Source organism: Pomacea canaliculata, linkage group LG9 (genome assembly GCF_003073045.1).
Source record: "Pomacea canaliculata isolate SZHN2017 linkage group LG9, ASM307304v1, whole genome shotgun sequence".
Lineage (NCBI taxonomy): Eukaryota > Metazoa > Mollusca > Gastropoda > Architaenioglossa > Ampullariidae > Pomacea > Pomacea canaliculata.
Genome location: NC_037598.1, coordinates 26,008,261 through 26,119,762, shown reverse-complemented (window position 1 = coordinate 26,119,762; position 111,502 = coordinate 26,008,261). Strand labels below are relative to the sequence as shown.

Below are 111,502 nucleotides of genomic sequence, written 5' to 3'. Positions count from 1 at the left end.
TTCCCACCAGTTCCACGTCACTGCTCTTGCTGTTTCCGGAACTGACGTCAATAACCGACAGGAGTGTTATGACGTCAGAAGGTTGTGACGTGGCCACTAGAAGGATGCTGGTTGCCAAGGGAACGTCCTCGCTGAGGACGATAACCGTGGACCCGTCAGGGTTAGGGGCGGTGAAGACAGGGGCTGGCAGGAGGAGATGGAAAAAACATTCAAGTCCACAGACATGGCCGCTGCCTTCAGTGGCGGCTCACACGACTGTGGCAGTGACCCGGATGACGATAGACGACCGATAACCTCCGTTAACCCCATTGACCACACACAGACAATCATATCATTACACACGTACTTTTACTGATTGTACATGGTGGTGGTGGTGGTGGTGGTGGTGGTGGTGGTGGTGGAGCAAAATACAGACTAGTCACCATGACACAAAGGACCTACTAACAGACTAGTCATGATAACAACAGGAACTAAGACGCGACAAGACAGACAAGACACGACAGTCAGACGCAATGACAGACTAACGGTACGTAACAGTCCGACACAGACACAGTCACAACAACACTGTAACAGCCAAACCAGCAAGCCAGCTGTAATAACTGTACCAACAGTACCAACAGTACAAACAGTACTAACAGTACCAACAGTATTAACAGTACCAGCTGTACCAACAGCACCATCAGCACCAACAGCACTAACAGTACCAACAGTATTAACAGTACCAGCTGTACCAACAGCACCATCAGCACCAACAGCACTAACAGTACCAACAATACTAACAGTACTAACAGCACCAACACACAAGCCACATTAACAAGCAGGACGTAGTAACACCAGTCATAACAACCAACAAGAATAACAAACAGACGAGACATACCACACAGGACACAAGTCAGACAGAAGTAATGACACACAGATGGACATATTAACGAACATGAAAGTCAAGACAAAATAACGAGACAGGACAGACACACAACATACATGGCAGAAAGACGGACATGACAGACGGGACATATAGACAACCACACATACCAACCGACTGCGGAAGGAGAAACACACTAACAGACAGAAACAATAAACAGGGCGTAGTAAAAGACAGGAATAGATGACAAAGAGATGAGACATAACAACAGACGGCACTGAGTAATACACAGGACATAACAAACAAAAATAACAGATGATCACAATGACAGACAGGACATAACCAACAAAAATAACAGATGATCACAATGACAGACAGGACATAACCAACAAAAATAACAGATGATCACAATGACAGACAGGACATAACCAACAAAAATAACAGATGATCACAACGACAGACAGGACGTAACCAACAAAAATAACAGATGATCACAACGACAGACAGGACATAACAACAGACCGCACAGAGCAGAAGACAGGACACAAACAAAATAACAGACAGGACATAACAACAGACAGTCACACAGGACAGACACCCAGGCAGCATGCAAAGCAGCAAATAAAAGACTTGACAAAAGGACAGACAAGACAAGCTAGCAGACACATATACGGGACATACAAACAGACTGAAGAGTGAAGGACAGACAGAAGGAAGGAACGTGTACACTTTGGAGTGCCATAATATTTACTGGTCTCCATGACAACCACGTGATCCCAGCTGCCTGAGGCGGTTGTGAGTTAAACAACATCACAGGACATGTGTGTCAGTAGTTGGGGGTCCCTGGGGGTCCCTGACAGCTAGACCTACCCGCTACAGACACCCGGTAACAAACGGGATGCCTGCTTCGTGGTCTCTGTACAAAAGTGTGGGGTGGGACGACGGGTGCCGCCTGCACTCCATGCGAGGTGCATTCGCGACTTTCCTACTTTCTGTCACTCACTGGCCGCCGCTAGCCCTCAAAGCCCTCAAAGCCCTCAAAACCCTCAACAGGTTTATGGCTGCCAGACGTTAACAGGATTAGGAAGATGAAGGTTGGAGAAAGGTGGCCGACCCCTCCTAGGTCCCGTTCATTTACCCGCTTAAGAGTCGTAAATCCATTGATGTGGAGGGCCGGCGGCCGTCCACCCTCACAGAGACTGAAGGAGTTCTCTGGGTGCGACGACAGTTTGACAAGTTCCTTCGCTGCGGGGGCCGCGGGGGCCGCGGGGCCACATTTTCCGGTGAATGGCAGAGGCGCAGGTAATATTTACAGGCTGAAAGGCGGCAAACATCAATCACTTCCAGCGCCATCTGTGGGCACTCCAGAAATGAAGTTGGTTATATTTACACACAGACAAGCAGGTCCACGAAAGGGAATACGATTATGAGGCTAGATGAATTGAGAAATGCTGGAGTAAAGTCTCCCTGATCCGCTCCCCCTCCCCTAGCGGCGGATATGTCAACAAGCTAACGTCTCTCATTATCTTCTCTTTGGTAATGTGGCAAAGCAAGGGGAGGCAATGTGAGTATGAACTGCGGTGGTGGAGGTAATGCTGTTTTCTTGTGAAGTGTGACTGTGTGGCGGACATGTGAAGTGTGACAGTGTGGCGGACATGTGAAGTGTGACAGTGTGACCACGGACGTATACAGGATAGTAGCTGGTGGTGTGACACCGCCTTTAGCCAGGGACCTACATTCAATGGCGGTCCGTGGGACTCAGCATCTTTGGCTACCTCTGTGGCTAGCTCTGTGTCTACCTCTGTGGCTAGCTACGGCCGCATAATTTCTTTGAAGCTGTACTAGCCATGCACCTGTGGCAATGTCCTGGAGGACGTTCCAGGAACCCTTAAGGTTTCTGTCCACCTCCAGAGACCAAGGAGGCTATAACTAGACCAGTGGTTCTTAACCGGGGCTCGATCGCACCCTAGGGGTTCGGTGAGTCGGTCTCAGGGGTTCGGCGGAGCCTCCGCCACGGAGGCCAAGACACACCCTCAATTCGTGATGACACTAAAGAAGGGTTCGGTGAATGTGCATATGAAACTTGTGGGTTCGGTGCCTCAAACAAGGGTAAGAACCACATTTCTAGACGTATAAAATCATTATTAAAGCAAGAAAAGCAAAAATTTGGTTGATATGAAATCAGATATGAAATCGAACATGCATGTAACTACCTAAAGCTACCCGGCATCAGGTCGGGACAAGGAGAGTTGCAGGGGAATGAAGTTGGACGGTAATTAAGGTGTCCCCCAGGTATCCCCCAGGGCGACAGTTTTATTGCCACCATCCTTCCTGTTTTTCTGGCCTTGAACCAGACTGGTTCATGGCAGTCTGCAGTCTCCGGTTTAAATGCTATTGTATTTTTAAACAGGTAATAATAAGTAATGACCCTGATCATTAACAGTTCAAAGGCATAAAGCAACCGATCTTGCCATTAAATTTTAACCGTCTTTTTTTTTCACTTTGCCTTTCCTTCTTTCGAGACATTTCTTTGTGTGTCATGGAAGTCAGTCACTGGTGAGTCACGTGAGTCGTCTTGTCTCGTGTTTGTGTGTTGACCACCCGGCCACCTGCCCTCGGTGTCCGAATAGCAGATTGGAATGGAAGCAGTCACGTGCTTTACCTTGACTTTGACCGCGGCCAGAAGCAAAGGTAAGAGGGCGAAGACCGCGCAACACCGCATCCTGTTGCCTAGGAGACCACAACTTCCTGCTGCCTGTCGTCAAATAACAATGTTTACCTTGAATTATAAATACAGTCGATGTAAATATATGTTGAATTTGTTTAAAACAAACATTTTCATACACAGAGATGTTTCATATCGCTCACCTCCATAATGTCTCTACCAATCACTCTGACAAACATGTCATTATGTCTGTGACAAACAGCTAATTATGTCTGTGACAAACATGTCATTATGTCTGTGACAAACATGTCATTATGTCTGTGACAAACATGTCATTATGTCTGTGACAAACATGTCATTATGTCTTTGACAAACATCTCATTATGTCTGTGACAAACATGTCATTATGTCTGTGACAAACACCTTGTCAGACCTCGTCACTCCGTGCAGTCAGTCTATCCTGTTTGTCTCTCAGACCTCGTTACTCCATGCAATCAATCCGTCCGATAAATAATGGCCAAATACCGAGGCTCAGTAAGACCAGGTTCATGCCAGTGCTTTCAGGAAAAAAAGTTAATTTTGCGCCAAGTGTTTGCCTAACAACTGTCAAAGCGAGTCTGAGAGTGTTTGACCGTCGATAGCAACCACGTGTAGGCACCCGACATGCTGCTTGCTTAGAACTGAGATCCTTTAGTCTCACCCCACCGTCTGTGGGTTAGCATGACACCAGCTACGTCACTTGTAAGGTCAAGTAACCTCCGCAGGGCGGTGTAGTGTCATTGCAAAGGTCAGGTAACCTCCGCAGGGCGGTGTAGTGTCATTGCAAAGGTCAAGCAGGGCTGTGTAGTGTCATTGCAAAAGGAATTTTTCTGGGGTGTGAGGAGGGAAGCCCGGGGGTTCCACCAGCTCCAGGGTTCACGCTTCCCATTAACCAGACATCGTCACATTCCTCGTTTGTAGCAGTTGTAACTACTCTCTCCTTTCCGTCATCTCTCTTTCTCTCTCTCCCAACAGTTAAACTTAATCGGAGTTTGTCTCAAGAAGTTCTACAAAAGTATGACGAAGCAAAAGTTAACAATTTTTGCTAAAGCTGTGTGGAACCTAGCTCTGTGGTACGTATGTAACTCTGTGGCTGTACGCTAGGGAGTGTTACTTTTGTTAATACCTGCATTGTGTTAGTTATGTAGCTCTATGCCTGACATTCGCCTAATGCTGTGATGTTTCAGTCTTTACTTGTCGTTCACATAGCTGTGTGTCCTTTGTCCTGTCTGTCATTTGTGGAGGTGTAGAGGTCTCTGCCTGCCATTGATGTAGTCACGTGAATCGCTTCTCTTCATCACAAGGGTATTGAGGGCAAAAACACATTTCGCAGACTACATGTATATGTTAATTTAAAATGTACATGGTCATTAAAAATATAGATATGGTAATTTAATATATATGGTAATTTTTTTCTACTGGTCTTTAGTTGAAATTTGAACTAACTTGACTTGCTCGGGGCAGCGACAGTATGTTGGTCGGTTAAAAATGTCTGTTTAAGCGAAATTAGAATAACACTGGAACGTTGAACAGGTGAAAGAGTCCTGACACCCGCTTGCTGTACACTCAAGTGCCAGCCTGGACAATTTTAAATTTGATTAGGATGATTAATGTAATTTATTGCTGGTATACTATTATACTAGTGCTGGTAAATCCACTCATAGCGACTTGTCCCAGAAACCGGGATTTCAAATGAAGAATAAAATAGGAAATTCTACAGATCGCAATTTTGTGATATTTGATATAGCCAGGGTTGGAATGAACACAATCGCCAGGGCGGGAAATAGAAAATACATTACAGGACGACAGGGACAGGGAACAAAATATATTGCGGAAGACATAAACAGTCGGTAAATCGCAGGTTACCACACAAACATCACTTTCATACAAGAATTCAGAGGAAACTGTATGGACTAGCAAGAAAGAAAAACTGTCAAAACAGACAGGCGGAGATAATGAAAAAGATGGCGACTAATCGTCTTCAAAAGCATCAAAATAATCAAAATGCAGGAGAGACAAGGGGATGGAAGCCAACAGAGACAGGATGGGGTGAAGGCAGCAGAGAGAAACAAAGACAGTCGGCAACAACAAGGACAGTGCCAGAAGACAGCAGGAGAGGAGAGGGACTGGCATTGAAAGACTTCTAGAAAACAATGTGACTGCAACCTGTCAAATCAAAATCATGAAAAAACTCCACTTTGACAATAGTTGTAGCCGACAGCAACAAACAACTCACACACACTAGAAGCAGCGCTAGAAACTACACGCTTACCTGTCTTCTGCGGCTCTACCTGTGATCGAAGTCTGCAAATCGATCACCTGGAGAGAAGGTTGGGGGCAAGGTGGGGCTCAGGGAGGACTGGGGGGGGGATACCTGAAGGTGCCGCAAGTGTCGTGTGCAAGCGTAGGGTCCAATCACAATCATGGCGGCGGTGTTATCAGCTACTGTATGTCTTCTTCTTACTCTCGCCCCTCACTCACTGGCCGCTCAGGTCCCCGCTCGCTCAGGGGTCTCAACAGTTTATTGATGGCGGATTCAGCGACCAAAGAAAAGGACGATGTGTAGATCGTGGTCAGTGTCGATGCCACATCACAAGCATGGAAGGAGTCCTCCCACCCCTGTCGGAACTTACAGAGAGGTGATTGCACCTGACACTTTCTCTGTGAACTACCCTCGGGTACCTACTTGTGAAAACATGATTTCCGAGGTGACTTGGGATGAGTCCTTTTATTTGTATATAGTTTATAAACAAAATAAGCTTACAAGTCGGTGAGCGGGAGGGGGCAGAAATGTGTGGGGTGGGGTGCTAATGCACACAATGTCAGTGGTTTTTCAGCACGTTCAAAAAAAGGAAGTTTGGGGTTTGTTAAGTCGTGGTAGGGTATGGCTGCAGTGTGGAAGGATGTAAGTGTGACAGAATTAGATGATGTCTGCCACAAACCCTATGCTCTACAAAACAGCTTTATCAACACCGAAATTCCTGAGACTATGTCCGTCCCTCAATCTGCATGTATACAATGTCTTATGTACACTTAGCTACTACAGTTAGCTGCTTGCTTAATATGTCGTTGTCACCCACCACGTGATCTACAACACACCCACTGCGTCATCGCGGACTCATGGGGCTCGTGCCGAGTGATTCACTCCTCTCCCCCCCCCCCCCCCCCAAGAACTACGATAATCTCAACAGTAACACTCCCCGTTACTACCAAACTTCAACAGTAACACTCCCCGTTACTACGATACTCCCAACAGTAACACTCCTCGTTACTACGATACTCCCAACAGTAACACTCCCCGTCACTACCATACTCCAACAGGCGACTCCGTAGTAAGACACCCGAGAGCCGACCCTCCACACGATCAAACAAAAACCTGTAGTTGCTGAGAGCCGTTAAGGGGGAAGCCAGGTGTAGCTGGTCTGTAATCACCTGTCAGATGTCACCAATCACCTGAGGGTCCTGTCCTCATGGGTGTGGCCATCAGGTTTACCTGGGACAGTCGGTGCTGACGTGTGCCATGATGGTAGAGGGGGCTCCAGGAAAGACAACTATCACGGTGAGCCACCCTCACAACCTGTGGGACCTTGTGTCATGGCTCACACCAGACTTTGGTGTGTTACAGTAAACACTTCTCGTTTCATAACGTTTTGTTATTATGGGTTACGGCAATAAATGTATGTAGCATCCAGGAACTGAAACAAAAATGTTTTAGGACAACAGTAAATATTGATGTGATTGCCAGCTACGTTGTCCTCAGACCACTACGTGCATGCGACGGACTGTGTGCATCCCACTCTGGGGTCCTCCTGGTCTCTGACAACACAGGCAGAAGGCGATGACCGTAGGTACAGACTATCCCAGTATTTCAGTCTCTCGTCTGTCACAGTCATAGCATCTACAGACTATCCCAGTATTTCAGTCTCTCGTCTGTCACAGTCATAGCATCTACAGACTATCCCAGTATTTCAGTCTCTCGTCTGTCACAGTCATAGCATCTACAGACTATCCCAGTATTTCAGTCTCTCGTCTGTCACAGTCATAGTATCTACAGACTATCCCAGTATTTCAGTCTCTCGTCTGTCACAGTCATAGCATCTTCAGACTATCACAACCCGTGCAGAAGGACTAAAACCGTTAGGAGAGGCAACAAAGGCCAAACTAAAAATGATTATTAAAAATAAAACCTGAAGCTCTTTGTAGTGCTACTGTACAAAATAGTTTGACTTGTTTATTTAGCTCTCTAATCGTTTCTTGTTTAAATGTTTACTAGTAAGTATTTCTTTTCCTGGCAAGTTAAAACTTGAAGATCCCCTGAGATATTTACCCAGGTGTCTGGGATGCCGCGACAAGCATGTCATCTTCCCAGAGGATTTCGTTATGCGTGACCAGTCCAACAAATATTTGTCCACTGCTTACACTCAGTCTTTCTGCTGCTTCATGTGCCTTCTATTGGAACACACTTCTATGTCAGCTCTCCCCATCCCCACCCCCTTTTTTGACGAGCTTTCTTGAGCTTCGCACATTTATCATCTGCGTCCTAACCCTCCAACCTAGTGTCCCAGTGGCCTACTTCACATCTGGCATGCAAAGACCATTAAGACCGTGACACTGATGACACCACTCAAGTACTTTGCGTTGTGAGAGATAAGTGTGGTGTGAGAGAGATGAGTCACGATAGAGAATGTCCGTTACGTACACGACACGTGACTTTACGTACAAGCAGACTTATACGGTCTTCCTGTGTTTTTCTCACTTTTAGCTTTCTTTCTTTCCATTTTATCTCTTTAGTTCTTTCCTCTTACCTTCCTTCCAACTACAAACGTCACCATGCACAGAAACATACCTCATTCAAACAGTCCAGCTCTACCATTGGCTGAGGCCTTCACAACGTACAATGCTGACGTCATGTTGTAGACATTTTTCTTGGCTCCTGTTACGTTTGTACCCGTGTATCTCGACAAGGGTATTCAACCACGTTTGTACAGTCTACTGCACTGAGACTTATGAAGACATTAGGGGAAAATAGCCGCTAGCTACATCTCAGCAAGGAGACCAAAGTCATTCGGGTTATTTGCAGTTAACTAACATCATCATCTTTTTATTTATCACTAGACAAAAAGTGAGATGTTTATACTGTTAAGAAAGCCCCGCAAGACACCGACTAAAGAGTTGTTTGTAGTGTTACAGGTAAGCCATGAGATAATAACGGCTTCATCAAAGACAAAACTGCTTATCATCAGCTGGGTTCACAAAGTAATGGGGAAGACGGACTGAGGTTATTTTGTGACGAACTGGCTGTCCTTCTGAACGTTTCAAAAGTCACGCACTTTCTCTGAAAGCAAAAGTTGAAATTAATTTTTCTTTGGCTTCCCAACCCGTTGAACTATACAAACAAGTGACACAAAGGGACACGATGCCAACAGTTTCACATTCATGTTCATTACGTGTTTTACCAGGTGTATCAAAGCCCCTTTCACCAGACCCTACTTTGAGGACCCCATTGATCGGGTGCACTGGAGCACGCTCAGGCTTTTGTGGTGGAGAAGACCAGTCACCTGTCGCGTCTACCCGCCAACAGCTCTCGAGCCACCTTCCTTGCACAGCTTGTTACTCCAAAATGATGGAAGAGAACATGAGAGTATATTTTCATAGCGATAATGACAAAATGACGGACAGTTTACCTTGAAACACTTTGTGACAATAACATACTGTTCCAAGCACCAGGTGACAGCAAGTGAATCTGGGGGAGGACAAGGTCTTATGACCTCTGAGTGTGTGCCGACCTCGTTTCAAACAGTTTAAACTTTAAACGGATGTTAGTTGTCCCGTGTGCCCCACGGCATGCATGCACCTACAGCCGCCAACAGCATCCTTCGTCCTACAGACTAAGACTTACAGCTCGTACTGTGATGTCATGCGCTGGTCTCTCACGTCCTGCAACCATTTAACTTCCTTTTCTTTTTACTTGGAAAACTTTGATAAATATCATTACTTATCAGACACTATTTCCTGTGTGGCCTGTACAAGCACGTACAGGTCGCTGCTGACTGAATGGTGCTGTAGCACTCTCGCCACCTGTTCTGGAGCCCAGAGTACCTGAGCACATCCTACTGAAATGACCTCCACCACCCCTTTCCCTACGAAAGGTAGAGAGAGATCGACATTGCACTCCATTCCAAATAAAAGTTCTAGGAAAGCAAAAGAGACTTGACTGCGTCATTCGTCCATAAGGCTGGCCTCGAAGTCAAGCTTATAATTAGTGATCACAGGCAAGAACAAGAAGCAAGTAGAGGTCGGTGTTTAGCCTTTCAATAATAATAATAAAGCTCGCTTGTATTGCGCCTTATTACTGCCCTAAGGTCAAGCTCAAGACGCTTCGCAAAAATAAATTTGTACAACAGCCTACAGAAAACTTGATATCCAAATTTTCAGGCCTGTGCCTCAGAGCAGTTACTATATAAAATAATAATTCTGGTCTCGAGAATTCTTGTAGTAAGATCATCAGGTTAGTTTTACAGTCACTCAATTACGTGCCAGCTAGACAATTCCACTGCTCGTCTGATGATGGTCTCCTTACTCTTCCTGTCACCAAAACAACAGCATATGGCCACAGGATGTTTAGTTATTGTGCAGCCAAACAATGGAACTCTCTCCCTTTCCATACCCGCCACCTACCCCACTACAGAATCCTTTACATGTGCCCTGAACACACACCTCTTCCGTAAACATGACTCCTAACAACCTTTCCCATAATGCTAGTCCTTTGTCACACCCCATGCTCGTTGCAATATCACGATACTCTCATTTCTCGTTATTTGGTTCCTTTTGTGTTTTCTGTATTTGATTTTACTCTTCGTTAGTACTGTTGTTATTCTTTCATAGCTCATGATGTTTTCTTGTCCCTCGTATGCTGTCCATGTTTCATTCTTGTTCTTAGGCACTGAGCATGCTCCTAGGAATGTGAGTATGCGCTTTACAAATTCTTCATTTATTATTATTAAATAGCCAGATTATGTTCAAGAATTTCAGGTCTGCACTACTGGAGGAAACCATCAGCATGTTGGGGTAGTCATAGTCTGTTCACAAGCGCCGGCCTCCTACGACTGTGGAGAGAGAGTTGTGAAGGCCAGCGAGACACACCTGTCCGCTAGCTGACAGTAAAGCATGGCTAGCCTCCACGACCCTGTGTATGACACCTTCGTTATGCAAGTATTCCAGAGCATGTAGTACACCCCGCAAGATATATGTGACCGCTAGCTCCGGCACATCACTGAATCAATCCTTATCCCACTTTTTCTGCCTTCTTCACGGCTCTTTTTCAATTTCTTCAATGTACAGTTAATTTGTAAATTTAGTTTTGTTTATTCCTTGTTATTCCTAAAGGAGCATAGGGCTGCAACAATTTGTAAAGTTCCTCAAAAGTTATTAGACTCTATGTAGTTTCTAGTTGCATGCACACCAAATCAAAGTACTATTATCTCTGTTGAGGAAAATTTAGTGCCTGGTGGTTATTTTAGGATCTAGAGATTCCAGTATCAAGACTCTGAGGAACCTACAAAACTAACAGCTGACAGATCAGAAATAAGCATCTAGACTATCTAGACTAATGACAATTTTTCCTCTCCTTTTTAATGTTATCAACAGCATACAAACTCAAATGGAATCTTTTTTAAACACCTCCACAAAAATATGATTCACTATGCTTTAATGTTCTCTTGACACATTTCAAACATATGAAAACAATAAGAGAATTATCACATCATCCTTCACACTGCACTCAACCTTTTCACTCATTTTCTACTCTTTCTACTCACAGAGAGAAAAGGGGAGATGGGAGGGAAAAAACCAGATGTTTGCACTAAAATATTACTCACCACATTCGAGCAAGAGTAGATAAACACCCTTATTTATGAAGTGTGGCATGATTTTCAAACCTATAATCTTTTCTTTAAAGTATGCAGTTTATATTGCAGGAATTATCTCAAGAAAACCATCCTTACTGCTGTCCAAGTACTTGTGTGCAGACAACTAACCACTGTGAGGAAGAAACATGTCGGACATACCCAGACTAATTTTACTCACAGAACTACATGCCCCCAAGTTTCCTCACCTGTTTCTGTGACTTTGGTGCCAATTTATGAGTTTATATCTTGATGAAAAAGGATTGCTTAACATCTTCTTTTATTCATCTGTGCATTGTCCTGTAAGTACTCTGTTTAGCCAACATACAAGCAGCTAGTCAAAGTTCACCAAGTGCATGCTATACACAAGGCCACCAAAACAACCTGCCCAAAAATGGACATCCTATAGTTGACATTAAAAAGGTTCCACCACACAATACACTCATCATAACAGGCACTACCATGAAACCAGTTCCTGCAAGAGAACAAGCACACTCATCAGAGATGCTGCTTATTTTGTGTTTATATCCATGATGTCACACCAACTAAAACTGAAAGAGATCACCAAGGATAAAATTTTCCCTCAGTCACCAGCAAGATCCTCTTCATCACTGAAATAAGAGTCCTTGACATACCGCTTGCGGCGAGGAGAATCAGTTTGCCAGGATGCTGTCTCACCATACTTCTCTTCCTCTTCTGCTTTCTGTCTCTAGACAATTAACAATAATAATAATAATGAACATTCAGTGTTTTTTTTACCTTACAAGATCCACTTTTATGCAGTATCAACATCAAAATATAACAAGTGTCTTTGCTAACGGCTCTAAAGTGCTGTCAATGAGAAATAAATTTGACACTATTAGCTCTTTAACTCATTCTTATTATACCTCATGCTTGTCAAATGCCTGTTGACAAATGACAAAACCTCCCGATGCTTGAATTCATTCATACTGTACCTGATACTGGATAGCTGCAGCCAAGCTGTCTATCTCCTCTACTTTTTCATCTTCTGATCTGGCATCAGAGTCATCCCTACATTTTAACAAAATCAACAACAAATCAATCATAGTTTTATAATACATCAAAATACAGGATCAGTGCAATGCAGTCACTTCAATTTCCACTTCACAAAAATGTTAGGTGATCTGAGCCCTGGTGTTTTTAAGTACATGACTAAAGAAAACAACTGTTCTTGAGTACATGCACTAAAGAAGCTATAACTAAGGATGTCAAATCATCTAAAACCACTATTTACAATGATTCTCCAAGAGTAATACAGACAGAAAAAATACATTTCTACCACAGAAACAACAACATGCAAAGGGAACTTAAGCATAACGAGATCAGTGGTTTACGTATTTCCAGGGAAGTTTCTAACATTTGTCGTGCTGCATCCAATAAACTCCAGAAAATCAACTCTGTATCGTGCTGCGTCCGAACAGCCGACCAACACTAGACACTGTTGTAGTTTGATGAAACAGTATTTATTAAACATGAGCAAAATGGCGCTACTGGCCAGCTCAAAAAGCAAAAGGGAACTAACTACATAAAACCGTGGATGTGTCCTGACTGGATAACTCTTATCAAAACAAACTCCATTTGCCATGCTGTCCATCTCAACAACCAAAATTCTCATCTGCTCATCTCGTTTTCCGCACTCGCAAATATAAACATGTCACACCACTTCTTCACTCTCCAAATATAAATCAAAATATAAATTCCATTTGTATTTCTTCCCAAATTGCTAATATGACTATTATAAAGTCTACACCATATTACACCATAAAAATAAACAAAAGACATTACAGAAACACTCTGAGGAACGAATATTCGAAGTGCAATGGAACTGTCATAATTCTAAGCACCTGGGATTCTTTGATGCTGCATCCAAAATAATTAGGGAGGCATTTTGAAAAACCAGTGAAAGAAAAAAACTAAGTAAAGACGAACCTCAACAACTCAGCATCGCTGTAAACAAAACTTCTGAGCCAGAAATGGAAGAACATATCAGCTGCTTCAGTCATCACAATGACACTGATTATTGTTGCCAGGATGAACCCGACTGGCCACACTTACAACAGAAAAGAATGACATCAGGGCAACAAGATTGCATCCCAAACTCACTGGCTACATATAGTTTGACTCACTCGTGGCTGTAACCCTCCTCTGTCTTCTGTCCCTTCCGTACTTTCTTTTTCTTAGGGGGAGGTTCTCGCTCTCCTAGTAAATTTTTGGGGCATTGATAGCTGAGATGACCCTCATCCTGAAAATCATAAAGCAATACCATACCACACGAATTAGAGCAATATCATACCACATTGATTATTTTTAAATATATCACAAAAACAAATGAAGGTCATGACATTGTGTTACAAACAGTAACATATGGAATCTACTTAGATATGGAATCTACTTTACTAAGTTGTAACAGTAACACATGGAATAATTAATGGAAGTGACAACCATTACAGAACAAGGTGAGGGTTAGAGCTACACAAGTGGTACTTACCCCACACTCATAGCACCTGGACTTGTCTTTGTATTCTCTCCGTCGAATAAATTCTGGAGCCCGTCCATTATCTTTAGCAATGGTGCAGTTGATTGTACGTTCAAACATCTGAAGAAAAAGAAAATTGGACTATATACATTTACATACATTTACCATCAACTAAAGGTAGACATCTTTCAAAATGAACGTGCTTGCTTATCACTTCTAGCTGATAAAGGATTAAACATTAATGCTGAAAACATGTCAACAAATAGGAAACAAATGATACTGACCAATTTTTTCACAAGAAAACAATGACTGCTAAAAGACAATACTAAAACTGATTTATTTTTCGGCATTTCGTTTATTTTAAAAAACATGTTTCAGGAACACCAAGTTGTTTAGGCCATAGAAGAGGGAAGTGTGCTAACTTTCAAAGGATGAGATAAAAATTACCTTTGTTTTGTGAAGAGCCCGTACTGCTTTGTGGGCAGAATCTCTGTCCAAGAAGAGTACAAATGCAACCCCTTTACTTTTTCGAGTTTCTTTGTCCTTCATTATTGTCACCCTTTGTGCAGCAAATCAACAAATATTAATATAGCATGCTAGTCATTTGGAAATTCACACTTTAGAAACTGCATGTACATGTTGGTTGACAATGATGATAATGATATAAAAATACTGACTTCACACTTGCACACTAGAAAAGTTGTTCTTTAATAGTAGGAGTTTACTCCCTTGCTGTCCTGAGTTTCTTTGCCCTTCACCTGAGTCTCATTTCAAAGTGCAATTTCAAAGTTAATGATGGCAACTACACATTAAGAAATAAATGACTATACAATGTAAATTTTAAATTGAAATTTAAACAGCAGGACTAAAAAAAGTAGATATCTATAATTGTAAAAGATGTCTTTACACAGACAAAAAGATTTTTAAGTCTGTCTTGACATCATCAAACCATACCTGACAACTTTGCCATACTTATCAAAAATCTTGTGTAGATCATTGTTTGTGAGTGAAAATGGAAGATTGGAGACATATACTGTGCTTTTGCTTGGTGCTAGTCCCTTACTCATGTTGTGCTTCCTGTCAAAAACATGGAAAAAAAATGACAATATTTTAACTCAATTTAGCAAACAAAGGTTTGTGTGTTTTTAAGAGCTGTGACAAATGACAAACTTTATTAATCCCGCAATTATAACTCTGGAAGTGAGCTCATTTACAAAAATAAAGACACAACAAAAACTAGTTACAAGATGTGTGCTTGCATTTGTGTTCACATACTAGAGATGTGGATGCATGTGTGGAAAGGGGGATTCATGTTTTGTCTCTATTAGTCTGTCTTCCTGGCTGGAAGACTTACAGTCTCTAGTTTGTCAACACATGCCAACCAATTTTGTGGCTGTAGTGATCTAGCAAATACTTATACAGTTTATATATGTATCTTTGCGGAATAAATGTATTATTCGAGTGGCATGGGACGCCATGAGCTTTGCATATCGACAAAAGCATAGGTAAAATATCCACATAACCTGGTTGATTAAAAGCAGTTCTACCACTTCCCGTCCCACTCCCCTCTGATCTATCTTTCCAGCTTCACACTCCACTATTCTGTGGATCGTAACCTCTATCTCAGTCAAGCACCTGAACATGGCGTCTAACGTAGTATCTGCACCATCTTAACATCCATAAACCCCAAATCTCTTTTTCACTGATGCCTCAAAAGATAAAATGCCTACTAATACAAGCAACACAGATTTTCATAAAACTATATATTGCCGCTAGTAAATTATTAATTAACTTTTTCAGAAATTTTACTTCCGACTCTGATTTCAATAATTGAACAAGATTTTGATAGCTCGTTATTTTGTTCTAGCTTACCCGCAAATAGCCTATAGCAAAATATAGCAGAGACACTAAAGTCTCTTAATATAGGTAGTTCACACTTCCAGCAAGAGGCGGACAGCCATGTACTAAAGGGCTGCAATGCTCGGACCTATGTATTTTTTTAAGAGAGTTGTGTCCCGTGCTTGCTGCTCTAACCAAGGAAATAGTAGACAATGTCCCAGGACACAAATAGAAAAAAAGTCAGTGCAAATAATTTGAGTGGTGAAAAGCAACTGCCCGTATTCGATATTAGAACTGATGAGCATCTAACACTTGTTGACTGCAGTCGCGTTCCCCACATTCTCACGGTTCCCGCGTGACTCACCGTGGAGCAGACGACATGCAGGCTTCTACAGCAGTCTCCAACATCCATCCAGGTGATCTGCGTTGTGGACGTGACGTACATATCGTGAAGATGATAATTCTTTCACAATGGTTAACTCATTTGCTGAATCTGAAAATAAAAGCAGAACACAAAACTCATTTGCGTATTATACATTTTCATATGTCTTATCATTCAAACACATAATCTTTACATAATGTAACGCAACACCAGTTTCCACATCCACACAACACACTTTAGTCCACAATCCTTCCTGAGTGTTCATCTCTTTCAGCCCTTCTTTGTACGATGATCTGATGAAGTTATTAAGAACGTAACTGGCATTGAATTAATTATACTTTATGACCTATATAAACACTAAAATAGTCTAGAAAATGTATCGAACAATGTACGTAAAGTACAATTAACATTAAATCCATATTATAAGAAATACAGTGGGTTAATAATAAAGATTTTTCGATCACAAAAAACAGCTGGCTTTCACGAAGAACACTGCTTTGAACCGGTTGCACTTTGATTTTGAAGCAGACGATGAAGTTGAAAGATAGTTAAGTAAGTTAACAGGCGTGTGTATCGCTGTATGGGCCTCCCGATCTGCACCTAATTTCAAGCGAAATCGTTACAGGTAGAAGTTAAATGCGATTGATATATTGAATTGCGATGTCAAGGGTTTGTCGGAACGCCCATCGCCAACACCTTTAGCAAAGACATTAATGTGAGATATTAGACTACTACTCGTGTAGTGAGTTGGATGCTGGCAGCAGACGTGCCCTTCACGCGCTTGTCTCTAGCGGAAGTGACGTCTGGGTATGGCCGTCGACCATGGCTGAAGACGATGAGATTGTTTTGAGTTTTAACGAAAGTTTGCTGCGAAAATCAGACGTAGACCTGCTTGGGGGGCCGTGTTGGATCAATGATAATTTAATAGGCTTCTGTTTCGAGTAAGTAACCCCGTAATTTCCATTTCGTTTTTCATGCACGTAGACATGGATTACACCCACCCTGCATACGTCGCCAGGTTGCAGACGGTACATTTTGATTGGAGTGGCAGACGTACACGGACGTTCATTCACAAGACACACAATCGATTCGCTTGCACAAAGCTCCACGAACAACACGTCCCATGAGCGCCCGCTAAGGGCCGTTAGCTGTTTGCCAGACTGCCGATGATGCAATCGTGTTTTGCTTTCTGTCGTGTTTTCCTTGTCGTTATTTGTAAATAAATAGTTTGAAATACAGTCGCAGGCACTATGCCCCATGTATAGACTTATTGTTTTGATCGTTTTCAGCAGCCATGACAGAACAAATGTATGCATTATTGCTGTTGCATTACTAGGCCGACATGGTGACCTTTCTTCTCAGTCTCAGGTCATTAAAACATGTAATGATTTGTTGCAGCTTAATACTCCCATGTTTAACAGTGACATGGTCACCTTCTTACCCATATTCTGTACTAGGGGTTAGTAGGTCAAACTTTGGAAAGTAATCTTGCAATACTGACACGGGCATTGCATAGAGGCTCAAGGAGACCCTGCAAATTACAGTATACACAATGCAACCTGGTATCCATACTATGTTCTGTCTTCAAGTTTCACCATCTGCATACTTATTCAACATCTAGATTTAGGGAAAGGATTATTACAAAGGTTTTTCAATAGCAATGGTACTTTTGATACTGTTTACTCTTGTTCTATAGAATCTTTTATCTTGTTACCAATATCTTGCATTGAGGTTTTCAGTACATTTTTACTTACAAAATAGTGTTTGTAGATTAGACAAGAAATTTTTTGTTAGTTGTTTCTCAGACCAGCATCAGTTGCAGTTCATTCTTGAAGTCTTTTAACAAAACTTTCACCAACAGTTAATCTAATTGTCATTACTTTTATTGAGATCTGCATAGACCACCTCTCTTTTGCATAATCCTACTCAATTATCCATATCTTCACATCTGCATGATTGTTTTGCCTATGCAAGGGAAAAATAGCAGTGGTAACCAGCATGTTACACACATAAACAGACTGGAGCAGTAATAAACACTCCTGGTAAAAAATTATACTTGCCTGTATCCATATACACATATATACATTTATGCATGCATCATGTACCAGATGCCATATCATCAAGCCATATTTCTTGGAATGTTTTACTCTGTGTATCTGTAGGTCAAAGAAAGGGTATAAAGGTCTGTGAGGGTTACTACAATTTCAATGTATATATCTTTCTGTATGTTACTTCAATGTATTTGTGTAAAGCACATCACGTTTCCTGCATATTTGAATGACAGGGTGATGTTGCACTGTTGTTGTTCTTAAAGTAATAATTTGGTCTGAAGGAAAAGTGATTGTTATACAATAATTAATACAATATAATGCAGCTTTATTGTCTACTGCCCTTCACAACAGAGATAAAAATTTTCCTTTGTTGGGTGCTCTCATAAGTAATAGACAAACAAAATATGGTCACACTTCACCCACCAATACAATTACATTCACACACCCCCCACACACACACACTCTCTCTTTCTTTCTCATACGCTAGGGACATTTGTTCTTTTCTAGAGTACTGTTGCAGTTGGTATGAAGGACTTGACTAAAGCACTCTTCTTGGCGACCAGCTGTTTTCATCTAAGGCCTAAGGGGTCATTTGAAACTGGTAATATAACATGTGAGATAGGTCTGTGATGATGATGACAGGTTTTGACCTCACAGCCCTGGTGTATACATCACCTAGTAGTCTTTGTGGAAATCCTACTATCTTGCTGGCATTCTTGACCACCTCCATCAAACAAGCTTGATCTTTGATGGATAGAACATCAAACCACACTGACAGGTTGAATGCTTTAAATCAGGCTGCGATACTCTGATTCAAGTACACAGTCACTGGCACCAAAATTCCTCTATTGCCTTAGCAGGAACAGGCATTGATGTATTTTCCTAGAAACGATGTTAGTGTTTTCCTAAAAAGATAGCTTGCTGTCTAGCAGTGTGCCAAGGTACCTAAAACTTGTAGCTTATAGAAACATCACTGCTTAATGCACCATTGTCACTAGTGGTAATATCTTGCTTACCAGACTGCTTCTCCAATAAGTATTATCATAGTCAGATTTGATGTTTCCAGCTATGTTTGGTGTTGGTGGTATAAGTGTCCAACATCATCACTCATGTTGCCTAGTTGAGCAGGTATGGAGATATAATTCAAGTGAGTTTTTCTTTGCAGATATTTTGAAAGGGAACAGTTCAATCACTCTGCTGACCGCCTGGCCTTGCTGTGCCCCTCAACAGTTCAGTTCATAAAGTTTGCAGCAAGTAAGCTACTGTAGCTAGCCAGTCTCCAACATTAGTCTACTCTCATCCTAGACTGTTTAGGGTATCTTCAAAAGGTCTTCTATATAGTGGGATAGGTTGGGGAACAGTAGTTTGAGAGAAAGAACATGTGTTCAACATAATTTTATATACTGTGGTTATAAGAATGTTAAATTCAATCCAGATAGTTTTTATAGGCAGATGTTTCTGTTCATTGAAGAAATATAGTTCTTAAGTTATTGTATGTCTAGAAGCGGCTGGCTGATTAAGAGGTGCCTTTAGCACCTAACCCTGTATTTATTGAGATTTAAGTTTGTTAGCATAACTGGCTGTTCTGAATTCAGTCAGGTATTAAAAAAAATTGGACCTAACCAAAAGGATTTCTTATAACAGTACCATTTAATTATTTTCTATTAATTTGGTTATTATTACAGGTAGTTCAAACTGAGGGTTAAAAATCACAATGGACATTTATTTGTCAGTTTTTGTTTTCTTTCACTGCAGGTGAAGATCTTGTCCTAGCACTTGAGCCTCTGAATTTGCCAACAAAAGAGTTTGTCTTTCTGCCTGTCAATGACAACTCTTGCACCAGCAGAGCAGGTGGTTCCCACTGGTGAGTCTGCCATTTCTCTCACAGTAGTTGATGTGCTTAATCAGTCAGAACCCCCACCTCCCTCATTATGCAACATGTAAGAGACTAGTAATTGTCCACAATCTAAACCACTGCTAAGTCTGCTACTGCTTTTGGTGGTCGTTCACAAACTCCTCTGTAGCTTCCCACAAGTTCTCAAGTTTCAGAAGTGTCTATTGACATTCCAGTCTGTTGATTATCAGTGTTTAGCTCACAACTGGTGCTAGAATCACTATTGTAGACAGACACTCCCTTCACTTCAGTGTTGTTCACTCTCTCTACCCGTCTCTTAATCAGTATTTTGGGTTTGTGGAAACTACTCTGGAAATCTCCAGCCTGTCTGTGATGCTTCTTTATCTGTTCTAACCTTCTCCCAGTCAAGTAAATAAGCTCACCATCTTGATGGTTTTCATATTTTGACCAACCTCTCAATGACTATGGTCTTCCCATAAAATTCGTTATTTTTGGTGAGCTTAACATCCACTTAGATTAACCAGATCATCCTGACACCAAACGGGTATGTCTTTCACTGATTGTCTCTCAGTCCACCCAACACTTTCTTGACAAAGTCATCCTGTATGATGCTGACAACTTTTTTTTTTCTTCTGATATCTTTTCTTCTCTTCCTTCTGACCATTCGTTGTTTTTTGCACACTTGATCTCTGTCCTAGTTCTTGTACTTTGATAAGTACAAGAACTAGTGATCAAAAATATCAACTAATATTTCATGTTTTTCCTTTGAAGAGTTATGCTTTCTCACTGCTCCCTCTCCAGTCTTGCTATGTGTTTCTATTCTACCCTTTGTCAACTGATTGACACTCATGCCCCTGATACAGTCCATTTTCTTCCAGACCATCTATGAGCCCCTTGGTGCACTCTATTTACAGAGAAATTTTCAGGCTGCTTAGTCCAAAGTTGCTTTGCTCACCTCCTTAGCAAAGAACAAATATTTTCAGAAAAAAGTTCTTGAATCCACTTTTGCTAAACGACAGTACTCCACCTTGTGTGAGTTTCTTGGGGCTACCAGAATCTCTCAACTTCAAGTCAGCTACAGCTGGGAAGAGTTACCTCTCTTTCCTTCCCCTTCTTTTCCTCAACTCTACTTGTTCTTCTGCTCTCTGACTCAGATAAATTCCTCTAAACCTTCTGCTATGTAACAAATCTTAGAGGATGACAGGAAATTGGGATAGATAATGACAGTTGGTGGAAAGAGTCTTCTTGTGTGTCCTAATCAGTGTTAACTGAGCAGTGATGGTGTGAGATTAGTTTGTCCAGAAGTAGTTTAATTTTGTCACTCTACCCCACCACTGTGTCTGTTGTGGTTGGTACTGGTTAAATTCAGAAATAAGATTTAACAGAATTTTGCATACTCATTGCTTTAGTGAAACTGCAATATTAGAAAGCCACTGTCAAATGAAATGCTTGGACTGAGTTTATTATTTCTTGGATTCTGTCTTTGCAGTGTTATGGTACAGTGTTGCATACATCTGTTGAATAGTTGATAAAACCTAAATAAAGGTCTGATTGGTTGTTATTTTGCAGGAGTCTTCTGGTGTTTGTGCGAAGCAAAGAAGAATTTCAGCACTATGATTCTGGTGCAAGTAACAACAGCGTTGTGGCAAAAGCCCTCATGGACAGACTGCAGCCATTTTTACAGGGTTAGCATAATGTTTTGACAACTTGTGCTTTTTTCAGAAATTACTTTTAAAATATGCATTTTGATATTTAAAAAAAAAAAGAATTTTGACATGCTTGTTTTATTGTAAAATCAGCATTCTGCAGTATGTCATCATTTGTCACTGCATCTTTAATAACACTTATCTTGTTATTTGGTTCTTCTCTATGTTTTCTCTATTTGATTTTATTCTTTGTTTAGTACAGTTGTTTATTCTTTTATAGTTCATATGTTATTTGTTTGTTTTCATGTCCCTCATATGCTGTCCACGTTTCGTTCTTGTTCTTAAGCGCTAAGAGCATATTCCTTAGGAGTGTGAGTATGAGCTTTGCAAATTTTGCATTTATTATTATTATTATCTTGAAAATAGTAATATTCATCTTGAGAATAGTACCATTCATCTTGAGAATAGTAGCCTTTATCTTGACAATAGTAGCCTTCATCTTGAGAATATCCCCATTCTTTTTTAGGGCATCTTTTGCCCTCTTGCTGCTCTCCACTTTGTCCTTCGTTTTTGTAAGAACATCTTCACTATCTATCATCATAGTGGAAAGTGCCATTTGATATCCTTTATTTTAAAGGAAGATAAAGTGATTGCATTTATCAAAGTCTAGAAGTATGAGCTTGCAACCTTTAACTGCAACAGTCATTGTGAATTTGCCTTTTTTGTTGATTAGTTTAAAAGGACGTTAACAGCTAAAATATCTTCTGACGTGTATGATCTTTGCATATCTAGATATGTTGTAGCAGTAACATCTTGAGCTAAAGCAGCTATGTGGTAGTCTTTTATGAGATTTGGTGTCACTGAGATATTTTCTGTCATATGTATCAGACTGTTCTCTGGGTATACTGCATGTCAGCATCATTCCTGGCATGTTGGCAACTGTATTTTCTTGTGTCAACTGTTGTCGGTGATTCTTGGGGTGTTGGCAACTACTATTTTGATGAGAAATGCTCTCCTTCTGTTGGCAGTTGTGAACGAGTGTGACTAATAGATATTAAGAGTGTAAGTTTGCAGACAGTTCGTCAGGTTATAAACAAGGGAAAGGAAACAAACCAACAAAGTCTATAGTAGACCATCCCAGAGAGACTCATGCATATCTTGTACTAATAACAGCTTGATAAGGCACTCAGAGCTAAAGATAATGTCAATGCAGAGGGCAGATTTGACAAAATAATTTTAGTATCATGATAACTTGTAGGGTTCAAATCTAAATTAGTCAAAACCGTTAATGCCTGAACAGATATACTGCTTTAAAGACTATATATAGCCCATAAGCAAGTAAAACACATTTCTTATGCTTGTCAGTCTCAGCTATTCTTCTGTTCCAGCCTCGAAACGCAGATCAAAGTTTGTAGAAATGGACTGTCCTCGCCAGAGAAATGGTATGTAAATTCTTTTACTAAGTTTTGATTAAGTAACAAGATCTAGCCAATATTTACTATCAAGAGTATTGGCATTGATCATTTCTGTTGAAAAGATCAGATACTGGTGGCACACTGGAGGTATGGGATGCTTGGAAGGGTGGCATTGTAAATTTCTGGTCTGCATTTTATAACAACAACAAAATAATACTTCACCTATCACAGAGTTTAGGGATGTCAAAAAAAAAAGCTACTGAATAATTTATAAATTCTCAAGTTTATGGCCAGACATCACTCAGCCAATAGGTTAACTGTTTGACAGATGTCATAGTTAAAGTCTTTGTTATATTTTCTGTCAAGATTTTTTTTCCTTTAAGCTTAAGATGCTTCACATTAAAGGAAAGGAAATATTAGGTATATACAGCAAGACATGATGGAGATGATATTTGAATTACAATGAATGTTAAGTAAAAATCTACTGACATACTATCTCACTGTATTTTTGTCATATATTGTCTTAACTAATCTTTTTTCATATTAATTTTAAACTCACAAGCTATTGTTAAGCTAAAGTTTTGGTCTTGTTTGGAAAGAATTTGTTAAAAAAAAGTATTCTTGTTCTCCACATCTAGGTTATGACTGTGGGATGTATGTGATCTGCGTGGCAGAGCACTTGTGCCGACAGCTGTGTGAGTGTTACAATGTTAGTCTCATGGATGTCATCACGGAGGCATCTGTGCAGCAGAAAAGGCAGCAAATTCTCAAAATGATCTTTGACATGGCCGATCAAAGTCATCGCTTCAGCTGATAAGGCAGCCCTCAACACAGTTGCTGTCTGGTTGGTCAGCTGGAAACACAACCCTCTACCCCTCAGGATGGAAATGGAAGTCATCTCCCAGGCCAGCATCGGACCTCAACTTATCATAATTTTTATTTGACCTTTAACACCTGCCATCTAAGCCTTTGATTTGGATTTTCAACTGAATCTTCCCGCGTCAAATATTTCTCTAGGGCACTCTATATTGGGTATAGAATGCTATCATTTAGCTAGTCTTGTCTTCGGCAGTTTTTTGTCTGACAGTTTCTTCTAAAAGCCTTTTGACAAGTGTGTCCTGTATGCCTTAAAAATCCATATGAATGAGATGGTTTACTGCGTAAAGGTGTGGAAGGTGAGTTCAGGACATGTTTTTAGTGGGATAGGGAGGGCAGCCTATGCCTAAGCAGTAAAAGAGGTTTGCCCTTCCTTGGCCACATTAATGATTTATCAGTGCTAATTGTATGTAAGGGATTGACTGTGTGTGTTCAATTTGTCATGCACCCGGAATCAACAGTGGCTTCTTCGTCTTCATGCCTCAACATAAGTGTAAGTGCAGTGACTAAAACTGTTGGTATCTTTATTGAGGCTGAAACATTTAAAACACAAAATTTCTGGCCAGCAGTCTTCTTTCACTATTAAAAGAACATGCTTCTAGAAGTTTTCATGAGTGTTATTCCCATGGGCCTGATGCTGTTGTATTAAATAGTTGTTTTGGGGAGAATCAGAATGGGGAAAGTCTCCCAGAGCTGTGCATGTCACAAAGGGATTTAGTACTGCATTTATCAAAAACTATTAACACTTCTGCTGTCATTCCATCATCTGAACAAAAATCAACACCAGAGCAATATGGTGATGACATGGATGCATCACCTCACCAAAAGTTGGCAGCTTTAGTAAAGAAAACTCCAGTGATGTGGAAAATAATGGATGCTGAGTACACTAGAATGATTTTACTATAATTATTTTTCTGCTGAAACCCATAAAAAAAAATTTTCAACAAGCAAAATGTTTTATGTTCTCTGGTGTTTGTGCACTGTGACAAACTCCATTCATGCAGTCAAGTAAGTTTGTGTCTTACAGTCAGCTAGCCCCTCAGCCTGCAGCTAACTAACCCTGAAAAATGCAGTCATTCATATCTGTGTCATGGGGAAGTTTTCATTGTGTCTGAAGGCTGACCAAATAATTGTCCTTGCACGGGAAGCTTAATAAAATCAACAACCTTGAACTTTTGGATAAGGCAATCTCTAACCTTCAACAGACTGAAAAGGATTTAGTTGGGGACATCCTCATGGCTGAAAATAATCCATGGACATGGAGGTTTGCTGGTGTACAGTCTTCTCACGTACATTCAAACACACAGAGGGAAGGTCATCTATCCTGCATAAGGCATAAGTTGTTGGTTTGTCTTCTGTTAGTGGAGACAGCCAGCACCATTTATGCTCGGTGTTCTTGCAGGGCAGCTTAGCTGTCTGAGATATGTGGCATGTGTGATTTTGGTGTATCCTTCACATTTGTTTATTTTCCATTTGGTGATTTAGACAAGCCATGAAGTGTTTTCTTATCAGGTCTACATTTTTAAATTGGCTCATTTATTGACTCAGAAAGGGCTTTGCATGCAGAATCATAGATATTAAGGACTTAATCAAGTGGAGGTTAAACTGACCCTGTGATTTCTAAATGCTGACTTGGGAGCTACGATACTTATAGCAACAAAAGCCAGATTCAATAGCTGATGACACAGCATCAGTGGGGACTAAAGTAGAGTTTCTGTAGTGAGATCTGTCAACAAGGGACAAAGTTGTTACTATAACATTATTTTTTCTTGAAAATTTGTAAAGGGTTGTGTTTAACTCTGTGTGCAGTTTTTTAACAGATTTATTTAATGGGTGTAGTTGCTATACTTTCTTTTTCTTTGCTCATTTCTTCTTGCATTCATTTGCACATTTGTGTTCTTGCATCCTAGAGACAATAATGGTGATGTCTTGTCTCACCTCATATCTTGTCATTGTCAGGCCAGTTGAGTTATTGTATTGGTTACTTCCCATTGCTTGGTCAGGCAAAGCTAAAAGTAGTCCTCAGTTGTAGTTTTAGAAAGACTTTGTTAATGCTGTATTATTATTATTGACGACAGCTCACATATTTATTGACAGTTGCAGTTTACATAGATTTACATAAAAATAGCAATCAAAAGTGACTGATTATTATACACCACTTTTTCTACAGCCAAGTGGATCACACAATTGGCTTTGATTCTGAGTGCACACCACAGAGAGATATCCTGTTTTTATCTTTTCATCCTTGTCACATTCACTCGATTTTAAACGTTTCTTTTTTTTTTTTTTTTTGGAGGGGGTGGGGCTACTGATATCACCAGCAACTATGGTTGCAAATTTCCCATCACCAGGATTTAAACAATTTTCATCTGGCCTGTTTCCATAGTTTCCAGCATGTCCATGGTCATCAACCTGTGTATTCACCTGCAGAGTTCTGAAAGAGACTTCATGCTCTGGAATGATGAGATAGCTCTTTTTGCACAACAGTTCATTTGGAATGTGCCATTACAATTCTTAAACCATGCTTTGCATTTCTTTAAGTACCACAACTAAAGCCATTGTCTAAATAAATGCAGTAGATTATTTAAGTTTTAAATTAATTAGCTGGAATTAAGCTAAGAACTCTTCCCCAAAGTACTGCTTCCCAACCCCACTGATGTGCTGGTTATGTCCCCTCCACACAATTATAGCTCTTACTCCTTTTTCTCCTACCTGCTGTTTGAGTTCTGTTGATTTAACATCCACCTTTCAGCATTGACAGACTTTCTGTCTGTAGTTTTATACTAAAAGCAAAATCCATCACAGAAAATCCAGGTGTAATGTCATACTTATTGTCGTTATCTGAGTACCTATAGTTTTTGTCATCTGGCCAAACCATGGACATAAAGCCAATTCTAGCTTTAAATGGATGTGTTTTTAATAAGATGTCATCTGCTATTTTCTTGTAACCTTTCTCCCATCAATCATTATGTTTGGCTGTTTGATGTGCAGCACCATATTGTGTTCTTTTTTGCAGACTGTGGCCCTTTAGGCAGCTAGTGTGTTTGTGTTAGTGTTTACTCATTGCAGTTAACTCTTTAACTAAAAAGCCTGGTCTTTTGAGCATTTGTTTGTTTTGCTTGGCTAATGGAGAGAAAGTAGGAGACCATTTTATGTTTATGTTAATGAAGATTTTCAATGCAAAAGTGGTAAAGGAATCTTATAGCTGTTCATATCTCCATTGTCAGGTATTAAATACTTTTTTATGTTGGGTTTATGTAAACTGTTGCTAGTGCAATTAGTATTTCATATTCATTAATTATTATTATCAGCCATTAAATTAGGTTTCCTCTGATACTGATTAATGAAGGAACCTTTGAACGTTTTACTTTTAAAACATTTGTTTTCCTGTCCATTCATTCCAACTCATTTTCATCTCATTGCAAGTTACAGACCTACCAGTAGTTCGTCACTTACATTATTTCTCTCTTTCACCTTCTTTCTTTTACAAATGTTTGTTACAGTTGCTTTTTCCAAGATTATATGAGTGCTAGTGTGTTTTGTTAATGAACTGACCATGTGTACTGGGGATTAATTGTGAAATGTTGGTACATCTGCATAAGATCATAACATAAGCTCTTCATTTGATGCTCAAGGGCAGTATTCCAGTTTCAGTTATGTGAGAGATTGTGTTGGGCCAACATGTTTTTTGCATTACATCCTTTATAATGCTGTTTGAGGTTTTTGAAAAAGTGTACTTTCCTTTTTCAGCCTCATCTCTGTAATGCAACATTTCTTGATGACAGTTGAAAATTTGTCCTGATACAAGGGTTTCTTTAGAGATGATAGGGATTTTCTCTTTGTGCTCTGTCAGACACTGTCATATTAGAGTGAGGGGATTTTCTCTGTGAGCTCTGTCAGACACTTATATTAGGTGGCTGTCAGCATGCTGACTGTTAGAGATCTTTGAGATTGGTTGGCTGCAGGTGAAAATGAGCACATGCTAGAGAAAGTCAGCAAGTCAGATGTAGAAAAAAGATTATCTGTATGTATATTGGGCATTTTCTGAGTTAAAAAAATGATCTGAATTTATGAATGTTTTCATAGGACTGAGGTCAGGGGCTACAGACAGGAGATACATGAGTCATAGCTAGTGATTCCATTGTATATCTTGCTGTTGAAGAAGAAAGTTTTAAGATAGCTGCTGGGATCACTACTAGCCATGCCAGTCTTGATGTACACCATTCTTCAGGTGCATGCACCACTGTATTGTTTAAGAAGCAATTTTCTTAACAGCATTTTCCTTCTGCAGAATATCACCTGTTCTCACAGAATCAGTGAATCTTCTCATGCCATTGTTTGTACAGTTAAAATTATTATTTAAGCAATTAAGTCTTCCAATACAGTTTGTAACTGCAGATGCAAATGTCATCATAGCTATAGCTCAAGTAGATCGTCCCTACTGAAAGAGTTTGTGTTCTTGTATGGTTGTCTTGTGAGTGTTCTTTGAAGTTACAGAACTGATTCTGTGCTTGGTAGACAGGACAAAGTAATGCATCAATTTACGCAATTATTAATGATCTTAGAGGAATAGGAGAGTGCTACATGCCACTTTGCTGTGTAAACTTGTTTTTCTTATGCATCTAAACTTACGCATAATGCCAGACCCTTAACACCCGAGCTCATTGTATGGTTTTAGATGAAACATTATTATTTTGAGGGCATCTGTAGACAGTGGCAAGTGTGTGGTGGCACTTAGTGTCAGGGGTATGTAGACACTGGCAGATAGGTGTAGATGGCTTGCAGCAATTGCGAGTTCAGTCTTTGTGGTGACAGAGCTTTGAGAGAAATTTAGTCAGCATTATTTGTTAAAGCTCTTAGCAGTATATCACAAGTAAAGCACATATTGTGTTTAGTCCGTAAACAGTAATCACAAGACCAGTCCTCAGATTGACCTTGATCCTGTGCTTCACTGGCAGGCTGTTGAAATGATAAGATAGGTTGTGGATTGTTCACACTGGTATTTTAGGATTCTGATTGATTTGAATCTAAGAAAGGTGAACTAATGGATACCAGGAAGGACAGGTGTGACCTAGTCATTGCATAGCTGTGCTCTGACAGGTACATTAGTTACAGACTTAACTAAAGCAGTCAGGTACCAGACCCTAGATATCCAGTGAGTGTGATGGTATAACTCTCCTAGTACTTTTCCGTGGTGGGATTGTGTGTAATTAGCAGATAGGGAAATGAAATATAAGGAGGAACACTAGGAGATACAGTTTACGGTGACAAAGCTGTGACTGAATTCGGAGGTCTTACACTGACTGCTGGCATTTTGGTGGCTCACATGGGACATCTTCAGAACTGATGCACGTGCTTTTTTTCAAACGGCAGCATGTTTTATCTGGGACTTCACACATTTTGCAGACATCACTGTTTTCTAGTCTGTTCTTGTTTTCTTTGGGTGGAAGCTTCATGTTGTCCTGTGCAAGAAACACGTGGAGGAACATGGCTGACCCAGCATGGCAATGTTGGGATGAGTGTATGAAGATTACCATATGCTGCAGTCAAAAAAGGGAGTTCACATTAGACATTCATTCTCATTCTCTATAAGACACTCAGTCATCCATATCACTGAGGCATGTAGTGCTTGAGAATAAGATGACGGTACTGTTGGCACATGTGAATACTCCTGGTTCACCCTGTTTGTCAGAAATTCTTGAGGCCACAAAACAGGATTGAAGATGTTTGTAGACAAAATGCTGAACCAGAGCAATGTCAGCAATTCTATTTCCAGTGATACACAAGTGCTTGATTACAGTATGACAACATTTAAAAATGCTGAACCCAAAAAGGTCCTCTGAGAAAGCAAACATTCTGTTATTGTGCAGGTCACAATGTGAAAGCAAGTCTTTAGTTCTGAGTGTATATTATCAGGCCATGGTAGCATGAAAGAGTTAAGGCTTGGTGTTTTTGTTCTGTGTATTTAGCCCTATATTTTAGGCCTGAAAGTAAACAAATACGGCTGTTTATGCAATCAGTGTTAGAGGAGGTATTCAAGCTATTTATATTCTTTCATGATATTAGCACAAACAATTCTGATGGAAGAAAACAAATTGTGATAAGGTTCTAGATTCTTAAAATGTATAAGTATAATAAAATACATAAATAGTGTAAGATTCTTAGGAATGTCATCACGAGTGACAAAGAAGGTATCAATATATCAGCAATATCAAATGCATATGGCAGTGCATATTCATCAATATTATTTGATGCTTACATGTGTTTTAAATTCCAATATATTTGCCAAGCAAATTGTGAAAATGTAAGATTTTTATTGATTACTATTTTTCCAAATACCTAAATGTTTAAACTGTGTGTAGAATAGTTTCTGAACTTGAGTAATGAACAGGAAAAAATATTATATCTAAGGGTTAGGTAACCATTCTCTCATATGCCTCATCAGGTTTTCCTGCATTAAAGCTTTATTTATAAACAGGAGCTTATACAAACAACTGTCAGTAGCATCATGCAGCCAAATGGTGGTCAAGGGATATTTCTCAGAAGTCAGTTTTCGTCTTTCAAAAAGCACAAGTAGAGTCAGATGTTTGGCAGCAGGTATTATTGTCTTGTAAATTATGGTCATCCAAGGGTTGGTATTACAGCTTCATTTTGCTGTTGTCGTGGTATCAAATAATCTTTGCTTTTGAAATTAAGATTATCTTGAACATGATGCAGTCACACACTTCTTACATACTTCTTACTTCTAACCCTCCAAAAACTGTTTGGTCTTTGTTTTGGTGGGGGAGGGATGATTTATATACTTTTTTCTTTTTAAAAGCTAAACTTGCAGAATTATTTCAAATTACTAGGTTTCATTATTACAAGGTCCTAAAATATGAGCAAATAACACAATATTTACTAGCTGGACATTTGTGATCATAGCTGTTGTTTGCTTTCAAGTGAAAATTAAAATCCCAGTTCCCATTGTCTTGGCAATGATTTTCTAACATGCACTATGTACTTTGTGTCTGTGACATCACGCCAGGTACATCAGATCTTCAAGTTTTGAATTTAGGTGCACATGCTTTTCCAAGAAGCAGTTTAGTAAATCATAAAAAATACACAGCCCGAACCTGAAAAAAAAGAAAAACAATTTTAAACTCTGCATGTGAAGAATTCAGTTAAGTCTGTTCAACATGGAGAGAGTAACAGGAACACTGGATCCATTGATGGTAATGAAATTCTACTGCAAGACCAGATACACGTATAAAGATAACCAAAAGCAAACATTTATCGTTGATGGTGCCCCAGGGGAAAACTTTGCAAATAGCCAGCAGGAAATTGAGGTTTGGCAGTTAACGGGAGATTTTACTTGTTTATTGTAGCGTCATGAAATGACATTTTAAAATCTCAGTATTTTTTATGCAATTTGTTTTTGCTTGCTGTGATATGATGACTTTGCTAGTAAAATGTCTTGGTCTTTTTTATTATTATTTGATGGGGGTAAGGATACTGTTTAGGTTTTGTGGCTGCCTGCTTGAACATTTTAAATTTATCGAAGCAGAGGAACTGATAAACTTGAGAAACTGGAAAGCAGAAAAAAAAATGTATGATTGGAAACTGCATATCCATGCATGAACTCTTATGTCAGCCACACTTCAGCCTGTAGGTATGCAAAGAATGCTGAGGTCACTCACAGAAGTATGAAATGCAAAGAGGCATTACAAACTTCTCAATTTCAATTGTAATTTTCAAGGATATTTTCTAGGCAAGGTGGCATGTTGGTCTCAGGCTCAATGCAGGAATGTAGATTATAAGGCTGTTGTGTAACAGAATTATAATTGCATTTGAAGTCTTTGTGAAAAGCTTCATCTGCTCTGACTGTTGTACAAACCTTTGTGCTAGCGATATAAATCTCCTTGTTGTCTCTTGATTTAAGCCAAAAACGTGTTGGCTTTTTTGTAAAATATGTTAAAAAAAACTGATGCAACTTACCTAGTTTGTTTTGGTGCTTGTGTATAATGTATATGGTGTGTATATGCATTGTATATATGCTGTGTTTGATGTTGCTGCTTCAAGTATTTTAACCCCTCAGTTTGCTTATATTACATCACACCTGAGCAGTGGCTTACTTTATATCAAAAACATCCATGATTTTCAGTTTGCATGGAAGTGTTTGATGTCCACCAACGAAGAGAAGGACCTTAGGAGAAAAATAGAGCGCTAGGCACATTCTTTAATCTTTTGAACCCTTCACACTGAAAATGGATGGAATTCAACTTTTAAATGATCGAAATAAAAAAATAAACATAATGTTTTTTCCTGTGTAGGTGTTAATTTTAAATTTTAAAAATATTAAATGTCAGGAAGGCAAGACTAAATTTCTGGTTGCTGAAAGACTGGGGAGTCCAGTGCTTAATGCCACTATGCCTGATGTGACCATTCATTTTACTGTTCCCCATCCTCCTCAACTTATATTTCATGATCTGATGACACCCATGTAGTGACAGAAGAGTGTCTTTATTTAGTAAAATAATTCTCTTTTTTGTGAAGGGAATCAAAATAGTCACAAAGTAACCTTTCAGTTGTTGGGAAGCGAAGTAGTTGTAACTAGCATTTAAAAAGTGAAAAGTTGGAGACACCTCTTTTACATTTTTGTATTGCTTTATTATTAAGAGAAAGTATTTCGTCAGATTTGTGTACGTGGATGCTTTAATTATATTAAAGACCTTGAGCTCACATTATTGAAATTAATAACTAGAATGAAGTTAAAGCTTATATCAGATTAAAATCTCTGCTTTTAGACATGGACCCATGACTCCACTGGGTTAGGGTTAGGGTTAAAATACAGTGTCAATTTCTCAAATGCACCAAAAAACACACACACAATAGATCTTGGAGTAAAATGTTTGCCATCAACATTTATATATGAATCAAGGAGTCCAGTGGTCAGAAATTTAATCACTTTATACACTATGTGGCTGCTGTTAGCTGGCTCAAAAAAATAAAGTTGTGCTACTCATCAGGCTTAGGCTTAGCCATCATTTCTCACTGGCAGGTTACACAATTACCATCTGCACCTCATTTAGTTTCACTTTAATCCTCAGACCTTGAAAATAAACTTGTGAATGTTTGTTCTTGATTTTTCCCCTCTCCTCTACAACTGCAGAGCGTTAATACCTTTTTCATAAATATTTCACATAAAGTGGGGCAATGAAATGTAGTATGGCATAGCAGCTCATTTCAAGCTGTGCTGACGATTCTTGTGGACTTAATACTTGCTTTATGCTTTGAAATCTGTTCTCTCATGGCCCTGCTTCACACCAGAAAATAGTTCTGGACTGTGTACTCTTCAATAATTCATCTTTTCCTTCTACTCTGTTTAAAATGTTACCAGATTATGTGGCTGGAGAGTTTGAAATGCTATCTTTTTGAGACTGCTCTCATTTGTTTGAAACTACTAGACCAGTGGTTTTGCATGGCTTTTTGTTGAGTTCTGAATCCTTGCACAGAGGGTGTACAGTGTAGTCAAATAATTATTTCAAGGTTGCACCATTTAGAAGCATCATGCTGGAAGATGGAAAATAAACTTTGAAAAATCTTTCCCCATGTTATACAATTTAATAACTTGTATCATGACCTGTGAGTGTGGTTAGGTGTATGACAGTATACCCCAAAACAAACAATTGTAACAGGTCATCCATGCAAATGTAAATATGATGATTATTAATTATTAAATGTTTTGCACTAATTTGCTGTAGCCCTGAATAAGGTTCTTAGAGGGTGGAATCACCCATCAGTCTGATCTGGAACTGTGGAATTAAATTAGGTACATAAAAAAAAAGTTCTAATTCTCAAACTAAAAATGTCAAAGGTGGAGAGGTCCAAACATGATCAACTAATCATGGTTCTTCCACCACCTATCACACATTTTATAAACTGAAAACATGATTTTAGCAATTGCATGTTGCCATATACCCTGGATTTTCAACCATTAGCAAAAATAGCAGTAAAGTAGTACAGTTTCACATGGAGAATGAAATGATGGCATGCACAAACCAAAAGGTTCTCTTATGTCACATTCTGTACTATCTGGACCAAGCACTAGTATTGTGAACTAAAACAACTTTAGAGCAAAATGGTGCCGTCTGCTTCGCTCACTACCTCCCCACCCTTATAAAAGAGCCTGCAGCTTTAGTTAGGATAGATGTTACTAAATTATTTGTGCATTAATTTAATAAGCAAAACAGGATGCCTCAAATGTTTTCATCTACTGAATGTTTTCCAATTATTTTGTTTTACAACATATTCCTTGTTTTGTTGATAACAACATAAGAAGGCTTCAAAGTCATGATGTTGAGATGCAATTTTCAAAAACAAAAAAAAAGTATTGTTATTTTTTTTAGCGTTCTATCACAAGCTTTTGAAGCAACCATGTTGCTGACAAACTGTTTTCCAAACACGCTTCATTAGCCAGGTGGGTGTTCAATTGCTTGCTGGACAGCAGAAGGGTGTTTTTCTGATTGCTTCCTAAGAGTGTATGTTTGTGCATGGTACTACTGTAATATATTTATGGCATTTCTCTATTCATGCACGTGCATGTTTGTGCATAGTATTGTAATGCTCTAGCATTCATATACTTGTGCATGAATACACACTTGTCGGTGGGAGAAAGGAATGGTACAAGAGAAATTCAAGCATCTGATGACATGTCTTTTCAGCAAATAGTCTGCGAAATATCTATTTTATAAATTTTTCTGGCAAAATGTCTTTCTGTGCACTGCCTGCCAGTGAAGGAGCTAAAGGCACAAGTCCTGTTACTGTAAGCTATAAACAGACTAAAGTAAGAATGCAAGTCAAGATTGTTTCAAGTATGATTCTGAATGTGACTTCTAGACTATATATTTAGCACAGTCTAGGGGACAGATGATGACATAAATACCCTCATGTAGAATCTGAATGATGGCCTGTAACAGTGACAAGCTGTGCTTAAAAAAAATATTCTAAACTTTCAGCATGGTGGAAATGCTTTTTCATGGTCTGGGTAGCTTTATGAGGCCTGGACATCACACCTGCAACCAAAGGTCCATGAAAAGCAGTTAGCAAACTAGTGCAAGCACACTAGATCATCCTACTGTACAAGCAATGAACAATCCAAGGGAATATTCAGCATGAAGCGTTTGAGTTTTGACTGGATCATGTCATAAAATATAAAACCCAGTTATATAACTGAATCAGCAACATTTTGAACATTGTTTTTGACACCAGAAAACACTTTCCCTGCAAAATCTTGCCAATCACCCACTAAAGTCCCCCCCATCCCAGTGTGATATCTGGTCATGAGCAGACAACTGCTGTACTTCCATGAAAGGGACCACAGGCTACAACATATTCTGTAGCCATCATCTCTTTCTATAAGCAAGATCGAAAAAGCACTGCTGTGGCAACTTGGTTTCTTTAAGCATGCACTAAATGGCAGATCATCACATATTTTTCCTTTATTTCAACAGCATGTTCAACTTAGAAGTTACCCCGAAATGGTACAAGAAGGCAACAAACCTCACAAAACAGAAACTACAGACAAGACAGACATCCCCCCTCCCCACTTGAAAAAGATTAAAAGCAGTAAATAAACATGCAAGTATCATGAACTGCGTAAAAAAAGGTTACTGATAAATATGTACACAGCTACCTGCCAGCTATACTAACTAGCCATTATGCAGGCTGCACTGAAATGCTTTTACTACAACAGAGCAATCATCCACCCGATGTGTCATTCTGTCAGTTCAGTTTTCAAGCTTAAGTCAAAACACTTGTTAAGTTTTCAAAAGGTCATCTGCAATTTGTTTATGATTATTTTGCAGTATTTGCTGGTTAATTCTTATTTCAAGGTAAGATTTCTTGAAGTGATATAATGGAAATGTTTGAGGTAGTACAGATGGAAAATGAGTAGCATTGCATCTGAGTCCTTTCATGTCAAGTTTTTCTAATTTTGAGGCCTGAAGACACCAGGACAGTCTGAAATGTGAACAAAATCTCTAGTACCTGCAAGTCCAAATAACTGACAGCAAAAAGCAAGTCATCCATTTCTTAAACTCTCAACTGCAGATTGCTAAATTCGCCTTTTTCCTCACATCGGGCCTGTAAGATGTGTTAACAGAACTGAAATACTGCCTGTTACAGTGAAGTAGCCAGTAGCTTGGTAATGTTCCTATAGACTTGCTTCCCTCTCTACGGTCATCTGATATGTAGTTTTCCCGACTATGATTTAAAAGAGTAGGTTCACATTGTGACTGGTTAGAAATAACCAATTCTACAACTCCTGTGGTAAGTCAGCATGTACAAAAATTACTTGGTCAATAACTTTTGCAAAAGGCTGTCAAAAATAAGAAATGACTTCATCCTATTTCCAGCACATGCTGTCTTCATTTAAATCACCATGATAATGGCAGCCTGACTACATCAAATACCCCCATATAAAGACATCCTTTGCTCAGAGGCGACCCTTACAACCACAGTCACAGCTCCTAGTAAGGAGAGGTTATGAGGGAGGATGTCTGCAATTTCTCAAAGATCACACACTACCCTCCTTCTCTGTCCCTTTCCCTTCCAACAGAATACACCTGCTGCCAGCAACATGCAAGTCAAAAAACTTCTTCCACAGCAGAAGTGGGTTTCTCAAGATCATGTTTCTCGAATGAGCCATCAGGACAGTCATCGACATGCTGCTCCACCTGTGATCCCAGCAGTGTTGAGTGGGCAATGTTGCTCAGCTCCTCCAACTGTGCCGTCTGCAAGTAGTCCAGGTGATCCAGGCGCTTTCGCAGCATGCGCAGGTCCTCCTGATGCTGCTTTTCCTGTCACAAGAATTGACAATCTGTATACAAGCTTTAAAGAATCTCTGATAAATTTATCTTGAATTTATAAAAAAAAAAATTTAAGACCTGAAGACTTAAAAAAAAATGTATATTTTAAGAATCTTCCATTTCTTTGTCCTTCAACAACCCTAACCCTGCACATAAAAATTACTGAAAGAATAACCAATGAAGCAGCCAATTGCAATTAGCTGATAACTTGTCAGTAAAAAAACAATGTCGCATCCAGTACACCAAATTCAAGTTGTAGACACTGATGCAAACTATCTCAATTCTGTCATGAAGTAATGACATCTGTTTTTTGCTTGAGGTTTTATGTGATAAACACAAGCAGATAACATACAAAAGTCTGCAGCAAAGTGTAATGACAGTTCCAGAGTTGCATCAAGAGCGTAGTCTTTGCCTTTGCCGTTCCTTTTAACAATTGAAGAAGGTATTTAAAAAATATTATAAAACTTGTTTGTCAGCTTGTTGATCAATAAACTATACTAGTTCATAAGTTTACCAGCTCTTGTTCCATGAAAGTCATGTTCGGCAGAGTGAAGTCTGATGGATTGTCTCCCTTCACAAGGCCTTTATTACCAAAGATAACATCCCGCGGTGAGTAGCCCAAGATAATGGCGCGGAACTCTTGATGTCGATGATACAGGTCTCTCCACTGCTTCTTCAGTCGTAAATGCTGATCAGCGGCCACAGTGTTCTTGCTTGGTAGCCACAAGAGTACAGCACGGGAAAATGTTTTGCTAAGTAACGAGGTCATTCTACATTTCTATAAACTTCAAAAGGTATGACAAGAAAATATTTCTTTAGATTTTAAAATATATTATATCAAATATATTTGGACAAAGGTAGCAAAAGAAAAAAAACTTTACTGAACAAATCTTTGTTTAAGTTTTTAAACTGGAATTTTCTGCTTTAACGTATTGCACATGACTCATTAATGATTACAAATACATGTATAAAACCTGGATAAAATCTCACTAATTATCTCACTCTCATAACTCAGAAAATATTCAATAACTATTAAAATTAACACACAAAATCTGAGAAAGAGATTCTTAAGTTTACTGATGTGCCCATAAGCATGTGATTTTATTACAACAAACCTTTTATGGGACAAGTTTTCAAACTGCCTACGTCTTCAAAATTTAAAAGTAAAAGAGACTTACTGGAGAACCTGTTTCTCCAGGTCCAGCTCATGGTTGGACACCTTCAGTACAGTTATTTTGTCCCGCAGGTACTCTGTAACTCGGCTGTACTTTTTTTTCAGCTAGACCCAGGATAAACAATAAAGCTTCACTAAAGAAAACTGCCTACATAGCATGTTCTGAAAGATGTGTTTTGCGTACAATGATTGGATACAACCAACGATGTTGTATGAAATGCTGCTCATATAATCACTTTTTTTCTAACAGGCTTGCTGACAACAGCCAGGTGTTGTCCTCAGACCTTGAATAGAATTTGAATCAATCTTATTAATAATAAGAATTATGCTGCACCAGGGTCCAGTTAGAAGTTATTCAAAACATATGCACATATGTGCCTGCAATCTGTTAATTGTGTGTTACTGTAGTCCACACATATATTATATTTAAGAACTGCCTCTGCCTTACAGCTTCCTGCCTCCTACTGACCTTTTTGTGTATGCCAGCAGCCAGACTATATTTGGACTGCAACTCAGACAGCTTTTGCTCCATCTCAGAGAGGCGACTGTCAGCATGACTTCGCTCCTCCTGCATTGCCACACGCTGCTGAGACAAAAGTTGGTCTTGGCTGGTCTGCAACTTGTTCAGCTGTTGCCGAGTCAAGCGTAGCTCTTCACGTGCCAGCTCTCCCTCATTACGGAGTTTGATCATCTGATCTGTTAGGTCCTGAAAAACAAGAGATTCCTTCTAAATGCTATCTTCATCTCTTCTTCCAAGCCAGTTTTCCAAACAATGTTTTTCGGGTTTTTTTTTTTGCTTTGAACAGGACATCATCTATAGCCACATACACAATCATCCCACCTACAACTGTCTCCCCTGTTCTGTCTGACATACCTGCTCCTGTCTGACAGCCGCTGCCTGCTCAACCTCCAGCTGATGGAGTCTGGCTCTCAGTTCTGTGTTCTCGCTCCTCTCACGCTCTACTTGATCCTGTAATGCGTCATACTTCTCAAGGCGTGCCCTGCAAATGAACAAATAAATTATGTCAATATTCTGTAATCATGCCCTGTATGTCAACAGCACAAGTTAGATATCAGGTTACTGAGTGCTCTGTAGTCAAGCCCTGTTTAAAAATTGCTGGTGTCCTTCAAGTCTGTAATTACAGTAAATGGCACAAATTATCATGTTCAACAGAATTATAGTACAATATTATGGTGACTGTATCAAGAAACAGGTCAAAATAAATGAATGTAATACGACAAACTATGTGCCAAGCACTGTAAGAGACAACTCACCATCAATTATAATAGATTTTGGTAGTTTACTGTCATTATGACTGGCATAAATGATATTGCAACATTCATAACACGTAAGATTAATTATGTCAACACCAAAAAAAAAACTTATTTTAATACAAACTTATACCCACAGATGATTCAATGCCAAACTTTTACTACACTCTCAACCAACCATTTACAGTTCACACCAACCTGTTTACCCTAAGTCACCAAGCCTGAGTGTAACATTCATTACATACATACATTAATTGGCAGTTCTTACTTTAAGACAGCTACTTCTCTCTCAGCCTGCTCTCTCTCTACAAGTGCTGCCTGCATGCGCTGGACAAGTTTCTCTTGTTCTGCATGCCGACGAGCATCATCATCAATTTTGCGCCGTTCCATTTCCTGGAGTTTTGTTTCTAGCTCAAACCTAGAGGATTATATTGGCAATGTAAACACAATCCATCATGCACTACTCACTTCTGTCTATTGCACCACTGTATGATTCCCATAGATTTCTCTCCAGCCTTGTCAACATAGGTCATAACTGATGTGAAGCAAACATCAACAACAAAAGCAATAATAAAAATTAATAAACAGGTATGGTATAGCACAGTATCACATTTAGTAACATTTAACAGTATCTGATCCCAAAAAAACAAAGAAATAAATTAGACAACTAAACCAAAATCAGATATCTCAGGTAAAAAGAACAATAAACTAGAAAATATATATCATAGGAAAGATGTTCACAATTAACATTTACAAAATTAGATAGTAAGTTGTGACCAATCCAGCCCCCCTTCCACTTCCTGATGTCTTGGCTGGCAGGTTTTTGGTTGGTTTTCTCCCACAGGTCTGTATTGGAGATCTGCTCAGGCCATCTGATGTTGAGGATGTGGCACAGACATCTGTTGACGAATGTCTGTATCTTGTTAGTGATGGCATTTGTCACTCGCCATGTCTCAGATCCATACAGAAGGACTGACTTTACATTTGTATTATAGATGCGGATCTTGGTGTGTAGAGACAAAGCCTTGGAGTTCCAGATAGGTCGTAGGGTGTGGAATGCAAGCCTGGCTTTGTTTATTCGGCTTCTGGCATCTTCATCTGTACCTCCATCTTTGCTGACTATGCTACCAAGGTCGGTGAAACGGTCAGACTCTGTAATACATTCTCCATGTAGTTGTAGAGGGGCTTCTTGCTTGTTGTTGACCCGCATTACCTCTGTCTTCTTGATGTTGATGGTTAGGCCAGTCATCGCTGCTTCTTCTGCGAGCCGAGTGAGCTTTGTCTGTGCGTGTTGTTGCTTGTGGGACAACAGGCTGATGTCATTCGCAAAGTCGAGATCCTCAAGTTGCCTGGCAAAGGTCCACTAAATGCCCGTGTTGCTGTTAGAGGTTGTTCTCCTCATGATCCAGTCTATGATGATCAGTAAGTTTGTCAGTGAGAGCATACAACCTTGCCTCACTCCAGTCCTCACTGCGAAGGGGTCAGTCAGCTTTCCATTGTGGATCACCTGGCATGTCGAGTCCTCATACAGCTGTTGGATGATGGCAATGAACTCTGGTGGAAATCCGTAGTGCTGCATCAGTTTCCAGATGGTTTTCAGATGGTTTCCCTGTCTATGGAGAGATATTTTAAGTACATGATTAAATTCTTCCAGAGCTATACTGGAGTGATGTGAAAAAGAACTGCGTTGCACAGCTTGGATGTACATTGCCTGCACACAAACACTTACTTCTCATTCTCTGTCTTGGCTATCTTGACAAACTCTTCTTCATGAGCAGCCGTGACACGGTGCACAGACTCACGTTCCTTGTTGTCCAGTGCCACCTGCAGCTGTCTCACCTTGTGCTCAGCAATCTCCACTTGTGTTCGTAGGTCTGTGAGTAACAGAATTCATTTAAGTATCACATTGCAAATTCAAAGTTCTAACTGTTAATAATGCCTATATATAACACACTGGTATGGTGCCTTAACCCTACACAAAAGATAGTGCCTATGGGAACAATGATCATACTGTTTTTACAGTCCTGAAGATCAGTTGTTAATAATATTAATTCGGTCTCTATAACCACAATTGTTTTAGTTGTCTGAGCCAAATGGAAATTGTTTGGTACCATTGTTGAGATGGCTCCTTCTAAAAGATTTACAAAATAAACAGAAAAAAAATCAAACTGCAGGCAACTGCCACTGAAATTGTTATCTTTGTTTAAACAATTAGAAATGCATTTTTTTAAACTCAAATTTTCTCATAAGTCAATTTCCTCTATTTTACGGAATCTTGATCGGATTATTTACAGATCAGTTTCTTTAATGTCAAATTTTGTCTCCCATATGATCTGAGACATCTGTCAATGAGAAACACTTAACAAGTTCAATCCACAAAATGTTTCAAATGTTCTCTTCTACTACGAGAAATTTAACACCAGAACAAAAATAGGTTGATCACATAACTTCATATTAGTGATGATAATGATAATTTAGTAGCCTCCTCTCATATTTTTACACACGTATATCCTTAACACAAAAAATCTCTTAGATTATGACAGTTGTACACTAAGTGACATGTGTATGTTCTTTGAGCCATTCCTGTTTTTTCATTGGCCTCACCCTTCACAAGATTGAAAAGCTCTTAGATTATGACTGTTGTGTGCAAAGTTATGTGTGTATGTTCTCATGGCTAACCCTCAACAAGATTGGCCAGCTTGTCTCTCTCCTTCTCTAGCTCTCCACGCTGACGCACCATGTCGAGTTTGAGGTCACTGAGCTGCACCTGTGCCCGGTGGGCTGCTTCCTCCGCCTGGCCACGCACTGCCATTAGGTCCCGCTCCAGTTCATGAACATTAGCACGAAGCTTTGCCATGTCAGCACCATGGGTCAGAATCTCATTCTGAAATGCCTCATTTTGGCGCTTCAATGACTCCCTCTCAACCTTAACATTCAAAAGCGTTTTTGTTTACTTCCTTCTTTAGCATGTTTTACTATTTGTAACAAACATATTGCACATACATATGATGCTACATACAATACTTTTATGGTACATATGTTCACTTGATGGTGGCTTCCTCTTGCACAAAAAATACCTGTGTTCATCAAAAACTCTTTATTGTCCTCAGTATAAGATGTAATACAAGCAACAAAATACTTATAACATGAAATGCCACTAGCAGAGTAACTTATACCAACGAGAAGAATGAATCAAGAATGTAAATATTATGTATTACACTTTTGAACTTCAAGAGAGAAATTATCTAAAAGTATGGTTAACTGATTCTGATTTATATCACACTCAAAAACATCCTGAAGTAGTATGGATTTCTGGTGCTCACCTCCAGTGACCTTATGGTTGCCTGCAATTCACCGATCTGCTTGGCCTGGGTGCGTTGTGCGCTGTCTGAGTCCAGAGTGACTTTTTCTTTCTCTGCTCGCAGTTCGTCAACCTCAGCTAGCAGACCTTTCAAGCGCATGTGAAGAGCAGTGTTGTCACGCTGAAGAACACGCACTTTGTTGGCATCACTGCTGGATTCTGCTTGAACTTTACTCAAAGTAGCATCTCGTTCTTTACGAAGATTGGTCAGCTGCAATATACCATATAGAATTCAGCCGAGGACTGACCACTTGCTTTAACAGTACAGGCATAGAACAATGTATAGAAATTATAAGACTCAGCATTCAAGAACTACTTATTTCACCTAGAGCATCAGCAAAAATCTTGAATTTACTGTATGTAGCATATTTCTACATGTCAAGATCTAACTTCATTTGTCTTAGTGCATTGAAAACTTCCATCTGAAGTTTTTGGAAGGATGCAAAATTATAGTAGGATTCATAGTTTGAAATGATCAAAACACTGGAGCTGCCAAAATAAAAGAAACCCTCTTCATGCCACTCACTTCCAGCTCATGCTGCATCTTAAGTTCCTGCAGTTGTCTCCCATAATCAGTCTTGCCATGCTCGTACTCGGCCTTCACAAAGGATAACTCATACCGCAGCCTGTTGACAGCTGCTCTGGCTTCTTCCACCTCCTGTTCTTGTTTCAAGTACCGCTCCTGATAACTGCGTTCCACCTCCTCCAACACCTGACTTCGCACAATCTCCAGCCTCTGAGGTGTCATTACCTGCAGCCGCACAATACAAAGAGTTGTCTTCACTAGTAAGAAGTGATAATGAATGTTATGCCTTTTGCACACTGGAATTCAATGAGAGTCATTTGTTTAGACTGGTGTCATATGGCAACATCCAATCAATATTTACCAGTTTTCATGCAAAAACTGGAAAAGGGAGTCAAGCATATATATATTTGGCTTAGCTTACAGCATTCTTTCACTGTGAGCATCTCCTACAAGATGCACAATTTCAGATTTGTTGACATGGGTAAAGAAAGATTTAAATCAAAGAGAAGTTCTGAGTCTGACAAAGTCACTTTCACAGATGCCTGCTCTTGCTGAAGTAATGATTTTAGGGATAACAAAAGCAAAGTAAAATGCAAGTGACACCTGACTGCCTGCTTAATGTATCAAAGCTGCCTGCATGGTCTGCTTGTGTCTGGCTCTTCCATCTTTAACCATGCACTGACAGTGAGAATATTTTGTGGGCTGCTACTATCATCAACATCATTTTTCCTGAGCAAATGAAACTGGACAGGAGGGGTGGAGTGTTTTGAGAGAATAAAGTCATTTTCATTCATTTGAACATAGATGTACATTAACTTATGCTTGAAAAACATTAATCAGCACAACTAAAAATATCATTTAATAATTATAAGAGCTTTTGATAAATAAGTTTTTAAAAAAAATTAACAGATCTGTTTCTGTGCATTTGCACAATATATTTTATGTACCTAAATGTACCTAAATGATATATGGACAGACTCCTCTTAATGCCAGGAAATTGTATTTTCCCTCTTGTGTGTTTGTGTGTGTGTGTAATTGTGTAGGAAGGCTGTTGGTAATTAAAAAAACACTGTAATAAAAGTATTATTTCTTATTTATTGCTTTATATATTTTTTATATAATTAAGCAAGCATATCGTAGTGAAATCTAAAAGCAGCAGGCAAAATATCACTGCATATTTCTCTGTTTCTACAGATAATACTAACTTTCCTCCTGCATTTTTCTTTAATTTACCATTGTGACAGCTTATAACATAACAATAATTTTTCCCCCTATCTCTTTACATTCACATGTTTTGGTAAAGGCAACAGAATTGCTAACATACTGAACCCCTGCTTCTGTTTTAACCAGCAACATGCATGCCCTGCATATGTGTTGAATAATTGACAAATTATCCTCATTCTGATAGATTAGAATATTAGATGGAAACCTATTTTTACTTGGAGTCAAATGATAGAAGAAACTCTCTGAATAGGTCATCACACCCTTCAGCTGACCTTTGTCCGGAGATCATCAAGCAGGGCCTGCCTGTCCACAAGTTCTCGTCGGCAAGTTTCGTACATGGAGCGATACTTTTCCTGCACAATGCGACTCTCCTCAACAGTTGCTTTTACTTCTTCTTGAAGAGACAGGTATTCTTCTTGTAGCCTTGGTGAGAAAGGAAGGTGATGATGTGTTTGATGAACTAGAAATATGCATATTTAAATGTGATCCAGTCTTTCTTTCATATATGTGTGTGATTGTAAGAGAGAGAGAGCACAGATGAAAAACATTTCTCTTGCGCAGAACAAACATTATCACAACCTTAAAAGGCACACATCAATATAGTTCTATTTGACCCCACCAAATTCTAGCTGACCTAGAGGTAGGGTTCTTATCTTCTATTTTGACAAAGTTCAACTTTCTGGGAAGAAACCTTGGATGTAGGTCTAAATCCAAACACATATCAATTTCAACTTTTAAAAAAATAGATTACGTGAGAATTTATCACTTGTTTCTAGGTATTCAGCAAGGTTCAGACATATACATGCTCACCTCCCCATACAACCAATCACACAGAAGGATATAATTTCATTTTCATCTGCTGTTCTTACATTCACACACACACAAACACACATAGCTCTCCTTCATTCACAAAGGCATGCACATGCATGTTATGACCATACATACAAACAGACCTGCTATGTTCTGCTTTTAGCTGCTGGTAGTTGGTCTTGTGTTGCTCACTGCGTATACGCTCATCAGTCAGAAGCTTCTGTATCTCTGTTTCTTGCACCAGACGTGGCAGAGCAGATGCCACTGGAAGGGATGTTCCCAATGACTGACCCACCCCAAACCCCACCCCACCCATCACACCAGCATGTGCCATCCCCTCTGGTGGCTGAGGAATGTGAAACAAAAAGAAATATCTCACTCCAGTTACAAACTTACGAGTCAATCTAAACTGAATGGAGCATTATGTTAACAAGAAATCAGCTGTTATCTACAAGCTTTACAGATTTTTACTCTTCATTAGCCTTGATAATTAGCCTATTGTGCATCAAGGAAAGAAAAAAACTACATCAGTGACAATACAGTGTCATCATTTGCCCGTTAACTATTATGTAATCTCTATCTATTTAAGGTCCACCTAGAAACGTCAAGCCTTGATGTGGTATTTTAAACATCAACTGGTAAAAACTACCTACCTTTCTGCTTATTGTTTTTCAAGTAAATAATAGGCACTAGACAAGTGACACACAAAGTTTTTAAATGTCTATTAAAATGTGGTCTGAAGTAAAGGATTACAAAATACCTAACTGAAAGTTGATCAGACTTAAGCTCCTTAAGCTGATCTGACACAGGTTAACATAGATGAAATCGAGAGGAATAATATCATCCCCTGACTCTTAAAATTAACAGATTTATTTTCCTTTTGGTTTTCTAGAGATTGACATATTATACATAATACTTTAAATTGGCACTCTGCAAAATACACATAATTATGAACCTCCCGAGTGAGATCTTACTCGGTGGCAACTCGATTTGAAAAACAAGTCTGGACTCATCAAACTGCTGTTCGAGTCTGTCGATTGTCATCTGAATTTCCATTAAAAAAGACCAAAATATATTACCATGTTGAACAAAAGAAGAACTTTTGATAGATTAATTCTTACCTCTTCACTCGTCGATATAGTTTTCTTGGAGATTACATCCTTGGTTAGTTTGCTATCATGTCAAACAGTTACCACGACGAGCTGCTCATGTTGGGTAACTCTTACCAGTGTTTGTAGTAGGCAAGCATTATTTCCCCTTACAATTTTGTTTCCTAGGAAGCAAGAGACTGATGTACGGGTACGAAAAACAGCCTCAAAGCCCAGTCAGTCGACTATCCATTTCAAAAACTGTGTAAACGAAAGTGATGCATCTGGTTACTCCAAGCAGGGCTTTGTCGCTTCTGGAAACGTTTATCGTGAAGAATGGTAAGTAAGCATACGCTGACAGGCTCATTTGGAAAACTCATGCAGATCGCACTTTTCCTAGCATTTCATTTCAACCGTTCTCACATTACTTTATTTGGTTTGGTGCAGAAAACGCAAATAGAAGATTGCTGGTCATCACAGACACTATACATAGCATATGCATTCCAAATCTGGCATCACCTCCATAAGCTCGTATAATAACGCTTGTGTGCTCGCGTGCACACACACAAACACACACATACTTTCTATATCTCTCTTTTCCCATGTTAATCATCCATATACACACTCAGTCCTCCCATTCTTATCACGCCCACACACACACAATTCCCCTCCTTATTACCCATTTACACTTTTTTGTCTCTTTCTCTCCCTCCTTCCCTCCCAGCGGCATATATCCACTACATGTTGTACAATGACTGGTTCATACAAAGACAAAACCTAGTCTGGAACTCTGAAAAGAACACATTTATTTGGTTAGATCAGTCTTAAAGAATAATCGAAGCATAAAATTAAACTCATGGAAAGTTGACTGAGCATTGTCATCAATTTAGTATAAAGATGTAGTGTGGTATATTTTCTGAGAAAATCACAAATAACTGATTTGGCAGCTATGAACACATGTTAATGAGGTGTAAGGTGAGATCCGTACCCTCCTTTACTGATCAGATTCATGGAAGATGACCAAAACATCAGTAACAAGCTTGACGTCTTCTAAAACAGATGCCTCAGGTGCATACTTAACATCTTTTGACCAAATACCATCACCAACGAAGACCTGAAACCGAGTCCATCACCACGCAGGTTCAATGAAGGCATTGGCGATGGATTGGAATTGTGCTTCGCCAACAGACAGCAGACCTCTCCAGAGTCGCCCTATGGCCGAAGAAAAGGAGGCCGCCCAAAGGAAACTTGGAGAAGAACAGTGGAAAGGGAGATGAAAGGAAAGGGCTGGACATGGGGTCACCTAGAGCAGGTTTCAGCCGATCGACATCAGTGGCAGACTCTGGTTGAGGCCTTATGTGCAACCTGATGCACGAAGAGGAATAGATATAGATATAAGGTGAGATCCGTGAACACATGTTAACAAAGGCTTTACTCAGTCAGCAAGCCTACTTTTGTGATACCAAAAGATATGTGGCTAGCTTGACCTCAATCTTTCCAAAATCCAGGGCAGAATAAGGATCCAATGTTCATAAGTTTAAACATTGCAAAGGGAATAGATGTTTTTGCTCAGATTTTGGAAATTACGTCTTGTAATAAATAAAACCCACTCATTTGAAAATAATTTTCCAATTGGGTAAGCTTTAACTCCTTCCCCACTTGAAAGAAAAATACAACAAGTCTGCAAATGATTGAATCTTTTAAGCAGTGTCTTCATTTGGCAAAAAATATTATTTGCTGATTATTAAAAGCCATGCAGTCTGGGTTCATATTGATCAAAGTTCTCTTTTTCATATTGTCAAAACATGCATGTACATGCAAACAGTCTCTCTCTTAAACACATACACACACAAAGCTTCCAGAGTATAAGTTTAGTAAATTAACATCACTCCAATTTCTTTTGTTCTTTCAGTTGTTGTTAACAAACAGATATTTTTCCTGTAGAATAATAAGAAAAACAATTGGTGTCAAGGGGTTATTTCTTGCTCTAATCTAGTGTGGCCAGTTTGTGTTCATGTCACATAAAATCACATTGCAAACCCTACAAACTTAAGGATGCAAGAGACTAAAAACACTGACATTTTCTGTTGGAGTTATTTTTAATAAAGGTCATAAACTTGTTAGGTAAGGAGAAGATGCAAACGTATGAAAAGAGGAAGAAGCTGAATCTAACATGTCTAGTCGTGGTTGATAATCTTGGTTTTTATGTCAATCTCTTGTAATTTTTAAAACTTATTGTCTGAAGCATGTAGAGCATGTATTTCAGTCTGTACTTACTTTCGAACATACATGCCTTTACAAATGACTATTGTGCTGTAAATATTGCTAGGAAGAACATAAAACTGTATCAATCACTTTAAAGAAGGATGACTAACAGAGCAATCTTTGATTGCTCTTACTCTTGGCATCATGCAGTGTCTCAGTGATAATATGATTATTTGAAACATGTCTATCAAATCAAGTCAAATCAAATCCAACTGTGTTATCTGCCTGAGAGAAAGTCTAAGAGAAATTTTTCTTTTACTCAAAATCACTACACACACACAAACGTAATGTAAGTATAGATATATATTCAACGTAACGGCCAGACATACATACCCGTACATGACATTCAACATACACGCACACGTACACCTGAACCTCCTAAGAAGGATGCTAGATAATAGGTAGACCTAAAGTCCTTGTACCTTTTATTTAGGATGGAGATTGCTGTTGTGCCTGATGGATGACTCTCGCCAGCCTTGCCTTGTCTTTGACAAGGTGATCATATCAGGCAGCAATGCTAATTGTGAGAATGCTGTCAGCAGGGGACCTGAAGACAGTTTCCAGCACCCCAAAGCTGACGTTGAAGCTGCAAAGTTTCTTCAAAAGGTGCAGTCTTTGCTGGGCCTTTTGTACACTTGGTTTATGTGATCAATAAAGAAGAGTCTTCCACTGTTTATCACTGTACCAAGATACTTAAAACTTAAAACAAGGTACTTAAAACTGGCAGCCCTTTGAACCTTCTGTCCTTTGTTTGAATTGATGGGGAGGGAGGGGTACTGGCATCTCTTCTATTTGAATGTTTAGCTCCAGAAAGCTGTGGCAAACCAGTTCTCCCATTCCCCCATGCAGGTCAGGTACTGTGACAGGGACTGCTAATCTTTGAGGCAGGTTACAAGACCCATGTCATCTGCATACTTTACAAGTTTGAGAATAGTATTGTTAATGGTAATCTCATTTGTGTATACAGAAAATAGGATGTGAAAAAGCACACATCCTTTAGAGGTACCTGTGTTAAGGATCTGCTCATCTGACAGAATCATTCCATCCATTGACAGATTTACCCTTTCAGACAAGCCGGACCCTACAGTACCTGTTGGTGGAACTCTGAGACCCACCCTCTGTGGTTGTTCCTTCAGGAATGATCATTTCCACAGAACTAGGCTGGTGTTGACATCCGTCTAGTAGGGGCTTTACGAGAAGGTGGACCCTGTTGAAGGCACTGGAAAAATCCATGAACAGGACCCAACTATAGGTAACAGAGGCGCCCAGGTGCTGAAAGACAGCATCTAAAAGAGTAAGAGTGACGTCACACACACCCCTACCTAGTTTGTAGGAAAACTGCAGAGGATCCAGCCACGTTAAAGTTATTGAATTTCCCACATCCCTCTCAAAACATATGGCCACAACAGAGGAAATCTTTCAAGTTTGTAGCATTAGCTTCTCTGGCACTGGTATTATTGTTGATGTGCACAATAAGCTGGAGACGCTGTGAATGTCTAAGTACAGCTCAATTGCAAAGAAAAGCAAGATGTTTTAGAAACAAAGAAATAAAATTAAATTAAAACGCAACAAGACAAAGTATGCAGAATATGGGGGGAGGGGTGGAGAGAAGAAAAATGCTCCAGCACACCATGCAGTTATGAGAGAAACTGGAGAAACTATGTTTTTAAACCCAATTTGAATGCAAAAAATGAAGGTATAGCACTGAAGGTTATGGGCAAGGACATCCTAAATGTGGGGATTTTCCCTCTCAACCTCAAGGAATCAACTACTTTTTTTTGTTGTTGATCTTGGAAGGGAGAGTGCTTCCACCTCAAGGCGACTTCGCACTATGGGGGAGGGGGGCCAGGGATTTTCAGGGGAGGGAAGGTCTTTGGAGAGGGTAGGTGACGGTGGTAAGGAGGGGAAGGGAGTGGGAGCAGGGTTGCCGTTGGTTGTTTTTGCCGCAGGTGTTGTCTACTGGTGTTGGTGCCCTTTTGCCATCGGAGTTGCTGTGCTCGTGCTGTCCTGGAGTCCTGGCAAGTCTGCAGTGGTGGTGTACTATCCAGGTTGCCACATCCTTCTTGTTGCCCTATAACTATATCCTAGGATTTTTTTTTTTTTTCCTATATAGATTTTTTTCCCTATGTATATTTCCCTATGTATATAGAAACTTATGGAGGGTTAGGCTTTGGCGGTTTTTTTTTTCGTTTTTTAACCTGTTTATATGAGTTTAGCATCCGGGTGGCTTGCCACCGTTGTTACTACTAACGTTAGTATGGTGTGCCATATGTCTTTTGGTGGGTTCAGACAGTTGTTAATGTTTAAGGCCAGCCTATGTTTATTTAGGACCTGACTTAATACATCTCTTTCATCTTTGTTTTCATGACACTCCAAAAGCACATGTGGGGTGCTAAGCCTATCTCCACATGTGCATTTCGGAGGGTCTTTATATGTAGTTAGATATTCTCCGCTAAGCCTCATTCTGGCTATCTTGGATTGGTGGGACCTATTTGCGCCAAAGAAAAGTAAGGTATTACTGGGTTGTTCATCTAGCAGTCTCCTAGTTCCTTTACCTTCACTTTTGTATTTCTCTTGCCACCTTATGTTTATTGCTGGTTTAATTGCTATTCTTCTCTCTGCTGGTGAAATAGCGACGTTTAGGGTGATTGCTAGGTGATTGTTAGTTTGTTTTACTGCCAGTTTGGCTAGTCTATCGGCTTCCTCGTTTCCTTTTATCCCAATATGGGAGGGGACCCAAAGGAACCTGACGTCTCCTTTTTCTTTGCTAATCTTGTCTACGAGGGACAGTATCTCATATACAATATCTATTCTGTTTGATGATTGGTTTTTAAGAGCCTGGAGTGCTGACAGGGAGTTCGACAGTACTAGGAATTGTCGTCTTATGGTGTCCCTCAGTCCGAGTTGTATAGTCTCAAGAGCTGTCTGTATAGCAGTCATCTTGGCTGTAAAACGGAGGTGTGGGTCGGGAGTTTGATGGAAAGGTTTATGTCGTCAGGAGAGTGAACTCCCAGCCCAGTTGCTTGTGTTTCTGGGTCATGAAAGCCGTCTGTGTATATCTGTGTGTAGTCTTTGTAGGTGGTGCTTAGTTTGCGTTTGATCTCTGAGGTGATTAGGTGTTGGTGGCCCTCTTTGCTATCAACTACTGACCGAAACCCAATCATTTCAAGCTATTACAAAGCTCAGATAAACAGATTAGCATGTGCAACATGTCCTAATTGGTAGGTAGGTTTAGAAGTTTGGAAAGCAAGGTGAGGGCAAGGGCAGTAAAACTGTTGTTTAACAACATTACTTGTTTACTCGTGTTTTCTATTTTTCATAAAATAAACAGAATTGGACATGATATTGTGGCATATGACATAGAACATGCTGATTAATTCAAGGGAGCTAATCAAGTCTCTGCGCTGTGGCCACAACCCCGTTATCGGGAGGTTACCTCCCTCTACCACTATCAAGGAGGACTACTCTCTGGTATTTTCATCATTCGTGAAACTTGAGCTATGGATGAGGGGCGACTCCGCTGACTGAAAACAGTTATTCTGAACAAAGTCACCAAAACTTGTGTTTAGAAACGTGTTATTTAAACGCTTTGACCGAAGCACCTGCCGAAAACATTGCGCAGATGGTAAAGTGGGTCAGCTAGTTTTACGACCCTAGAACTTCCACGCCAAACTTAGCTTTTAGAAGCTGTGCAAAGAGATCGCTACATAATTTTACAGTCTCTTATACAAGGATCAGCATCAGCGATACTCCATGTTAAATGTTCGTTATTAAATGAGACCTTTGTCTTTGACCTCATAATGTATCTCATCCACGTGACACATGGAAAGAGTTATGTACCGATTGCTCGGCAAATCGAACTGCACGTAATCGAATTGCTTATTGAAGTCCGTACCAAGTGATGCACTTATGCCATATGGTGCGCATAGTGACATACAAGGGATGCACTAGGTGGCTATGCACTAAGGTCTTGTGTTAAACCTACTACTTAAACAGCACCATGCAGAATGAGGTGCCACAAGAGGGAGTCAGTAAAAAAGAACGATCCCATTTGGTGGGTCAGCTGGAGGAGCAGGTGAAGGCTGCAACAGACATGCTGTTAAAGACAGATTTCCCAGCATGCTTCAGTCTTTGTGAACGCATTATTGCGGCCAGTATATCAAATGCTGAGCTTTCTGGTGACAACACAGAAAGGTATATGGGCAGAGGATCAGGGATTTGTATTTAATTTTTGTGAAAGAGGTGAATGTGCACAAACTCTGGAAGTAACTGCTGAATCACTGATGTTTTGTTTAGTTTTTAAATCATTTTGAAAACTGTACAATGATTAAATAGCTCTGCGTGTGCTTACAAAACTTTGCTTAAGTTACTGTTAAGATTATTATTACTGCTCCATCCTTGTGAGAGATTGAGTGAGAAATCCTTGCATAGACCTGACAGTAAGCACTAACAGCGACTTTACCAACACACTGACAAATAATGGGAATGTATACAGAATGGAAGATAGGCAAGCCTCTGGGTAAATGGTGATAAACTGTCGAGGAGGAGATGGAGGTGGCAGGCAAGACCTGGAATGAAGTCAGCAGATCACCCAGGACCAAGATGGCTGGAAAAGATTCATTGGTGCCTTATCCTGCAGTTGGAGTGTAGAGAATTAACTAAGTGGAGACCAGCACTGAAAAGAGCAAAGTCCTATGACACCAATGGCAAAATGGAGATTTATATGAAGCAGAGCTGAAGGAGATTAACAGTTTTAAGTAAACCTTTTCAAAAGATGGCAGACATCCATATTAAGATCGCAACAGTGCCAGCAGCAATTGTCAGACTGGGCATTGATAAAGTAACATTATACAAAAACTGTATAAGTCCCTCCTTTGTTCCAATCCTGCTATACAAAGGTGAGACATGGACATATCTTGGCCCATACAGAGAAGAGAATATGGAAATTGGAGAGCAAGTGCCTGAGGAAGCTGCTCTAATCTCATACAGGGAGAGCTAAACCAATAAGTTTGTATAGTTGACACCATTGTGAGATACCATAAACTCTTTCTCACAACAGTGAAGCAAGTTAAATGCTTATTTTGTATTTCAGCTTAAACAGCATCAAAGAAGCAGCAGTCATTGTAGGCATACAGGCATTGGCAGAGCAGGGATGCTGGCAAAACGTTATTCCATTTGTGGAGCAGGCATATCATCAGATTGGTGCATGTCCTGCCAAAGTGATTCACATGTGGTGGGTATGATTTTATGAAGAAGTCATTTAGCTGTGTTTCTTAGCACAGTCTCATATATCACTTGTGTGGAAAGTTAAAGGACCCCAGAGGTTCATGAGTGCAGATTCAATAAATGTAATAAGTTTGTTTTGTCCATGGTTTAGGCTTAGCCTGCCTTTTCCTTTATCTTCCTTAATTGAAGCTGAGCAGCTAGGTTATCCTTAAGTTAACATGTACCAGCACAAATTATCAGGTAATACAATGTCATATTCTTTCAGTATTCTACTGCATGCACACATTCGGGAGTACATGTTGTGTCATTCTCTGGTTAACACCTGGCTGGATGCAAACAGTCACCGCAGCAGTCCAGATGCAGCAGTTACTGTCCGCCTCTACGTTCAGAATGTCCTTCGACCTCTTGGGGCATTCAACCTTATACCTCAGGTAATTATCTCAAAGTATTATATTCAGCCGTTAACTAGAGGTGACTAGCTTTAAATATTCAGCCTTGTGCCACAGGGCATTCAGATTTCTGCCTTTAAAGCTATGCTGGTACAAGCTAGTACAGTTACAACTGAATCCCTTTAGTTAATTTTCACCACTACTTTTCTTATCCCAGTATTCATCAACATCATACATATCAAGACAATGATGCTTAAGTCATCAGAGTATTTTATATATATAAATAATGCCACAGGATTTGATAAATCTTAACCTTAATCTTTAAAAATGCAAACTAAAAAATTTTGATATTTGCAAGAATGTTTTGCTTTCTAACTTGTCTTATCCTCAATATTTATTTATAATAATATTAACATTTAGAAGATGAACCATGAGTTTAGGGAAATGAATGGTAAAACAGTGGAACATATCTGTTTTAATTTCAGGAAGTTATATATACATAATGCTTATATATGTTGTGTGGTGTAGCTAGAACTTCATGCAATATAAACTGTGAAACAAAGTGGCTGACATCTATTGTTGGTAGATTACAGTCAGCAACGAACAGTATTTGTGCTTTTTGGCATGCTTTCCATCAAAGTGCTCATCAGTTACCTTGTGCTGGTGAAATCTGTTGTTTTTGTCCACTGAACATGTTTGAAAGTGTCGTGTAAACCAGAGGGTGCAACTTTTCATTTGCATGCTTTGCAAAAGATAGGCTGTTTGCCATCAGAGAAAGCTTTCACCAGCACCTTAAAGTCTTTGGAAAAAGTGATAGATGATATTGTGAGCAAGTCCTCTCTTAACATTAACTCTTAACAGTAGAATGGAAACTGCAGCTTTGTGTAAAATGACATATAACCAAACTACTTTAACTGTTGGTTAGTTGATATACAAGAAAAGTATTAAGTCTTTACTGTTTATTTCTGGTGATATAAGCGCCACTAGACTTTTAAATAATGACCAAAAAAGTGAAAGAAAACCAAAGAACATGCATTCTGACATGTGCGAACACCATACAAATGCTGTTAATTTTATTAAGGACAAAGAAATACCAAACAAGATCAGTGTAGATTGCATCGTAATGAGGGAATTCTTATCATCCTATCCTGCGACTTTCCATCAGTAACTGGTTATATGCCCTCTGTAATTAACTTTTTTGTAGAGGTGGTGGTGGAGTTCGTAAGAATTTTATAAATTTCTTTTCATCTCAACTCCGACAGCTTTCTGGCATTTCAGGTTGTTGATTCTTGCCCAGCACTAAGTTCTACAGAACGGGAGGCACTGCTCTCGCCCCACTCCACTCCACCTAAAACCACATATGAAAGACAGAATGACCCATCTGAACCATGCAACAATCTTCCCTCTAGTGATGCTGAGCCAACAGCAGGCAAGACCAGGACAGCAAAATCTCAAGGTATGGGAAAGGGCATGATCAAGAAAAGTAAGGCCAAAAGTAGTTGCCGACTATATAGTAGTCATGGTATGTAAAATTTGAGCAAGATAGCAAAATTAGATTCGAGTTCCCATCTGGATAAATGTGAAGACTTCATGCTTTACCAAGTTCTTTTGTATGTTCTAGATATGAACTTTCCTGAAATAATCTCTGAGCTTATTGTACAAGTGTGCTCAAGTGCTGTCAGTGTAATAGTTTAGATTTGTTTAGGAATTTCCTTTAAAAACATTCACTTTTAGATTTTACTGTTTCTTACAGTTTGTCATCAATAACTGTTTTCTCCAGATTCCGGCATACTTGCTTCATATGTAGATCTGGCACGTCAGTTGCTGCGAAAGGCGGCTCGCAAAGGCTGGTGTCGGCAGGCATGTCGAGCAACAAAGTGTCTGCTCTTTCTTTCTATAGCACTATTGGCGATCGTCAGCATACAGAATGGTATAAAAAAAAATTCTAAACAAAGTGTTTTAATGTGGTGTAAACAAGATTTTATGGGGAGCAAAACGTCTTACATCTGTAGAACGAGCATCTCATAAAGGTATCTTAAGATAAAATCTTAGACTTTACGCTATAAAAAAATTCAGATTTTAAAAAATAAATCATTTTCTCTTGCAGATGTTGTTAGCAACTTCAGCCGCACTATGGTGATATGGAAGAAGGCCATAGAGATGTGGACATCCTTTTGGAAACATGCCAGATAAAGTGCAGCCAGGACTGTTCTGTGGCGATGGTTTTTCCCCAAATCTTTGAATCCATTGTTTGATCAAAATCTCTGGACAACTATTGTAAATTGGTATTTAATGAACATTGCATTAAAAAAAAATTCGTCATTGTCAATATAGATACTAATTTGAAATCTGTGGCATGCTTATACTGCCTTGTGGTGGGTATTACTGATCAGAGGAAGGTATGTGTTCAGGAGCATGCTGCTGTCTTCTCTTCGTGGTTAGATCTAGTTCTTTAGAACCAATGCTTGTATTACAAACTTATTATAGATAAATAATTTCTCATTATGAACTAGCTGATAATTAAATAGTTCCAAGTGACAACTTAATTTTCGCCTAAATGCTGATTTTCTAGAATGAGCAGTTGGGAAGCGTAAACACAAGTCACTTGTATATTTTAGCGTACAGAAGTTCATGAAAACCACATGTGAATATTTGTGTAGCCAAGCTTAATCAGGCATTTTATGTTCATCATAAAAGGCATTACTTATTGTCAGTCTTTTTTTCTCTTTGAATAACAGGCTTTCAAGCCTGTTCTGTCAATCATTGCATCCCATCGTCCCTTTCATATGGCCAGTGCATCTGCATCACATCCCTTGCAACTGAGGGAATTCCTGGGTTGTTGTTTACATTATTTCCATGGCAGAAATAAGCACAAGATTATACATTTTAAAATGTTTGTCAAATGTATTATCAATTCTTCAATGGTGACATATCTAGTTTTCACCTTCTGCTATTAACAGACATGAAACAAGCAAGATTTTGTTGACGCTCTACGCATTGTGATGTAGCATCATGATCTTACAGGACTGTATTATGTGCTCATATTCCATAGTTGTCTCATAATAAAGGATCACTCAAAACAATAGAAAATGAGGGCACATGATTCAATGTGGAATAGTCTGGCCAAATACAGCCAGTTGACTGCAGTGGAGGATCATGGTGGAAGCCTTGTTGACACCCACGACACTGACCTGTGATTTGCTAGGATCCAAACAAAAGAAAAACACTGCCCATTGCATCCTAATTTCAAATGCAATATAGATTCCATTAAATGAAAGCTGCAGCAACAGCAAGTCAGGATTCGGCTTTCTTGTTAGACCTGGTTCTTGTGTGTGAATGTACGCAGGTCATAATTTGTAGTCATTGGAGGTGTGACATTACCTGTAGACAATTTTAACCGCATAGTTTTAGCACACAACAATAGCTTTTAACATCATTTTGGTAAGCTATCAAAGCGAGTTTGGTTCTGGCACCCTGGTAAGGAATTTGCACCATCAAGCGAGAGACTACCATGAACTTAACAGCACCTAATGGTGCAATGTGTATGCTACTTTCTAGGTATCATCACTACAATCATCAAGACAGGCTTTAAAAACTGAGTTTTTAGTTTTAAAGCAGAAAACAAGCTATTAATAAAAATACTGCTTGTGTTTTAATCCTGTAAAATATGTCTAGTATTTTTACTGCAAATATTGATATTGATAGTAAATGCAGACTGTCAGGATGATAAATGGATACTCTAGTGGACTGTCCAGTAAAACAAAGTCACAAACTGCTACTCAAGCATGAATACACCAATATATTGTACAAACTGGTTTATTTATGTACAGACTCCTCTCTCAAGGTGCCCTGCGCAATGGTTTGGGCACCGCTGACTTAATCTTGCTCACCTGCATGTTGTACAAAATCTTTCTACAGATGGCCCCTCTGGACAAAAAAAAAGACAAGATGCAAGTAACCCTACACCTTGTACCATCAAATTCATGAAATACACCCCACACTTTAAAAGGGTAAAAAAAACTCAAGACCAATTCCTTAAAATCCCTATAGATATTGGGGGAAATTGAATACATGACAAAGATTACTGTCAAGATACAGTTAATCATTATAATTAAACTTTCACATTTAATACATTGTGATGAAAAGCACAGCAATATTGTGTGACAAAATGTAGCAATCTACTGAGAAAACATGGTGCTCAACAGAGACAGCAATGTAAGATATCCATAAACAATTTAGTTCTTTGGTGACAGAAAGAAAAAAAAAAAAGTTTATGTTAACTCTAAAAACTCCAGGCACAAAGGCTTTGCTGACAATGAAAATGTTTGCTTTTCAAATATGAGAATTTCTCATGCATGTAGATCAATAAAACTGGTTGTAAGGGAGAGAGACCTGTAGCATATAGCTCAAAGCAAAATCTCACACCTCAACAGCAAACTGAAGACAGCCAGCCAATATTAAAGAGCTAAAATGTATACACAAAAAGAATTATATCAGACCTACCAATTGTTATACAGATAACTGTCAGTACTGGACAAAAAATAACACTATTTATTCTGCAGCTGAAAAAACTGTCATCATGATCACCATCTGTAATTTCACCATGTTTCTTAGTTCAGGTTTAAAGTATCGCAGACATGCAAAATTCTGCTCAAATTTCTCGTGCACTAAGTAAATCCTGTTGTGCACATCATCACTAGAACATCTAAACAAAGGCTATCAACAGTTTTTATCATGTGTTCACAAATAAAAACAAAATCCACCAGCAAGTATGAAAAGCACATCTATGTAATATTCTGGAGCCAAAAGACAGAAAACAAGAGGGTATAACCTAAACTGGTGTGGCTTTAGAGCCACGAAGTGCTTTATTAGCAAACGAAAGTGCCCCAGATGCTTCAAAGACATCATGCCAACAACCCTCTAACCTTGACCTTCAAGCCTTCTGCTACTGCTGCAGTCCTGTAAGTCCACTACTGGAAGAAGACTGGGGTCTGATAACAAATGAACAAGATTAAGCCCCCTGGTGCGAGTCCACTGTGCACAGCCACAGCTGCCTTTGTGAGAAGTTGCCTCCCTCGAGGCAGCAGCATTCCAAATAGATGATGTAGGGCTACACAGCGCAAACAGCTCCACATCAAGCACCATAACATCTCAACTATTTCAATAGTGCTATACATACAAGCAGCAGAATTAATTCACCAAGGTAGAAACATAAGTACAGATCCTGCATTTCTCACTAGAATCTTTTGCTGACTATTGCAGAGGATATATGTGGCATACATGGCCAACAAAACTTTGAAGCCTTTTGTTTTAAAATGTAACTTGCATCCTAATATACATAACTGCCTGGAAAGATAGCAACCACTCCATTGTCTGAGAAATTAGAAGTTCATAAATCCAAAAATGTTTACCATCTTTTCACATGCATCAGTAAGGTTTTTTTTCTTAGCATGCACAAAATTTACAGACACTAAACATTAAAATTGAGCCACAAATTTTTGTTGTCTCCAGCATGGTTTTTTACCTCTGCAGTCTTTAGGGATGAATGATTCTTAGCTATTGAAAATTGTCTGCACACCCACAAGTACAAGCTAGCAATGGTCGTTACTAATGGCAACAGAATATTTCCAGTCAAATTCCAAATATGTAGGCCTCACACTAAACAATAAGATTATGTGTACTGCAATATTACCATTGGCCTGTCTTGCTGGTCAAACATGTTCTAAATAACCAGCTAAAAATTACCCCTCAGTTTTGTGAAATGTTAAACAGGTCAAAGCTCCTGCTATGCCTTAGAAAACTGCATTTATCGCTACATTTATCATGTCCAAGAGTTCTCCAGCAGGAAGCATCTCTCCATCCAGTTTTACAACTGCTGTACAGCGTGTTTTAATATTCAGGTATCACTCAATTTAGGTCTCCATATCTATACTTCTAAATTTACATGCTTTCTTGCACTTTAGAACAGTCTCCCAGTAAAAAAAAAAAAACGTCCACTTTTACCAATTATACAAAAATTTTAATTCATTTCAACTTTTAAAAAATCCCCATCTGTGCTTTCTGCAATCATTTCGTCATCTCTTTGGTACTGAAAGTTTGCCGATTATATTTATAAATTTTAAAAGGCAACAAAAAATACTAACCACTCGTTACCCTCAGCAGAAACTGCCCAACAAAAAGTTCCCAAAACAAAAATTACAAAGGCATGACAAATTTTGCATTTTGTTGCTACACTTATAGGGCAGATTCATAGTGTTATCTAAGAATGCGTCAGTCAGTGGAAGGTTTAACAGTTACTAATTCTATCCCTTATTTAGCATTGGATCAGGCAGCAAAAGTCCAACAGCTGTTCACAGGAAGCCTTACCAAACCAGAATTATTTTGATGATGCTGAAAATGTCAGTACCAATAATTTATAATAATAGTCTCTACAATCATTAGCAGCAGTGTTCTCAATGAAGACATCATGCAATATTACAATGCTTACATATTTTAAACTACCAGCAAAAAACACTTTATCACTACACCACTTAACTTTTGACTGCCCTCTGTTGTTCTATCTAGTTTACCTTTTCATATCAGGGTGCGTAACAAAGAATAAAATGGCAAGTGACTTATGCAGGATGTCAGTGAGCACACATTGGGGTGGGGGGACCAACCCAGGCTATGTCAATGTAAGTCAGCCCTGTAAACGGACGTCACATGCAGAGAAAGAAAAGCTAAACCTGGGAGAGTTAACACTCAATGTATTATTGGTGACATGCGTTAAGTGTTGTACGACGGGACTGCCGAGCACAGATGGCGTGCTGTACGTTATTCTGTAACCAGTTAGATAAAGGCTCTTATGCCAACAAACCCTACCCTGCAGAGACCTGTCTTGACTCATCGTGATTTTGGTTGTTACGTGTTACCTACAGTTCCTATAAAAAATAATCGGTGTTCCCCTACACTGCGATAAACTTCGGGAACGCAAGTTTATCTGGAAATGAATTAAAAACCAAAAGTGATTTGCCTACACAAAGAACTGTCATCAAACTGTCCCCACAGCTACTACAAAGCAGGAATGAATGTACTTGGACCTGATGATACCATTAACATGCACAATAAAACTTGGCACTTTTACTAAGACATCCCACAACCATGGGAAGAGGACACCATAAAACTGCTGATCCATAAAACCTGCTACAAGTGTACTGTCATACTTAAAAAAAAAATTTGCATTTTAAAATGTACACCATGTACGGATGAAACTGCATACAATGTAAGAAGCTATATCAAAGCACTACAAAGACTATACCAGACCTGTTTATGACCATTTTCATACAGATCGTTTCATCTATGTTAGATGTTTACTCCACCTGCTGTTACACTGAAGTAAAATGTACACAAAAGGTCTAACCTTGAGTATAATATCTAGAAAGTTATATAAGAGAGACACCAAGTTTATAAAGGCTGGATGTTTTGCCTCGGTTGTGTGGTCAGAGAGAACACTGGTAAGCTCAAAAGATTAAACTACCTTTTATAAAAATAAAGTGAGGGGGCCCCAAGTAAAAAGTAAAATTTATGTAGGAATAATTCGGCCATTGTCCAACAAGACTGAAACTGGTGCATAAATACAAACGGAACAACTGGCACACAGAAGGTCAAACATGATCTAATACTTGCATCCACTTGTTCACTTAAACATGCAAGCCATACACACAGACACTCCACAGCACCATTTATTTTAAAGCAATAAATCTCTACTGGAAACTACAGTTAGCAAAAACAAAATCATAAAAAATACACTGCAGATATTTCTTATAAAAGAAAAGAAAATATGCCATCTTATTTACAGGTCTGGACAGTATGACATACTCTCTCCAATAATGGAGAAACAGCTCCCACCACCTTGGAAAGTTCATTAACAGACAACTGCTCCACTTGTTGTAACAACACGAGGGACTTTAATGCATCCACCAACCAACCACCCCTATGCTGTAATAATTCTGCTCACCAAACAACGCCATTCCTGCTGCTTTTAAAATGTATGAACTTCTATGATTATTCCGTCTCATTTTCAAAGTCTACATGCCGCTGTACAAGATTTTGAAGACTGTAAATGATCTACACAGTATGCCCGAGTCTAAATGATAACTATACACATATTTCAATCAGTCCAGAACAATAAGTTGTGAAAATGGTCAACAAGATCAGCTTTTTAACACAAATCCAAGCAAGTTCTTTGACAAATCAGTGGGAAGCAAGAGAGATTAAAAACAGAAATCAAGAATGGTTCTTGTGATGACGCATCCAGAAAATGACAACTAAAGGTAAGCAAACTGCTGCCACGGGTCAGCCAGGTGAGAGACAAGTGGAGAGGGATGCATCCAGGGGACCTCATATTCAACTGGCCATCACCATCTTCTGTTCCATGGGACACTCGCGAGCAATGTGGCCCATCTCCTTGCAATTGTAGCACTGCGTCTTGGTGTTGCCCTCTGGGCAGTCTCGGGCCAGGTGATCACTATCTCCACACCTACAACAAAACCATATTCAGTAAACATTTAAATTTAGTTGCTTGATTAATGAAGCTGTACACAACTGATCACTATTTCTCCGTGTACAACAGTGTGCTCACGCATGTCAAGGGACTTGGGTAATACCAAATCACGACTTTACCCAGGCAATGTTTCTGTAACCTAATGCTGATGGCACACTGAGTGGATTATCTTTCTTCAATTTTGGACAGTTTGACCTTTCTTAAAAAATGAATTCCTTGGTTATTAAACTAATGGAAAAAACACTGCTATGTTAAAAAAAAATAGAAATTGTCTTCAAATACATTTTAATCAAGGTATCTCACAGCAATCTGTCTGATTTCCAAAGGAAAACGACGAAATTCCATAGTTTTTTTAAAAGTACCATTTCCCTGTCAGAACATGATCGTATTATACCTTGCCAGAAAGCCCCTTAGCCTGTATTTTCAATGACCAATTCAAATATTAATCAAAAAATTTTGTCTGCAAAAGTCTAGGGGTAGACAAATCTGATCATCAATCACAACACCATCGATGGATACTGAACTGTCCTTTGTAACGACAGAAAAGGCGTGGCCAAAATGTATTTATGTTAACCCTTTGCCTATGCATTAGCGTGCCCACTGACTGAATATTTTAAGTGATTTATACTATGTGATTCCCCCTTTTTATAGCACCGGCTCCAAAGCCATGGTTGGTTTGATCGGGCTGGAAATAGAGCAATCCCACTCTAGAATTTTCTAACCGCACAGAGTCAAAGCAAACCATGCACGCACTGGGACTATCATGCGGTCAAAGAACATGACACAGGAGGCTGCAGCAGAGATCACAAACAGTAATTTGGATCTACATTTGATGAATTCCCTGGATTAGGACCGGGATGGCAGTGAAAGTGACTACAATGTGTTATTGGGGTAGCATTGGTTGACTCAGAAACACAGAGAAACAGAATAAAAACATCTGAGCAATACAGCAATAAGGGTTAGGTCTATACGTTCTTCTACTTTGAATGTCCTTTCAAGCTGGGCCTGTGTGTGGTACCCTGCTTTGGAATTTATCACAGCATGCTTGCCTACTGGAAATAGAATATTTTAAAGCATGGTACAATGCACAGGCCCAGCAAAGGGTATTCAGAGCAGCAGAACGTGGAGTACAATCTTTTGTGTATGAATGTTGAGTTTGTTTTTGAAATAACAGTGCTTGTGACTTGTGTGAATGAACTATATGAGCCGTTGAGATGAACCTACCACAGGTTTCTCATGGCAGGTAACAGGTGTTAGTGAAGACAGGAACATTTTTGTGACAAATGAGTTGAGGTTTTCAACAAACAGTAAACCCTGATGTTCATATAGGCTGTTTTTCACTTCCTGGACCTATAATTCATGATAATTTATAAACAGTTCACTGAAGTGATGTTTAGTCAAGTTTGCAGGCAGCCATGGAAGCCACGTTGAAAAGCAGAAAACCAATGCAAACAGGCCTTTAGCAAGGGACAAACAAGGCTGCTTCGGAAAAGTCTTGGGTTTTTGGTTTTTCGTGAGCTCAGTGCTTTTCACAACAGTCAACAGAAACCTTTGTTTTCCACGTCATCACATAATTTAAACATATTGAGCTATCTTATGCATATGAACATCAAAAGCGACTGGCTAAGGATCATTAATATTTTAAACGGTCTCAAATACCTGTAACATGAGCGATTGTTTTCAGCACAGTCCCGCGAAAGATGACCAGAAAAACCGCAATTATAACACTTGCGGTCATCAGCTCGACGCTCATAATCAGGACAATCACGAGCAAGGTGACCACTTTCTCCACATCGGAAACAGGGTCGTGAGCTTACTTCTGGACAGTCACGCTGGACATGCCCAGTCATCCCACAGTTGTAACAGGCACCTGCAATATCAGCAAAACCTGTCAGTTTAGCTAAACCCAACATAACTGGGAGGCAACCTTTAAGTAACAACAAAGTCCTGCTTTCAGTCTTTTATGTTTTGACATTTCTTCAATTGCCAGTCCACTTGAACTGATCTTAATTTCTCCCTTCCAGCTTCTTTTCCTATCCACTTCACTTTGTTTTATACTCACACTCAGGACCTGTGTTAACTTTACCTGAATCAATGTCCTTGTCACACTCCTTGGCAATGTGGCCCAGCTGATTACACTTGTAGCACCGGTCAACATCCATCTTGCACTCACGGGCATAGTGCCCAACACGATTGCATTTGTAGCACTTTTCTGAAAAATTAAAATGAATAAAAAAATTTATTTTTATCTAACCATTTTCATCTCTGACAGATACTATGCCAGTCTGATTTCTGAGAACTTTTGTGCAACTAGCAATTAAAATTAAATCGATAATGTTGGATCTTGAAAATTACTAGTGTCACACACCTGCTTAAAAAGCATCGTTTACAGAACCATGGTAAATTATGATATATTAATACAGCCATCACACTTAATGCAAATGACTGGCCAAATGACATTACCAAGAATAGCTATGAGTGTATTTACAAATCTCAGAATCTACTGAGAGTATCAATTCTCACATCCCACTTCCACAGAATACATTCCATTATTTATTACATTCTAGTTTCTGTATTCTAGCAGCTTCCTAGTTCTATAATTAAGAAAGCAAACTAAAGAACTTATTTGTTGCATACACACACACATATATATTTTATGTGCACAGGGCAAAATTTAAAATCAAAGCAAAAATTAATCACAATTTAAAAAAAAAGAAAAACAAGGGCATTGACCTCTACCATAGAGGATGAGGTCAGGTGGGCAGGCATTTATAAATGCAATGACAAAAAGCAATGTAAGCCTTGATCTCTCTACACTGAAAGATATCATATATATATATACTTTGATGTCCATCTTCTGAAAAGTCGTGTCTTACTTAATGGTTCCACATATTTAAAAGCGCTAATACATCAAGGTGTATGGTACTTTGGCACTTATCAGTGTTCACAACTCCAACAAAATGATCTGATTAAATAGTCAAGCTGGCCAGATATTTCTAGCGAAAATTAAGAAATTTCTATTATCGACAAAAGAATACATCTGTTGCAGAGTCGCACTGGAATACAAAGCACAACAAAGGCAACAAAACAGACAACAATATAAGGGTAGACAGGCATCTGTACAAAGCACACTGCTAAATGTAACACAAGCTATGACAAGCAGTGACACGACTATTCCTCTGGTCCACTTCCAGGCCGCAATACTCAACAAGGTCACAAAAAACTTGGGAGGGGTGCACACATGCCTGCCTCACCTCCGCCGCGGGAACGGAAGTCCCGCTCGCCACGCCCACGCTCACCTCCGACTCCACGTGTACGGCATTCACGTGCAAAGTGGCCAGGCTTGCCACACTTGTAACAGCTGTCCGAGCTCATGGTGGGCAGGATGTCAGTGAGCACAGTATGAAGTCCTCAACACCTCTGTTGACAATACCCAGAAACAAATCAGTTTTAATCTCATCTTTGTTATTAGAGTCTGTTGACACTACCTTTTCTTAAACAGAAAATTAGATAGAATACATAAACACAATCTCGTGACTCTGGCTGTTTTGTGTGCCAATGATTTCTATACAGTCATCAAAACATACCTTGCTTGATTATTTAAAAAAATAAAGCATCTTTTTCCTCACATTTTTCTGTGTTTGGAGGAAAGCACCATACACCAATATGACACTTTAACATAATTTTTGCTTCCTGTCACTGATGCAACTCCAAGTGATTTAAAGATCTTATGGCGCTTCACACACAATGTGATTGCAGTTATTTTTCCAGGATTTCTCATTTTACTTCAGGTTTTATTTTATTTACCATCTATTTAGTATTAACTCTTAGTTTAAAATTGTTTAAAAGTTATGCCCTTTGCAGCATGCTACACACATAATTTCTGTGTATTACAAGAGCTATTATAAGCTGTTTTATGATGCGTAGCTTGTGAGACCCAAATGAAGGTTATATCCTTGCTGGAAGACAAACAGCCTTTGCATCTTATGTGGTTTAGTGTTTACAGCAGAGGTTCTGACTGGTTTTTGATAGTTAAGGTTAATCTCGTCTTAAATCCATTATTAATCAATAAAGTGCACATAAGCTAGTCTCCATATTTGGAGGACAGTAACTGCACTACAGCACAGATACAAAGTGAGTGGAAGTCTCAGCACTACTACATTCACAAATGATGATGAAAACTTCATGTTGACTATCTTGTCCCCTTTCTTTTATTGGCAACTAGAACTCTCTAGCCCTTAAAGAAATTATACAATTTATTATTTTATGAGTTTATATTTATCAAAATTATTCTTGTTTTGAACATCAAAACTCAAGTTGAAAAGATTACATGCATCATTATCATACTCCAAAAAAATCTGATGTGTGATATCTTAAAAAGCAAAAAGTTTTAAACTTTAGCAAAAGAGTAAAAAATGTCGAAATCATTCTACTGTTTTAAAATAGTACAGATTAAACTAGTATTGGCAGGAAACTTTTTTATAGATATTTACAATGATTTAAAGGGTTACTCAAGGCTTGTGATAAGGCTGTGGCGACGGTCAAACTTTTCAAAAATATATTTAGTGACAATTACAGAGCACGAGAGCAATACAGGAGAAATAAAGGATTCGTTTCTCACTTAATTACCACTTATTAGCACTATTTCGGTTGCCGATGTTTATAAAAATTGAAAAAATCCAGTGAAATCGACCCTTGTCCTTCCGCTGAGTAATCGCGATAGCTTCCCGAGATGGAAGATATAATTGTCTCCTTACGACGTCAGTCTCTGACATGAAGTGTCTGTGGTCATTGGGAAGATTTTGTGTTAGATTAGTGATATCCAAACTAATATACAATCAAGATCGCTTGGAGTATAATATGTTCCACTCTTTGGGCTCCCAAAGCTTTTTCGTACTGGGATCGAGCCTTTCTATTGGTATGACCCACTCGTTTTGTATCGCCTTGTCTTTCAGAAACTGATGAAAAGAAACTTTTGACTCTTTTCCCATCTTTTCGTGGCAATTGGGTGCAGCACATTCTCGAGGCATGGTTCTCACTATAGAAACCACACGTCATAGGGTCACGTGACGGAGAATGAGACTTCGTGGAAGCAAAAAAAAGAGTCCCGTCTAATTTCTGTTATTAAACACAACATGCTACTAAAAACCTTCAACGTTTCCCACATGAACACACATATAAATAGACAAGATTCAAATTTATCCTACTCTTTACGTGATTCTAAGCAGTTTTATTTTGCCTTTAGAATCCCTTTAATCAGCCATCTACAAATGTATGCTAGTATTTCTGATCCCCCACCAATTGAGAACAGCTATGTGTGCTGTTTAGAAGAAATTATTTTCCGAAGTAGTATTGTTTTGTTAGCCCTGTTAGACTTCTACAACGACAAAATTTGACATTCTTGGATTAGTTTTCCCGAGCATATATTTGCAGGTTCCCTTTTGAGATAATTTGATCAGTTTAGTATAAAGATGTAGTGTGGTATATTTTCTCAGAAAATCACAAATAATTGATTTGACAGCTATGAACACACGTTAATGAGGTGTAAAGTGAGATCCGTACCCTCCTATACGGATCAGAATCTTGGAAGATGACCAAAACCATCAGTAACAAGCTTGACGTCTTCCAAAACAGATGCCTCAGGCGCATACTTAACATCTTTTGGCCAAATACCATCACCAACGAAGAACTGAAACCAAGTCCATCACCACGCAGGTTCAACGAAGGTGTTGGCGATGGACTGGACATGTGCTCCGCCAGCAGACCTCTCCAGAGTCGTCTTATGATGGACTCCAGACCCCTGAAGAAAACGAGGCCACCCAGAGGAAACTTGGAGAAGAACAGTGGAAAGGGGGATGAAAGGAAAGGGCTGGACATGGGGTCACCTACAGCGGGTTTTAGCGATCGACATCGCTGGCGGACTCTGGTGGAGGCCTTATATGCAACCTGATGCACGAAGAGGAATAGATAGATAGTTCAGAATTGTAGTATAGTGTAACTTCGAGTTACAGGTTTTAATTGTATGGGCTGAAGAATGGGAGCCACTCTCGATAAGGAAGAATCGCCTCCCAGGACCATTCTATGATCGATTGGATTTTGGTTCATCACCCAGCAGCACATGGTGCCCCGTGACGTCAAAGCAGATTACCTGCTGTGAACTCGGAAAACACCTGACTGACAAGGCCAGTGTGTACGGCCTTCGTGTATTTGTGTTGTTGGATTCTAGTTGACTGCACATGTGGAGAGCGACAACCCTAAGAGGGACAATGAATTGTGAGTAAAGTACTCAACGACTGCTAGCTAGTGCGGTCATAAGTTAGATAACAAACTGGAACTTAGTTGATGAACAGGAGAGAGTGCGAGAAGTGTAATCTTTATATGTTCGGGAGACATTGGACTAAGCTTAGACTGATCGGGGAACTGCCCAGATGGAAACATTGCATCTATCATTAGATGTTTGTCACCTTTAGACATAGACCTTTACCATAACAATTAATAATAAACTATAAGAAATTTAATCAGGAAACTTATTATACAATGGCATTGTCATACTGTATTTTTTTCTTCAAACAAATAAACTTAATTTTCACCTATCCCAAATTTAAAGAAAACTAATATGTATGAACGTACAAAAAGTTAAGCTAAAATGGTTTGCAGTAAGCTGAAAACTGATTCTTAGCAAGTTGCTGAATTCTTTAAATGCATAAAATAAGCATTAAATTCTTCCGGAAGAGTACTTATTAAGTTCTATAAAATCCATTGACCTTCTGCTGCAGTATGATTTTCAAGTTTGCAAGAACTGAATTGTTGGTCAGTTACTATGGACATACAGTGAGCTATACTAATTGTACACTGACTACAGAAGTGATATGCTATGTGGGAAAAAAACAGCTCTAGGATGATGCACATACCATACTTAGCATTTTATGTCACCATTATCTTTGTAATGGGTCTATGACTTTTGGTGTGACACCAGAACACAATCTGTTCTGCAAGTGTCGACAATAAAATCTAATTTATCATTTGCTGGGTAATTTATTTACAACCTTTTGTGCAATCAATAAATTGTCCAAAGCTGGATTATATCAAACACATGATATCATTCTAGCACTACCCCATTAAAAAAAACCTGTTGTACTGTGATAGTTACTATACGCTGAAAGTCAGTAAAAAGCCAGCAGCAACATTCCCCTAATTCATGATGAAATACAGTTAGTGTAAAACTGTAAACTTTAATAAAGTGTTTTCATGCTTCAAACTGGCAGCCAATCGTGTGTTCACTCAGTCGCCTGCAACAGTCGAATCAAATGTGTTTTTGTTTCCGTGTACATGTGTAATAAATTTACAGCAGTGAGGGTGAGGTAAGCCCAAAATTATCTTGACTTTAGTTGAAAACATTATGATTTCCCGTGCTAATTATTGATACATAGTATTAAAAACTTTTACCAAAGACACAAAAAAAAAAACCAAAACAAACGAAGGGTTGGGAACGGCAACGTTTTAAGAAACGCGCGTATGTAGTGGTAAAAACGCCTCAGGACTTCCCACGTGGAACACGAGAATATACATCAACATGGCACGAAACTTTTCTACGGCCATAAGCTGATAATGCTGCTATTACCAACCAACTTAGCTAATATCACTTGAGAAAGATAGCGGTTGTAGACCTGCATTATTATGACTTAACGAGACTAAAGGCTGACCTATTTTTTTTTTTTTATTTTCGAGTTGTCCCTCGACATGACCCTGCCTAGAAGTAGAAGCCTTTACAATTAGCTAAGTTTAAATATGCTAATAATATATTATAGAAACAAAAAATATCGTGCACATACCTCACAAGTATGTCATATGCAAACCCGCTTAAATAACTACATACAAAACGGAAGTCTGTGAAACTGAAATTTTCAACCTGACCGCCATTGAATACTCTCAATGAAACGACATAATGACCATGTGATTACAGCTTGCTGTCCATACTGATCCAAATACTGCTGTTTGAGACCAAATAAACATACAGGAACTGCGTTTACTGTAATGACAAAAACGACATAATTAGAAAGAGAGTGAGAAGAGAAGTGTAAGGCGAGAAATGGACTGTTACATACCCTCCAACACACCCTACCGATGTTCTACACGCTGTTTTTGCGCGTCGTTTGTGTTGTGCACACGGCCCTACCACTGATTTCGCCTTGACCAAGATTTGCACACGGCCCGCTCCTAACACCCTAGCAGTCTCGTCTGTCGTCTGGCTGGCTGAGGCCTTACGCTGTGGCGCGGGCAAGTTACAAAATCTCTTCCTCAACTTTTCTGCTTCAGATGCTTGTTGTGGTCACTGCGCCATTCACTGCTACTTGCTAAGATTTCGCCGAATTTTTTTCAAAGTTCAAGTTCAGGACATCCACGTGAGTTTCAAGATCAGAAGCTAAAAATTAAAGATAACCCAGTTGTAGCTACGCCCACCACACTGCATGCTCAGCACCCGCTTAATGTCACTGCAAGGAGTAGGTGTACAGTTTTGTTCTAAACAATATTTGTGTGTGTGTGCATGCTAGTTATATATATTATTTTTATGTGTTTCACTGTCCGTACCCTTTAGGAGTTGGAAACCATTTGCTTCTAATCTGCAGTGATTCTTCTGATTCAGGAGTCAAAAGTGGGTGTCCAATTCGATCGATGCCAACTTATTATATATTAAAACTGTCAGAGAGAGAGAGATCGGATGGTTGTTTTTTCTAATACAGTCATTATTCTGATCACATCGCTTCCAACAAGTTCAGATGATTGTTCTCTTCGTCAGCGGATGCACACACACGTATAGCGTCTGCATACCTCGCTGAGAGTTCGATTCTTGGTAAGAGCTAGGTCCTCTCTTGCTACAGAGGCACGTGCAGACCAGAGGTGTTGCTATTACCACACGATGTTCACATCGACCATTCACACCAAACAGTAAATGAGGGAGGCGTGGACACATCAAGGTTCTTGAATTAGAGTTTACATTCAATTATGCTCGAGTCACTGTGCTTTAGCCCACTTTCTGATCAAAAGCGTGGTGCACTTTCAAACTTATAAACATGAAACAACAGAAATATTATCATAAAAAAGCAAACTTTAATTTTTAAAAGCCATGAAAAAGTGAACGTCATAATTGCAAAGAACTATGAGATACATAAACACACATGTGAGACAAAACGTTCTTCGAACAGCACGTTTCTAGTCTGCTGGTAACAATCATATTCAAGCAAGGGGTTCTCGTTGACGCAAGCTTTTGCAGGAGCCCTGTGGACAGCACCTTGTCAAATGCCTTGCTAAAAGTCCAGGAGGATCACATCTACTTGTTCACCCCAATCAAACGAGCGAGCAAGCTCGTGGACGGTGATCACAAGGTGGGACTCAGGAACACCTGTGCCGGAATTCATGTTGGCAGTCACAGAGGACGTTACATGATATGACTCTAACATTTTACAGATGACAAAGATGGTTGAGATTGGTCTGCAGTTGCTGGCAAGGTGCTTTTCTCCAGTCTTATAAATAGGTATGACCAATGCATTCCACCAGTCATTAACTCTCCTCTAAGGACACGGGATCGCCAAGATGCAACACGGGCCCCTGGGCAGACATCTCCGGACCCCTTGTGATTGTAATCATAATTATTTTCCAGTATATAATAATATGTTTAAAATTTTATTGGCAATATCTATATTTCATTTAGTAACGTAACAGACTGCAAACATTAAGACAAATGCACTAGGACGTACATCACTACTTGAACATATAAAGTTGTTTACACTTGAGTTGCTAGTAAATGAGGAAAAATGACTGTAAAGGATCAGACTTATAGTATACCATAGAAAAAAAAATTCCTAGAGGGAGGAATGTTTCATCAACTTTTCCTTAAAAGAAAAGGAAAAAAATTCACTGAACAAAGCCAGGCCTCCATGACAGCCGCAGGGCCGGGTACACCAGACCACCCTGTCTTCCTACTCCTCTCATCAGGCCTGTAAGGACATCTGGAAGAGCTTTGTTAGAATCGGTGTTAATGTATTTGCAACAATCCGCAGGACAGAGACTACGATGGGAAATTGTTAGTGATGGACAAAGTCTCTTTTCTTCTTACTACATCTGGCCTTGGCACATACTGGTTCCTTCGAATTGCCCTCTTGATTTCTGTGCTTATCTATGGGTGGCTATTATCTGGCCTGCTGGGGTCACGCTTCCTTGTGGTAAAAGAGCTATAACGCTCACACAAACATTAGTAACTTTAAAACCAGGGCAGTGATCTATCGGTATGTAGAAAGAAGAACGAGTGCAGGCTATTGACTCGTTTAAATAGAACCCGGGCCCCGAAGTTCGAGATTCCTGCAATAAGAAAACAAGATGACGCCAACCTAGCTCGCAACATTTCAGTTTTTCACCGCGGGTCAAAATCTTTGACTTGTATGTGCATTCTTGGCTTTATAGCTCGGAAATAAAACCCTATGATCTGAAGAACATAATATACAAAGCGAGAAGGTCCAAGACTGCTATAACCAGCAGCCTTTTGCCTGTGATCTTTTACTTTGTTATGGTTCCATATCATGTCATCACGGTGAGTAGTAGCCATGTCTCCATGACAATAATATACATACGTCAGAAATTCCATTTATCTTCATTTCCCTACCCCACCTTTTCTCATTCCCAACAAGAACCTATAATACATGATGTCCCCCCATTTACGAAAATCTACTGGTGTGTAGCTAGGGGGACGATCGATTCTATTACAAGTCATTCTGCCACCGATACTTGCATAACGACTCTATGACCATGAATAGATTGCCTTTTGACGAGCAGACAGAGAAAGTACAAGTTGGTGAAGAGAGCAAGTTCACAAGCAGCTTTCTACTCCACCTACAAAGGCCAGTCATTCCCAATGAGAGGGTGGGCAGGCCGCTCCCACTTCGTCCTACCTGTGATGTTGAAGGATGTTTTTTGCTAGCGAACATGTATTTAGAACTTTACAGTTATTTGCTGCAGTGTATATCCAGGCTAAAGTAGTTTATAAAGGTTATCTCTAGACTTTATCAATAGTAAGCTTTAAATTAGCTAAATACATGTATCAACAAATTTGAAAGAAATTGAAAACATGCATCTTAACAGTGACAAGAGCAATAGTTTTTTCATAAAATTCTTAACATTATGTTAGAGGCATAATTGTGTTCAAGTGCTTAAGCTGTTGTCCTGGTAAGAGAAGCACTTTGAGCATCCATACAGAACCTCGATCAATCGTTCGATGCACTTCAAAGTGATGCTGAATAGCTAGGAACGGGTCCAAGGAACTGCATTCTACAGTGTCTGTACTAAGGAGAGACTCTTGTCTCATGTTCCCGCTGTAGATTCTTCTGTGTATATATTTTTTTAGGTACAGCTCTTGCACACTCAGGCCCAAAACTGCTTGCATGTATAAAGGATATTACTTCAGGTGTAAACATGGCTTTGTCCTACCTCTGAATTTGTTTTTAATTCATACATGCTAATTTTATATTTAAAAGTCTTTTTCATGTACTAAGTATAGCAAGGTGGGATTGGCAAAATTGTATATTCCATGATATATAGGTATTAAAAATATGCATATTCACTTACAGTGAGGACATTCGGACTGTCAAGGCATGGCTTTTCTACTCAGTGGGCGGCTTGGCATGTCCGTATTGTGTGAAGGACATCTAATATGAAGTTTTATGTTCCTTTTTGTTTGTTTTTTGGTATTTTATGCCATGCCAGCAACTAAGGCTATATCATGGCAATAAAAGAAATTTTTACGTTAAAAGGTTTCGAGGTAAATCTTCTCCAAGATAATGAACTAAATGTTAAAAAAAAAATGTAGTGTAAAAAGGGTGGTGGAGCCCAAAAAGGCCGCCAACACACCAGAAATTAAATGAGGTAGACTGTAAGAACTAAGATTTGATGAAAAAGTCCGATCCTTTTTAAAAAGCAACAAATAGCTGCCGATGGGACGGACCTAAATAAGATATATAATGAGTTTACTGTAAAAAACTGTCTATGTTCCAGTAGATCAAAATATAAATTACGTTATTATATTATTATAGCCACTGACATTGAACAAAATATAGATATATGATCATGAATAGAGTTTATTGTAATCGGAAACAGATGTATAAAATTTTACATCCCCCTGACAAATTCTTGGTTACACTTGGTTCACTGTAGCAGTAAGGTGCCTATAAGCAGTTGAGTAACCTCAAGCACATATGCACATCCATTCTTGCTTCATCCATAGCCACTTTGTAACAACCACCTTGACGCATACACAATCAATGTAAAAGCCAATCAAATACATGTTTAAATATTTTATGTATTTCTCTCCAATTTATATCCCCCATCATAAGAGTTACTCTTGTCATTGTTTTACAAGAACTTACTGTTAGAGTTATAAAGTAACAAAAGCCAGCTACAATGTAATGATAAAGTTGTGAATCCAAATCTTGTGAGGCATGTTATGGAAAACAAAGCAAGAAGTATATGACATATCAATATTGAAGCATGGACAAGAGTCAAAAAAGGAGGTGCATTCTTCTAGGCCTCTCCTTTTTCATCACAAATCTCCTTGTAATCACTTTGAACTTCAAGACCTTCACACACCAGGGCCAGTGAGCAGTAATAATAGTAAAGCACCAAATAAAAAAAAAGGAAGTTAACTTCATTAGGCTACTAAAGCAGAATGAAGAGTACCAGACCACATCTTTTGTGTCCATGTTGGAGCTGGAGTCTGTAATATACACGAACCTGCATTACAAAATTGTTGCTAAGTTGTGACCAAAAACATCACTCTATTTGCCATACTTGTACATGCAGCTCGAAATTGAGTCTTAATTATGATCAATATTTTAATTAATTATGATCATCAGTATTTTAAGAATATCAGCCAGTATCATCCAGAAATAAACTGTCCCATAATGGAATTATATATGCAGGGTTCTTTTACTTTTTTAAAAAAGAACTCCGTAAACTCACTGGATATAAGGGATCTACTGATTTAATGTGCAGTGACCAAAGATCCCAAGATGACAATAGCCACATGCAAGGCCAATGTGTTAAAGCAAAAGATTAATCAAAACACAAATCATTCACACATTCCAAAATGTAAACACCAATCTAAATTATACAAATGAAAAATCAAGTTTCTACAACATCATACAGTACATAAATCACATCAGTAGCCATCTCAGACTGCAACTTTTTCAGGGGAGAAAATAATACAAGAGTGATTCATTCTGCGTGCAAAGAAAGCTGGTTTAATCATGATCTGTAATATGTCCTACTGACTATCATTGTCCAGAATGACTTCTTGCACTAACCACTTTGATATACACTTTTATCTGTGCAGGAAACACTGTGTTGCTAAACATTCATGAAAAGTCGCAAAAGCAGTAAAGAAACACTTTTTGCAGTGACAGCACTTAAAAGCTTCTGCAAACATTTTGTAACAAAAACTGATTTGTGTAAGACACAAGCAGAAATGATTATTTGAAGCATAATGATTTTTAAAAAAATATGCAAACAGAATCAGAAACACAGACATAAACATCAATTTGATCTAAACATTGCCAGCCTATATCACTTCAAATGACTGGTAGCACTATGTTTATAAGATGTGTGTTTTTCAAGAAATATACTATTAGTCTACAAGGTAATCTTATTTTAGATTTTATTTTTCCATCTGATTTATTTCACATAAAAGTAGTAGTAATTATAACCACGAACTTGCATCACTGGACTGCTGGCAGACGATTTTTTCCAGTTAACTACTAAAAAGATACTACAGAGCTTCCGGTTTAGTCACATTCTTTGTTTAGGCTCACCGAGATTAACAGCGGAGAACTTCGCAAGAGGCTAAACGTTGCTCATGGCAGGCCGACAGCAATCCACCTCTACACATCCATGTTATAACTGCAGCATCAATCAGCTATTTTTTTTGTTTTTTTAGTTTAAAAAAATAGTCAAAATAAAAGATGGTGCATATGCCATAAACCAGGGATGCACAACCTGCGGCCCGCGGGCCATATCCGGCCCGCGACGCGGTGCCATCCGGCCCGCGAAACTTCTGCCCACAGTGCAAGAAATCGGCATGTTAGTAAAAGAAGACCTTAAAAAAACGAAAAAAAAGGAAGAAGAAGTATTTATCCCCACGTAGGGGCGTTTCCCAATCTTTTTTTCGATGGACGAACATTTCGATTCAGTGCTCCGACTTGGTGTCTCTACGATGAGGCTGGACATTCAGAAGTTGGTTTCGGGAAAACAACTTCAAATATCCCACTAATTACTACATAATTAATGGTAAGTACAACTTGTTTCTAATAAAAAATGGTAGAGCAGCTCTATTTTTTTTTTCCTTTGTGTATTTTTGCGGTGAAGTGGCCCGCGACACGGCTGTCCGAAATGGATATGGCCCGCGACATGGCTGTTCGAAATGGATATGGCCTGCAGGCCGAAAAAGGTTGGGCATCACTGCCATAAACGGAACCACATTAGCATTTCATTTGAGATAAACTGACCAGTTGATCATCCATATCAACACTTCCCATAAATACAAGATAGACACTCGTAAATCATTTGCACAATGGAATAATATCCTAGTATTTGACTAGCAGAATGTCGCAAAATTGGTATCTCAACATCAAAGCACTTCAAAAAGATTGATTTTTCTCATTAGGATAATGTATTGATCTAGTAGTGCTTATATGGTGACATTGTTTCCTTCATTAAAAAAAAAAACCCCAGAAAAACAATGAAACAAAATTGGTTTTGTGGTTGACACTTTCAATAAATCCTTTATGTAGTCCATTTTTTTTAAAAACATGATTGCAAAAAACATGTTTAAGCTACCAAGTATTTTGCAAGTACAAGATGAATAATTTCCTTACTAAACATTTATCTTGTTACATATAACATAGCTATTAAAAAGATAAGCAGACTGGTTAGTACTGATAACACTTTCTTTCCAACATGCATGCATACAATACAATCTCTCACACACACATGTACAGAACTAAAACAATCTATTTCTTCTGACTGTGTGGATTCTCCACAAAAACTGTGGCAAACAAACAGGACGCTATAATGCTGTTAATCACAAGGGGAAAAAAAAATTCAAAATTTAGTGACATCATAAAACAAGCAAAGATGCCTGCATGGCTAAGTTTCATTTAAATGTTTGAAATCTTGAAGGCACGTAAAAGGATATAGCCCCTGCATTTTTATAACAGCTGATCAACACCTGCACACAACAGCAAAATCAATAACCCTTCTTAGAAAACACCTTCAGAACACACCAAAACAGTAATGCCTGGTGTAAGAAAACTGAACATTTATCATGCTTAAGATGGTTCTTTCAAATTTAAGTTTACAACATGCATATTTTTTAATAAAGTATATTAACCCTCTTAGCACGATAGGCCACAATCGCGACTTTGCCAGCAGAGCACGATAGGCCACAATCGTGGCTCTGCTCTTATGACCCCAGAATGGTATACTAACTTTCTTGGATTATTGCAGAATGAAAATCAACAATTTTCATTACTTTTATTACAAAGTTCAAGTTTCCGCCTTTCCAAAAATTTACAGGTTTCTTGATCTAATGTTTTGCCTGAGAGCAGCAAAGTATAAAAACAAAATCACCTTCTGACATCTTCATAATTCATAATTATATTTTTATGCCATGGTAATTGGGTTAATACAGCAATTTTTAAACTACAGATCAGGACAAATTATTAACAAAATGATAAAACAAAAGACAGCAATACTTCAATAAGATTGGAATTTACTGGCCTCATTTCATTAATTACTGACGGTACAACCATATTTTTTTTTTTTTACAAAAAAATCATATTGTCCTTCTAGAAGAAATAGCTTGTTTATTTACTGCTTATCAAGGGTCTTAGCTAAGTAAAAAATATCATGGACATAACAAAACTCACTCAATTTTGCAGGTTAACATTTTCAACCAGAAAATCCATAATTAACAGCAAAATCTACATGGTATACAATAGGAGAGCATTTTGATATTGTCCCACTAATGATCAGCGCTTCAATTAAAAGAAAATAAATATCCACACAAAGCTATGGAAATGGGTGAGGTTGCTGAGTTCTGAAAATCACAGATGGAATAGTGGAGCACTTCAAGGGCTACAGCTGTAACAGTTTGCTATGGTCTGGAAATAAAAAAGGAACATCTGGATACAAATGAATATAGTCAAGGTCAGTCAATAGACCATTATTCCCAGCACTGAGCCCCTACCTTCAGCTATGGGCCTGGCAATGCATACTGACTAGGACTTAGTACATGCCAGTATCTTTATTCCCTTACATCATTTAAATCACTAGTTAAAAATCCTACTGGGACAGGTGGAAATGAATCCATTCAAGCAGGCTTTTTTCTACTAATAGCAAAACTCCTTAGCGGATAAGTCAATAATAAATATTAAAATAAGAGACTCAACAATCTCATTATTCAACAACTTACCGGTCATTTGGTTAAAGGCTGATTTCAAAATAATAAAACTTTTTGTTTTATATAAAAACAAGTTGTAAAAAGCCTGTGCCCTTAATATTTTAAACAATTCTCAAAGAGGAATATCACACCTAGTGACCAACAAATTTGAAACGAAACTGTCAGTTTGAGGAGACAGCCCTTTCTTAAATGAAAGTCCTCACAAAAGTTTGATAACCACCTCAAACAGAAATAATTGAAATAAAATATCTACATATAAATCTAGAGCTTGGGGTTACAGGTGCAGATGAAAATATGGCAGCTGTCTTATATTTTTATGGTGTAGACTAGATATTGCAATGTATACTAATACGTGATGTTTCAAAGCAGACATGTATGTACATATCTTATAGGTAGATATGCACAAACTTCTATGTGTATGTGTTGGGGGCAGAGGGATAAGGCATAACTGGAACTCAAACTTTTTATGATTTAGGCAGAATGCAGAGTTTAAAAGAGAAAGAGAGGGAGGTCCTGGAGGGAGTTCCTGACTTGATTCTGCACATTCCCAGTCTCATATCCTTGTTACTTGTGGCAGCTGCCAGTTGAAAAGTCGAGGAAAACAAACTTGTTTTCTCACACGAAAAACTTACTAGTTTGCTAGTAGGTTATGCTAACTTAGTTCAGTCAGATTCTTTCGCTCCTGCCCAATGCACCAATCAACGCACAACATGAAATTAGATGTGTCAGGCACTCATTCCTGCAGAGCAGCTGCAGGAAAGAAGGTTCAGGGAAAGATTTTTCCAACCACAGATATGAGCAGATCTCAAGCTAGTAAACTTGCGCTCAGCAGTTAAATGTACTAACCATTAATCTGGCTCCCAAAAAGTGACTGTAACATTGTATTCTTATTATGTTCATTCTTCTTCTATAGCCCTTGAATGAGCAATTGCTCTCTCAATCTTACTGATGTAAAATCGAAATAACATAAGGGATAAGAAGAGTAATATCAAATTCTAAATGCCTGAACTACTAGGTCATACAAAATGACAGTCTTCTACAGTGCACTAGTTGCTCAACTGCAATCAAGAAAAAGAAATCTGACATTTGCATGAAAGGTATTTCAACCAAATGAGACCAACATGCAAGCAAGTTTAAGATACATTATAGGTAAAACTGAATAAGCTTAAAAATATGAAGAACTTTGATCCTGTAAGTCAATTTTTTCCAACCCAGATTCAACCTCTCTTTCAGGTACTTGTTTTCTTGTCACAAGCAAAAGAGAGAGAATGTGGGGCCAGTTTTGGCTCAACCTTTTTTGTCATCGTTCATGACTTGCCCCTACTTCATACAAGATGGTTTCTGTTCTCGGTCCTCGTAATTTTACTAGTTATGACAGGAAACAGTAAAATCAAGAAATAAGCGATCAAAAGTGATAATAAATGAAACCATTCCAACATACAATCTACATACATTAAATAACTGCCTTTGCAGCTGGAACACAAAGAAAGTCTGTACACAATAACGCCTGTACATCTTTGCCATCAACATGAAAACAAAGAAAATAATGAATCCCTGACTCGATTATCCCTCTCATGTGAGAGCAGGCATAGTTTAAATGATAATCTTTTCCGTCTTAATGAAATGTTGCAGCACAAACTACACAAGCAATGCGGAGATTTATCACAACTCTTATTCAAGATCACACGTCCATGGTGGATTCCTTGACCAAGAATGCAAGTATGCTCCCTGGAATTTGAAGTATTTGTCTCTAGAGGCTGCAGTCCTTGCTGTTTGACCTCTGAAAGGTTGCTCAGTGCACATGCAAATAACAATTGTGTTCACTGCAATGGTCACAAACCAAGCAAAAGTGTTGCACAAAATAGGCAAATTTTAGGCCTTCTTAAAACCTACCAATCAGTAAAACATTTTTATGATTCAAAGCATTATCTCTGACTTCTGAACAAGAAAAAACATTTTTATGTTTGCGGTGTAACATTCCACGATGCACTGAAGTATCCACATAATAACACATTTTTCCCATTATTAGCAGCATCATTATGTGCACACAGCTGAAAGCAAATATTGACTACGCAAATAAGAGTCTTCAGGTTGCAGATGCTGTAATGGTAAATGTTTAGTCTCATGACCAAGCAGTCACCCCATAAAGCTAGCCAAGCTTACTGCCAAAGTTAGTTGCTTTCACGGCTGAATACATCTTCCTGGTGAGTTAAGCAAGAGACAAGCCCCTCTGACAAACATGACAGAAGCATTCTGTCACAGAATCCTGACAAGTAAATATGAGAGAGAACCAGCAGTGTAAGTCTTATGGGTAAGTCTGCCATGTGAAAATGCAAACCTATCAGATATTAACTCCCCTAACATCTAGCAGTTTCAGAATGATGGTGCTGTGGCAGATAAAAGTGATCAGACTTGCATGGCTCCACTTTACAGAAAACAGCACTGTCAAGTGTCAGAATAATGGCGATGTAGCAGATGACAGTGATCAAACTTGAACAATGCTGTCAAGTGTCAGCAGACTCTGCAGCAAGTCGCTCCTTACGGTGTTCCTTCAGCTGCTGCTGGATGATGCGCTTCATGATACGGTATTTGTAGCGCAGCTGAGCAACTGCCTCATCCTCCTCACGATCCAAAACTTTCATAAAATTGTTGAGTTCTGGTAGACTGAAGTTTTCCCACTGTAAACAGGAACCAAAACATGGGATTCATTTGAAGTTCAAACACAATAGTAGTAGTTCAGTTACTATCTCAGACATCACTTTCGAGCTATTCACTTCCAACAGAAGTTCCACTTAAGAGATTCCAGTTTATCAATTCTTAATAAAACAGTAAGATACATATATATAGCTCTCTCTTTATGTTTTTATCACTATGAGTCAGAAATGGAGAAAGAGTACAGATCTGCAATCATGCATATGTTTTTATGTACTTGTGTTAGAGTGCCTACAAAAAGTAAGGAGTAGGGGGCCACCCTTGGAGATATATGATGAGACATATTATGAGACTTTGTTTCTTACCACAATCTCTCCAGTTTCATTTTCTTGCATGACCAGTCGATAGAATTTAAACCGTTCTGGGTTCCATGTTAAGGTGGCCACCAGAGGGCTATCTTTGTCATTCAAGCGCTTTAATTTCACTGCAACCAGAAGGATGATATATATTGGAATGATTATAAGAGGAATTTCCAAAAATGTAGAAACAAACTGTTCTATGTACAAAAATAAGAAACTTATTATACATGCAGCTCCACACATGCATACACTCCCAGACATTCACATTCACAAAAGATGAAAGTAAGTTAGCTATATAATGGCATGGGCAATAAGCATTGGGTAGAAACAACCATACCTAGTTTATTTTTTTCATTGAATTCCTGCTCATACATCGCAAACTTTCGTGGGTTGTCCAAGATGCGGAATTTCTTTAAAAGGCCTGTGATCACTTCTCTTGTTGTAGTTTTGCTATTGGAAAATGTTTTTAAAATATCATTGGACACTGAACTACATTGTGCATGAATAGCATTGTGATTTTAATTCATCAGTTTATAATTAAGAGGTGTAAGAAAACTTATTTTCTTACTTCTCAGTAAAACACAAAGGGAAAACAGCTACTACAGGAACAGAAAAGAATAAATTTACAATGAGAAAAAAGTAAAAGAAATATGGCAAAGTTTTACATACACTTCGTTGACATGTAAACTATTCATATTCATAGTGCTTAAAAAAAGTATCTTCGAATGAAAACTAGGTAAACTTTCTCAAGAATGAAGTTAAGCCAATGAACATTTCATAGAACACTGAATTACTTCTACACATAAAACAAGATTCTAACATAGTCATTTCATCCGCATCACAAACCCCACCCACCCCCAATCCCCTAAAAAAAAATCCTCCCAACTATTCATTTTAATATCCTTGTTGAGCTTCATAGAACATGTCCTGCAAATTGGAAAAAAAAAACCTTACTTGGTTACATGTATAGATTTCACAGTGTCGCGTGGCATGTAGAAAGCAATGTGTTGAGTACTCTGCTCTACAATGTGCTCTCTAGTCAACAGTTCATAAATAGACGGTGGCCGCGCTCCCAACTCCATAGTTATAGGTCGAATCAAATTAAGTGTTACATGGAGAAAGCCTTGGAATGACAAACCGTCTTCTGCCTGCACAAGAACCAGATGCAACTATATAACAAAACTCAACTTTAAGTCGGATTAGGTAATACATAATTGTCCTTTACAGCAAGAAGAAATTCTTTAGTGATTGTTTTGATGATAAATCATAAATGAATTTTCCAGAATCCTTTTAAAAACATTTCTGCGAGCAGGATTAGGTATTGGAGTAATCTCAAGTTTGCAATTGCTTGGAAAGGCTCTACAGCAATAGAGAGTGTGCTTGACTTTTGAAACGGGGTTCAAGGAGTCAAAACTTGTTCTGACCAGTAACTGGACAATGATTTTTCCAGTAGTGGTCAATGCTAACCCTAACCCTCCTATCTAAGGATAAGGCTAAAGGAAGCAACATGAAGGGCTTGTGCACTTTACTGTTGGCACAAATTATTTCCTCTTAATATCTTGGGTATCTACACAAACCAAAATCATAAGAAGAGGCTACACTTATTTTAAAATCATCTTAATTTTACCTGTTCTAGATTTGCCTTGGGTACATAATGGTTATAGCTTTCAATTTTTCTTCGAAGCTCCTGTCGATTGAGGGTGGCCTGACTAGGTGCTCTTGGAAGTTTTTCATCTGGGATGGTTCCGGATCGATACCCACTGTCAGTTTCGTCTTTCTCCTGAGATGAACAGATAAAAGCAATTATTAACAAAATACTTTGTGGGAAAAATAATGCAGTGGTGTACAAAAAAAGTATTTCCATATTGGTTATACATAGTGATACATAAACGAACGCACACAATCATTCTCAGTGCTAATAGCACTGCTAAAAGAACAGGAAAATAAATATTTTGATGAAATTGAAGAAGTGAGAATTTTAATATTTATGGTGGCTCTTGCTATTTTAGTCTAGATTTTTGTTTAAGTGACAAGAAAGCATAAATGGTTTTATGTTATTGAATGAACCCTATTATCCAATGATCATGCCTCAGTTCTGTGTATCGACACGTGATCTATGATCACAGCTCAGTTCAGTATGCTGACACACATGATCAATGGTCACAACTCAGTTCAGTGTATTGACACAAGTGCATTATTTCTTCACATATTAAACAGAAATCACCCTCAATAGAAAAAATGCCACAAGTGTAAAACTTAAAACGTATAAAGTTAGATATTAGCAGTGATGTGCAAAATAATATGACTCTTATAACTGAAGGCAATTAACCCTGACTGTATGTAATCAGAAACTGGTTTGCATCTGTAATCTCAATCTGTATACTCATACCCCGTTTAGTGCTGCACTTGCAACCTACAGCACAAACACAAAGAGGGCTGAGCCATGTATCTTATAAAACTGCAATAAAATGCGTACAAATACATAGAATACTTAGATCGTTGCCTTTGCTGTCACATTTAAATTATTTTTCAAAGAATTATCCGAGTATATTTGGTTGTGTTGTCTTAGGGGTTGCAGGAACAAGAGGGCTTAAGTGATTACTTGCACCTTCACGAGCATATAATTTTACTTGTATTTCAAAAATATGTTTTAAAAGCCATATTTTCAGGGAGAAGCATCCTGACCAGTACTTATGGACAGCACCACAAGCTACAGATCCAGAAGAATCAAGAAAAGAGAAAGAAACGATGTAGTGCCAGTGGCTGCAGCAAGTCTTAGAGTACTTTTATAGTATTTTTTCTCATAGTCATGCATCAGAAAAAATTCATGACGTTGATAACCATTTGTGTGCCTAATTAAACAAAATTAACAGTACATATTTATGTAAATAATGTAGTGTGTGTGAGCATGTGCATACATGTATGAACACTAATGCACTTTCTAATTAAAATGAGACAATGTGCATCTGCAGCATCAGAAATAGTTGGGATCTGATTTATTGCAGAGATTTAGCAGCGCATATATATATATACAGACTGTATAGCATTTGTAAAAAAGCATCATTTCTTTCAAATAAATTTTTTTAACCAACTTGCTGCTGGATAAGACAAAAAAAACCAAACAAACCACTAAGTCAGCTGATGAGGGAAATAAACATCATCAGCAAGTTGCTAAGTGTTGCCATGTCATCACTCCTTACACTGCAACTGTCAGAGCTAAGGGTTCCAATGTCCTTACACTTACACTGCAAGTTTCGGAGCCATCCTCCACCGCTCCAATGGCATCTCCTCCGACATTTGCCTTGGCATTCTGGTTGAGGTCTTTACCACTGATACCACTTCCATACACATCTGATGATAATGAAGATGAAGGTAATGAAGGTGATGCTGTGTGAGACAAAGATGTGCCCAACAGAGGGTCTCTAATAACACCTGGTGTTGATACAACCCCAAGTGATGAGTTCCTGTACTGACTAGCTCCATGGGGGACACTGTCTGTGCTACATGAGGAGTGAGATCGCTGGTTGTAAGCCTGCACCAAGTGACTGCTGGGTTGAGATAACTGATTACAAGGTTGAGATGACTGAAGACTAGATGGTGTCTGCTGCTGGTTTACAAATCTCCGTCTATCTGTCAATGATGTCTCAGCTGAAGCTGATGGTGATGGAGAGGGGATGTCAGTGGGTGTTGCCACAGGGTACACATCTGTGCCTGGGGATACTGTGGTGCAGTCCAGAGTCACTGATGGCACACAGTTCAGGTGGCAGGTATACTGACAGTCTGTGTACAGAAAAGCTTTATATTAATTTAATCATCCTGATTCCATTGTTTAGCACTTCAGCTGAAATGCCAAAGCACAGACTAAACAGCAATGCTGAAAAGAAGTAAAAAAATAACATTTATAAATAAATATAAATAAGGCCTACAGAATACTTGAAAAAAAATTAAACTGAAGGTCAGGAGACGGAATTTCCATTCAATCTGCTTATCACTCTTTAGACCATGCACTGCCCTTACAATCCCCACCACCAAATGGAATAAACACACTTGCAGCTTAGCCACATCTCACATCGTTGATGATGCACATCTCAATAATGCCCACATAATAGATGACACATTTGTAACTCAACCACTGACCACCCCAAAAATACTTCCTACTAACCCATGCAATATCAACACCCGAAACACATTATATATTTATATCATAGTTATATCATGACTAAGATCCCTAAATGTAGTACAGGAATTAATCCTCTGTTCACACACATCAGGACATTTTCTTTCAGCTTGTGTCTTGCCTGTGCAAGATTAGTAACAAAGTTGAGATTAGAGATATTTGAAGGAGAATTTAAAAACTATGCTGAATATGTAAGTGTGAATGTGTAAAAGAGAGAGAAAGAGAAAAAGAGAGAATAAGGGAAAAATGGAAGGGAAAGATTCTTCTGTTCTATAATGCTGCCTCAGAGACAGTCTCTATGCCTGGTTAAACTGACAGTCTAGGTTGCATTTTCAAAATCTGGAGTTAAGCTTGTATTGCAGTAAGCTCAAGATTTTTGAACCCACTGAAAACAGTCCTACTATCTCACTTCTTGCCTGGGTTTTCCCCTCAGAACTGGGGCACACAGTTAAAAAGTACAAAAATGTTTTATTCTCACAAAAACAAAGTGTACCTATCTTCACCTCATTCTGAACTTTATTTAACATCATGCTTCTTTTCTCCATAAACAAACACAAAACAAAAAAATACTACAAGCAAGAAGGAAAATGCCTATGAACTGACAGTCATCAACACAGTCAAAAAACCTCTGTGTAGCAACCTTCAAGAAGTGTGTAGGTAAACACAGTGAGATTCCTCAACCACCTTTCAATGTCACCCTCCCCCTCCCCCGCCCCCTAATTCCTTCTGATCTAAGCTGGTGCAAATGTTGAATGTGTGTGCACTCCTCAATATGTCTGATGAGGAATGCCCAGGTGACTGCAAGAAGGCAAACTGGATAAATAAAAAATACTAATAAAATACCTTGACAACAACAAAGTAGTTAAATGAAGACAGGAAAACCTGCTACAAAACCAGTAAAAGAAATATTGCTATAAAGAGTTGATTTAAGCCAAAAATACATGTTTTGTGTGCTAACATGCAATGATTCAGATCAAGCTTAGGTGCAATTAGTGTGTGGTTAAAAATACATAGTTCCAACAACAGGACTTCTGTGTGTGCAGTCCGGGACTGTGGTAGTGAGGAAATAAGCGTGAAAGAGAGGGGAGCAAAGCAAAAGGCAAATCGCTCTAAATAAAATTACCATTCAGAACAGATAATGCAAACAGACATATTGCTCACAACCTAGCTATATGGCACCCAGCAGAAACTGGAGGTCAGCAACATTATTCATGAGAAGTGAAGTGAGTCTGTAGATGTAAAAGATCGACAAAAGCAAATCTATGACCAGCGATGAATTTCATTAGCCAAACACACATTTTTACACAAGATTTGTCTTTATCTTGCCAGTTTAGAACTATTAAGAAACTACCCAAAAATGCAGTTTAGGAGTGGAATGGGTTTTGCTGTACTTCCCTTTCAGTGTGACCTGTCTTGCATAGCCTCAAAAACCATAGCTGTGACCAATATCTTAACGCAAGTACAGACAGACATTTGAGCAAGTTTATGGGTGTGTCTGGTAAAAATTTGATCAAGCTTGGTCAAACATTTGTCCTGCTCTTCATGTCAGTACCCTTAGAAGGGTTTGTAAAAGGAGGGGGGACAGTAAGGAGTGAAGAAAGTTACAGGGGTTGGGGGGTGTGAGGATATCTGGAGAAATGAAGAGCCCTTGTGTAGAGGCGATTGTAATTAACTCTTGCCACCTGCCAAGACAGGGAACCCCAAATGATCTTCCCCAAACACATGAACGCACAAGGTAAGGCTATCAAATGTAAGAAGGGTGAGATGACTGGCCTTTTTTTAACTCCACTGCAGTCAAAGGCTTGTAACAAAAGTATCTACTCCTCCTATTAAAGCCATCCAACACCAAGTGCATTCTGTATCCTCTCTGAGTTCTCTGACGTTTACGCCTTGAGAAGTCAGTAAACGGCTGGTTCGTCATACCGTCTTGGGGTCGTTACTAGTGACACTGAGAAGGCTTTTGATGTATCTGAAGATACCTTGAGTGGGTGTGGCAAACGGGGGTTACGCAATTCCTTAGTTCGTCTGGAACACTTCACTACTCTGGAGCGAGGCACCTACCCTACGACATCCCCCTCCCCCCACACACACATACCTCTTCCCTCTCTGGAAGCGTGGCGTGGTGAAGAGAGAGAGAGAAACTGTGTTCATAAAACCTGCATTTCGTTAACCAATCTTCTGTATGTGCTTGCATCCGCCATCAAATCTCCCTCCCTGCACCTGTCAAGTTCTGTTGCCTCTGTAACGGACTCAAACTTCCCAGCAGGACTAAAGGTCTCAGTTCAAACTTTCGATGGATTAGTAAACATTTTCTTGGGTTTATTTATCAAAACAAGCTCAAAGCATATTGTGAGTTGCATAATTTTGCTTTTGCAATGTTATAATGTTTCGTCCTTTACTTTTATTTCAAATAAAATGCCAATCAAAGATTCACATGACCGATAAGCTTTATTTTTCTTCGCTTCATGACGAGTCGTTTGGTTTCGCTGCTGTGCCTTCGAATAGTACGCTATTCTATACCACGACCGATGATATTTTGAAAACATCAGCAAACTATTCGAAGGCACAGCAGCGAAACCAAAAGTCTCGTCATGAAGCGAAGAGAAAGCCATTCGCCTCTCAAAGCGCATGCGCAAGAGTCAAAGTGTCACTTCCGTGACGACTTTTCTCGGGCTGTGCGCAGATCTCGTCTATCAGACATCGAGTCGAGTTATGCTCAAGATATATTTGGTCACCCATATAAGTGAATGATTGTTTCGGCTGATCAAATGCTTATTTTCAAGACATATTTTAGTAGAATATGAGCCACTGATCGTCTCAGCCAATAATGTCGTTAACTGCAAACCAACCATTAGACACATGAACAGTTTACAGATGTTGCCACTAGAAACGTGAACACTTTACAGATGTTGCCATTAGAAACATGAACACTTTACAGATGTTGCCATTAGAAACATGAACACTTTACAGATGTTGCCATTAGAAACATGAACACTTTATAGATGTTGCCATTAGAAACATGAACACTTTACAGATGCTGCCATTAGAAACATGACCACCGAAGACTGTGTTTTATAGTCTCTTGCTGCAGGATATTGCCCCTAAGAAACAGAATCCTGGGGGAGATATTGGTCGTTACGAACATAGACTGTACACCGTACAGTAGAATTTCTATTTCTGTCTTTTGCTGTTAAGACAGCGATCTGTATAAAACATGTATGTGAACATGCTCCGACGACACTAGGCTGATCCCATATGCCTCCCTTCTGTGATGAGAAGCAGACTTGCAAATAACAGAATGAAGTTCGTTCCCTTCACACGGCATAGCTCCAGAATGTAAACCTAACCAAGTCAGGACAAAGAGACGGAATCGGTGTGTGAGTGGGTGCCGAGACTCCAGCCCCACCCCAACATGCTGCACGCGACTATCGTGTATACGTGCGGCAGCACGCAAGCTTCCCAATACCGCCACGTGATGCGTGCTGGATACCCTGAACTTACTGTGGCAAAAACAAGCGGCGAACACTACTCTCGCACACAGCAAGTGGGGGCAGTTTCCAAAGTCGTGGGCCCCGCATATCAAGCAAGCCAACTCGCAATAACCTCCACTCCCCTCCCCGAAGCAATGTATGGTCTGCTTGGGACTTGTCTTCGCAAGTAGGCGCCGGTCGCCATCTAAAGTGCGAGTTTAGAGGGGTGTCACCGCACATGCATTTCGGGGGCAAAGACGCAAAAGTTATTAAAACGAGAAGCATTCGAAAAAAAAAGGGGGGGGGGAGTGGTACAGGAAGTAAAAATGATTCACATTACTAAATGATGTTCCTCCAGGAAGCATTAGATGACAAAAAAACATAAAAATTTCATTTGAAAACAAATTACCAGTGGAGAAAACCAAAGTGAACAATGTCGATTGCAAAGTTCAGTTTTCAGTTCTACTCGTAGATCACGCCTCCAATGAAAACGGCATTTCCCAACAGTTCTGAACCATTGTATCTGTCGAGCTTGTTAGGTCTAGGAAAATTTAGAGTTAGCTTCAGCTGAGCTAAATCACTATCTCCACCATTTTTATCCTAGGTGTGAGAAAATTAGCGGGATACCTTCGATAAAATAACGGCTAGACAAACTAATGGGGTAGATTTACCCCGAGTCCATGAATATGGGGTTTGGGGCGAGTTCGTGGAGGGTAACAGGCTAGGTAAACGTACTTCATGGACACCGGAAATTTAAGAAACCGATAGGTAAAGTTAATACGACAAATTAAATATCTCAAGATTCATGAAACGCTGGGAAGGTAAAGTTAACTACTCCACTGGTATCATGGGAATTCCTCCAAAAGAGTAAGATTGTGAATGCGTTGTTCAAATAAAAGAAACAACGAAAACTCGAAAAAAGAAAAAAATACAGAAAGTCCAGTTGCTGATTCTGATCAAACGATAACCGTCGTGTAAAAATACTGTTTTCATTCGGAAACCGAAGGCGCGATTAACCGTGCCCAAACAACGAAGGAAGCATGTCGACCGAATTTACCTTTTTTCTTTCTTTCTTTTTTTTTTTTAAGAAATTAACAAACACGGTATTTACTGAACAATCCTATACCATTATATTCGTCAGCTTTACTCATAAGGTCCGAAAATTCTATTGGCCTCTCTTTGATCTGATCAGACATATCATTCTTACCACATGATCAATTTACGGGGCTGGGCACCGTACCATCAGTTACCTCATTCTTATCACATGATCATATACATGACAGGGCCCTATACCATCAATTATCCCCTGAAAAGGTTTGGTAGGACTACCCAGGGGCTATGATCCTATCAGCCACTACCTGTGGGTAGGGTAACAGGCTGGCCCAGGGATGTTTCTTATTGTACACACTTAAAGGCCTTAATCTTTTTAAATAAAAACACAAATAACTTTATAACTTTTGAAAACTAAAATTGTTTTAAATCAGATAAAATTGTTTAAGCCAGATTATTGGTCTCATCAGCACATTTTTTATATTGGTTTTTCAGCGTATCTAAATTTTTGAAAATTTTTTAAATAAATGTTTGCTTTTTTAATAATACCTGCAAAAGGCTGACTCGCAGAGTAATCAAAGATTGTATATTCCTAGACATGAAAACTAATCAGATTCGAATGGGCTCTCTCTCGGCGTCCGGTGGTTCTTGGTGAACATTCCACGTATCTCGAGTCCACAGCAAAAGAAGATAATTACAGAGATACGCCATTCCAACCATGGGCAAAGCCACCCTCACATATCTATAAAGCCTGACCTCCTCCTAGCGGTAGCTTCGGGGTCTTCTTAACCGGCAAGTGTCAAATATTTGAGTGTTTGACAAACTTGAATATGAATGACCGTCATGTAAACATTTGCCAGTCACATTTTCGCCAGTTCACAAATATGGGCCGGATGCGAGGTGGACATTTAATCATACGCTGACCGCCGAAATATGCATTTACTTAGCCCTGGAGGACATCACTTTGACCCCTGGTGACCTGTCTCAAGGAAGCTGCTGCTCGTGCAGCAGATCCCCTCGCTTAACTCATAAGGTTCTACAGTACGTGTGACGTAGGGACAAAGCAGGTAGTGTCTACAACTCTACATGATGTGTCTTGTATAGTTTGCTTTCGCTTACCTTCCTACCCATAGGTTACGTAAGATTTTTGCTTTCCGACAGCCCTGCCCCTGCCCTCCTCGAGACATAGCGCCCTCTCGCGTAAATCATGCAACTCAACAAACAAACAGAATAGTTCTCGATTCCTTCACTAGGTGGAAAACCCCATGTTAGGGCTGATACATGAAAATGATCCTGATGTAGAGATGCTGACAAAGTTTTTATCGACAATTTTATCATCAATCACCGTCACGGTCCAGTTGCCCTGACGCCGCGCGATGCTCTCTGACATCTTCATGAATCTATCTGTGACAAATTTCCTCCCCGACCCTCGTGTATCTTCTCACTATTCATCAGTGTGAGCGGCGGCCGACAGCTTATCAATACGACTGGGGGTCTATCGCAGCTTCTTCAGAGAAGGGATAAGGGAGGAACAACGATAGGGGCGGCGGGCAGCTGGGCGGTAGAAACCTGAAGCCCGGGGTTTAAACGTGTACTCGTGCTATCTCCAAGACATGATGAACAGTTCTTAAAAGAAATACGCTGTCTGCTAGTAATGACCTACTTGTACTCCAAGCTATCTGCTAGTAAGCACCATGATACAGATGCATGTCGCTCCCCGAGTTCTGATCATTTTGAGAATCTCTTCTCTCTCCTCTTGCAGCTCCTCTTAATTTACACGAGATTTTTCGTGCTTTTCCTTTTACTACTTCATGTTCACTGCCTCTCTCTTCCTGTCTCGACCAAAGCATGCAGGTGATGGTCCTGGGTAAACGACGAGCAGACACGGGCAAGGTGTGATGGGTTTGGTGTGCATCTAGTGACTAGCAACTCACCGTGTGCTTGCCGTCCCTTATCTGTGTTTCGGAGAAGGGGGCCAGGAAGAAAGTTGTCTTAAAGAGGCTGAAGTCTGGTTTATGTCTGGACTAAGCGTAGCACACGTCTATCCTACCATAAATATCTTACGGAATCTTTATTTGGACAGAAAGACACACATCAACGCGGAAATCTCACCAGCAAGATGGAAACCTCGTGCTAGCACTTCTATTTAAAAAAAAAAAAGAAAAAAAGAAAAAGCTTTTAAGCGAAACACTGGCTTTTAGATGTTCTCAGTACACTGAGGTCGCGGCAGATGAAGAAACCTGCTGCGACTTTCCCTTCCTATTTCTTCTTTCAGCCTACATCCAGCACCCTCCCGCCGCGTATGATGAGATCATGAAGTTATCGCTCTTGATTCCCAAACGGGCGATGTTATCTTTGCCTCAGTCTTGTCATGTAGCCCCCTAACACCCAACTTAGAGCTAGAGATTGTAAAAGGCATGATGCTGCTGAGGGCGGACTCACACGGTGCAATAATAGCAAATAAAGATACTGATGGTTAAAGACAGCAACAACATATTAAGTTTCATTCGTTAGTGAATCGAAATCTTGGTTGTGAATCAAGATTTCCCCTCTCAGCCTCTCCCTACCTATTGGAACGTGCACAAAATCTTTCGGCCATGATTGCAACCTGTTTCAGTCAACAAGGATCGCACCATCTGCTGCCGACTTTAGTGGCACCAGGTGAGCACAGACAGCCCCAGCTCCAGCCTTCACCCGGAGTGGCAGTGTTTACAGCGCCCACACCACCACCACCCAGCATGGCCGCTGCCAGCACGCACCCACCCCACCATTCTACTGACGCTGCATGCCGATGCTGTGCCGTGCAGCTGGGAGGAGGAACAGGGTTTGTTTCTGTAGCTGGCACGCGCGAGATGGAGAAGGCGCCCCGCCATGCACGTCAAGCAAGCGCAGCACAGGCACAACGGAAGTGGTTTGCGTCCGCAAAGGTCGTCTGTGAAAGATCATGCTAAAAGGTTCACGGGTCAACCTCTGTCATGCTTGCACTTCATCCATTTCGCAGTCGCTGTTGTCTCGTGAACGTTACACTCCCTCCACCCTTTATCCTCTCTCCTCTGGCAAGCCAGCGCTGTTTTGTATCTTGTTTCCCCCCTTGCTATTAAAATAAGCCACGTAGTTTAAGCGGCATGCAACGGATTCCAACCCCTATGTTCGATCTGTTCGATATGCTGTTATACTGTCTATAACCCAACTTTCTGCAATGGCAGTATCACACAAATCACGTGAGACTGTTTTCAATCAACTTTCCAACGACTGCTGATGAGGGTGATAACAGATTTTTCTATCACCGTCTGCATCGTGAAAACGGTGGACAGCCCAGGCACTCATGGCATCATTTGGTACAGCACCCAGGATAGAGAGAGCGACTGAACGAGAGTATTAAAAGAAGGGGAGGGGAGAGGACAGCAAGCAAGGATCGCAGAGGGAGAGAAAAAAGTGAAAAGGCGAGCAAGAGAGTAAAGGAGAGTTGAGGGTGAGCGAGGGTTGCCCGGAACGAGGAACGCACAACAAATATTTATAGTTTATCTCGCCTTTCATCTGGCCTTAAACTCTGAGCCGAACAAGAGTTTGTCAACCTGTTAGCCGCGGATGACTAAGCTCGACCACAATGCGACAGGTCCAAAGCTGACAAAAACATCACTAGAAGAATTATGAAAGAATAAGCGGCGGTGTTCCAGTGTATGTTGTGAATCGTACTGAGAAAAGTCAGTGAGATGAGGGGGCTATGGACTGCGTGTGTGGGGTGGGGGTGGATGAGTATTACTGCAAGGAGGGAATACTGCGTGGGGTGTGGGGTATGTACTGCGACGAGGGAATACTGCGTGTGTGGGAATGGGGGGGGGGGGGGAGGGCCTAAGTAACAGAATGCAAAGCGCCGACATATTCCTCATCACGTGCTCAGCTAACAGACGCCTCGCAACACTCCCAGATATTTGTATCACCGATGAAAAATTGGCAAGTGTAGTCACAAAATCTGAAGATGAAAGTTAATATTTCTACTGTCAATCATATCGCACACCACACAGCATTTTCAATAGCCATGTCACTAGATCATACTTTCTTACGCGACATAAGCATACAGAGATGGCGATAGCCAGTTGATGCAAATAGTAACTGGTGTCGGATGTAGCCGGAAGTGAAACTTTCCTATTTTGAGATCACAGCACATCTACAACCATCGCACACCCACGAGACGACGTTGTTGTCCCAAAGAAGCCAAGCTAAAAATAGCAACATGCCCTTCCCCTGGGTGAACGGGGTGGCTGTAGATGTTGCGGGAGCACAAGCTGGCGTTGTTTTCTCGGCTGTGCAATCATGACCCCAACATTATGAACTGTCAAGGGTTGTCCCATTCTATCCTTCGTATTCTCAGGCCCTCCACAGAGCTGGGATTGTAGTGGGTTTTTTGCCATTCTAATGATGCGGAAGGCCTGACTGTCGGGTGGGATGTCTGCCGCTAGCATTTTCGGGGGGGGGGGGGGAAAGGTACAGCTCCTACCGCTCGATTCACCTTCACCCGCACTGCTGCAACTACTACTTCCTCTCCATCAGCGATCGCATAATCATTTTTTCAACAATTTCCACAAATGTCAGATGCTATAGAGGCTCTTGCGTCTGGACAATGAGACATGTCAGACATTATAGCAACATGCAACTGCTGAATGTCACTGGACAATGAGACATGTCAGACATTATAGCAACATGCAACTGCTGAATGTCACTGGACAATGAGACATGTCAGACATTATAGCAACATGCAACTGCTGAATGTCACTGGACAATGAGACACGTCAGACATTATAGCAACACGCAACTGCTGAATGTCACTGGACAATGAGACACGTCAGACATTATAGCAACACGCAACTGCTGAATGTCACTGGACAATGAGACACGTCAGGCCTTTTAGCAACTTGCAAACAACTACTTTATGTAAGGTCGATGGGAGGAAAAACAACGCCGATGTCTATCAGCAAAGGAGTCACAACACTATTGGGGTGTGGGGAGGGTGACTGCAGGTCATAACAATGTTGAGTGGTGGTGGTGGTGGGGGTGATCTTGGGTCAACCATGGATATGATCAAATGTCCACAATAGAGTGGAATGATTGCACGTTACAGCAATAAGGAATGCATGTCACAACAATGAGGGGCAATAATAATTCCCCGGCACGCATCACAGTTTGGTGCACCTGCACCAGCGTCAAGTTACAGTCACGGGGAAAAATAATAAGGAAACAGAAAACTTAGTTCAACGGTGGGGCAGCAGTTTCCCATCAAATCATCAACAGCACGAACACCCGTATCTGGCGATGACGGGTAGTTGGGAAGATCTAGGTCTACACAATGGAACAGACGGTGAACACGCCTTCCTGAGTGGGATTGTTGTTGGACCGGAAAGCCATGAGGATTCTGCCTGAGTACTGTGTTTAACAAGAGATTCCAACGTCCCACAACTGGAAGTCAGATCATTACGAGTGTCCAGAACATGCCCTCGCGTTGCCTCAACAAAAAAGGCCCTCTCGATATTTCAGTTCCATGTATTTGTACACTTACTTTATCAAAACACTCTATTAATAGTTTTATTAACCTACTTTTACATATTTGGTTGACTGATCCACGTCTTTCTTAGTAACAAATCAAAGCGTGAGTGGCAGGACACAAGCCACTGAAGCCAGAATGCATGATCCAAAACCACAGCCATGTGTTAAGAAAAGAGGTAGACATTCACCTCACAACCACGTTAACTTTTAAAACTGTTAAATATCCTGTTCTCTTTTTCTCCCCACCCTCTTTTTCTCTCACCTGTGAGACCTGACCGCCGCTCATCAAGGCTGTGCCGATGATTGGAAGAACGGGAGGATCTGGCAGGAAATTCATCCTTCCTGGCGGTTTTTGCTCGCTCACCAAACAACCGCGAGCTGCGCTTTAGTCTGTTCATCACCACTTCCCACTCCTCCGCCGAGTTCCAGAGGTCAGCCTCCGGCGCCTCCCTGGCGCTGCTACTGCTGGCCCTTCGGTCCGCTGGGGGCCCGGCACTCGGGCCCGACTCCTGCAGAGTTCTATCACAGAAGGCTTTGACGTCGGAGAAAATATCACAGCTTGACTTCCTGTTGAGGCTCTCGATCAGTCGAGACCTCCTGTTGGAGCGGATCTTCTCAAGCTCCCTCTCGAACTCCACGAAGTCCTCGTCGTGCTCAAAGAAGTCGGAGAAGGTGTCGTCAACGGGGAGAGCACCCAAGTCTCCGTCGTCATGGAAGAGGTCGTCGTCGTCGTCATCCAGAACGTCCGCCGTACTCCAAGATAATCCCGCCTGCCGGGGATCGAGATCCCGGGACAAACGATGATTGTTGATGGTCTCAAACACCCGCTCAAACTCTTGGAAATGCTCGTCGCCGTTAAAGAACTCCATGAAAGCATCAAGCCGGCCGCTTCGAGGGCGCTCCTGTCGCTTTAAGTTTCCCAGAAAACTGAACCTTTTGGGGGGCTCATAGCCACGTCCGCTGATGTCCTTATCACTTGTTGCTCTCTGCTGAAATGATCCCCCTTGAAAGCCGCTCGTTTTGTCCGCAGCCCCCTCTCTCACCTGACTTCTATCATAGTCGGCCGTGGGCACTGGGTTACCTCCGTTTGCAGTTCTAATGATGCGGATGGGAATAGTGACTGGGCGCGAGTGGCGCGGCTCTGGTCCTCGGAAAAAGCTCTACGCAAGATTGGAGACAGCTTGCCCTGCAATCTCGAGCTCACGTCCAGACTGTCCGAGGCCGTCCTTCGCTTCACGGGGACAGGTGACCTTGACCCTGCCTCACTCGAGCGTACATGACTCGTGCCGTCCAGACAGTTGTTCACTTCATGGTGCGTGACCTGCTGACGCTAGCATCCACGTCCTCCTCAGGAGGAGGAAATGTTTCGGACTTTCTCGAAATGACACTCGTTTTCCGGGTTTTCTGCGTTGTTGTGCCGTCGTTGCTGCTGTCATCACCCTAACGTTCTTGTCCTCTTCACTCCCGATGCCAGGTGAGCTGTCGCCGTCGCCTCTAACGACGACTTCCAGAAAACAGCTGTCGTCGTCATCATCGAAAAACACTCCGTTGCGCTTGCTGTCGTTGTGCCTGTCCGCACCTCTAAAGCTGCCACTTCGCCGTATGGGACTGATACCAGGCTTGCTGCTTGTCACGCTGCTGCTATTGCCCCTTGTATACCCGGATGTGTCGTAACTGTCACGCCGGCCGCTGGTCTGGCTGTCACGGTCAGTTTGTGAGCCGCGCTCATCACTGCCCCGCGCTTCTCCGTCTCTGCTGTCGTCGTGTGACAAACGCCTTTCTTCCCACAGCTTCTGCCGTGCGACAGGGTCGACCGCGGGACTCTCGTCTATTATCTCCCTCGTCTCTCGTCGGAGGCGGCGGAAGTTGCTCAGGTCCTTCTTGAAATCCTCAAAATCGTCTTCGTCGGCGAATCCATAACGAAAATAGCTGTACTTGGATGAGTTCAAGTCATCGAAATTGAGCTTGAAAATATCCTCTGGGGTGGGGATAAACCTGCGACTACTACCCCCCGAGGAGGAGTCGGAAAATCTGAATTCGCTAGAGCAGTGACTAAAGTATCCACTATCTTCCATACCTGCCGCACATCCTGCCCCTGGCGCTGCTGTCTGGCACTGCGGCCTGCCAGCGCACCTCTCTCGCCGGCCCTGCAGGCTGCATCCTCTCCCACGCCGCACTTTGCCCCCTTTCCTCACCTGCACCAGCGGTCAGGGGGGAGAGAAGTGGGGGAGAAGAGGGTTACCTCTGGTGTTGGTTTCAGTCCCGGCGCCGCGCAGACCTACACGCTTGCACACTCCCCCCCGCGGAAGCAAGACAGTGCAGGGAAGGTCCGTGAAGATGCTCTGCTGTCAGCTACCATGCGAGCGAGAGGAGTGTGTGCGCTGTGCGCGGGTGTGCATTCACCTGCACAGCACGTGTACCTCTTACCTTCGTCGCTGGAGCCTAGGCAGTAAGACTATGCGCGTGGAGTTGAAGTGGAAGGAACTACAGCAGCACACTGCTTCACCACCTGACACAATAGCGTGCGAATGTCGTTAGTCTCCTGTGCGCGTTACTCCCTGTAGTCTTGTGTTGTAGTCTTTCTCTCGCACTTTCCTGCTTCCTAATTCGTGTCTACCGGTTTGACACACACGAGTTTTTCTTTTTCCTGGAGTGGTTCTTTCTTTCGCAAATCAAGGCCTACACACTGGTGGTGTTTTGTCTACTGTCCAACCCTGCCGTCCACTGTCTCCAGTCCGCGTCATGTCCCCACCACCAACACCACCACCACTTTTTGTACACAACAACCTCCACACTGGCTCTCCGCTTCACAGTCCCGCGTGTACGAGATGAGCTCACCCGGCAGTTGAGCAGAAACACCAACATCTGAGCAAGTGACTGATAGTGTGTAGATCAACGACACTTGCTTGGCGGTAGTGAAAAAGGAGAGGAGGGGGATGGGGTGGCCCATGTAGGAGGTAAGCCACCATCACGCCACTCGCTCCATTACGTGGTTGGGGGAGGGGCTGGCCGGCCGAGCGAGTGGGAGCGAGACCTTTGGCAAATGTGAAAGATCCTGAGAACCGCGCGCTGCTCTACGTGTGGCAAGGCAGCCTACGTGCCCCTCGTCAAAGCTCGCGCTCGACGATAACTGACGCACACGGACCGGCGATAACGCCAGCGAGGTGGTGCGCGACGCCGCACGCAGCCCGCCACGTAGGCCGGCCGTCAGTCGCGTCAACCGCGCGGTGACAAAAGCGCCGTCCGTGTCGCGGTGGGGTGTGGGGGAGGATGTGATGGGAAAGGAGGCTGAAGTTGCGTCACGCTCTAAAGTCTAAACTATGCTTACACCCATTCCTCTCAGCCCCCACCGCTCCGTGTCATCTGTCAAGCGACCTCAGCAATCTTTCCACAATCGTTCTGCGATCTACTCAACGGCTTGCTTTCATCTGTAGGGTATGACCTCCATTTTGAACTATCCCAGCGACGCTGAACTCTCACAGTCAAACCGACATGTCAGCCCCTCTACCGCCGCGGTACAGTGAACAAGCTTGCGGCCACATGCTGTAATGTTAACCCTTACAAACACACACCATGATGAAATTACTCCTCCTGGCGTCGAGGCTTACATGTGGATATCTCATGAAAAATGTTGTCCCTCCTCAAACTCCATTAGTAGGAGGTGACAGCGCCAGGGAAACAGACCCCGTCCCCACCCCATGAAAGTAAACCACAAAGGGCGGAAAAACAAAGCTAAGCGGAAAACATTTATCTGGAAGGATACACTTATCTCAGTTACTGATCCATGTTCCACTTCTGTGCACTCACGCTTTAGTGCTTGTCCATGCATTCATTACCCCACACACACACCCCTCTCCATTTCTTCAAATTTCGTGATTATTGTGTGGTTTGACTGTCGGCACCACCGTGAAAGCAAGGAAAACTCACAGGAACAGTCAGGCAGGTTCCTCACCTTCTATCACTGTGCACCAAATTCAACATGTCCATCTGAAATTCAATATCAAAAGAAATGTTGACCCATTGACCTCTATAGATATTTACTACACCTACCATGAAACTGTTCCTGTAGGCTGATGCACACCTTTCATGTAGGCTCAAACATTATTCTTGTAGGCCAGGGGTGGGGAACTTCCTCTAATCATTTGGTCAGGCCCTTCAAAGACAACCGTAGGTGAGACTTGAAGTTCCATAAATCTAAGATTTTGTTCAGACATTAAGTTATATTATGTGAATCAAGTTTTCAAAAACAAGCAAGGAGTGTCCATTATGTGATAGAGAGGACACATAAAGGTAGGACACTCAGCTGCCCATGACCATGACCATTCGGTGACTCAGAAGACAGTCAAAGCTAAGGCAGTCTGGAACTATACAGGTTGAAAAAGTATCAAAACTCAGTGACAAAATCATAGCTTGACGCAATATAACCAATTTTCAAATTCATAATTTTCTTTGGTAATGGTAATATTTATAATGGTATAAATATCCAAACGTCCCTTAGTAGGAAAAAAGATTCCCCATCCCTGATGTAGGCTGACACACACCTTGGATGTAGGTTCAGACATTATTCATGTAGACTAACACACACCATTCGTGAAGGCTGAAACACGCCATGAAGGCTGATACACATTCCCTTTAGTTCCTGCGCAGGTATCTGATCAACAGATGTTGCACCCAGTTAACCCCTTAGTCTTTTCTAAACAAAAGGCCGTTGAGGAAGCAATCACAAATACTGTTATCTTGCCTTCATATGCTGTACATGACCTGTGTGCCACCAACACACCTGCCAATCTGCAAGTATAGCAATGACTCATCAGGCCTGTAGCCACCTGCCACAACAAAGCCTACAACCACTCTGCCAGCCACAGTGACACACTAATGCTGACCAGTGCCTTTGATAAAGTCATCACTGTATACCTTCACAATATCTATAGTCTGTAAGCAACTTGCCACAGCAGAGAAAGGTCACAGAAACAAGGTCAATGGGTCATGATACATGTGTCTGTTCATAAACAGCCACTGCTTTCTTATTTTAACTCCTGAATTTTAAGAACATGCATGGAAAATGAAAAGTGAAATATTTCTGAAAAAAAGTGCTGACAGTTGTATTTTGGCTCAGAAACAGGGCCAAAGAAGCAGACCTAAAAATGGTTGGAGGTGAAATTGGTAGCTAGACACTAATACAAGCTCTTAGGAATGATAAGAACTATTTCCATGTTTATTTTCACTGGTGCAATTATTTATTTTTGTTTATTTGTATGTGTGAAATGCATATTTGCTTTTCTCAATAGCTACTGCTCTGTAGCATTGAACAGAAAAATCAAAGACTGTCAACTCCCGCTGGTTCTGTCCTCCAGTTACTTGGGCCACCAAGAGTAGTCTCCCATGCTACCTGGCCTCCCCTACTGTCATAAAATGTTTACACATCTTCCATCAACTGCTGAATGGCGCATATTATAGCAATGTAACTATGGTGAATGATAAATCCTGGCTGCCATAATCTCAAATATGTATGCTAAAAACAATACTTGGTGTTTTATTGAAACTCTGCTGGGCATAATATTAGTGTGAACCAGTGCATATTAAGATTCAGTGCTGCCTGGGTGTGACACTGGATTAAGAACTGAAAGTGGATCTGGGCACTGGAGTAAGAATGCCAAAGACTGTCTATAATAATGAAAAAAATACAAAGGTATGTTGCTGTCACAGTATACAGATAAGAAACGTTTTTTTTAAACTTTCGGAAGCAGACCTGCAAATAATGATGAATGTGGTTACTAACCCCAACTATATTTGCACTGGTGTATGCCAGTGATGCCCAACCTTTTTGGGCCTGCGGGCCATATCCCTTTCGGACAGCCGTGTCGCGGGCCACTTTAACGCAAAAATACAAAAAAGAAAAAAAACAGAGCAGATACCATTTTTATTAGAAGCAAGTTATACTTACCATTAATTATGTAGTAATTAGTGGGATATTTGAAGTTGTCTTGTTAAAATAAAAGTTAAAATTGTCTTAAAATACATTTTAATCGAGGTACCCAAAGGCGATCCGTCCTGATTTCTACAGGAAAGTGACGAAATTCAAACGCTGTTTCTGCATTGCTTCCTTCTCAGAACCCATTGTTTTATACCTTACTAGAAATCCCGGAGTCTGTATTTTCAATCTCTTTAACGACTGATTCAAATATTAACAAATCAAAAGATCACTAATCCCCTGTGGAATGCGGCGTCCCTTGTTCTCAAACACTGGTTTCCTCCAAAGACGAAAAGCAAGAATGAAATCCATCGAAAGATTGAGACGCCCCTATGTAGGGATAAATACTTCTTCCCTTTTTTCATGTTTTTTTTATTAGGTTTTCTTTAATTCTAACATGCCGATTTCCTGTACTGTACTGAAGCTTCGCGGGCCGGACAGGCACCGCATCGCGGGCCGGATTTGGCCCGCGGGCCGTAGGTTGGGCATCCCTGGTCTATGCCAACATGATCAACACTGATAAAAGCATTTCTATACGGCATTTCCCTTCTGGCAGTAAGCTTAGAGTGATTTGACATAATCAACAACAATCTGCTGCACATACACACACATACACAAATAAAAAACATAAGTGTACACAAGGAGTGGAATATCTGAAAAGAAAATGCCACCAGCTACTTAAAGTGTCTTGGAAATGTGGGTCTTGAGATTATCACAAAATAATGAAAATGGTGCAGAACATATTTCAACCATAAACATAAGAAACATTAACTATGCTGCTGTTCTTTGTAGAAACAAAATTGTGATATCCCCAAAACCAAGTTTTTCTTAGCCACAATTTCTCATGGACCACTCCATATTTGACAAAACATGTTATGTGCCATTGTAGATAAGAACGGAAAGACTGCACTTCCACAGGTGAGTATAAAGGGTTAAAGGAACATTCTAAAAGTTTTGAGTGACCAGTATAACCATAACCCTAACCTTGACCAGTTGATTCCCTAAGTGCAAAAACAGGAAAATCTCTGCATTTGGAGATTGCTCAACATCATGTCAGACATGTATCTTTGTGGTCTCTAAATCACACCCGTCTAACTCTGTCTATAGGTTCCTTTTCCAGGCAGGGTTGTTTACTATCAACATGCATGGCCCCAAGAGGCATGCACTTGTGTGCCTTGGAAGTGAGTATATTGACCCCTGCTCTGATTTCACAACTTTGTGGTTGTACCACTCTGTTACACATCTGCTTTGTCAGGCAATACCACCTTCATCTCACCCATCCTGATCCTAAGAAGGATCCTATCAAATATGCTGTCACCTCAAGGCCTCAAACTGTTTGTAAACAACACCGGCAGATTACTTTTCAGTGAGCAGCCATATCTCAGTGTCTTATGTGGACACCTTGTGACCCTATTGAATGTCTTTGGAACAGAAAGTCTAAGCCTGTCCTAACTACCCATGACCTGTTGTAATTTTTATAAAACCTATACGCAAAAAAATCTTCAGGCCCAGTCCTGACCTCTTGGTGTAAACAACTGCACAAAAACAATGATCAGATGGAACAAAAGATGCTCAGGCAAAACATGACTCCTTTTTAATATTGCAATGATTAACAGATTAAGGGAGTGAAAGAGAAAGATATAGTTACCACGCTATACTTTTGGAGAGTATGTTTTCAATGAATTTTGATCACAGATAGAAGGTGAAAACTGTTAAAGGGGTGTTTCCACATTGTCGTTAAAAGTTTGTCATCCAGGAAACATATGCAGTGGACAACCAAAAAGGAGACTATTTTGTAAAGGTGTATGAGCCTGTCAAGAGCAAAAGAAATGTGTTTTTCATCGCAAAAACCATTTATTACAAAATACCATCACTGTAATAAAGAGTGGGTCATGAATTTTCAGAACATGTAGCCAAAACCAGCCAGCTGCTTATAGTTTACATCGATAAAAACTGATAAAAGATGTGTCTATCATATACAAGTTTAAAATGAAGGTCAAATGAGAATTAAATGGATAGCTGGATAAGAGTTATCTCTGAGGCTGAAATATTTGGTCATTTAAGAATGAATGTAATTTTAATTATTAATCTAGAATGATATAATATTGTTTTTGTTTCCATAGTGCTATTAAGTATTAATAATCATTAACTCACATTTTCATGAAGAAAAGCCATGCCAGTAACAAACATATAGCGCCCATCACTTTTTTAAAAACATCACAGTAAGAGGTACATGCAGTAGCATGATGTTAAGAGATGAGAAGGGAGCAGAAATGTCCTTAAAAATCTCAGACACTAACTCTAAAGGTCCTGACAATGTCTGCTGTGCTCTGTAGACTCTGAAGAGATGGAAGATCTTTTCTGTCATCAGTATTTCAGCAGACCACTCTCTGCTTTTAGTTTCTGGAGATTTGGACTGTTTTGAAGTAGGCCACTGTCACTGTGGCCATGCCTTGGGGGCATTCTGGTAATTCTAATGCAGAACAAAGTGAACAGGTGATATCCAGAGTGTGGAGTGACCCATTCTCAGTCTCATGATAGTCAGGTTCTACTCTATCGCACCTATAAAGTGAGTCAGCAGGGATGTTGTTAGAGCCCAGCGCTTCTGCTTACGCAAAAGGTTGCGTACAGTACGCATTAAAAGTTCGGAGGACCCCTTCAGTTTTCGTCAATGGGGCCCCCTTCAAATTTGGGCAAAGAACAGGGACCCCTTAAAAATCTGAAGAAGGGGTCCCTGGGACCCCAAAGAATTTAGCCTTGCAGAAGCCCTGAGAACCATTTTTTTCTTGTGCCTGGCTTCAGTTATTGTCTTGGCTTCAGTAAAGCAAGGGCATTCAGTTCCTTGTTCTGGCTGTTTGAGGAGGCTACCAAGACCAACAGAGCATCAAAAAGGATGATGACTTTGTTGTGAATCTCTAAGTTGTCACAAAGCATTGAGCTGCAGTCAAAGGAGCCTCTACTTCTACTTTATAGTTTGTGGACAACTTGTCTCGGAATGTCACTGGAGTACTTTTCTCAGAATATCACTGGACTGTTTTTCCAATCCCTGAGCTGTACTGTGACTTAAACACCTCTTCAGCAGATTCATTTGTGTACATGCATTCATGTGGGTATGCTTGTTTTATGCAATGTACTGGTAGTGATTGCTTTTCTTTTTTAGATCTGTTGCATTACTTTTTTAAAAGAAGCCAGGCATGCTGTTTCTGATCACTGGAAAGCAATCTCTTTTCCATTGAAGCAGGCAGCTGTGACTGGCAATGTTTTCATTAACTAGTTTGAAGAAGCTGGAGTCCTGACTGCAATTTCTCTGAAAAAAATTGTTCTTCTTCAATCTACATCTTTTTAGGCTCCAGAATGTTCTCTAGTGAATTGGGTGACTGGTCAGCACTCTTTGCAGCTTGAAAAAGGATCTTGGTCTAGCATTTGTCCTTTAGACTCTTCAAACCAGTTACTAAGTCCCCATCATGAATCTGGGTAGACCTGATGGCTCCAGTGATAATTGTTAATGCCTGATTTTGGATTCTGACTATTTTGTCAAAGATGAACTTTGAAGCAAAACCCAAACACCCATTCCCTATTACAGTTCTGGTCCAAGTCATTCAAGATACAATATTTTGAAGTATACTCTCCGTGATGTTCCAGACATCTGTGAGAGAGAGAGACAGAGAGAGAAAGGCAGATAAACAGTGAAAGAAAAAGCATGTGTGCACAAGCAAGCATGTATAGGGTAATGTATAGGGGCAAAAGTGGAAGGCATTCACCGACTGTCCAACATCTGACTGGGATCTATACACAGTGACATGCTGCCATTTATATAAGACAAATTTCAATGAATGTATAAATTTAAGCACAGCACAGAATCATGCACACACACAATTTCAAATAAAAATTAAGGAAACAACCAATGAATTCCTGGATACCAAGTCCTGTAAAAAATGCCTCACTAATCATAATACATGTAAGTCTAATATTCTTGATGGAAAATATAGTCTTATTTGTACATGATTTTACAGTCATATTACATGTGTTGTAATAGTCTTATTTGTATATGTTCTTATATTTGTATATGTTCTTACAGTCGTATTTTACATATGTCCTTATAGTCTTATTTGTATATGTGTTTTTACAGTGTTCTTTGTCTATATATTCTTACAGTCTTATTTGCACGTCTTATTTCTGTGAACTTGCTATGGAAATCCTGGCATTCTGTTTATAAGCCAAGATTTACAGAAAATTGTCACTTCTTATATCAAGACCTTGCATAATCCTCCAACTCTACTTTTATTTTGTTAGTATTCAAAGATAAAAGGAAGAACACATTCAATGTTGTTAGTCTACACATTATAATGATTATGTGTCTATAAATGTCACATTTTCTTTCTCAGTCTAACATATCTCACAAAGTGGCAAGCATTGAATTTGAAAGTACTTCACAACGCACAAGTAGGTAGACAGTTTTACTTACGTCTGCATCGTTGACATTGCTTGTACAGTCCCCAGATAAAGTCACCACATTTATCGCACCATGTCGGATTATTCAGCTGAACATCAACAAAATCATGGCCCCGGCCACGACCACGCTGCTTCATCAATGCCATTTCAATGTGTTCAGGAAAGGGCTGCCACTCAGCCTCACTGTCATACAGGCTGTTGGGGCGACCACCAGAGCTGCTCTTCCGTTTTCCGGGTGATATAGCTTGAATGACACTCTTGCAGTTGTTCTCAAAGTTTGCTTGCACACGACCCAGTTTGCGTTTTATCACTTCAAGTACATACGGGGAAGAGTTGTTATTCTCAGAACAGTTTCCGGCCACAGAGTTGGCTGTGGCCATCATACCTTTAGAAACTTCCTCATCATGACTTGACCAATACACAAACTTGCAAAACATACATCTGTCATGTACACCAGTTCACATAGCCGGAGTTTTAGGACTGTCAGGTCACCAACGTTACCAGTTCTGCCTGTGAGTACACACTGTGGTGATCACACCGTCTACTTGTGCCCTGACAAGACAGAGTTCAACAGGAGTGGCTGTCTTCACCTAACCTGTGTCTTCTACATTTGTAGCCTGCTGACAGCTTGCTGTAAGTCGGGGACTTGTTTTCTTCTCTTGTGGGGTGACCCTGTGAAGTAAGTGGCCAACATATGACGTAACAGGTCACACACGCCATGCAAAATATCTGTCGAACATCAATAAGGAATTAAAATGTCACATTCTACTGCCACTGAAGTTTAGTGTAAACCGATTGAAATATCCTAGCGATAGTAACTCTCAAAGATCTCGTAGTAAAGTAAGCCTTATCGAGCTCTGTCGAATTTTCAATAAAATCCAGACAGCGATTAGTCTCGTGTTTCTGCCCACGTCACAGTCAATCCTCTACAATCTACATCAACAGTATCTGCTGTCGTCTGCAGCTGCAACGCATAGGCATTCCCGCCAAGCTGAAATCAACTGCTCACTCAGATTAGGATTCGAGGATTGGCGCTAAAAATGTGCCGGTAACATTAGTTAAAAAAACTGGCATTGCTGTCCTTGTTTCGCTTTTCGCACGCAGAACGAAGGCAGCCACAACACGTACATGCCAACCTAAGCTTGGTTAACAGCAAGGCATCTCCTAGCCTACAGTGAAAAAGGACTACAGGGGCAAGCAAAAAATGAGGCGAAATGATTTCGATTTGACGAACAGATGACCCAGTTCCCATCATCAGTTACCATTAGTCTTCTGCACTATCAGTCTATTTTCATCTTATGCTGACCAATGAAACAAAGAACACGCTAGCAAAAATGACTCATGTTACAGAGTAAGACGAAAGATCTACTTCCGCCATGTCAGTGGCACACCGCATGCGCCGTGAGCCTTTTGAGTAGGCTACAGAGCGAGCATTATAGCGCTTCATCGTGAAAAGAACAAAAGAAAAGCAGCTATAATTATGTCTAACCTTTAATGATTTGCATAAATAAGACGCCTGTCGCTTGTATCACTCCGTAGTGTCTTTGTCCATGTAAAGATTTAGTTTAAAGTTATTTTGCCAAGCCCTAATTAGCGGCCATAACAAATACACAGGCTATTCAAACCTCCCATGAGTCTGGACCAAAAGAACTCTTAAAGGGAGGGAAATGAGCACTCGTCAGCGCTCAAAGCGGAAGTAATATTATGATTTCATGTTGAAATATTATTTAACTTGCCCACAATTTCTACGCGGGATTGTGACACAAAAGAATAGCACGTGTTCATTATTTATTCAGATATTTTTATGGCTAAATCGGCTTATGTTTGCAGTACAGCTCAGACCATCAAGAATAAGGGGTGCTGCCACTGCAGTGATCGTTCACGTGCCAGCTTCAAGTGGATGTTAGAAAATGCTATGAATACTGAGCTGAAACAAAGCCAGATGCATGAACACACAATGGCAACACAATTTACGACCCACAGGAAGAAAGACGAGCTGAGAGGAGAGGCGACAACAAAGCACTGGATAGATCGTCTTCCATCGTCAAGGACAAACTCACCGTTGCACTCGGCGACCGCTGTTCCTTCAAACTAGTGGAGCGGGAAAGTACATAGGACAGCTAAGTCACGCGCGTGCACGCAGTCTTCCCCACAAAGTCACAGAGCTTCAGTTTATTTGCACTACATGCTACTGTGCCCTGTCTCCAAGCAGTGCCACGGAGCTTCAGTTTATTACACTGCTTGTTGTTGTTTATTTCCAGTGATGACGTGCACTCTTCGCCGCAGTCAGCGATCTTCGATCGTGCGGGTCAAGCGTGGGGGTCGGGTTGGTGTAGACGCAGTCGTGCAAGTGAAGCCCACGTCGATGTGTTCTGTTGACAGTGTGGTTGCACCGTGCTGGAGCAGTCGCCAACATGCTGTCTCGTGCAAGCTGGAGCTTGTAACTGAGCCTTGGTCTGGTTGTTGTGCTTGTGCTTGCTGTGTTTACACCAGAAACCGATGTACAGTTTGTTCAAAAGATACATTAATTGTTTTCATTGACATCAGTGCACCCAGGTACCTGTCACCGGCAGCTTGCAGCTTCTACACTTTCATTTGCCGATTGGAAGAAAGCTAACAGATCATACAGTATTTAACAGACTGGAGTCTGTGCTGGACAACCCACACAACTGACCTCCTAAATACAAATAGTTTAAGTATTTTCGTATTGCACTCCGAGACAAAGAAGGTTGCATCGGTTCAAATCCATAAACCCATTAACGACTTCAATCGGGGTTCGCCTAGTACTGTAGGTGGTAAAACACTCGCTTCCTTCTCTGTTTGCTGTGACCAGTCCTTACCATATATTTGCACTTGTCGAAAGCTCTGAAATAAATACCCATAAATATAATACATAAATATATAATGTATTCAAATTTAAAATATGCATAGTTTCAAAGCAGAATATAACATTCAGTCACTAAACTCCTCTTACTCAAACCAAATAAAAGAGAGCATTAAAATCTCTTAATATATATTTATATACAGTATGAATTTTGCGGTGTAAAACTATTACATTAGGAAATATTTAACCCTTCAAGTGCAAGTGTATGTTAAATGTGTTGTAGTCCTACCTTCTTTGTCTCTCGGCTGCTAGACGTTTTCGTTTGTTTGGTTTTGTTTGTTTGAGTGGGGAGTGTGGTGGTGGTTTGGCCCAAAGATGTCGACGTCCAGTCAATCCTTATGTCAACTGATGCGAAAGGTACCAACTGATAATGCTGGATGTTACACACAGACACTTGACTCGTTGAGACATCACCGAGTGCTTGTGTTGAAATGTTAGCAATGACCGACACTTCCTGTCACGCAGACGCATACATAAGTTGGTCTGCCATCATTCTGGACAGAGAAACGAGTAGTTAGCTACTGACCTCTGGGTCAGGACATGGTCACAGTGAAGTCGTTCTGAAAAGATGTCTTCAGTCTGGACTTGAAGGTGGTCAGAGAATCAGAGGGACGAGGGCTGACGGGTGAGCAAGCGATGCTGTTGATGCGATGAGTAATGTAACTGTGTGTGCTGGCATCATTCTACAGAGAATACTTTCAATCTAATGCATTCCACTGGTTACTTTCATCTCACTCTTACCCCATATCACCACCAAGAATGTTTTTCTTGGTTTTGTGTGTGGGGGGAGGTGCAAATCCCGAAACCGTCTTTCTGATGATGGTATAACATGGCATGGAGATTCTTGTACAGGTAGAACTCAATCCCCACTTCATCAATTTCTTGATTTTCATCGTCACCATAGTTTTGAGAGGAGTTCCTGCACACCAACATTTTATGATACATCAGATACGTGACTATGTAATAAAAGGATACAGCCTCAGTCTCCGTCCTCTTGCACATGGCAATAACAAGTGTACAAGTGTAAAAAAACTTCCATAGATTATGTAAGACGATAAATAAAGAGTTATAATTAATAATAAATGCAAAATTTTTAAAGTGCATACTCCCACTCTTAACTCTTATAGCGCCTAAGAACACGAATGAGACATGGACAGCATACGGGGACAGGAAAACAAATAACATATTAACTAAGAAACAATAAATAACATTACTTATGATGAATAAGAACAAAGACAGAAGGCGCAAAGAGGAACCAGATAACAAGAAATGAGAGTCTCATATGATATTGCAAAAGGAAGACGAGCAGGGAAGGGTGTGCCAGAGGACTACAATATGGGAAAGGTTGTTAAGAGTAATGTTTACGGAAGAGGGGTGTGTTCCATGGACGTGTGTTGATGGACTGCTGTCTGTCTGCCGAGACTCACTCTTGACCTCTTGCGAAGTGATCCACTGTTAGTCTCGGCGAGCCGTAACAAAGACTGTGAATAAACCGGAAGCTTTGTCGTCTAATGCCTCGTTTTAGCAGTTAACTAGAACAAATCGTCTGCCAGCAGTCCAGGGATATAGTTCGAGGTGTGCTCAGTGCTCGTGTAAAGGATTCAATAGTGGGTAGGTGGTGGGTATGGACAGGGAGAGAGTTCCATTGTTTGGATGCACAATAACTAAACATCCTGTGGCCGTATGCTT

At 40.1% G+C, this 111,502-nt stretch overlaps 6 protein-coding genes across 13 annotated transcripts; 2 read left to right on the top strand and 4 right to left on the bottom strand.

Moving 5' to 3' along the window:
* Positions 1 to 11,257: 11,257 nt before the first annotated feature.
* Positions 11,258 to 16,733, bottom strand: LOC112571849 (zinc finger CCHC-type and RNA-binding motif-containing protein 1-like). Of its 2 annotated transcripts, none has more exons than XM_025251185.1 (7): positions 16,171 to 16,733; positions 14,922 to 15,044; positions 14,415 to 14,526; positions 13,980 to 14,087; positions 13,618 to 13,733; positions 12,427 to 12,502; positions 11,258 to 12,179 (listed from the first exon to the last, which is right to left on the bottom strand). In XM_025251185.1, exons 1-7 carry the CDS (start codon positions 16,212 to 16,214, stop codon positions 12,054 to 12,056), a joined length of 705 nt encoding a protein of 234 aa, XP_025106970.1. In that variant the 5' UTR covers positions 16,215 to 16,733; the 3' UTR covers positions 11,258 to 12,053. The 2 variants fall into 2 exon arrangements, with proteins under 2 accessions (XP_025106970.1, XP_025106971.1); XM_025251186.1 differs by lacking the exon at positions 16,171 to 16,733 and adding an exon at positions 15,840 to 15,972.
* A 73-nt stretch (positions 16,734 to 16,806) lies between these two features.
* LOC112571850 (sentrin-specific protease 8-like) lies at positions 16,807 to 32,007 on the top strand. Its single transcript, XM_025251187.1, has 6 exons — positions 16,807 to 17,129; positions 19,405 to 19,493; positions 19,995 to 20,103; positions 21,664 to 21,779; positions 23,129 to 23,182; positions 23,794 to 32,007. The coding sequence occupies exons 1-6, from the start codon at positions 17,011 to 17,013 to the stop codon at positions 23,967 to 23,969; spliced, it is 663 nt and encodes a 220-aa protein (XP_025106972.1). The 5' UTR covers positions 16,807 to 17,010; the 3' UTR covers positions 23,970 to 32,007.
* Positions 30,478 to 46,505, bottom strand: LOC112571846 (centrosomal protein of 83 kDa-like). Of its 3 annotated transcripts, none has more exons than XR_003100894.1 (14): positions 46,368 to 46,505; positions 45,390 to 45,592; positions 44,709 to 44,859; positions 43,213 to 43,437; positions 42,649 to 42,897; positions 42,005 to 42,251; positions 41,055 to 41,199; positions 39,594 to 39,743; positions 38,928 to 39,054; positions 38,523 to 38,759; positions 38,058 to 38,158; positions 37,394 to 37,592; positions 34,956 to 36,870; positions 30,478 to 31,146 (listed from the first exon to the last, which is right to left on the bottom strand). XR_003100894.1 is itself a non-coding variant. In XM_025251180.1 (14 exons), the coding sequence occupies exons 2-14, from the start codon at positions 45,578 to 45,580 to the stop codon at positions 35,080 to 35,082; spliced, it is 2,151 nt and encodes a 716-aa protein (XP_025106965.1). In that variant the 5' UTR covers positions 45,581 to 45,592; positions 46,368 to 46,505; the 3' UTR covers positions 32,909 to 35,079. The 3 variants fall into 3 exon arrangements, 2 of the variants coding, with proteins under 2 accessions (XP_025106965.1, XP_025106964.1); XM_025251180.1 differs by lacking the exon at positions 30,478 to 31,146 and having other exon boundaries at positions 32,909 to 35,085; positions 36,748 to 36,870; XM_025251179.1 differs by lacking the exon at positions 30,478 to 31,146 and having other exon boundaries at positions 32,909 to 36,870.
* Positions 45,915 to 57,519, top strand: LOC112571848 (peroxisome assembly protein 26-like). 3 transcript variants are annotated; one of them, XM_025251182.1, is made up of 6 exons: positions 45,915 to 46,673; positions 53,692 to 53,832; positions 54,091 to 54,256; positions 55,493 to 55,670; positions 55,995 to 56,074; positions 56,322 to 57,519. In XM_025251182.1, exons 1-6 carry the CDS (start codon positions 46,327 to 46,329, stop codon positions 56,352 to 56,354), a joined length of 945 nt encoding a protein of 314 aa, XP_025106967.1. In that variant the 5' UTR covers positions 45,915 to 46,326; the 3' UTR covers positions 56,355 to 57,519. The 3 variants fall into 3 exon arrangements, with proteins under 3 accessions (XP_025106967.1, XP_025106966.1, XP_025106969.1); XM_025251181.1 differs by having other exon boundaries at positions 45,919 to 46,673; positions 55,995 to 56,144; XM_025251184.1 differs by lacking the exon at positions 45,915 to 46,673 and adding an exon at positions 52,062 to 52,793 and having other exon boundaries at positions 55,995 to 56,144.
* Positions 57,520 to 58,014: 495 nt separating this feature from the next.
* Positions 58,015 to 71,018, bottom strand: LOC112571851 (DNA-binding protein HEXBP-like). 2 transcript variants are annotated; one of them, XM_025251188.1, is made up of 5 exons: positions 70,862 to 71,018; positions 66,011 to 66,176; positions 64,843 to 64,968; positions 64,416 to 64,626; positions 58,015 to 62,732 (listed from the first exon to the last, which is right to left on the bottom strand). In XM_025251188.1, exons 2-5 carry the CDS (start codon positions 66,129 to 66,131, stop codon positions 62,600 to 62,602), a joined length of 591 nt encoding a protein of 196 aa, XP_025106973.1. In that variant the 5' UTR covers positions 66,132 to 66,176; positions 70,862 to 71,018; the 3' UTR covers positions 58,015 to 62,599. The 2 variants fall into 2 exon arrangements, with proteins under 2 accessions (XP_025106973.1, XP_025106974.1); XM_025251189.1 differs by having other exon boundaries at positions 66,056 to 66,176.
* A 6,425-nt stretch (positions 71,019 to 77,443) lies between these two features.
* On the bottom strand, positions 77,444 to 108,394 carry LOC112571748 (ras association domain-containing protein 5-like). Of its 2 annotated transcripts, none has more exons than XM_025251006.1 (7): positions 106,943 to 108,394; positions 85,513 to 86,048; positions 83,896 to 84,048; positions 83,223 to 83,416; positions 82,606 to 82,718; positions 82,275 to 82,393; positions 77,444 to 81,935 (listed from the first exon to the last, which is right to left on the bottom strand). In XM_025251006.1, the coding sequence occupies exons 1-7, from the start codon at positions 107,364 to 107,366 to the stop codon at positions 81,762 to 81,764; spliced, it is 1,713 nt and encodes a 570-aa protein (XP_025106791.1). In that variant the 5' UTR covers positions 107,367 to 108,394; the 3' UTR covers positions 77,444 to 81,761. The 2 variants fall into 2 exon arrangements, with proteins under 2 accessions (XP_025106791.1, XP_025106790.1); XM_025251005.1 differs by lacking the exon at positions 106,943 to 108,394 and adding an exon at positions 96,769 to 98,589.
* Positions 108,395 to 111,502: the final 3,108 nt, after the last annotated feature.

Excerpts from the sequence above, each read along its gene's own strand:
- LOC112571851 (XM_025251188.1), bottom strand. The coding sequence starts at position 66,131 with ATGAGCTCGGACAGCTGTTACAAGTGTGGCAAGCCTGGCCACTTTGCA. Across the intron at positions 64,969-66,010 it reads CTTCCGTTCCCGCGGCGGAG|AAAAGTGCTACAAATGCAAT; the intron begins GTGAGGCAGGCA and ends TTAATTTTTCAG. Across the intron at positions 64,627-64,842 it reads TGACAAGGACATTGATTCAG|GTGCCTGTTACAACTGTGGG; the intron begins GTAAAGTTAACA and ends CTGATATTGCAG.
- LOC112571748 (XM_025251005.1), bottom strand. The coding sequence starts at position 97,375 with ATGGAGTTCTTTAACGGCGACGAGCATTTCCAAGAGTTTGAGCGGGTG. Across the intron at positions 86,049-96,768 it reads GCGGCGGTCAGGTCTCACAG|ACTGTCAGTATACCTGCCAC; the intron begins GTGAGAGAAAAA and ends TTCTGTACACAG. Across the intron at positions 82,394-82,605 it reads CAATGAAAAAAATAAACTAG|TGAAATTAAAGCGCTTGAAT; the intron begins GTATGGTTGTTT and ends TTCTGGTTGCAG.
- LOC112571848 (XM_025251181.1), top strand. The coding sequence starts at position 46,327 with ATGTTGAACAAAAGAAGAACTTTTGATAGATTAATTCTTACCTCTTCA. Across the intron at positions 46,674-53,691 it reads AACGTTTATCGTGAAGAATG|CTTAAACAGCATCAAAGAAG; the intron begins GTAAGTAAGCAT and ends TTTGTATTTCAG. Across the intron at positions 53,833-54,090 it reads GCCAAAGTGATTCACATGTG|TATTCTACTGCATGCACACA; the intron begins GTGGGTATGATT and ends ATATTCTTTCAG.
- LOC112571846 (XM_025251179.1), bottom strand. The coding sequence starts at position 45,580 with ATGGCACATGCTGGTGTGATGGGTGGGGTGGGGTTTGGGGTGGGTCAG. Across the intron at positions 38,760-38,927 it reads CGGCTGTCAGACAGGAGCAG|GACCTAACAGATCAGATGAT; the intron begins GTATGTCAGACA and ends CTTGTTTTTCAG. Across the intron at positions 37,593-38,057 it reads CTGGAGAAACAGGTTCTCCA|CAAGAACACTGTGGCCGCTG; the intron begins GTAAGTCTCTTT and ends GTGGCTACCAAG.
- LOC112571849 (XM_025251185.1), bottom strand. The coding sequence starts at position 16,214 with ATGTTGGAGACTGCTGTAGAAGCCTGCATGTCGTCTGCTCCACG. Across the intron at positions 14,527-14,921 it reads AAGTATGGCAAAGTTGTCAG|GGTGACAATAATGAAGGACA; the intron begins GTATGGTTTGAT and ends TGCTGCACAAAG. Across the intron at positions 14,088-14,414 it reads GGGCTCTTCACAAAACAAAG|ATGTTTGAACGTACAATCAA; the intron begins GTAATTTTTATC and ends CTTTTTCTTCAG.
- LOC112571850 (XM_025251187.1), top strand. The coding sequence starts at position 17,011 with ATGGCTGAAGACGATGAGATTGTTTTGAGTTTTAACGAAAGTTTGCTG. Across the intron at positions 17,130-19,404 it reads TTAATAGGCTTCTGTTTCGA|ATATTTTGAAAGGGAACAGT; the intron begins GTAAGTAACCCC and ends TTTTCTTTGCAG. Across the intron at positions 21,780-23,128 it reads ACTGCAGCCATTTTTACAGG|CCTCGAAACGCAGATCAAAG; the intron begins GTTAGCATAATG and ends CTTCTGTTCCAG.